The sequence below is a fragment of the Coregonus lavaretus genome (assembly GCF_964263955.1).
Source record: "Coregonus lavaretus genome assembly, chromosome: 7".
Taxonomy (NCBI): Eukaryota; Metazoa; Chordata; class Actinopteri; order Salmoniformes; family Salmonidae; genus Coregonus; species Coregonus lavaretus.
The window spans coordinates 47,779,966-47,924,144 of record NC_139994.1 but is presented as its reverse complement, the minus strand read 5'-3'; the positions used below and the strand labels follow the sequence as shown (position 1 = coordinate 47,924,144).

At 43.7% G+C, this 144,179-nt stretch overlaps 6 protein-coding genes and 1 long non-coding RNA gene across 12 annotated transcripts in view; 3 read left to right on the top strand and 4 right to left on the bottom strand.

Moving 5' to 3' along the window:
* trmt10b (tRNA methyltransferase 10B) overlaps positions 1-13,517 on the bottom strand; it is a gene marked incomplete at both ends in the record, with an annotated part of 15,682 nt that extends 2,165 nt beyond the window's left edge. Inside the window, 7 exon segments of the mRNA XM_084165810.1 lie at positions 11,744-11,867; positions 12,255-12,328; positions 12,529-12,607; positions 12,741-12,783; positions 12,785-12,891; positions 13,063-13,196; positions 13,478-13,517. Coding sequence (XP_084021936.1) covers positions 11,744-11,867; positions 12,255-12,328; positions 12,529-12,607; positions 12,741-12,783; positions 12,785-12,891; positions 13,063-13,196; positions 13,478-13,517 — 601 coding nt within the window.
* An 18,026-nt stretch (positions 13,518-31,543) lies between these two features.
* LOC311132801 (protein inturned-like) lies at positions 31,544-62,900 on the top strand (the record flags this gene model as incomplete). Its single annotated transcript, XM_084166140.1, has 17 exons — positions 31,544-31,635; positions 37,655-38,256; positions 39,154-39,239; positions 43,872-44,090; positions 49,777-49,895; positions 50,138-50,227; positions 50,443-50,520; positions 50,920-51,103; positions 51,525-51,578; positions 52,105-52,167; positions 54,229-54,483; positions 54,780-54,994; positions 55,083-55,392; positions 55,511-55,602; positions 55,783-55,972; positions 59,319-59,458; positions 61,666-62,900. The coding sequence occupies 17 exons, from the start codon at positions 31,544-31,546 to the stop codon at positions 61,775-61,777; spliced, it is 2,901 nt and encodes a 966-aa protein (XP_084022266.1). The 3' UTR covers positions 61,778-62,900.
* ino80b (INO80 complex subunit B) lies at positions 62,791-70,060 on the bottom strand. 2 transcript variants are annotated; one of them, XM_084166141.1, is made up of 5 exons: positions 69,482-70,060; positions 68,912-69,113; positions 68,250-68,395; positions 66,176-66,345; positions 62,791-63,914 (listed from the first exon to the last, which is right to left on the bottom strand). In XM_084166141.1, the coding sequence occupies exons 1-5, from the start codon at positions 69,522-69,524 to the stop codon at positions 63,447-63,449; spliced, it is 1,029 nt and encodes a 342-aa protein (XP_084022267.1). In that variant the 5' UTR covers positions 69,525-70,060; the 3' UTR covers positions 62,791-63,446. The 2 variants fall into 2 exon arrangements, with proteins under 2 accessions (XP_084022267.1, XP_084022268.1); XM_084166142.1 differs by having other exon boundaries at positions 68,262-68,395.
* Positions 70,061-70,331: 271 nt separating this feature from the next.
* LOC311132800 (kynurenine/alpha-aminoadipate aminotransferase, mitochondrial-like) lies at positions 70,332-94,107 on the top strand. The gene is made up of 14 exons (XM_084166139.1): positions 70,332-70,390; positions 70,969-71,109; positions 71,279-71,447; positions 74,945-75,077; positions 76,920-76,994; positions 77,226-77,435; positions 85,809-85,874; positions 86,011-86,093; positions 86,691-86,787; positions 88,141-88,202; positions 88,388-88,452; positions 88,707-88,813; positions 91,325-91,426; positions 91,903-94,107. The coding sequence occupies exons 2-14, from the start codon at positions 71,043-71,045 to the stop codon at positions 91,942-91,944; spliced, it is 1,278 nt and encodes a 425-aa protein (XP_084022265.1). The 5' UTR covers positions 70,332-70,390; positions 70,969-71,042; the 3' UTR covers positions 91,945-94,107.
* A 1,357-nt stretch (positions 94,108-95,464) lies between these two features.
* On the top strand, positions 95,465-103,192 carry LOC311131993 (microfibrillar-associated protein 3-like). Of its 3 annotated transcripts, none has more exons than XM_084165157.1 (4): positions 95,465-95,597; positions 96,511-96,903; positions 100,791-101,086; positions 101,280-103,192. In XM_084165157.1, exons 2-4 carry the CDS (start codon positions 96,630-96,632, stop codon positions 101,931-101,933), a joined length of 1,224 nt encoding a protein of 407 aa, XP_084021283.1. In that variant the 5' UTR covers positions 95,465-95,597; positions 96,511-96,629; the 3' UTR covers positions 101,934-103,192. The 3 variants fall into 3 exon arrangements, with proteins under 3 accessions (XP_084021283.1, XP_084021282.1, XP_084021281.1); XM_084165156.1 differs by having other exon boundaries at positions 95,465-95,636; XM_084165155.1 differs by having other exon boundaries at positions 95,465-95,653.
* Positions 103,193-104,366: 1,174 nt separating this feature from the next.
* Positions 104,367-136,134, bottom strand: LOC311131990 (H(+)/Cl(-) exchange transporter 3-like). Of its 3 annotated transcripts, XM_084165153.1 has the most exons (15): positions 135,914-136,134; positions 123,776-123,936; positions 122,927-123,026; positions 122,541-122,728; positions 121,486-121,608; positions 119,113-119,319; positions 118,753-118,833; positions 118,059-118,607; positions 117,630-117,816; positions 113,598-113,815; positions 113,260-113,440; positions 112,026-112,242; positions 109,711-109,786; positions 108,719-108,775; positions 106,943-107,029 (listed from the first exon to the last, which is right to left on the bottom strand). In XM_084165153.1, the coding sequence occupies exons 1-14, from the start codon at positions 135,999-136,001 to the stop codon at positions 108,761-108,763; spliced, it is 2,391 nt and encodes a 796-aa protein (XP_084021279.1). In that variant the 5' UTR covers positions 136,002-136,134; the 3' UTR covers positions 106,943-107,029; positions 108,719-108,760. The 3 variants fall into 3 exon arrangements, with proteins under 3 accessions (XP_084021277.1, XP_084021279.1, XP_084021278.1); XM_084165152.1 differs by lacking the exon at positions 106,943-107,029 and having other exon boundaries at positions 108,667-108,775; XM_084165151.1 differs by lacking the exons at positions 108,719-108,775; positions 109,711-109,786 and having other exon boundaries at positions 104,367-107,029.
* A 3,829-nt stretch (positions 136,135-139,963) lies between these two features.
* Positions 139,964-143,562, bottom strand: LOC311131996. Its single transcript, XR_014613477.1, has 4 exons — positions 143,325-143,562; positions 141,746-141,887; positions 140,608-141,551; positions 139,964-140,395 (listed from the first exon to the last, which is right to left on the bottom strand). It is a non-coding gene; the product is annotated as an uncharacterized lncRNA (long non-coding RNA).
* Positions 143,563-144,179: the final 617 nt, after the last annotated feature.

Here is a 144,179-nt window from a genome sequence, read left to right as displayed (position 1 = left end):
AACTCACACCCTGGCTGCTCTGGTGGATTCTGGCGCCGAAGCCAACATAATGGACATCAAGCTGGCACGCCAACTGGGACTGGAGAACCTCCGTTTGACACCTCCTATTCCTGCCCGGGCACTGGACGGACACTTACTCGGATCGGTCACTCATGTCACGGCCCCGGTCTCGATGGGTCTGTCCGGTAACCATCAAGAAACTATCCAGTTTCACCTGCTCCCCTCTCCAGGCCAACCCCTCATCCTGGGTTACCCATGGCTCCGCCGGCACAACCCTCAGCTCGACTGGGTGACCGGGGTGATCAGGGAGTGGGGAGAGGACTGCCACCGTACCTGCCTGCTTGCTGCCGCACTACCCCCTCGGCCAGTACCTACTAACTCCGCTCCTGACCTCTCCAATGTCCCAGAATGCTACCATGGTCTCAGAGAGGTGTTTAACAAAGCAAGAGCCACATCTCTGCCCCCTCACCGACCGTACGACTGTGCCATCGACCTCCTCCCTGGAACAGCCCCTCCAAAGGGTCGTCTTTATTCGTTGTCTGCTCCTGAAAGAAGGTCCATGGAGGACTACATCAATGGCTCTCTGTCCGCAGGATTAATCCGTTCATCTTCATCTCCTGCTGGTGCTGGCTTCTTCTTTGTGGGGAAGAAGGACGGATCTCTTCGCCCCTGCATCGACTACAGGGGACTCAACGACATCACAGTGAAAAACCGTTACCCTCTGCCTCTGCTCACCTCTGCTTTTGAGTTGCTCCAGGGAGCCACTGTTTTTACCAAGTTGGATCTCAGAAACGCTTACCACCTAGTGCGGATCCGGGAGGGAGATGAATGGAAAACCGCATTCAATACACCAACAGGCCACTACGAGTATCTGGTTATGCCTTTTGGCCTCACCAATGCTCCTGCTGTGTTCCAGGCTCTAGTGAATGATGTACTGCGGGACATGTTAAACAAGTTTGTCTTCGTTTACCTGGATGACATCTTAATCTACTCCAGAAACCTGTCTGAACACACCCGCCATGTCCAGCAAGTCCTTCATCGTCTTCTGGAGAATTCCCTCTACGCCAAGGCAGAGAAATGTGAGTTTCACGTCAAGACAGTGGCCTTCCTGGGGTACATAGTGGCAGAGGGAAGTATCCAAATGGATCCTGCCAAAGTATCAGCAGTCACTTCATGGCCAGTTCCGGAGAACAGAAAGAAGCTGCAACAGTTTCTGGGGTTTGCTAACTTCTATAGAAAGTTTATCCGGAACTACAGTACCGTTGCTGCCCCTCTCACTGCTCTAACCAGCACCAAGCAACCCTTCACCTGGACCCCAGCAGCCGACAAAGCCTTCAGTACCCTCAAGGTGAGGTTCACCTCCGCTCCCATCCTCCAGATGCCTGATGTGGACCGGCAATTCATTGTGGAGGTGGACGCCTCGGATGTGGGAGTTGGTGCTGTGATTTCTCAGTGGGCTGCGGAGGATAGGAAGCTCCATCCCTGTGCCTTTTTCTCACGTCGGTTGTCCCCCTCTGAGTGCAATTACGACATAGGGAACCGTGAGCTGCTGGCTGTGAAGCTTGCCTTGGAGGAGTGGCGTCACTGGCTGGAGGGGTCCACCATTCCATTTCTCGTTTGGACCGATCATAAGAACTTGGAGTACATCCGCACGGCCAAACGGTTGAACTCCAGGCAGTCCCGCTGGGCCCTGTTCTTCACCAGGTTTAATTTCACTCTGTCATACCGGCCTGGATCACGCAACACCAAGCCAGACGCCCTCTCCCGTCAATTCCAGAAGGATGACACCCCCTCCAAGGACCCAGTGTCGATTCTGCCAAGTCCCTGCATCGTTGCAGCTCTGACCTGGGCTGTTGAGGAACAGGTGCTGGAGGCTCTCCGTAACCAGCCAGGTCCCAGCACTTGCCCAGCTGACCGCCTTTTTGTCCCCGAAGACCTGAGGTCCCAGGTCGTTCAGTGGGGACATGACTCCCGCCTAGCGTGTCACCCTGGCTCCACCCGCACTTACAACCTGCTCGCCCAGAGGTTCTGGTGGCCCTCTCTGAGAAAGGATGTACGGGAATTCGTCCAAGCCTGCCCCATCTGCAACCAACACAAGTCGTCCTGCCAGCCCCCAGCCGGATTGCTGCAGCCCCTGCCTGTGCCCAGACGTCCCTGGTCTCACATCGCCCTTGACTTTGTCACGGGGCTGCCCCCTTCAAGTGGCATGACCGTCATTCTCACCATTGTTGACCGTTTCAGCAAGATGGCACACTTCATTCCCCTCCCCAAGCTCCCAACCGCCAAGGAGACCGCCCAGGTGGTCCTGGAACACGTCTTCCGGATCCACGGACTGCCAAAGGATGTAGTTTCTGACCGTGGTCCACAATTCTCCTCCGCTTTTTGGAAGGAGTTCTGTCACCTGCTGGGAGCCACAGTCAGTCTGACTTCCGGATTCCATCCCCAATCCAATGGGCAGTCAGAGCGGGCTAATCAGGAGCTCGAGAAGGCACTGCGATGCATGACTTCACGCAACCCCCACTCCTGGTCGCAGCAATTGACATGGGTGGAGTACGCACACAATTCTCTGACCTGCTCTGCCATCGGTATGTCCCCTTTCCAATGTGTTTATGGATACCAGCCTCCTCTATTTGCCAGCCAGGAAGAGGAGGTTACTTGCCCATCTGCACTTGCTTTTGCCCGTCGATGTCGCCGCACCTGGTCACAAGCCCGAGCCACACTCCTCAGATCCGTTGCCAGCTACACTACCGGGGCCAACCGTCGAAGAATTCCTGCTCCCACCTACCATGTTGGTCAAAGGGTGTGGTTGTCATCGAAGAACCTGCCACTCAGGGTGGAGTCGCAGAAGCTGGCACCTCGGTTCATTGGCCCATTCCCTATCATAAGAGTGATTAGCCCAACTGCTGTCCGGCTCCAACTGCCTAATTCCCTGAGGGTGCACCCCACTTTCCATGTGTCTAAGATTAAGCCCATCCATGAGAGTCCGCTGGTCCCTGCGGCGCCTTGTCCTCCTCCTCCACGGCTCGTCGATGGTGGTCTGGTTTACACCGTCCGCCGCCTGCTTCGGTCCAGACGGAGGGGTAGGGGTCTCCAGTACCTCATTGACTGGGAGGGCTATGGACCTGAGGAAAGGACCTGGGTGCCAGCTAGTCGGATTGTGGATAGGACTCTCATCACCGCTTTCCACCAACGGCATCCTGATCAACCTGCAATCCGTAGGGGCCGCCCCAGAGGGGTCCCTAACCGTCCTGCCCGCTCGGCTTCCTGTCCTGTGCCTGATCCTGTCTCGGGACCTGTCCCATCTCCCGACCACGGCCCTCCGGCTTCCTCCGAGGATGAGGAGGTTCACTCGGACCGTTCGGAGGAGTTCTAGCCCTCCTCCGGCTCCCCTCCTCCCGCCCGGCGTGGTGTTGCTCTTGGGACTTCTGGGGCCGTCCCTTGGGGGGGGGGTTCTGTCATGAGCCTCTCACTCCACCGGGTTACCACCTTAATTTTCTTCCACTCTGCTCACCACTCTCTCTACTCAGCCTAACTAGCTCCACCTGTCCCTGCTCTGCTCTGCTCTATTACTCTGCCAGCTGCGCTGCATTACCCACTACCTCTCCCAGTATTTAAGGCCCTGTCTTTCAGCTCTCCGGTGTCAGATCGTCTGCAAAGCTCACACCCGGAACCTGTTTGCTCGCGCTTCTGGCTCACCCTGGTTTTGTGACCCCGGACCTGCCTGATTTTTGGATACTCTTCTGCCCCAGGAGATCCAGACCTGCTTCTGCCATAACGACTCCTGACTACTCTTCAATCCCGGTAACTCTGACCAGCCTTCTGCCTTGCTACTACGTATTTTGGATTTCCCTTGAACTGTACTGCTGCCTTGTTTCATTCCGCCCTGTTGTGTCTGTGTCTCCCCCCCCCAGGACTTCTGGACCACCCACCACCGGCTTCTTAGGACGCATCGCTGCCACTGGGGGGGGCACAGACCCAGCACATTGGACGGGATCCCTGTTACCCCTGGAGCCTTCATTCACTCCCTACTTCCCTTTTCCCTTAAGTTTTAATAAACTTTCTGGTGTGACGCAATTGTGGTCCTCTGGTCGTCTGTCTGAACCGTGACAGCAACACTGTATCAGATGGGCTGCCCTCAAGCTAGCTACAGTGAGGGAAAAAAGTATTTGATCCCCTGCTGATTTTGTACGTTTGCCCACTGACAAAGAAATGATCAGTCTATAATTTTAATGGTAGGTTTATTTGAACAGTGAGAGACAGAATAACAACAAAAAAATCCAGAAAAAACGCATGTCAAAAATGTTATAAATTGATTTGCATTTTAATGAGGGAAATATGTATTTGACCCCCTCTCAATCAGAAAGATTTCTGGCTCCCAGGTGTCTTTTATACAGGTAACGAGCTGAGATTAGGAGCACACTCTTAAAGGGAGTGCTCCTAATCTCAGCTTGTTACCTGTATAAAATACACCTGTCCACATAAGCAATCAATCAATCAGATTCCAAACTCTCAACCATGGCCAAGACCAAAGAGCTCTCCAAGGATGTCAGGGACAAGATTGTAGACCTACACAAGGCTGGAATGGGCTACAAGACCATCGCCAAGCAGCTTGGTGAGAAGGTGACAACAGTTGGTGCGATAATTCGCAAATGGAAGAAACACAAAATAACTGTCAATCTCCCTCGGCCTGGGGCTCCATGCAAGACCTCACCTTGTGGAGTTGCAATGATCATGAGAACGGTGAGGAATCAGCCCAGAACTACATGGGAGGATCTTGTCAATGATCTCAAGGCAGCTGGGACCATAGTCACCAAAAAAACAATTGGTAACACACTACGCCGTGAAGGACTGAAATCCTGCAGCGCCCGCAAGGTCCCCCTGCTCAAGAAAGCACATTTATAGGGCCGTCTGAAGTTTGCCAATGAACATCTGAATGATTCAGAGGAGAACTGGGTGAAAGTGTTGTGGTCAGATGAGACCAAAATCGAGCTCTTTGGCATCAACTCAACTCGCCGTGTTTGGAGGAGGAGGAATGCTGCCTATGACCCCAAGAACACCATCCCCACCCTCAAACATGGAGGTGGAAACATTATGCGTTGGGGGTGTTTTTCTGCTAAGGGGACAGGACAACTTCACTGCATCAAAGGGACGATGGACGGGGCCATGTACCGTCAAATCTTGGGTGAGAACCTCCTTCCCTCAGCCAGGGCATTGAAAATGGGTCGTGGATGGGTATTCCAGCATGACAATGACCCAAAACACACGGCCAAGGCAACAAAGGAGTGGCTCAAGAAGAAGCACATTAAGGTCCTGGAGTGGCCTAGCCAGTCTCCAGACCTTAATCCCATAGAAAATCTGTGGAGGGAGCTGAAGGTTCGAGTTGCCAAACATCAGCCTCGAAACCTTAATGACTTGAAGAAGATCTGCAAAAAGGAGTGGAACAAAATCCCTCCTGAGATGTGTGCAAACCTGGTGGCCAACTACAAGAAACGTCTGACCTCTGTGATTGCCAACAAGGGTTTTGCCACCAAGTACTAAGTCATGTTTTGCAGAGGGGTCAAATACTTATTTCCCTCATTAAAATGCAAATCAATTTACAAATTTTGACATGCATTTTTCTGATTTTTGTTGTTGTCATTCTGCCTATCACTGTTCAAATAAACCTACCATTAAAATTATAGACTGATCATGTCTTTGTCAGTGGGCAAACATACAAAATCAGCAGGGGATCAAATACTTTTTTCCCTCACTGTTGCTAAGTGAGTAAGCAAAGCAACAGTTAGCTAGCTACAGTATGTTAGGACTAAGGAGTGGCTACCTACTACTAACATAGTTAGCTAAGCTAGCTAACTTCTGCCTGATTCAGGACACCCCATCTGTGACGATAGGTAGCGAGTTGCAGCTAGCTAACAGCAACCTGTATGTGTTGATGTCCTGATGAGATGTTGCCTTGTGGTCTGTACTGTAGCATCATAGCCCAACCACTTCTCAGGGAAAGGATGCTCTTCAGTTGGCCTCTTGTTCACGAAGTGATCAGAACACACACAGGGTCGGTTTGGTGGTTTCTTCAAGTTCAATGCTTTGAGACAATGCCGAAGAGACTCCTCGTCCTTAGGAGTGCAAATCGAAAGGTGCCTCACAACTGCACTCCCTCCTCAAAAAAGTTTGGTGGTCAAAACACTCCTGCTCCATGAACAGCTTCCGTTTCTGCCAGTTATTGTGGCATCCCCTTACCGAACATAAAATGCCCATTTTGCGTGAATCCATGTTTGGGAAGTTGTGAGAAGCGATAGCGAGTTAGTTAGTTAGTTAGTTAGTTAGTTAGTTAGTTAGTTAGTTAGTTAGTTAGTTAGCTAGCTAGCTACAAACTATTGACCGGAAGTGCTTAACCAGAAGTCCCCCCCCCCAAAAAAAAAACTAAACAGACCCTGCCCATATTTCCATTGAAAATTAGGTGAATAGAATGGGGTGACGACCCCAAGAAGTGTCACGGGACTCGTCTAAAGGTAACCCATACAAATTAATGATAGTATGGAGGTAGTTTTGTGCCAACAAAAATAAGGGGTTAAATATGTGAGGGCTTAAAATATTTCCTGAGCTTTCTTATATCTCCTAGACATACACTTCAAAACCTTATTCCTTATTTATTTTTGGACATTTTATGAATGTGTTATTCAATGCGTTTCTATGGGCTATAGCAGTAAAGGCCAAATGTATTATTTTATCAAATCATTTTTTTATATTTTTTGGGGATACCTAAAGGGGTCCTAAAATTCTAAATCAAATAGCTAAATGATCCATGGTATGACCTTCTTAAAACAATTCCATATGTCAGCTTAGAATGCGATTCAGCAGTTGTTATTAACTTGAGTTGAAGTGTTGCAACAAAAAAACTGAAAAAGAAGAAAGACAAAGGATTGTCCTATCAAGCCAGAGCTATCAAAACAAAGGAGGTGGTCATTTGAATATGATATGAAAAGATGTACAAAAGCTGCTTAATATAATATAAAGAGGGCATTTTCTGGTTACTACTACTGTATTAACCAGTAATATTATTATTACCCAGTTATTGCTACTTGTTATTACTACTTGTTAAAACTTCAATATCTTTATAGTAACCCTAGACAAAGAAGTTTGTACAACATGTTGATCATGTCCTCATTTTTTGGAATGTTCATTCAAAGTGGAGATAAGTGGGGAGGAAGCAGCAGCTGCATAAAGTAACACACTCGAAGAGCGTACGATTGTTTGGGTGTCGGGTAAATGTTTATCTTATCAGTCTCTTAAGTCTTCAGGCTATACATATTTGATTAATGCAGAAGAAAAGTAAGAATGAAACATCTTTGTAGTGATAGGAAGGAGTCCATTCCTGCAACCTCACTTTGGCAACAAGACTATACTACACAATGATTAGTTCATGTGCAATCTAGTGCCTTCGTAACACTTGACTTATTCCACATTTTGTTGTGTTACAGCCTGAATTCAAATTTGATTAAATAGATGTATGCAAAGCTGATGCAGACATACCCTAGACGACTCAAAGCTGTAATTGCAGCCAAAAAGTCCTTCTACAAAGTATTGACTCGGGTGTGAATACTTACAGTACCAGTCAAAAGTTTGGACACACCTACTCATTCAAGGGTTTTTCTTTATTTTTACTATTTTCTACATTGTAGAATAATAGTGAAGACATCAAAACTATGAAATAACACAAATGGAATCATGTAGTAACCAAAAAAGTGTTAAACAAATCAAAATGTATTTTATATTTGAGATTCTTCAAATAGCCACCCTTTGCCTTGATGACAGCTTTGCACACTTTTGACATGCTGTCAACCAGCTTCACCTGGAATGCTTTTCCAAAAGTCTTGAAGGAGTTTCCACATATGCTGAGCACTTGTTGGCTGCTTTTCCTTCACTCTGCATTTTGACTCATCCCAAACCATCTCAATTGGGTTGAGGTCGGGGGATTGTGGAGGCCAGGTCATTACATTTTAGTCATTTAGCAGATGCTCTTATCCAGAGCGACTTACAGTTAGTGCATACATTTTTTCATACTGGTCTCCCGTGGGAATCGAACCCACAACCCTGGTGTTGCAAGCGCCATGTTCTACCAACTGAGCTACACGGGACTAGGTCATCTGATGCAGCACTCCATCACTCTTCTTCTTGGTCAAATAGCCCTTACACAGCCTGGAGGTGTGTTGGGTCATTGTCCTGTTGAAAAACAAATGATAGTCCCACTAAGCCCAAACCAGATGGGATGGCGTATCGCTGCAGAATGCTGTGGTAGCCATGCTGGTTAAGTATGCCTTGAATTCTAAATAAATCACAGACAGTGTCACCAGCAAAGCACCCCCACACCATAACACATCCTCCTCCATGCTTTACAGTGGGAAAAACACATGCGGAGATCATCCATTCACCCACACCGCATCTCACAAAGACACAGCGGTTGGAACCAAAAATCTCCAATTTGGACTCCAGACCAAAGGACACATTTCCACCGGTCTAATGTCCATTGCTCGTGTTTCTTGGCCCAAGTAAGTATCTTCTTATTATTGGTGTCCTTTAATAGTGGTTTCTTTGCAGCAATTCGGCCATGAAGGCCTGATTCACACAGTCTCCTCTGAACAGTTGATGTTGAGATGTGTCTGTTACTTGAACTCTGTAAAGTATTTATTTGGGCTGCAATTTCTGAGGCTAGTAACTCTAATGAACTTATCCTCTGCAGCAGAGGTAACTCTGGGTCTTCCATTCCTGTGGCAGTCCTCATGAGAGCCAGTTTCATCATAGCCCTTGATGGTTTTTGCAACTGCAGTTGAAGAAACGTTCAAAGTTCTTGACATTTTCCGTATTGACTGACCTTCATGTCTTAAAGTAATGATGGGCTGTCGTTTCTCTTTGCTTATTTGAGCTGTTCTTGCCATAATATGGGCTTGGTCTTTTACCAAATAGGGCTATCTTCTCTACCTTGTCACAACACAACTGATTGGCTCAAACGCATTAAGAAGGAAAGAAATTCCACAAATTAACTTTTAGGAAGGCACACCTGTTAATTAAAATGCATTCCAGGTGACTACCTCATGAAGCTGGTTGAGATAATGCCAAGTGTGCAAAGCTGTCAAGGCAAAGGGTGGCTATTTGAAGAATCTCAAATATAGAATATATTTTGATTAGTTTAACACTTTTTTGGTTACTACATTATTTCATAGTTTTGATGTCTTCACTATAATTCTACAGTGTAGAAAATAGTAAAAATAATGAAAAACCCTTGAATGAGTAGGTGTGTCCAAACTTTTGACTGGTAGTGTATGTAAATGACATATTTCTGCATTTAATTTTCAATACATTTGCAAACATTTCAAAAAACATGTTTTCACTTTGTCATTATGGGGTATTGTGTGTAGATGGGTGAGAAAACAAATGATTTAATCCATTTTAAATTCAGACTGTAACAATAACATGTAGAATAAGTAAAGGGGTACCAATACTTTATGAAGGTATGTTGTATAAAATACTAATCAATAAAAGAAATCCCAAAAATAATCACACACACACCTACTCACACCTACACACCCTACCAGCTAATTATACAATGTCAATGCTGATATTTAAAAGGGACAGACACTTGAAAGAATCTTGAAAAATACTTGCAAGTTTATTGATTCACGTAGTTAACAAGGTTTACAACAGGTAAACAAAATAAGCTTTACTGGGATACAACATAAACATGAAACTGCTTCCATCCGGCACTCTATGTACTGATTTATTTATTTTTAAAAAAGGTTATTTAACACAATTGATCATCTTTACACATAAATCCCAATGAGTAGACAGGTCCAACCACCTGTTTTCAGGAGTAGGATCTGCATGATAACCACTGATACAGGGTCAGATATATCTCCCATCCCCTGATGGTTAAGGTTAGGGTTGGGGATATGATAATCTGATCCTAGAGCTGTGGTTCGGGGAAACGTAACTTCTATAACTCAAGCATGTAAGTAGAACAATACTTAAACAAACAAACCTCTGAAATAAAAATACTTAACTTTTAGAGGTTTTAGAGGTTATTTTTGGGATTTCTTTTATTGATTAGTATTTTATACAACATACCTTCATAAAGTATTGGTACCCCTTTACTTATTCTACATGTTATTGTTACAGTCTGAATTTAAAATGGATTAAATCATTTGTTTTCTCACCCATCTACACACAATACCCCATAATGACAAAGTGAAAACATGTTTTTTGAAATGTTTGCAAATGTATTGAAAATTAAATGCAGAAATATGTCATTTACATACACTACCAGTCAAAAGTTTGGACACACCTACTCACACCTACACACCCTACCAGCTAATTATACAATGTCAATGCTGATATTTAAAAGGGACAGACACTTGAAAGAATCTTGAAAAATACTTGCAAGTTTATTGATTCACGTAGTTAACAAGGTTTACAACAGGTAAACAAAATAAGCTTTACTGGGATACAACATAAACATGAAACTGCTTCCATCCGGCACTCTATGTACTGATTTATTTATTTTTAAAAAAGGTTATTTAACACAATTGATCATCTTTACACATAAATCCCAATGAGTAGACAGGTCCAACCACCTGTTTTCAGGAGTAGGATCTGCATGATAACCACTGATACAGGGTCAGATATATCTCCCATCCCCTGATGGTTAAGGTTAGGGTTGGGGATATGATAATCTGATCCTAGAGCTGTGGTTCGGGGAAACGTAACTTCTATAACTCAAGCATGTAAGTAGAACAATACTTAAACAAACAAACCTCTGAAATAAAAATACTTAACTTTTAGAGGTTATTTCTCGGTGTGCATCCCAATTGGCACACTATTCCCTATAAAGTTGATTTGGTCAAAAGTAGTGCACTCTATAGGGAATAGGGTGCCATTTGGGACACACCCTCTGTATCTGCCTGAGATGCTCTGCCTGTCCAGCAGGTAAATACAAATAAAGACTCTGCTCCCACCTTGTGGACGATTTGGGTAGCATTCTCGTTAAGTGCAGTGGCAACAACTGCCCTTCCTAATCCTACTTGTTCAGAAACCCTCTTTAGGGTCATTGGATGGATTCCAGTTGTAACGAACCTGATTCATCTTATCAACCAGCTAATTATTATAATCAGGTGTGCTAGATTACAGTTGGAGTGAACCTGTGACGAGGTGTGAATGAAGGAGTCAGGCGCAGGAGGTAAAATACCGAAGTCCAGAGTTTATTCCGTTTACATAAATCAAACGCCTCAAGCGTCAAACAAAAACTATTACAAGGGAAAACATCCACCTTGGCATAAACACAGTGAATAGTAGCTCAACCGAGCTACACGCTCTCACAACAAACAATCACTAACAAAGACAAGGGGAACAGAGGGAACACTTATACACATACTAATTAGGGGAATGAGGACCAGGTGTGTGTGATTGACAAGACATGACAAGCGGAGTGATGAGAATGGGATCGGCAGTAGCTAGTACTCCGGTGACGACGAACGCTGAAGCCTGCCCGAACCAGGACGGGGGGCAGCCTCGGCGGAAGTCGTGACAGAACCCCTACAGGATGGTAGCTGTCCAGGAACAGGACTGTGCAACCCTGTCTTTGAACCCTGCTTGTTGAAACTTTATTTTATCTCCATAGTAGCAAAGTCAAATGTATAGTTTACTGGATTATTACTACTACTTACAGTGCGTGACATTATTATTCCATATTACTCACCCTGGTTAATGGCTAGGATCTTAGAGTGGAAGTTCTTGGCGTTGGTTCTCTTCACCATGTATTCATCTATGGGCAGCCGTGCTGTGCGTACCCTCAGTTCTCTGGCCCTCAGATAGCTTATCTTCTGCAGAGAGAAACAGGAGAGGCTACTGTATCACTGGGCCATCAATGCTTCAACATCATAATCAATCAGAAGCAGGGTTAGGATCAATTCCATTTAAATTCCATTCAATTCAGGAAGTACACTGTAATTCAAATTCTACGTTCTGAATTGACTGGAATCTAAATAGAATTGACTCCGACCCTGATCAGAAGATCCCCCAAAGCCATGCATGTATAGTATTGGTATGAGGAATTCACAGAACAACACTGCAAAGGCTGACATCTAACTATTACTATGCACTTTCTTTCTGAATGCTTTCAGAAATAAATGCATTGTTGGTTAAGGGCTGTAAGTAAGCATTTCACAGTAATGTCTCGACCTGTTGCATTCGGCGCATGTGGCAAATACAATTTGATTTGATTTGATTTGATCTACAAGCCCACCAAGGATGTACACTTGGTGAGCATCCACTCTTTCCAAGGCTGAAACAACAAAGCAGTAACAGGACATATCAATTGGATTAAACTCATAGCAGTAGACCCCGCCCAAGACAACCCTCAATAAGTCCTACAACTCTCTCACTTAGGAGCTAACAAGGTATGGCACATTCTACTGTTACACTAATGTGCCCTGTCCTTCCACCCTGCCCATTTACCGACAAAACATTTACTTCAAATCGGACCTTCTTCGGCGTCAGGAGTGAGGTAGATGACGTTGTCCAGTGGAAACAGGTCAAGGAAGCTCTCCTCCGTCATTTCCATCTTTAGAAGAATAATATATATATTATATTTATATTTGCATAGAATTAACATGTATTGTGCTTTGTTTCAAACCCCCCTCCACCTTGATCCTTGGCCAAAGTAGAGCACTATATAGGGAATATAGAGAACTCACCATGTAGTGCAGAAATCCTTCGTTCACCCGGAGACACTCTGCACAGCTGGCTGTCCTGTCTCCGATCTGTCAGGAACAGACTAAATGGCCTGGACGCTTTGCTGTTTGACCCGTACAGTCTCCTGATCTGACCTGCGAGTCGGTTGATCTCCTGAGAGGAGAATAAGAGAATGGTTCAGGCTTCGGCCTAGTCGCAATATTGTGCGTGAATCAGACTGAATCATCATTGAAGATTGATGATTACATCTAAATCAGACTGGCATCCAAATCAGACTGAATCATCCTGTTGAAACTTGATTCAGGTTAAATCACGGACACCCACCTTGTGTGACATGCAGTCTGTCATGCTCAGGTCGACACAAAGTTCAGGTCCTGTGGCTCGTGCTTCAGCCAGGTGCTCTCTGGTGATGGCCTTGATGACACGCTTGCTGAGCTGAGGGTTGTCCACCTCAGTGTCTGCACAAATAAAAAAAACAATATGCGTGTGTACAAATCAGTAGACTGTATCAGTGATCAAATATAAATCACCGGATTTCTGCTCACGATTCAGCTTTCTCTTCATCTATGTTTCTGCACAAACATCCAGCAAACATGCCCCTTTGACGTCCTATAAACTGTAATAACCGGTTAAAATCGGTATTTGTGTCCCTCGTATCGATATAATTGATCTGATTCAATAACGTGTGTTAAAGAACTTTGATAAATTGATAACAGTTACCTATCAAGATGCTTCTTACTTGGGAACGTGTGAGACAAAGGGGGCGTAAGCGCACACATTATGTCAAAATAAACGCAGTGCCATATCATTCATGGAATGGTGGAATCAGTGGCAAAGTATTCGATTTAAATGCATTATAAGATACAGAACATGACAATCGAACACTTAAAATAAATGTATGTTATTTAAAGGGGCTGATGAAATTATATCATAAGCCAAAAGAGGGCGGTATTGTGGAATCTTCTGGCCCTGGCCGCGTGTGAGACGCGGACCCTGTCACACAAATAATGATTTAACTATAGCTGTATGCGAGCGATATTGGGGGGGAGGGGGGGGGGGGTTGATAAAGGCCTAAATTCAGCCTAGGCAACAGTACCACCATGTGGCTGTCGCCTACCATTGAACATGTAACTAACATGTCGTCATACCAACGCCTTACTGACATCTGCATGATGCCTGCGTGTTAATGAAAGTCATAAGGTGCATAGTTTATATTTTTATTAATTAAATCTCAACCATAAATGCTATTCACTGAACATGTGAGAATGCTGTTAATTGACTACAGTTCAGCATTCAACTCCATAGTGCCCACAAAGCTCATCACTAAGCTAAGGACAATGGGACTAAACACCTCCCTCTGCAACTGGATCCTGGACTTCCTGACGGGCCGCCCCAAGGTGGTAAGGGTAGGTAACAACACATCTGCCACGCTGATCCTCAACACGGGGGCCCCTCAGGGGTGTGTGCTTAGTCCCCTCCTGTACTCCCTGTTCACCCACAACTGCGTGGCCAAGCACAACTCCAACACCCTCATTAAGTTTGCTGACGACACAACAGTGGTAGGCCTGATCACCGACAACGATGAGACAGCCTATAGGGAGGAGGTCAGAGACCTGGCAGTGTGGTGCCAGGACAACAACTGCTCCCTCAATGTGAGCAAGACAAAGGAGCTCATCGTGGACTGTAGGAAAAGGAGGGCCGAACACGCCCCCATTCACATCGACCGGAGCGCCAAGCCTAGGTCCAAAAGGCTCCTTAACAGCTTCTACCCTCGTTGTTATTTTATTGTGTTACTTTTTATTTTATTTTTTACTTTAGTTTATTTAGTAAATATTTTCTTAACTCTATTTCTTGAACTGCATTGTTGGTTAAGGGCTTGTAAGTAAGCATTTCACGGTTGTATTTGCATCTGTTGTATTTGGCGCCTTGAACGAATAACATTTTATTTTATTTGATTTAAATGTCTTTCCCTCAACAACTCATGGGATGGTATGTTATCTTATCTCGCTGTATACATATCTAAATGTTGTTGGCCAATCACAGACTGTGTTGTTACCAGTTCCCAGTAGTCTACATCAGACAACCAATAAGAGTTGTGTCCTTGGCTTTCAGTCGAATAGAGTTCATAGGCTTTCCCAGAGGGTCCGTGCTATTCGGAATCCTTGGGATGTCCCTACCTCAATCAAGTAGAAATGTAAAAAGGTTAAGATAAGGGTTAAGTTTAGTGTTAGGTAAGGGTTAAGTTTAGTGTTAGGTAAGGGTTATAGTTTAGGGTTTAGGGTAGGGACGTCCCAAGGAATTTGGATAGCCGTGACCGTTCATAGAGTGAGAGACGGGCACGGTATTTGAGAGCTTGGCGGCGACACAGACATTAATTTATTTGGTTTATTTGAAAATAATTACTTTTTGTTGATAACGAGTTGATAACGTATTGTCGAAAACACGTGGGCAATATTATTTACTGTGTCGATAGGGGTGTAGGCTAGTGTACGATAATAACGTCATTTGATGTGCTAGTATTATTTATTTAATAGATGAATAACATTTTAAATGAAAATATACACACGTGGTGCTATAGGATATACACTGTGTGCACAATTATTAGGCAAGTCAGTATTTTGACCATTTCATCATTATTATGCATATTTCCCAACTCCAAGCTGTATAAACTGGAATGCTTATTGGATTTAAGCATATCAGGTGATGTGTATTTGTGTAATGAGGGAGGGTGTGGCCTAAGGAGATCAACACCCTGTGTATAATTATTAGGCAGCTTCTTTTCCTCAGATGAAATGGGCCAAAAAAATAGATGAACTGACTCTGAAAAGTCAAAAATTGTAAAAAGTATTTCAGAGGGATGCAGCACTCTTGAAATTGCTAAGATATTGGGGCGTGATCACAGAACCATCAAACGTTTTGTGGCAAATAGTCAACAGGGTCGCGAGAACCGTGTTGAGAAAAAAAGACGCAAATTAACTGCCAAAGATTTGTGAAGAATCAAACGTGAAGCTACCAGGAACCCATTATCCTCCAGTGCTGTCATATACCAGAACTGCAACCTACCTGGAGTGCCCCGAAGTACAAGGTGTTCAGTGCTCAGAGACATCGCCAAGGTAAGGAAGGCTGAAACCCGACCACCACTGAACAAGACACATAAATTGAAACGTCAAGACTGGGCCAAGAAATATCTGAAGACAGATTTTTCAAAGGTTTTATGGACTGATGAGATGAGTGACTCTTGACGGACCAGATGGATGGGCCCGTGGCTAGATCAGTAACGGGCATGGAGCGCCACTTCGACTCAGACGCCAGCAAGGTGGAGGGGTACTGGTATTATTAAAGATGAGCTAGTTGGACATGGCATGCTGTCAATTAATTTCTGGGCCACATCCTGACTGATGGCAGCCCATTCTTGCATAATCAATGCTTGGAGTTAGTCAGAATTTGTGGGGTTTTGTTTGTCCACCCGCCTCTTGAGGATTGACCACAAGTTCTCAATGTTCACAAGTTCTCAAGCCACTTAGTTATCACTTTTGCCTTATGGCAAGGTGCTCCATCATGCTGGAAAAGGCATTGGTCGTCAACAAACTGTTCTTGGATGGTTGGGAGTAGTTGCTCTCAGAGGATGTGTTGGTACCATTCTTTATTCATGGCTGTGTTCTTAGGCAAAATTGTGAGTGAGCCCACTCCCTTGGCTGAGAAGCAACCCCACACATGAATGGTCTCAGGATGCTTTACCGTTGGTTGATTTAGGTACAATCTTACTAGCAGCAATATCCTTGCCTGTGAAGCCCTTTTTGTGCAAAGCAATGATGACGGCACGTGTTTCCTTGTAGGTAACCATGGATAACAGAGGAAGAACAATGATTTCAAGCAACACCCTCCTTTTAAAGCTTCCAGTCTGTTATTCTAACTCAATCAGCATGACAGAGTGAGCTCCAGCCTTGTCCTTGTCAACACTCTCACCTGTGTTAACGAGAGAATCACTGACATGATGTCAGCTGGTCCTTTTGTGGCAGGACTGAAATGCTGTGGAAATGTTTTTTTGGGATTAAGTTCATTTTCATGGCAAAGAGGGACTTTGCAATTAATTGCAATTCATCTGATCACTCTTCATGACATTCTGGAGTATATGCAAATTGCCATCATCAAAACTGAGGCAGCAGACTTTGTGAAAATTAGTATTTGTGTCATTCTCAAAACTTTTGACCACGACTGTACGTGATTCCATATGCGTTATTTCATAGTTTTGATGTCTTCACTACAGTTTACATTTTAGTCATTTTAAGCGACACTCTTATCCAGAGCGACTTTCAGTTAGTGAGTGCATACATTTTTCATATTGCCCCCCCGTGGGAATCGAACCCACAACCCTGGCATTGCAAGTGCCATGCTCTTCCAACTGAGCTATAGGAGGCCTATTCTACAATGTAAAGAATAGTAAAAACAAAGATAAACCCTTGAATGAGTAGGTGTGTCCAAACGTTTGACTGGTGGTGTATGTAAGCCTCCTGTAGCTCAGTTGGTAGAGTATGGTGCTTGCAACGCCAGGGTTGTGGGTTCGATTCCCACGGGGGGGCAGTATGAAAAATGTATGTCCTCACTAACTGAAAGTCACTCTGGATAAGAACGTCTGTTAAATGACTTAAATATAATAATGTGATTGTGTAGATGTTTGGATGAACGGAACAACCAGACCCTCAAGACTGCCATGGGAAAGTCCCTTGTAAGGTACCAGGAATGGTGGGAGGACAACCTGAAGGTAATTCTCTTTGCACACAATAGCAGCGTCCAGAGTACTTCCAGAGTACTCACCCTATTGCCTGCTGTATGGATGGGAGCTGCAGCTGTTTACTGAGGTAAACAATGCAATTGTATATACAATTATTGCATATACTGTAGTATTAAACATTTGTGATTGACTTAGTGTTTTATCTATTGCTATTTTTGTATGTATACAAAACTTCCACCACATCAGGTGGCGTTTCAGTGAACTAACAAATACCATAGCTTTATATAAAAGTACCATGTATGTAAAATGTATATGTAAAATGTTTATGTAAAATGTATGTACACTACCAGTCAAAAGTTTGGACACACCTACTCATTCAAGGGTTTTTCTTTATTTTTACATTGTAGAATTGTAAGGTCAGACGCTGGGAGATGCGGACACCGGGATCACAACTGAGGAACAGACAGATATAGGGGAGGTAATAATGCCGTGATGAAGTTCAGGTGAGTCCACTGAAGCGCTGATGTGCGTAATGATGGGCAGCCTGGCGCCCTCGAGGGCCAGGGAGGGGGAGCGGGAGCAGGCGTGACAAGAATAATAGTGAAGACATCAAACTATGAAATAACACATATGGAATCATGTAGTAAAAAAAGTGTTAAACAAATCAAAATATATTTTATATTGGCTGCTCCCCTGACCTCAACCCAATTGAGATGGTTTGGGATGAGTCGGACGGCAGAGTGAAGGAAAAGCAGCCAACAAGTGCTCAGCATTTGTGGGAACTCCTTCAAGACTGTTGGAAAAGCATTCCAGGTGAAGCTGGTTGAGAGAATGCCAAGAATGTGCAAAGCTGTCATCAAGGCAAAGGGTGGCTACTTGAAGAATCTCAAAACTCAAATATATTTTGATTTGTTTAACACTTTTTTGGTTACTACACGATTCCATATCGGTTAATTCATAGTTTTGATGTCTTCAATATTCTTCTACAATGTAGAAAATAGTAAAAATAAAGACAAAACACTTGAATGAGTAGGTGTGTCCAAACTTTTGACAGGTAGTGTATATATATATATATAATTTGTTGTTGCCTGTTTTGCATGTTATTTTGGCATTAATACGTGTCACATATAAGTTAATAAAGCTGCATACAAACATGGTCTCTTTTTTGCTTTCTTGAGTAAGGCAGCTCCAAAATGCAGGTGTTTCAGCCTAGCTCAGTGCTTTCTGTGGTAGTGGGGAAGCCAGTGGAAAATACGGAGCGTAGGGGTTGGTAATGTTGCACCGTGATTGGCTCAGTGTTCTGCCACTCATGTAGACACTACATCATCGCAAAATCCATGGGGAGAGCTCGAAAATTGAAGCCCCTTGGGTGCTGCCATAGAGTTACATTACAAGTGCCCATCCAAGAAGGCTCAAGGTCATTGGCCAAATCACGTTACATCTACAGTAGCTTTGATTGGACTGATCATGTCAACATCATACTTTCAGAATCTTAGCTAGCAAGCTAGAAGTCATCATCATGAATCAAGTCGACAGTCTACTGGCAAATCCTTTTCAATCCTTGTCAAATGAAGAGAAATTATGAAGAGAAATTATAGATAAAACGTATCGGTGCTCATCGGCCATTGGACATAAACATTGCACAACAAGTTGGAAATCGAAAATTCAACAATGAGTGGTTTGGAAGGAATCAGTGGCTAACTGCAAGCATTGCAAAGCAAAGCCTGCTTTTCAGTGGAGTGGATGTGTGGTCCAAGTCTGGGTTTAAGAGTCTCTTTTCCAAGCTTAAAAGGATAAACATTCAACATTGGCCATGCTGTCAATCCAGCATGACTTCTGCCGCTTTCAAAACAACTGGAAACTCAGAAAAAAAACAAGCTCCAACTGGGAAAATACGTTTTGAACGGTCATCCAACTCGGAATTCCAAGTCGGGAACTCTGGCCTCTTTCTAGAGCTTCGACCTGAAGATCAATAACGGCATGATTCAACTTTTATTTTATTTTTTTGAGTTCCCAGTTGTCTTGAAAGCACCATAAATCCAGAGAATGCCAGACTTTGATGACAAAGTTTGATGACAAAATTTGCCCACGGAGGACCGCCGCACCACCTTCCTGTTCAAGTGATCACAGTACAACAAGGTGAGTCAAAAATGTATTGTATGCTGCTGCATAGATGATATAATATGCCAGGGAGATACAGTGGGGAAAAAAAGTATTTAGTCAGCCACCAATTGTGCAAGTTCTCCCACTTAAAAAGATGAGAGAGGCCTGTAATTTTCATCATAGGTACACGTCAACTATGACAGACAAAATGAGAAAAAAAAATCCTGAAAATCACATTGTAGGATTTTTAATGAATTTATTTGCAAATTATGGTGGAAAATAAGTATTTGGTCAATAACAAAAGTTTCTCAATACTTTGTTATATACCCTTTGTTGGCAATGACACAGGTCAAACGTTTTCTGTAAGTCTTCACAAGGTTTTCACACACTGTTGCTGGTATTTTGGCCCATTCCTCCATGCAGATCTCCTCTAGAGCAGTGATGTTTTGGGGCTGTCGCTGGGCAACACAGACTTTCAACTCCCTCCAAAGATTTTCTATGGGGTTGAGATCTGGAGACTGGCTAGGCCACTCCAGGACCTTGAAATGCTTCTTACAAAGCCACTCCTTCGTTGCCCGGGCGGCGTGTTTGGGATCATTGTCATGCTGAAAGACCCAGCCACGTTTCATCTTCAATGCCCTTGCTGATGGAAGGAGATTTTCACTCAAAATCTCACGATACATGGCCCCATTCATTCTTTCCTTTACACGGATCAGTCGTCCTGGTCCCTTTGCAGAAAAACAGCCCCAAAGCATGATGTTTCCACCCCCATGCTTCACAGTAGGTATAGTGTTCTTTGGATGCAACTCAGCATTCTTTGTCCTCCAAACACGACGAGTTGAGTTTTTACCAAAAAGTTATATTTTGGTTTCATCTGACCATATGACATTCTCCCAATCCTCTTCTGGATCATCCAAATGCACTCTAGCAAACTTCAGACGGGCCTGGACATGTACTGGCTTACGCAGGGGGACACGTCTGTCACTGCAGCATTTGAGTCCCTGGCGGCGTAGTGTGTTGCTGATGGTAGGCTTTGTTACTTTGGTCCCAGCTCTCTGCAGGTCATTCACTAGGTCCCCCCGTGTGGTTCTGGGATTTTTGCTCACCGTTCTTGTGATCATTTTGACCCCACGGGGTGAGATCTTGCGTGGAGCCCCAGATCGAGGGAGATTATCAGTGGTCTTGTATGTCTTCCATTTCCTAATAATTGCTCCCACAGTTGATTTCTTCAAACCAAGCTGCTTACCTATTGCAGATTCAGTCTTCCCAGCCTGGTGCAGGTCTACAATTTTGTTTCTGGTGTCCTTTGACAGCTCTTTGGTCTTGGCCATAGTGGAGTTTGGAGTGTGACTGTTTGAGGTTGTGGACAGGTGTCTTTTATACTGATAACAAGTTCAAACAGGTGCCATTAATACAGGTAACGAGTGGAGGACAGAGGAGCCTCTTAAAGAAGAAGTTACAGGTCTGTGAGAGCCAGAAATCTTGCTTGTTTGTAGGTGACCAAATACTTATTTTCCACCATAATTTGCAAATAAATTCATTAAAAATCTTTTCTGGATTTTCTGGATTTCTTTTTCTCAATTTGTCTGTCATAGTTGACGTGTACCTATGATGAAAATTACAGGCCTCTCTCATCTTTTTAAGTGGGAGAACTTGCACAATTGGTGGCTGACTAAATACTTTTTTTCCCCACTGTATGTATACTGTAGCTAAGAAAGTAATAATACGTTTATGCTGTGTAGTAAGCTGTTAGTAGCCCATGTGCCTCACTCTAATAATTTGGGCCCTTTTCCCCTCATAATTTAGCCTACTGTTCTGACTTGGTGGTGCACTTGTAGCCTATAGCCTGTTTTAGAGAAAAGTCATCATCGAATATTGTAAAAGCTATCATTGTCTGCTTATACGCCCCTTTTATTTATCATACGGTTCTGACTTGGTGTACAGGGAGAATACTGTAAGAATGGCCCATGTTCTGAATTCTGTCGCTGTACATTTCAAAAGTGCTGAACAAATAGTTATATTGACTATGTCCGTCCTAGCTCGCTCATTAATATCTTAATTGAAATTTTGGATTGCCTCTTATCTGCTTGTCGTCCCCTTATGCCATAGTTTGTACATCTCAATTGTCAGTAGAAACCACATTTGTTCAAGCAAGTCAGCCATATCAGCTATGTTTTTTTTAAAGGTAGTAAATGAGGCTGAATGAACTGTTTCGCTGCCAGAAAAGGCTCTGCTGATAGCCAGGTGTAATAGTGGTAAGGTGTTGGGACTGCTGTTGGGACTGCTGTAGGCCCTAACAGTTTGTGGGCACCGTTTATCACCGTTATAGTCCAATTAATGTATTGTTTAATGTTGTGGTGTGTTGTGTAATGGCTTTGCTGGCATGCATCTAACATTTATTTAGACCAAGATTTACATGCTAAAATCACCACTGTTCACATCACTGGTAATACAGATATGCATCTGTTGGTCACAGATACCTTTAAAAAAAAAATTGTAGGGGCGTTGTTCAGAAAACAGTTAGTATCTGGCGTGACCACCATTTGCCTCATGCAGCGTGACACATCTCCTTTGCATAGAGTTGATCAGGCTGTTGATTGTGGCCTGTGGAATGTTGTTCCACTCGTTTTAAATGGCTGTGCGAAGTTGCTGGATAATGTCGGGAACTGGAACACACTGTCGTACACGTCGATCCAGAGCATCCCAAACATGCTCAATAGGAGACATGTGTGGTGAGTATGCAGGCCATGGAAGAACGGGGACATTTTCAGCTTCCAGGAATTGTGTACTGATCCTTGTGACATGGGGCCGTGCATTATCATGCTGAAACATGACGTGATGGTGGAGGATGACGGGCATGACAATGAGCCTTAGGATCTCGTCACGGTATCTCTGTGCATTCAAATTGCCATCGATAAAATTCAATTGTGTTCGTTGTCCTTAGCTTATGCCTACCCATACCATAACCCCACCGCCACCATGGGACACTCTGTTCACAACATTGACATCAGCAAACCGCTCGCCCACACAATTTCACAATACACGTGGTCTGCGGATGTGAGGCCGGATGGACGTACTGCTAAATTCTCTAAAACGACGTTGGAGGTGGCTAGAGAAATTAACATTCAATTCTCTGACAACAGCTTTGGTGGACAGTCCTGCAGTCAGCATGCCAATTGCGCTCTCCCTCAACTTGTGACATCTGTGGCATTGTGTTGTGTGACAAAACTACACATTTTAGTGGCCTTTTATTGTCCCCAGCACAAGGTGCACCTGTGTAATGATCATGCTGTTTAATCAGCTTCTTGATATGCCACACCTGTCAGGTGGATGGACAATAGGAGCACCGCGCCAGGGCTCACCTCAGAGCACAACCAATACGCTACATTGGTCACTGTCCCTATACCCATAAAATAACGCAAAGCTGTATATCTATCAATAGCAATTAGACCCGCAAAAGCAAGCAATAACATTAAGAATCACATATTAAAAGCAAAGGCCTAAAGTAACTATACATCACATAAATAAATCTGCCAAACAACCAGGCTTACATAAGGGAAAACCAGTGAATGAATCATTCTGTCACGGCGGCCAGGGCCATAAAGGTTGTAGCTTACCATTTAGAAGACTCGGGATCCATGGCACACAGAGCTTCCACCAGTTGACTATTTCCTTCACTAAATCATGACATTTCCCAGAGCACGGCATCCAAAGTGCTGAAAAACAGGCGTTTACACTCACTCTGGTCTCTATCATTATGCTGACCCACTGTGCTTTTAAGTAGATACTCTTGCGGAGTTTTACTCGTTTGCTTGGAGCTGGTGTGCTTGTGACCTCCCTCCTGGCATGCCTCCCAAAGCTTTTCAAATTCAGCATCACATTGCAGTTTTTCAAAGCACCCATACGTACTGCGGACAAGTTTGACACCAGTGTGCAGATCAGTAGCTTCAGACTGCAGTTACTTGTTAGGAGGGTCGAGGAGCCCCAGGATTTTGTGAATCATGTTAGCAATAAACTTAAAGCTCGGCTCTGTCACTGCTTTCAATAAGCCTATGGCCTCAAGTCTAACATCTTTGCCATATGTGCGAGTACATTCGATTTCACTGAGCATCTCTGTGATGTTGTCACTTGATTTCAAAATTGACTGACACTGTGGCTTGGTGGCCAGTCCATCTCTGATCAAGAAGACTTTACAATTTTTCCCCAGTCTACTGTGCAGTCACTGTGGGGTTCCTAAAGAAATTGTACAGGGAACTACACACATTGAAAAAGTCCTCTATTGCCTCCTCAGACAACATAGCGTGCACCACAACCAAATGCAGACCTTGAACCAGGCGCTACAAAATTGCGGTTTGGGTAAGTGTCAAGACAAACCTGCGCTGGCTCCTCATCACTGAGGTCGTCAGGTGCTAGTGGCTGGGGTAACTGAGGTGTAGGTGCTTGTTGTGATGCACCCTCATGCTGCTGGTGCTAGGCCATGGCTATTCTCGATCTTGTTGTTGGTTAGCAGGTGGTGTGGGGGATGGGCGGTTATTGCATTTGCTGCTAGGCTCCTCAACCTCGGTGGTCGGGCTAACAGGCTGCCCGGTGAGCTCGGCCTCTGCATCGGTCTCAACATGGTGGTGGTCTCGACATGGTGGTCCTCAGTTTTTTGGGCTCTTGGCAGTGCCCAGCCATTTTCAGATATCCATGCTGATCAACTAGCTATAATTATTCAGTGCGCCACTACCAAAACTTAACGAAGCTAGCTGTAGCTGTCTGCAAAAGTGAACAGCCTTTTCCCCTCTCTGTTAGGAAAAAAAACAGTCAATTTGACCCTGCCTGTAATCCAATGAGCTTCCTAAACAAGGTAATGAAGGCGGTACCTTAAGACATTGCCTGGCTAGATGCCCAATACATTTTTTGATTTTAACTACAACATATTACATTATTACAGCCCCCCATCCTCCCCCCTTCTCAGATCATGAGCGCACACTGGCATATAGCCTCTGTCCCGCCTGCACTAAAGGCATGCCCAGCGGCGCAACATTGGCAAAACTGGGCATGGTAATTCATATACAGAACCATTTGCTATGTTTATGGGGAAACAAAACAGGAGGGGAATTCTATCTGGGGGGGTCCATGCCCGGCTTTGCAACCCCATAGAGCCGGCCCTGGCTAACGCTTACATGGCACACAGTAGTTGACTGGATTGTGCTGGCTAACGTTAGCTAGCTCATATTTTGCTCTGAACTGAAGTGTTCAACCAAGGTGGTTGTAAGTTGTGAAGGTATTATCGATATTGTTAAAGGTTCTGAACAGTCTGAACTGATTCCCATCTAAAATAGCCCTTTGAGTGACTAAAACATCACCCATAATATTTGTCCCTGATAAAAATGCTCAGAATTTGAGAAAAATTACTTTTTCTCTCATGTCAAACTACCAGGAAGTAGAGCTCTGCACAGGTATGAATTTGAAGCCTGAGCCCTACCCATGCCCGCTATGTTTATGCCCTACACTACCCAGGCACTGACACACCCTGATCTGTTTCACCTGTCTTTGTGCTTGTCTCCACCCCCCACCAGGTGTCTCCCATTTCCCCCCATTATCCCCTGTGTATTTATACCTGTGTTTTCTGTTTGTCTGTTGCCAGTTCGTCTTGTCCCGTCATGTCCTACCAGGGTGTTCCCGTGTTTCCAGTGCTCTAGTTTTTGTTTTTCCTAGTCTCCCCAGTTCTGACCTTTCTGCCTGTCCTAACCCTGATCCTGCCTGCCGGCCGTCCTGTACCTGCCTTACTCTGATTTGGATTACGACTCTTTTCCTGCCTTGACCTACCGATTGCCTGCCGTCCTGTACCTGCCTGACTCTGATTTGGATTATGACTCTTTGCCTGCCTTGACTTACATTTTGCCTGCCCCTTGTTCAGTGATAATCTCTGAGACTCATACTATCTGCCTCCTGTGTCTGCATCTGGGTCAGCCTGAGCCGTGATAGGCACGATTACTTCTGTCAAATGTAAGGCCCGGGCCTGCCCCAAACCCGAAATCAGAAATAACTTGGGCTCTGCTCAGCGGTGGAAAAAGTACCCAATTGTCATACTTGAGCAAAAGTAAAGATACGTTAATAGAAAATGACTCAAGTAAAAGTGAAAGTCACCCAGTAAAATCCTACTTGAGTAAAAGTCTGAAAGTATTTGGATTTAAATATACTTAAGTATCAAAAGTAAATGCAATTGCTAAAATATACTTAAGTATCAAAAGTAAAAGTATAAATCATTTCAAATTTCTTATATTAAGCAAACCAGACAGCACCATTTTATTTTTTATTTTTTTATTTACAGATAGCCAGGGGCACGCTCCAACACTCAGACATAATTTACAAACGAAGCATGTTTTAGTGAGTCCGCCAGATCAGAGGCAGTAGTAGTTCTCTTGATGTGTGTGTGAATTAGACAATTTTCCTGTCCTGCTAAGCATTCAAAATGTAATGAGTACTTTTGGGTGACAGAGAAAATGTAAGGAGTAAAAAGTACATCATTTTCTTTAGGAATGTAGTAAAGTAAAAGTTGTCAAAAATATAAATAGTTACCCCCCCAAAAAACTACTTAAGTAGTACTTTCAAGTATTTTTACTTAAGTACTTTACACCACTGGCTCTGCTTGGGCTGCTCTGCTCAATGAAGAGACATGAGAGAGCATTTAGCTGTTAGCTACTTTTCGTCACTCTAAACTCAGACAAAACTATATTATTATTTTCTGTGAAATAATCTCATATTTGTGAAGACTGAGTGGGCAGGGAGGTACAGTGCCTTGCAAAAGTATTCATCCCCCTTGGCGTTTTTCCTATTTTGTTGCATTACAACCTGTAATTTAAATGGATTTTTATTTGGATTTCATGTAATGGACATACACAAAATAGTCCAAATTGGTGAAGTGAAATGAAAAAAAGAACTTGTTTAAAAAAATTCTAAAAAATAAATACCGGAAACGTGGTGTGTGCATATGTATTCACCCCCTTTACTAGGAAGCCCCTAAATAAGATCTGGTGCAACCAATTACCTTCAGAAGTCACATATTTAGTTAGATTGCACACAGGTGGACTTTATTTAAGTGTCACAGAGTCTGCAACACCACTAAGCAAGGGGCACCACCAAGCAAGCGGCACCATGAAGACCAAGGAGCTCTCCAAACAGGTCAGGGACAAAGTTGTGGAGAAGTACAGATCAGGGTTGGGTTATAAAAAAATATCAGAATCTTTGAACATCCCACGTAGCACCATTAAATCCATTATTAAAAAATGGAAAGAATATGGCACCACAACAAACCTGCCAAGAGAGGGCCGCCCACCAAAACTCACGGACCAGGCAAGGAGGGCATTAATCAGAGAGGCATCAAAGAGACCAAAGATAACCCTGAAGGAGCTGCAAAGCTCCACAGCGGAGATTGGAGTATCTGTCCATAGGTCCACTTTAAGCCGTACACTCCACAGAGCTGGGCTTTACGGAAGAGTCCCCAGAAAAAAGCCATTGCTTAAAGAAAAAAATAAGCAAACACGTTTGGGGTTCGCCAAAAGGCATGTGGGAGACTCCCCAAATATATGGAAGAAGGTACTCTGGTCAGATGAGACTAAAATTTAGTTTTTTGGCCATCAAGGAAAACGCTATGTCTGGCGCAAACCCAACATCTCTCATCACCCCGAGAACACCATCCCCACAGTGAAGCAAGCAAGGTGGTGGCAGCATCATATTGTGGGGATGTGTTTCATCGGCAGGGACTGGGAAACTGGTCAGAATTGAAGGGAAAATGAATGGCGCTAAATACAGGGAAATTCTTGAGGGAAACCTGTTTCAATCTTCCAGAGATTTGAGACTGGGATGGAGGTTCACCTTCCAGCAGGACAATTAAGCATACTGCTAAAGCAACACTCAAGTGGTTTAAGGGGAAACATTTAAATGTCTTGGAATGGCCTAGTCAAAGCCCAGACCTCAATCCAATTGAGAATCTGTGGTATGACTTAAAGATTGCTGTACACCAGCGGAACCCATCCAACTTGAAGGAGCTGGAGCAGTTTTGCCTTTAAGAATGGGCAAAAACCCCAGTGGCTAGATGTGCCAAGCTTATAGAGACATACCCCAAGAGACTTGCAGCTGTAATTGCTGGAAAAGGTGGCTCTACAAAATATTGACTTTGGGGGGGTGAATAGTTATGCACGCTCAAGTTTTCTTTTTTTGGTCTTATTTCTTGTTTGTTTCACAATAAATAAAAAATATTCAAAGTGGTACGCATGTTGTGTAAATCAAATGATACAAACCCCCCAAAAATCCATTTTAATTCCAGGTTGTAAGGCAACAAAATAGGAAAAATGCCAAGGGGGGCGAATACTTTCGCAAGCCACTGTAGTTGGCTGAGTGAGTAGGGAGTTCACCTTGACTGACGGTTCTTTGAAAACGCCTATGTCAAGCAACATGTACGCAGCATGAGCAATGTTGAAATGAGATTTCCTGATACACAAAGCAACTCAAACAACATTGAAATTGCATGCAACGTCCAATCCTGTCATACATCACATCATGGTTTCACAAATGATTTGTTTATCCAACTGTTTGGTTATTGTAACATCATCGATATAGTAAAAGTGTTGGCTCTATAATTTAGCTAGCTAGCCCAAATGGAATTGTCAGCACTGTTTATCAAGCTAGCTAGCTATTGAAAATGTCAGTATAAACTTTACAGGGTAAGGTATGGGTATATTGCTTTCAGAAGAAAGTTATTTGTTTCTGGCCATTTTGAGCCTATAATCGAACCCACAATTGCTGATGCTCCAGATACTCAACTAGTCTCAAGAAGGGCAGTTTTACTGCTTCTTTAATCAGCACAACAGTTTTCAGCTGTGCTAACATAATTTCAAAAGGGTTTTCTAATGATCAATTAGACTTTTTAAATGATAAACTTGGATTAGCAAACACAACGTGCCATTGGAACACAGCACTGATGGTTGCTGATAATGGGCCTCTGTACGCCTATGTAGATATTCCATTAAAATCTGCCGTTTCCAGCTACAATAGCCATTTACAACATTAACAATGTCTACACTGTATTTCTGATCAATTTGATGTTATTTTAATGGAAAAAATATGTCTAAGTGACCCCAAACTTTTGAACGGTATTTTATGTACTGCCAGACAATGTTCATATATCATGACCAGTGGCGATTTTAGCATGTAAATCTTGGTGGGGCAAACTCAACAAACCAATGTTGTATGCATGCCAGCAAAGCCACTACGCAACACACCACAATACTAAACAATACATTAATTGGACTATAACGGTGCCCACAAACTGTTACAGCCTACATAAAGCTGTCCCAGCAGCAGAGTCCCAACACCTTACCACTGCTACACCTGGCTATCAGCGGAGCCTTGTCTGGCAGCGAAACTGTTCATTCAGCCTAATTTACTTCCTTTTAAAAAAACATAGCTGACGACGAGCGGATGTATGGAGGACTAAAAGTGCCACAATTAAATAAATAAATACACCATTAAATAATTACTTAAATGTGTCATTAATTAATTCAAATTAGAATTAAATACATAAATGTGTAATTAAATGTATCATTAATTAATTCAAATACCGATTCATTTTATGTAAAATACATATATAATTATTTCACTATTTACATTTACATTTCATGATCCTGCATTGCAGTGATTCATGAATTACTTAAAACTGTCAAACTGACCCATCAAAGTCAGTGGGCGGGGCTAACGCGAATCTAGTCTGATCCATTGCTTTGGTCTGAAGTAGAGTAGGCCAACCTGGATAGAGACAATGGAGGATCTCCGTGAACTTTCCAGGGAGTTGGTTAGAGACATTTTAAACTTAGCAGAGGATGTAGAAGCAGGACCTGCTGACATTATCCGGAATTGATTTGTCTTGGCTTGATGCAGAGGGTAACCAATCAGGCGTTAGGTTCCGCCTACCAACTTTTGATGGGTCAGTTTGACAGTTTTAAGTAATTCAGGAAGCACTCCAACGCAGGACCATGAAATGTAAATGTAAATAGTGAAATTATTATATATGTATTTTACATAAAATGAATCGGTATTTGAATTAATTAATGACACATTTAATAACACATTTATGTATTTAATTCTAATTTTAATTAATTAATGACACATTTAAGTAATTATTTAATGGTGTATTTATTTATTTAATTGTGGCACTTTTAGTCCTCCATACGGATGAGAGGCAATCCGTAATTTCAATTAAGACATTTATGAGCGAGCTAGAACAGACGTAGTCAATATAACTATTTGTTCAGCACTTCGAAAAGTACAGCGACAGAATTCAGAACATGGGCCGTTCTTACAGTATTCTCCCTGTACACCAAGTCAGAACCGTAGTATAAATAAAGGGGGCATATAAACTGACAATCAAAGCTCTTACAATAAAAACAGGCTATAGGCTACAAGTGCACCACCAACTCAGATCAGTAGGCTAAATTATGAGGGGAAAAGCGACCAAATTATTAGGGTGAGGGACATGGGCTACTAACAGCTTACTACGCAGCATAAACGTATTATTTATTTCTTAGCTACAGTATACATATCTCCCTGGTATATTATATCATCTATGCAGCAGCATACAAGACATGTTTGGACTCACCTTGTTGTGCTGTGCTCACTTGAACAGGAAGGTGGTCCTTCGTGGGCAAATTTTGTCATCAAACTTTGGCATCAAAGTCTGGCATTCTCTGGATTTAAGGTGCTTTCAAGACAACTGGGAACTCGGAAAAAAAACAAGGTCGAATCATGACGTTAGTGATTTTCAGGTCGAAGCTCTAGAAAGAGGCCCGAATCCCGACTTGACATTCCGAGTTGGATGACCGTTCAAAACGTATTTTCCCAGTCGGAGCTTGTTTTTTCCCGAGTTCCCAATTGTCTTGAACTCCACGATGATGAGATGTAGTACTTTACTTTTCTGAGCGCGAAACGGGCATAGATTGAAGGGTTTACTCTTCTGATCTCTGCTTTTGATGACCGCTCCTTGTCTGCTCTGGGGACTTGGAGGAAGGGATTATAATCAGAGTGGTACAAGCTGTATATAGTTGTGAATGTTAATAAAATATCGAATTAAGTAACGTTAGATTTCAATCTTGATCATTTGTTTTATCGTTACTGAGTGGTAATGCTTATCCTACTCACACATGCGATCTTTGTACTTATGCGACTGTTTGTGAACAGTGTATGGTCATAAAATGGCAATAGTTGTGATAGCACCCCACCTTTGACATGTGCACAAGCGACAGCTAAAATAATCAATAGAGGAAGTATAAATATTTCTATACATAAAATCTACATTGTTCAGGAAGACTGTAATACGTGTTTTTCGTAATGGTTACAATTGTACCATACAAAAAAACATATAATTAACAAAATAGATATGGCACTTATATAATGTTGAAGTGCTACAACAAAGGCTTGTATAGCCTAGTAGTGAATTCGTAACTACATCTATTGACCAAAAGAGGCGGCGTTTTACGCCACCTGCCAAGTACACTCGACAAGAAGCGGCTCAACTCGTGCATGTGCTGCTGAGCTTGCTGACCAGACTGGAGTCTGGATAAGTATTCAGGACTGCTTTCGTTTCGTCTTCAAAGGCATCGGAAAGGATCTGCGTGCCCTTGTGTCAGTGATTGACGTGAGGAAAGTTTATTCTGTTTTTTAGGATCGACAGCAGCATTAGACCAGGCTATTCATTCTGACTACTGCACAGATTCTACCTTCACCACCCGACCACGACTGAGGATTTAAACATTGAAAATGTATTTCAATTTGTAGAAAAAGACTGCTGGCAGACAACCGGTCCTAAACAGCACTATTCATCGCAAGCCATCTGTCTGAACCTTTTGTCTGGATTGGAAATGTGTCGTTGGAAAGCCTTGCTAATCTATGCTGAACTCACCCCGTCCGTGAAAATATGAAACATAAATAATGTTTAACATTGCAACATATGGAGAAACGTCCAGACCATTCTCTAAGAATTTAGAAGACTTTGATTCCATACGCAGTGTGCTTCTATACAGGTCAGTATATTGATACATACTATTGCAACGATGAGGGGAGTTTATATGAAAATGTTTGGTAAACTATTTGCACTTTCTTTGTGTTTCTTCTCGCATTCATTGCACTTTTGTTTGACTATTGTTGCTTTGTCCAAAGCACTATGAATGCCATATGGGATTTAAAGGCCTCGTGCAGTTCGTGAGGAGAGGGAGGGGGCGAGGAAAACAGAAGTGCTCATGGCATGCCCATCTTTTCAGAGGGAGATAGCTTGTTAAAATGTACACTATTTAGATTTTGCAACCTTTGTGGTTTTATTAGACACTCTGCAAATATGAGATACATTTGTATCAAATATTTGCAGAGTTTATCCAACAAATGTTCTGTTGTTTGCTTAGTTTAGGCTGTCAATAAGAGGTAGTATACTTTTTTGTTACTATCAAAGTTATTGCATTGAAACATTAATTCAGTCAACCTCGTTTTATTGCACGTGCATTAGTGGCTAGATGGGGCATGGGTAATTATGTGCCCCTTGTCTGTTTTCTATCCTGCAAACGGAAAGCGTCCATGTTGTCAGGGCAACGTGAAGATCAGCCAACCACACCGAGACGATTTATGTCACGTGGCATAGTTGAAGATCCCGTATGTAGACAACATGGCGAGAGACTGCCAATGCTTATTCAAGTAGCTCCAACTTATTTACTTAGAGTTTAGAGTAACTTGTATCGTGTTGTCGAACACATTTAACAAATGGAATAATGGCTACTAAAAATTCTGGCGCTCGAGATACATGCAGATGCGCGCGAGCCCACGAGACAGGAGGGCAACGACAGGGAGGATGTGCATGACAACGGGAGCTATTGTGAATCAACATACAGTCAGTCCGACTACTCCGAGTAAGATAACCCTGTACATTATTGCTTGTTGCTTTAAAAGAGAAATAAATAAATAATTGTTTTATTGGGCTGTGCAAAATACCATGTTTATAACAGTAGCTGTCTGGTCATCTTCCATCAGCTGCCAGTGCCACCTCAACTTCATGACTTGACAACCGAGGCATATCACTGGAAGCGACTAGGCAGCTGAAGTAGGATGCACACTCACTGTAAAGTGGTCTAGTGGTAGCCTAGTGCTATACTTTTAGTCTTCCCCTATGTGTGGACAGTGGTCAATGCATGATTTTGGGTTTTCTGTATCCTATCTGTTTAATAACATACAAACACTTTTAAAAATATATTTTCATGAAACTATAAAGGCTCATTCATGCATGCATTCTAATTATAATATAAATAAATAAGCCATTTAGCAGACGCTTTTATCCAAAGCGACTTACAGTCATGCGTGCATACATTTTTGTGTATGGGTGGTCCCGGGGATCGAACCCACTACCTTGGCGTTACAAGCGCCGTGCTCTACCAGCTGAGCTACAGAGGACCACAATTATTATACTGAACAAAAATATAAATGCAACATGCAACAATTTCAAAGATTTTACTGAGTTACAGTTCATTAAGGAAATTAGTCAATTGAAATAAATTAATTAGGCCCATGGATTTCACATGACTGGGAATACAGATATGCATCTGTTGGTCACAGATACCTTAAAAAAGAAGGTAGGGGTGTGGATCAGAAAACCAGTCAGTATCTGGTGTGACCACCTTTTGCCTCATTCAGCGCGACACATCTCCTTCGTAAAGAGTTGATCAAGCTATTGATTGTGGCCTGTGGAATGTTGTCCCCTGCAATGGCTGTGCGAAGTTGCTGGATATTGGTGGGATCTGGAACACGCTGTCGTACACGTCAATCCAGAGCATCCCAAACATGCTCAATGGGTGACATGTCTGGTGAGTATGCAGGCCATGGAAGAACGGGGACAGTTTCAGCTTCCATGAATTGTGTACAGATCCTTGCGACATGGGGCCGTGCATTATCATGCTGAAACATGAGGTGATGGCGGAGGATGAATGGCATGACAATGGGCCTCAGGATCTCGTCACAGTATCTCTGTGCATTCAAATTGCCATCAATAAAATTAAATTGTGTTAGTTGTTCATAGCTTATGACTGCCTGCCTATACCATAACCCCACCGCCACCATGGGGCACTCTGTTCATAACGTTGACATCAGCAAACCGCTTCCCCACACGATGCCATACACATGATCTGCGGTTGTGAGGCTGGTTGGACGTACTGGCAAATAATCTAAACGACGTTGGAGGTGGCTTATGGTAGAGAAAGGAACATTAAATTCTCTAGCAACAGCTCTGGTGGACATTCCTGCTGTCAGCAAGCCAATTGCACACTCCCTCAACTTGAAACATCTGTGGCATTGTGTTGTCTGACAAAACTGCACATTTAAGAGTGGCCTTTTATTGTCCCCAGCACAAGGTGCAGCTGTGTAATGATCTTGCTGCTTAATCAGCTTCTTGATATGCCACACTTGTCAGGTGGATGGATTATCTTGGCAAAATGAGAAATGCTCACTAACAGGGATGTAAACAAATTTGTGCACAACATTTGAGAGAAATAAGCTTTTTGTGCGTATGGAACATTTCTGGGATCTTTTATTACAGCTCATGAAACATGGGACAAACACTTTACATGTTGCGTTTATATTTTTGTTCAGTATATATCGCAAGAATCGCAATCGCAATATTTGGTTAAATTTTTTTAGCTATTCTATTTTTTGGCCCATATCGTGCAGCATCCTGCATCCGAGCTCTATCTAGACTGTCTGCAGCACTGACATGGACAGATAACCATCTCCCCTATTTTATCTGGCCATCTCACCTTTCAAAGAAGGTAATCATCTGTGGTCAATTAATGTAGAACTCCACTGTAGAATGTCATGGTCTTGGGTTGTGTCCCAAATGGCAGTATTCCCTACGGGCCCTGGTCAAGAGTACTGCACTATATTTAAGCAATAAGGCTATATGGCCAATATACCACGGCTAACGGCTGTTCTTATGCACGACGCAACGCGGAGGGCCTGGATACAGCACTTAGCCATAGTATAGTGGCCATATACCACAAACCCCAGAGGTGCCTTATTGCTATTATAAACTGGTTACCAACATAATTAGAGCAGTAAAAATAAATGTTTTGTCATACCCGTGGTATACGGTCTGATATACCATGGCTGTCAGCCAATCAGCATTCAGGGCTCGAACCACCCAGTTTATAAATAGGGATAATGGTGCCATTTGGGATGCAGAGGGTATTGAAAGAGAAAAGATGGATGAAGCAAAAGGAACATTCACTGTAGTTGCACTGTTCTGGGTCTACTACTCTACTCTTTTTTTCTTTCATAGTTTGGGAAATTTCTGTTTCCAATTTGGAAACTTAACCTTCACAAATAATGATATGCTATTCACCATCCTTAGTGAATTTATGGATGTGGTTTCCAAGAGCCTACCACAGAGGCGGCACGGCTTAATTTAGAGGGAGACTGACCGACTGAATTTTTGCGGCATTTTCTCTCTTGGGGCGGGGGTGTGGGTTTCCCTCTTGCGTCTCTGCTTGATTAAAAAACAAACCATTTCCAGTCTTTCTCCAGTCTTTTTGTTTTCTTTCTTCCCCCAAATGCCACATGATAAATTGGAACAGAAATGTACTGAGAATGAGTAAGCGAGAAGCTTAGGTATAATAAAACAGCATGCAAATGTAGCGGTTTTCCAGTATTATGAAATTATAACAACATTGTATGTTATATACCGTTACACCTGTACATGATGGTCGTCCTCTTTAAAAATCTGCCTTTCAATCACCACTATCTCCTTGACTGTAGTTAAACGCTGATCCAGAACAGAATGCAGAAGATGGACTATCATACGTTGGCTGTTTAACAGAGGTTCAGTAGTTGTACAGACGTATAATTGTGTTACTAACCCATTTGAATAGTATCTATCATGCGAGACTCATTTTTAGATGGGGATTGAAGTGGGGGAAATGAGAGACTAATCTGTCATATTCTGATGACTGCTAATATGCTCTAAATTACACTGAACAAAAATATAAACGCAACATGCAACAATTTCTAATATTTTACGCCGTTACAGTTCATATAAGGAAATAAGTCAATTGAAATAAATTAATTAGGCCCTAGTCTATGGGTTTCACATGACTGGGAATACAGATATGCATCTGTTGGTCACAGATACGGGGCGGCAGGTAGTTTAGTGGTTAAGAGCGTTGTGCCAGTAACCGAAAGGTCGCTGGTTCTAATCCCCGAGCCGACTAGGTGAAAAATCTGTCGATGTGCCCTTGAGCAAGGCACTTAACCCTAATTGCTCCTGTAAGTCGCTCTGGATAAGAGCGTCTGCTAAATGACAAAAATGTAAATGTAATACCTTTAAAAAAAAAGTAGGGGCAAGGATTAGAAAATCAGTCAGTATCTGGTGTGACCACCATTTGCCTCATGCAGCGTGACACATTTCCTTCGCATAGGCTGCGAAAATAACACATTTACATAACTGTTCAGACCCTTTACTGTGTACTTTGTTTTGTTGAAGCACCTTTGGCAGCGATTACAGCTTCGAGTCTTCTTGGGTATGACGCTACAAGCTTGGCACACCCGTATTTGGGGAGTTTCTCCCATTCTTCTCTGCAGATCCTCTCAAGCTCTGTCAGGTTGGATGGGGAGCGTCGCTGCACAGCTATTTTCAGGTCTCTCCAGAGGTTTTCGATCGGGTTCAAGTCCGGGCTCTGGCTGGGCCACTCAAGGACATTCAGAGACTTGTCCCGAAGCTACTCCTGCATTGTCTTGGCTGTGTGCTTAGGGTCGTTGTCCTGTTGGAAGGTGAACCTTCGCGCTAGTCTGAGGTCCTGAGCGCTCTGGAGCAGGTTTTCATCAAGGATCTCTCTGTACTTTGTTCCATTCATCTTTCTCTCGATCCTGACTATTCTCCCAGTCACTGCCGCTGAAAAACATCCCCACAGCATGATGCTGCCACCACCATGCTTCACCGTAGGGATGGTGCCAGGTTTCCTCCAGACGTGACGCTTGGCATTCAGAGTTCAATCTTGGTTTCATCAGACCAGAGAATCTTGTTTCTCATGGTCTGAGAGTCCTTTAGGTGCCTTTTGGCAAACTCCAAGCGGGCTGTCATATGCCTTTTACTGAGGAGTAGCTTCCGTCTGGCCACTCTACCATAAAGGCCTGATTGGTGGAGTGCTGCAGAGATGGTTGTCCTTCTGGAAGGTTCTCCCATCTCCACAGAGGAAGTCTGGAGCTCTGTCAGAGTGACCATCGGGTTCTTGGTCACCTCCCTGACCAAGGCCCTTCTTCCCCGATTACTCAGTTTGGCCGGGCGGCCAGCTCTAGGTAGAGACTTGGTGGTTCCAAACTTCTTCCATTTAAGAATGATGGAGGCCACTGTGTTCTTGGGGACCTTTAATGCTGCAGAATTTTTTTTGTACCCTTCCCCAGATCTGTGCCTCGACACAATCCTGTCTCGGAGCTCAACAGACAATTCCTTCGACCTCATGGCTCGCCCACACAACGGTTTCTGACAGTTTGTGCAGAAATTATTCGGTTGTGCAAACCCACAGTTTAATCAGCTGTCCAGGTGGCTGGTCTCAGACGATCCCGCAGGTGAAGAAGACCTGGGCTGCATGGTTACACGTGGTCTGCAGTTGTGAGGCTGGTTGGACGTACTGCCAAATTCTCTAAAACAACGTTGGAGGCGGCTTATGGTAGAGAAATGAACATTAAATTATTTGGCAAAAGCTCTGGTGGACATTCCTGCAGTCAGCATGCCAATTGCATGCTCCCTCAAAACGTGAGACACCTGTGGCATTGGATTGTGTGACAAAACTGCACACTCATAAAACATTGGACCAACACTTTACATGTTGCATTTATATTTTTGTTAAGTATAATTAGGATATACTTTTAATCCTCAAGCCAGAGTTGTGTTTCTTGTTCTTGCTCAAATAACCTGATACTCCTTGTCTGAAGGAGTCCCTGGACAGACAAACCACCCCTTTTGGCTCTGCTCTCACACAGTTTCACTCACTCTATGCTCTGTTGGTTCACTCCCAGCGACCTAGAGCCAGAATGGCTGGATGACGTCCAGAAGAACGGTGAGCTCTTCTACCTGGAACTGAGCGAGGGCGAGGAGGAGGCGGCATTGGCTCAGGCCGCCGCCAATCACGGCCTCTCCACCAATCACGTCCGCTTCAGCGAGAAGGAAGCGGAGATCATCAGTGACGAGTCCAGGAAGCTTCCTGATGGTGCTCCGACCAAAGGAGAGCCCAAGCTAAAAAGACTGGCCAGGATCCTTAGGAGGAAGCGGCAACCATCCCAGCACAGAGGGCCCGATGGAGGAGGCAAAGACTTGTCATCTCGTCCAGCGTCCATCTTGAAAAACCAGGCGGGGCAGAGGGTGGGGGTGGTGGTCCAGCAGCTGAAGGAAGTGTTGCTCTACCTGAACCCCAAACGCCTGGGGAGCTGCTCCCCTCCTCCCCAGGAAAGAGGGGGTCTACTGGAGGCTCTGCTGGGGGTGGTGCATCGCCCGTCCTGGGGCAGGAGCCAGAGCCAGGGCCAGGGCCAGGAAGACCCCGCAGGGAGGAGGGAGGAGAGGATCACTGTCCACGGCCTGGTGCCCAACAGCCCGGCTATCAAGTGTGCACAGATACTGATCGGTGAGTGTACAAAACCCTCACTGTGGGTACGTCCGAAATGGCACCCTTTTCCCTATATGTAATGCATTACTTTTGCCATTTCAGACGCAGCCACTGTGATCAGTCATATACAAATTGTATAGAATGCAATAAACTATTTTATTGACATCCATTTATATTATATAAAGTTAGACTTATAAAGTTGTGTTTTACAGTAAATTGTTTTGATGTTTGTAGAGGCTGAGCTGGGCATGGTTGTTCTGGGCAGACCAAGGAATGCAAAAAAACTGAACTGCTGAATCCTAAAGAGTATCCACATGAGTTAGTGTTTAAAGCCATGCCTTTCATGTAGCCTACCAGTCCATGCTAAAACAATTAGACTAGTTAAATACCTGAAATAACTAAGGTGAAATCTGTGTTAGGGAGATAGGAATGAGCAGAAGTCTGCACATTTTACATTTTAGTCATTTAGCAGACGCTCTTATCCAGAGCGACTTACAGTTAGTGAGTGCATACATTTCCATACTGGCCCCCCGTGGGAAACGAACCCACAACCCTGGCGTTGCAAGCGCCATGCTCTACCAACTGAGCTACAGGGGACTCCGCACATGGGCAGGTGAAACTCGTTTTTATACAAAAAGAAACAACAGCACATCTGGCTATTTCTAGATCTGTGGACTGTATCTCTAGACTGGGTACCAGTCTGTTTTGTACACATTCCACACTTTGCCAGTTGCAACTCCTTGTCATGCCAATCACTGTGCTCCTCAACAAAACTATACTATTTCTAAACATGGTATACAATGTGGAGCAAAGTACTTTTACGGAAATGTCACTATTACCCTTAGTCTAAGTTGTCTATATGTAACATGCTGCTGTAAGTGACTGCTGTAAGTGACACTTTCTTCCTCTTCCCAGGTGATAACCTTGTAGCGGTAGACGATGTGGATGTTACCACAGAGAACATTGAGAGGGTTCTGTCCTGCATTCCTGGTCCTACACAGGTGAGTGTGTGTGTGTGTTATGGGACGATAAACCCCAAAATAATATGGGTGACTGTTAATGGGACAATTGACCCTTCGCTAAGCCCCTGTTGAAACCTCTGACAATATTTTCCCAGGAAGCCCAATTCCTCCTTCTAACCACTGGTAAAATCCCCTAACAATGATCTCAAACTGTGTTTTTAATGCACAGTGAAATTAATCACAGACTACCCCTTGCTCTTCAGGAAACTCTTGGGTATGTTGTGGTGGACTGTCATTACAATTGGGAACCTGGTAAAATTATGTTTGTAGTGTGGCTACCGAATGATTCTGAATTCACTTTCAGCATGCAGTCAGCTACTAACCACTTGGAGCAATCTAGTGCTCTCAAATCGTATGCTGATGTCGACAGCAGATGGGAGTAATTAATAACATGGCTAACTTAGCTAACTGACATACATTTCGAGAAAACATGTTATATTAAGCGGCTAGCTAGCTAGTGCTAGCAACATTTGGTGGTCAATGAGACTGAGCTCTAGCTAACCAGCTGAGTTAGCAAACAATGTAACAAAAGTATAATTTCAGATTAGAAAAATACTTCCATCAACATGCATTTCAGGAATCACAGTAGCAAGTACCACTGGCGCACTGTTAAATTATTTAACCATTTAACCAATACATTTTTTAAAGAAAACTGTCAGGTTTTCCCACTCTCCTCACTGGCTTTCATGTGTTTCAAACGTGCATTTCGGACACAGCCTCTGAAACAGAAAAACCAGCCAAAGAAAGGGGAGTCCTCCACATGAACTCAATTACAGACAAACTCGTTTTTTCTAACCAACATGTCTGCTCTGCTCAGAAGTGTTAGAATCTGGTGCCTACACACGCATGGCAGACACACACATGCAAATTACACACACACACTAACACGCAAGGCAGACCGAGACTGTGAGTCAAGAGCTCTCCACTGCCCCACATGTTAAAAGAGAGGTCTTGGAGGCCACTGTTAGTAGAAACCACATGGATGTTGTGGCTCTGGCCAAAGTCACAGATTCATAAGGCTAGAATGCCTTGAGATGGCCCGATTCAGTTGAGATAAAAGTGTGCAACTCGAACTTTCAATGAACAAAACCCAGTAACCCCCTAAAAAAACAACAACATGTTTTACAAATAAAAACATTATAACCCCCCCCCCCCAAAAAAAAAAAATCTCAATGTGTGACTGTGTTCAGGCTTGCTCTTCTAAGCCTTGGGAAGATTATGTTTGTTCACATTTAATTTGCTCCCTGAATCCAGAAAGTGGTAAATATCTGTAAATCCATTGTAGAATGTATGGTGAAGCCTTTTGGCTTCACTCGGCTGTCAAAACATATATAGTAGGAAACAATCACCACCTTTCTACATGAGGAAAACTGTCCAATTCTGAGAAATGACGCTTTGATCGCCATTCAGAAAACCGCTCAAGCTTTTTCCTCAGTCATCTCCTCACATGGTCAAAACAGGGCCTCAAGAAGGAGGAATTTGTAAATGACAGAGTGTCGGCGGGAGTGATGGCGTTTGCGGACAGAGAAAGAGAGCGAGTGGAGAGAGCACGAGAAAGGCCAGACTGCGGCGGGAGTTGTTTGAGAAAACACAGGAAAACAACCATTATGCTGCGGCCACTGAAAGCACAGCTGATTAGAATACGCGGATAGCCGGATAGTAAATTACACTGTAGAGAGGAAGAGAAGAGAGAGAGAAGAGTGGAGGAGAGGGAGATGTGAAAAAACAACAAGGCCTGTTGTCAGTCCGTTGTGGCTTAGGACGGAGCTCTACTGTAGAACTGACATACACAGAGGAAACTTTGGTGGCGTGTGTGTGTGTGCACGTGTGCGTCTGGCTGGGTGTATGTGTGTATGTGGTCATGTGTGTGAACGGCCCTCCCAGGTAGAGCGTGGTAGACAGTAGCAATTATATGGGTGGAGCAGCAGTTTGTATTCAGGTTGGACCACCATGCCCTCTGCCTAACCTCATTGTGTAGTATCATTAGTAGTACTTTTCTCTCTTTCTCTTTCTTTCTTTCTTTTTTTCTTTTTTTCTTTCTTTCTTTCTTTCTTTCTTTCTTTCTTTCTTTCTTTCTTTCTTTCTTTCTTTCTTTCTTTCTTTCTTTCTTTCTTTCTTTCTTTCTTTCTTTCTTTCTGTCTGTCTGTCTGTCTGTCTGTCTGTCTGTCTGTCTGTCTGTCTGTCTGTCTGTCTGTCTGTCTGTCTGTCTGTCTGTCTGTCTGTCTGTCTGTCTGTCTGTCTGTCTGTCTGTCTGTCTGTCTGTCTGTCTGTCTGTCTGTCTGTCTGTCTCGCTCTCTCATTCCCTCTCTCTCTGTCTCTTTCCCTCTCTCTCTGTCTCTTTCCCTCTCTCTTCCCCCCCTTCTCTCTCTGTCTCTTTCCTCTCTCTCTGTCTCTTTCCCTCTCTCTCTGTCTCTTTCCCTCTCTCTGTCTCTCCTTCCTCTCCCCTCTCTCTTTTCCCTTTCTCTTTTCTCTCTCTCGCGCTCTCTCTCTCTCTCTCTCTCTCTCTCTCTCTCTCTCTCTCTCTCTCTCTCTCTCTCTCTCTCTCTCTGTCTACCTGTCTTTCTCTCTCTGCCACTCTGTCTCTCTCTTTCACTCTGTCTCTCTCTTTCACTCTGTCTCTCTCTTTCACTCTGTCTCTCTCTGTCTCTGTCTGTCTGGCTCTCTCTCTTTCTCTGATTCTCTCTCTGGCTCTCTCTCTCTCTGGCTCTCTCTCTCTTTCACTGGCTCTCTCTCTGGCTCTCTCTCTCTCTCTCTCTCTCTCTCTCTCTCTCTGGCTCTCTCACTCTTTTTCTGTCTCTCTCCCTGGCTCTCTCTCTGGCTCACTGACATCAGCAGGCAGGAATCTACCGAGAGCACCCTCCAACCTAACCACATCCCCATTATTTATCATGAGAGAACGTAGTGCTGTAGCCCGTCAGCCAGCCTGGCAGGCAGAGGAACTAGATCTCCTCCTACCCACAGAGTAAAACTATGTTCTATTGTACTATTCTATTCATTGTCAAATGAATTTATTCTATGACATTTGACATTTTTTACAGACTATGCTGAATTGTTTTGACATGCAGAATGTGGTGTGTGTGTGTGTGTGTGTGTGTGTGCGTGTGCAGCATATTGTCAGAAGGACTCTTCTCCATCTCCTAATAACAGGCTACTGTTCCCTGCAGAGCCAAGATGGTGTCCGGCCCAGGCCTGGCGCCTGCCCTGGTGCTGCTCAATGGTTTGTGGGTTTCTGCTGACAGTGTCTGGAGATGTTCTGGCCCTCACCCTAGAGTGATGGATGAATAAAAAACACAGGGAGTGAAAATACAATGAATAAATGCTTAGTCTTTGCAAATGACTTGCTCACTAACCCTTCAATGATTTAAAAGCATTGGATTGATGCAAGCATGGACTTTCTACCACATTTCTGACGCCAGTCCTTTTAACTCCATTAGGGCAGTGATCACTTCTTGGAGAGTTAGAGAGACAGACCATTGCCAGTGTCACAGTCCTGGGCGTGCACCACACACACACACACACACACACACACACACACACACACACACACACACACACACACACACACACACACACACACACACACACCTGGTTCTGATTCGTCTCAATTAACTTCAACCAGAAGTCCTTAGCAGGCCTCTTTAGTGCTGACAGGTTACTGCCCAGAGCCAGCACTGTGTGTGTGTGTGTGTGTACACAGTTCTTTTTTGCATTTGTATTACAGTTTGTTTAAGTCTGCGTGTGTAGGCTATAGTATCCTGCATGTATGCATTTGGGCTATAATTGCCTTTTGAAATACAAGAGTGCACAGACATAAGCCATCTGTAAATATGTGAGTGGTAGCATACATCTCTCCACCATAGTGTTACGTGTTTCAATGCGCGTGCCTGTCCTTAGTGTGCTTGCTTAGGTTTGTGTGAATGGTGGTGTGGTGTGCAAAAAGCTCTGAGAATGACAGAGGGCTGTGCTGCTCTGTGCTCTTCTGCCACTGTTCTGGGGCTTGCCTTGTGGCAGGATCTGTTTCTGATTCTCACACACACACCCACACACATCCATGCTGCTTCTCTTTCAGTGGTCAGGAATATCATCTATTTCTCTCTCTCTCTCTCTCTCTTCATCTCTCTCTCCCTGACAATCACCATTCTTCTATTACTCTACTTCCTCTTTTCTTGAATGAATCACATCTACTTCCTCTTTTCATGAATGAATCACATCGACTTCCTCTTTTCCTGAATGAATCACATCCCTGATGGCTCTGTCTACGTGAACCCTTCCTGCTTTCCTGTAGCACCAGGCCAAATGAATTACGCTGCAGCCCTAATGGACTGAATTAAATGCTGTTTATGGCTATATTATGATTACAGTGTAGTTCCCCTGCCGATTGTGTCCGACTGTTATTCTCCAGGGTCTTACAAACTCACTGCTGGCTTTTGTTTTGTAGCCAAACCCACATCCTACACCTTTTTTACAGTGTTTGAAAAGGGAAAACTCAGAATGGCTGTTTTTAGAATATGCTGAAAAGATACAGATGATGATGATCTCTTTAGATAACTATCTTAGTTTATTTCTCCTGCTTTCTCTTTCTCTTTCTCTTTCCCCTCCCCTCCCTCCCAGGTGAAGCTGACCCTGGAGACAGCCAGTCCAGGAGGTCCAGGGGAGGGTGGTATGGACATGTCCTCTGCTCCCAGGCTCAGGCCCTCTCCTTCGGTCAGCCAGCTGGTGCGTCTACTGTGGGGCGAGGACACGGTGGAGCTCCAGATGTCTATAGGACACATCCCTCACATCGTCATGTACCTGTCACTCAAACTGGACTCAGACTCCCCCCTGGAAGAGGTCAGTTCAGTTGGACTTTGTCCGAAATGCACCCTATACCCTTTGTAGTGCACTACTAAAGACCAGAGGCCATAGATAAAGTGTAGGACTGGGGGTAGGGTCATCTGATCCAAGGTCTGGTTAAAAGTAACCTCTACCGTGATCTTTCTTTACATTCACAGCACAAGTCTACGGTAAAGGTACGTTTTGTTTCCTCATCAGTAAGTCGAGAGTGTATAGGGCCCTATCAATTCTGTGTTGCAGAGAACGCGGAAGGAATCACGGAATCCAGACATTAAAACGAAATTCTACAATATTCAAAAATGTATTGAACTTTATTAGAACATTTATTTGTTTATTTGTAATCATAAAACATGAACAAGATGCATCAGTGGTTCGTATTTTCCTGGAACTTTCTGAAATGGCACAGGAATGCCCCTGTGTGTGTGTGTGTGTGTGTGTGTGTGTGTGCGGTGCACTTTGTGTAGCCATTAGCATCATTAGATAAGCGTCTTCACTTAAATGTTAACTACGAAGTAGCCTATGCCTACCTGGCAGAATGATATCATGATTATTTGCATGAATCCAGTGGCCATTTGTTTTGCAAACTCTGCAATCACATAAGCGCTACAGAAACATCGCTAACTGAACAACGGTCTCTGTCTGGTGCTCACTTGAATTAAAGGGTAACTACACCCAAAAATCTAAATTTCGTAGATTTTTCCCAGACCTCAAAAGGGGTCTCCTGATGTGGTTTAAGCATTGTTGTGAACTTAGAACAACCAACCTATTTTGTTGTTTTTCAACAAAAAAAGTGTGATTTTTTGAGAGCGAAAACCCAACAGAAACCTGGAAAAACAAAACGGAGAAAACTGCATTTTTTAAAAAACTAAACGGAATCAGGCAAAAAATAAGAAGGATTTGATAGGGCCCTAATAGTAAGAACACATTCGACCAAGAAGCAAAATTGGAAATTAAATGTACTTATTGTACCTTTTACTGTAGTTGAATGTTAGCTAAGTGCTTTCTTGAGACCCAGTGAAGAGCGCCTCATGGATGCAATAAATGTGTATGCAGTCAGTAACTACTTAACTGCATTAAGAGTAATTTAATATTTTAAAATACCAATGTATAGGAAATCCCTAGCGCAGCACTTAAAAAGCTTGTTGGCACACACTGTGTTTTCTGACTAGGGCATGAGTACTCGAGTACGCAAACGGACGTCAAAGCTTGATCTTTAACCAGAGATAAAAAATATATATATAATACTGTCAAACTATTTGGTGAAACGTGCTTTGTGGCCGCACGAACGGGCAAGTAAAACTTTGTCTTGAAGACAATATTAATTTGCTTTGACTCTAGTGTTCCATTTGTAAAAAAGAAACCAAGCCAAGCATCACACAGTTCTTCTCCCTAAATTCCCTTTCCCCTCCATGTCTCATTCACTCAATTGCGTTCCGACTGCTCCCTCCACACACTTGTGCTGAGTGCGCACACAAGCTCCCGTTATGCCTACAGAAATAAATGCCTATAAAAACGTATCTAACTGATGGGATACCCAAGCTACATTCTTTGCCAAATGACAACAGTTTTATCACAAATTCAAAATGGACTGGTTGTTTGAAGTAGGAAAATATGTGTTCCAACAACGAGCTGCAGTTTTGGAGTAATTGCGCCACATCTATTTTCCACTTAGGCTACTTTGCGAACTGTAGTGCCATTTAGAATTGGTTATCCTAGGCTATAACACCACATAGACCGGTTCCACTGAAAATATGCAAAAACATTAGTTTGATAAAGACAGCGTATTTTCATCAGAATCATCAAGTGTATGCCTACTCACCAAATAGATGCCGTGTCCGTAATTCATCACCGTGCAGTGTTCAATGTGGAATTGTTAATGGATTTAGAAAATTCCAAAGAACCGGCAGAATAAACTAAATCGAACGTCTGTATTGCGAAAATAAGACATACAGTGGGGGAAAAAAGTATTTAGTCAGCCACCAATTGTACAAGTTCTCCCACTTAAAAAGATGAGAGAGGCCTGTAATTTTCATCATAGGTACACGTCAACTATGACAGACAAAATGACCAGTTGATATTATGGTTTCAATAAATGAATCTTAAATGGCACTTGCTTTTTTATTGACTGAATGTACTGTATATGGGACAATTTCGCAATTAGGATTTGATATCTGTAATAGTTATGATAAATTAGGCATTGTTGCGCACGGTTGACATATAGATGGATAAATGCACACATATTGTTTTCCAGTGTGGGCCATGTGTTAAATTTGTTATTATTTTTTCATTGAGTGCTCGAGTACAAAAATAAAAATCACGTGAGTATTCGAACAGTCAGAAAATGTCAAATGCCCACCCCTATTTCTGACATGAAGCAGAAGCTTTAGAGAACAGAACTACTGCTCTGGTAGGCTTCCAGTTCCAACAGCATCCAAAACACACACACACACACACACAGTGGAGAAACAGAGGTAGAAACAAAGTCTGTTCCTCTTAGTAATGTATCCTTTGACGATACATAAATCAAATCAAAGTCTATTGGTTTCGTACAAAGATTTGCAGATGTTATAGCAGGTGCAGCGAAATGCTTATGTTACTAGCTCCAGAAGGTTAACCAACCTAGGTTAACCTTGCAACATAAGTTAACCATTACATTAGTAATGGGATAAATAATAACAGTAAACGCAGCATCATTTCCCAGAGACAGTTCAGGCTTATTTTTCAGCCACACTTCATAGTGGGAGGATATTCTTACAACCTCAGCAACAGATTTGCTGTAATTAAAATGATTTGAAGTAATTGTATCAACAATTGCGTCAACTTAGATTTGTCTTTGTGAGCCTCCCGAGTGGCGCAGTGGTCTAAGGCACTGCATCGCAGTGCTAGCTGTGCCACTAGAGATCCTGGTTTTGAATCCAGGCTCTGTCGTAGCCGGCCGAGACTGGGAGACCCATGGGGCGGCGCACAATTGGCCCAGCGTCGTCCAGGGTAGGGGAGGGGAGGGAATGGCCGGCAGGGATGTAGCTCAGTTGGTAGAGCATGGCGTTTGCAACGCCAGGGTTGTGGGTTCAATTCCCACGGGGGACCAGTATGAAAAATAAAATAATGTATGCACTCACTAACTGTAAGTCGCTCTGGATAAGAGCGTCTGCTAAATGACTAAAATGTAAATGTAAATATGTCTTTTTCAAGCCTAAAATGTGATACCGAACCTTTAATTGTGTGCAGGCAGGGTGATTTTTGCTATTTTCCTACTTAGTTTTAGAATTATTGAGATTATTTGTGAATTTATATTTTGATATTATGTGCTTGTCTACACTACCGGTCAAAAGTTTTAGAACACCTACTCATTCAAGGGTTTTTCTTAATTGTTACCATTTTCTACATTGTAGAATAATAGTGAAGACATCAAAACTATGAAATAACACATATGGGATCATGTAGTAACCAAAAAAGTGTTAAACAAATGAAAATATATTTTATATTTGAGATCCTTCAAATAGCCACCCTTTGCCTTGATGACAGCTTTGCACACTATTGGCATTCTCTCAACCAGCTTCATGAGGTAGTCACCTGGAATGCATTTCAATTAACAGGTGTGCCTTCTTAAAAATTAATTATTTCCTTATTTCCAGTTGTGTTGTGGCAAGGTGGGGGGGGGGGGGGGGGGTATACAGAAGATAGCCCTATTTGGTAAAATACCAAGTCTTATTATGGCAAAAACAGCTCAAATAAGCAAAGAGAAACGACAGTCCATCATTACTTTAAGACATGAAGGTCAGTCAATACGGAACATTTCAAGAACTTTGAAGTTTCTTCAAGTGCAGTCGCAAAAACCATCAAGCGCTAGACTGTGTGAATCAGGCCTTCATGGCCTTCATGCAAATAAACCACTACTAAAGGACACCAATAAGAAGAAGAGACTTGCTTGGGCCAAGAAACACGAGCAATGGACATTAGACCAGTGGAAATGTGTCCCTTGGTCTGGAGTCCAAATTTGAGATTTTTGGTTCCAACCGCCATTTCTTTGTGAGTTGGATGATCTCCGCATGTGTATTTCCCACCGTAAAGCATGGAGGAGGAGGTGTTATGGTGTGGGGGTGCTTTGCTGGTGACACTGTCTGTGATGTATTTGGAATTCAAGGCACAGCATTCTGCAGCGATACGCCATCACATCTGGTTTGGGCTTAGTGGAAATATCATTTGTTTTTCAACAGGACAATGACCCAACACACCTCCAGGCTGTGTAAGGGCTATTTTACCAAGAAGGAGAGTGATGGAGTGCTGCATCAGATGATCTGGCCTCCACAATCCCCCGACCTCAACCAAATTGAGATGGTTTGGGATGAGTCGGACGGCAGAGTGAAGGAAAAGCAGCCAACAAGTGCTCAGCATATGTGGGAACTCCTTCAAGACTGTTGGAAAAGCATTCCAGGTGAAGCTGGTTGAGAGAATGCCAAGAGTGTGCAAAGCTGTCATCAAGGCAAAGGGTGGCTATTTGAAGAATCTCAAATATAAAATATATTTTGATTTGTTTAACACTTTTTTGGGTACTACATGATTCCATATGTGTTATTTCATAGTTTTGATGTCTTCACTATTATTCTACAATGTAGAAAATAGTGAAAATAAAGAAAAACCCTTGAATGAGTAGGTGTTCTAAAACTTTTGACCGGTAGTGTACGTCTCTGCAACGCTCTCGCTGCTGAATAAAGTAGACTCGAAGCGTAAAAGTATGCCGCTTCAAGCGAGCCTTGCTTCGTGCTGCTTTTGCTTGTGGTATAACATGTCTCATAGATCACCTTGAATTGTGACCACATTGGTTACACAAAAAATTACACATAGGAAATACACTGTCTGACAGGTCCCATAATCTCTTCTAAAGCCAGTGTGTAGTCCGGTTGCAATAAAGACAATTTACCTTATAAAAGGTTATGTTTGTTCCTGTTCCGGTCGTACGGCTCACCACAAACATGGCATATATCAACATATTTTGATGGGGTTTTAATCCGCGATTTCCCAGCCATCCCCACCACTGTTGCACCTACGACACTAATTTACATTTACATTTGAGTCATTTAGCAGACGCTCTTATCCAGAGCGACTTACAGTTAGTGAGTTCATACATTTTCATACTGGCCCCCCGTGGGAAACAAACCCACAACCCTGGCGTTGCAAGCGCCATGCTCTACCAACTGAGCTACGCGATCTTCAGAATGAAACCACTAATCTAGTGAGCACCTCCACCCAAGCAAGGCATTTGATTGGTTTGACATGTAGCGAGGCGTCACTGATTTACACTGGGTTCCTACCCCTTTTTTAGCTGATTTTGTGCCATGGACTTCCCCAGGCTTCCTGTTTCCTGGTTCTCGACAAGGCTAGTTTGCTGGTGACCCAGAGGTGAATGTCTGGCATTGTAAGAATTATCCGAGCTTTTGTCCTTGTTTCCATGGCTATGTGGCCCTACTCCTTATTCATCCCCCTCCCCCCCCCCAGCTCTCTCTGAAGTGGTCCGCTCCACACCCTTCATAGCAGACAGCATGGTGTGGAGAATACTAATGACAAAGACTATACCTAGATCCTGCCCTGTGCTTTCTTCTCTAACGGACTGTGTGTGTGTTTTGTGTGCGTGTGTGTGTGTGTGTGTGTGTGCGTGTGTGTGTGTACCTCCATGTCCCCTCAGCAGGAGATCCTGTACCAGTACCCAGTGTCTGAGGCATCCAGCCAGCTGAAGGGAGTCAGAGGGATCTTCCTTACTCTGTCTGACATGCTGGAGAATGTCACTGGGGGACAGATAGTCAGGTAATGTAGAAAATTCCCCACCCACTCTTGACTGATTTCCACCTATCACCAATTAGACTCACTTCAAGCGGCTCTGAGATCTACCGAAGTCCTAAATATAGAAATTCCATTAGTTCATACCATGATTGTATTTCTCCTCTGTCTTTCCCCCTGCACCTGTTCCTCCTCCCACTCCCTCTTTTTTTGTCTGCATTCTACCCCTCTACCTTCTTTTTCCCCTCCTCCCCTCCCCCTCTCCTCAGCTCCTCTCTTCTGCTCAGTAAACAGCTGGTCCATGTGGGCTACTGGAAGGAGAGCAACAACCTGCTGGTGATCGGCCTGCCTGCTGAAAGGTACCAACACATCAAAGTCATCCAAAGTCCTTCACAGCATCCGATGCATGCTTCCATATTCAATACACTGTCTCAGCCAATCCCATATGTTAGCTAAATGTTATATCCCTTCCAGAATATTTGATTAATAAAATGGTCGGTCAGTAGCTGAAGTTCTGAGTGTTTTTTGGCCTCCTCGTGGATGTGACTGTTTCATCTCTCTTATTCTTCTCCAGGGTTCCTCTGTTGTATCTGCAGACGGTAGTAGGAGGTGTAGTGAGGACTCTCAACGTGATGTACGGCTGTCTGGACAGGTCTGTTGTGCTGACAGCTCAGGGAAGCATCCTGAATTTGACCAACAGTAGTGCACAAATAGGGAATAGGGTGCCATTTCGAACGCAGGTTTGATTTCCTGGTTCAAGCGGTCCAAGTCTTTCTGGCTTCCCATTTGAAGCAAGATAATTTATACTGTTACATTACATCAAACCTAAACAGGTTGTTGCCTTCTTTTAACCAACCACTTCTTTCTCTCCCTCCTTCTGTCTCCGCCTCCCTCCATCCCTCCCTCCCTCCTTCCTCCCTCCCTCTCTCTCCTCCACCCCTTCATCTCATCTCTCCCTCTACCACACCGTCCCTTCCTCCATCCTTCCCTTTCTCCTCCTCCTGTCTCCATCCCTCCCTCTATCGCCATCGCTCCTTCCTCTCCTCCACAGTGCGTTCTGCGAGGCGGACCACGCCCCCAGACTGGACCATTTCTTCTGCCTGTTCTTCCAGAAGCTCATCCAGCCTTCCAGGTTGAGTGACAGCTTCGGGGCCACGCCCCCTGACGTATCGGGGACTCTCTTCCTGGACGGACTGCCAGCGGTCCAGTGGCTCACTCTGCCCCCTGAGATAAAGGTCTGGATGGGCCACCACTTTGGGCCATAGTTGTGATGAAACTTTTAAGAGCTCTTCTTTATTGACGTCTTCACCATTTGATGTTTGTGCCTCGCTTGTTAAGTCTTCTGAAATGTTTTAGGTCGTAGGATGTTTTAGGCTGTCAAGTCAGTGATACGTTTAGCAATTTGCTCTTGCAATAATATATTTAATGGGCTGTTTTTCCACCTTGTTGGATTTATGTATTGTCTTTGCTGCCCTCTGCTGTCTGGCGGTAAAAACGACGTGCTCCTTGCCAGCAATTCAGGCAATTTTCCATGTCTAGCTTCAGAGCATGTCTGACTACAGCCTTTGTGAATGCAGAAATAAGTCTGTCTCTGATATAGAATTAGAATATTGTGTCTGAATTCTACTTCTATGGTCTCTGATTATCTATCCACAGATGGAGGTGGATACCATTCTCTCAGACTTTGAATCATCAGATTTTGGAGAAATGGTAAGTCAAATAATTACATAGGGCTTTAGTCAAAGCAGTGCACTGTGTAGGGAATAGGGTGCCATTTTGGAAGCAGACAAGGTGTCATACTGATTCCCTTTCCCATTAAACTGAGCCACAAGCTGTCTCCTCCCCTGTGTAGGGTCTAGTAGTGAGAGGAGAAGGTGAGTATTTCTGGACTGGCCTGTATATTTCATGTAATGGAGGATTAGATCTTCTTTATACCTGTATCCTCTAGCTGATTCAATTAAGCAGGGCTGAGAGAGAGGGAGGGAGGGTGGCGGAGAGAGCGTGGGGGAGAAGGAGGAGGGGGATAGAAGGATAGAGTGGCAGGAATAAGATTCACTACACAATCATTCATGTCTGACCTAAAACTGATAATGAAGTTTCTCTCTCTTCTCCCTCTCACTACCTCTCTCTTCTCTCTTTCTCTCTCTTTCCTCTCTCTCTCTCTCAATCTCTCTCCTCTCCCTCCTCTCTCTCCCTCTCTCCTCTCTTTCTCTCTCTCTCTCTCTCTATCTGGCAGTCAGAGGACTTCTATGGCATGAGGCGTATCTACGTGGCACTGGGCTCCTGTCTGTTCTACAAGGTTGAGTGTCGTGTCACACACACACACACACACACACACACACACACACACTCACCTGACTACTATCTGCTGGGCCGCTCTCCTTTCCACACACACACCTGGGCCCAAAGTGAAACTCGAAACCTCACAGAAGGGACAGACAGACACCCTTGGATGGATAGGAAGAAAGAGCCAGTTAGATATGATTATATACAGTGTATTTGGAAAGTATTCAGAGTCCTTGACTTTTTCCACATTTTGTTACGTTACAGCCTTATTCTAAAATTGATATTTTTTGTATTTCTTTTATCAATCTACACACAACACCCCATAATGACAAAGCAAAAACAGGTTTTTAGAAATCTTTGCACATTTATAAAAAATTAAAAACTGAAATACCTTATCTACATACGTATTCAGACCCTTTGCTATGAGACTCGAAATTGAGCTCAAGTGCATCCTGTTTCCATTGATCATCCTTGAAATGTTTCTTCAAATTGATTGGAGTCCACCTGTGGTAAATTCAATTGATTGGACATGATTTGGAAAGGCACACACCTGTCTATATAAGGTCCCACAGTTGACAGTGCATGTCAGATCAAAAACCAAGCCATGATGTCGAAGGAATTGTCTGTTGAGCTCCGAGACAGGATTGTGTCAAGGAACAGATCTGGGGAAGGGTAGCAAAAAAAGGTCCCGAAGAACACAGTGGCCTCCATCATTCTTAAATGGAAGAAGTTTGGAACCACCAAGACTCTTCCTAGAGCTGGCCGCCCGGCCAAACTGAGCAATCGGGGGAGAAGGGCCTTGGTCTGGGAGGTGACCAAGAACCCGATAGTCACTCTGACAGAGCTCCAGAATTCCTTTGTGGTGATGGGAGAACCTTCCAGAAGGACAACCATCTCTGCAGCACTCCACCAATCAGGCCTTTATGGTAGAGTGGCCAGACGGAAGCCACTCCTCAGTAAAAGGCACATGACAGCCCGTTTGTAGTTTGCCAAAAGGCACCTAAAGGCTCTCAGACCATGAGAAACAAGATTCTCTGGTCTGATGAAACCAAGATTGAACTATTTGGCCTGAATGCCAAGTGTCACGTCTGGAGGAAACCTGGCACCATCCCTACAGTGAAACGTGGTGGCAGCATCATGCTATGGGGATGTTTTTCAGCGGCATGGACCAGGAGACTAGTCAGGATCGAGGGAAAGATGAACGGAGCAAAGTACCGAGAGATCCTTGATGAAATCCTGCTCCAGAGCGCTCAGGACCTCAGACTGGGGTGAAGGTTCACCTTCCAACAGGACAATGACCCTAAGCACACAGCCAAGACAACACAGGAGTGGCTTCGGAACAAGTCTCTGAATGTCCTTGAGTGGCCCAGCCAGAGCCTGACTTGAACCCAATCTAACATCTTCGGAGAGACCTGAAAATAGCTGTGCAGCGACGCTCCCCATCCAACCTGACAGAACTTGAGAGGATCTGCAGAGAAGAATGGGAGCAACTCCCCAAATACAGGTGTGCCAAGCTTGAAGTGTCATACCCAAGAAGACTCAAGGCTGTAATCGCTGCCAAAGGTGCTTCAACAAAGTACTGAGTAAAGGGTCTGAATACCTATGTACATTTCAAGTATAAATGTTCAACATTTTCTACAAACCTGTTTTTGCTCTGTCATTATGGGGTATTGTGTGTAGATTGATGAGGAGGAAAAAACTATTTAATCCATTTTAGAATAAGGCTGTAACGTAACAAATTGTGGAAAAAGTCAAGGGGTCTGAATACTTTCCGAATGCACTGTAGATGGGATATCATCACCCAGGATAACATGCTGTACCCCCTTATTCTCTGGATGGAAAATCATCCGCCTAACAATTGATGCTGAATTATTAATGATTTGTAGAAATAGGTTGTTCACTTTGTTCAAGTCTCCATCCTCATGACCTTTGTATAGAGAGAGTCTGGCACTCTAATACGATGGGGTTGTGTTAGTAAAAATAGGAAAATATTCTATATTCATTGTGTTATCTGTGTGTGTGTGTGTTCTCTGTCTCTCTACGTGTATGTCTCTGTGCCTGTGTCCAACCCCAGGGCTATCTGATTGCGAACCACCTCCCCAAGGAGGACCTGCTGGATGTCTGTCTGTACTGCCAGCACTACTGTCTCCTCCCCCTGGCTGCAGAGCAGCGCGTGGGTCAGCTGGTCATCTGGAGGGAGGTGTTCCCTCGCCACCGCTCACAGAACTACCAGACCCAGAAGGACCAGAACCAGACCAAGAACAACCACTGTACCATGCCTGGCTACTGCCTGCCCCAGGGACGCTACTTCCTACTCATAGTGGGACTGGTAAGACCATAGATACATACATATAAAAGGACATATAGAATCATGCATTCTCTATGAAGACCCTCTTTTCCTTTAGTTACACTAATGTTTTGTTTTTGTGTAATTTCTTGCTGTTTTTCGCTAACGTTCTTTCCTTCTCTCCTCCTCTTTCTCTTTCCCCTCTAGCTGTCTCTCAGACAGACATCCAACATTTGACTCTAGTTTTGTGTTCCAGGATACCAACTACTCACAGACATCTGTTATCCCATACATTCTCTCTCTCTCCTTCTCTCTTTCTACCTCTCCCTCTCCCCCAGAGGCACTTCATGCAGTGTGTGCTCCTGGAGGAGGGTGGCTGTGCGGCCTCGGCCATGGAGGCCCCTGGGCCTGACTGTGTGTACGTGGACCAGGTCAAGGCTACCCTCCTACAGCTGGAGGAGCTGGACGTCGGGATGGAGGAACGCCTGGCCGCCCCACCTGCCCCTTGCCTCTCTTGTGCTGACTGGTTCCTCCCCTCCTCCGCCCGTGACAAGTTAGTTTCAGTTTGACAATTTTAAAAACATTTTTTCTTTTTTTATTGAGGATGACACAAAAAGTTCAGTTTCCATTGTGGTCCTCAGGTTAGACACCCTGGCCGCCTCGTCCCCTGTCCTCAGCAAGCTGGCCGGGGTCGTGAAGCCACCCTCCTCGGCCCAGGGAGGAGGAAAGGTGGTGGGCCGGAGCCTGTTTGGAGGAGGCGCCCGGAGACCTAGCCCCCAGAGGAGTCAGTCAGACAGTGGGAGCGAGGGACAGCCGGACGGGGGTGTAGGAAGGCCAACTGGACTCAGTCCACACTCCACCCCGGACTCGGCCCGGAAGCTGGTCGGGCAGAGAGACTCGCTGGGTTCTGGAGGATCTGATGGGAGTCAAGGCAGTGGGAGCATTTTCAAGGTAGGGTCTTAACCTTCTTTCCCCGATTGCGTCTCTCATCCTTATATCTATAAAAGAAATGGGTTATGGGTTTTGTCGAATACCAATGGAGCTTTTATTGTTTCCCACCTCCCCTTAGATTCCCAGGATGAAGCATCCTAACCCGTTCTACCTGGGCACCCTGAAGAAGTGTCTGACAGAGAGAGAGGAGGAGATGTACAACACTATGAAGTGAGTGAAACAGGCCAGCAGTGTTAGAAGTTAGTTTATCCTTCCCTGTTGTAATAATGTTCTAACTCTCCTCTCTGCTGTGGTCCTATTCTTTCATTCCATCCTATTCTATTCCACCCCATTCTCTTCTATTCCATGCCATCTCATTCCATTCCACTCTCTCTGTTCTGTGTTGGCCAGGTTGACGTCTGGGGCAGAGAACACTCTGTTCCACTATGTGCTGATGGAGACGGTGCAGGGTATCTTCATCGCTCCTACACACAGGGAACTGGCCCAGCTCAGCGGCTCCATCCACCCTCAGCTCATTCGCAACTTCCACCACTGCTGTCTCTCCATACGGGCTGCCTTCCAGCAGAGTCTGCCGCCAAGGGTAAGATACAGAACGGAAGACACACACACACACACAGTGGTGATTTTAGCATGGAAATCTTGGTGGGGCAAACTCAAAAAAAAATTGGGATGCATGCCAGCAAAGCCACTACGCAACACTAAACAATACATTAATTGCACTATAACGGTGACAAACGGTGCCCATAAACTGTTAGGGCCTACATAAAGCTGTCCCGACAGCGGAGCTTTCCTTTCAGCACCATGGCTATCAGCGGAGCCTCATCTGGCAGTGAAACAGTTCATTCAGCCTCATTTACTGCCTTTTTAAAAAACATAGCTGATATGGCTGACTTGCTTAAATAAATATGGTTTCTACGGACTCCTTGTGGATTTGTGTAACTCAATAAGAACCACATTCTCCTTCAATGATAACGAATGCTGACATGAGTTTTGACCTTTGAACCGTACACAAATATTATTACATTTATAATGTTTAATCTTATATCATTAACACTTAGAGAGAGAGAGGGAGAGAGAGAGATAGAGATTTTGGGGTCATAGAGCAAAATCGTGTTCGTGAGAGTCTCCCCTTTCCTCCCCTTTCCATAAGGGCGGCAGGTAGCTTAGTGGGTAAGAGCGTTGTGCCAGTAACCGAAAGGTCGCTGGTTCTAATCCCCGAGCCGATTAGGTGAAAAATCTGTCGATGTGCCCTTGAGCAAGGCACTTAACCCTAATTGCTCATGTAAATCGCTCTGGATAAGAGCGTCTGCTAAATGACAAAAAATAAATAAAAAAAATAAAAAAAATAGTAGGGTCATATTAGTTTGTAATAATACTTCCGTAGATGCGGAAGGCCGACATAGGCGGATGCGGTGGATTGAGTTGCAGCCCACCCAAAAAAACCTTACATCTCTAGCTTAAACTGACAGATTTTCATGTGGATTTTCTATAATAATAATAATATAAAATGCCATTTAGCAGACGCTTTTATCCAAAGCGACTTACAGTCATGCGTGCATACATTTTTGTGTATGGGTGGTCCCGGGGATCGAACCCACTACCTTGGCGTTACAAGCGCCGTGCTCTACCAGTTGAGCTACAGAGGACCACAAGACACTTAGATTGACGCATGGGTGCGTCAATAGACTCTTAAGGATTAATGAGCGAGCTAAGATGGACATAGTTAATATAACTATTTGTTCAGCACTTTTGAAATGTACAGCGACAGAATTCAGAACATGGGCCGTTCTTACAGTATTCTCCCTGTACACCAATTCAGAACCGTAGGATAAATAAAGGGGGCATATAAGCAGACAATGAAAGCTCTTACAATATTTGATGACATTTTTCTAAAACAGGCTATAGGCTACATGTACACCATTAAGTCAGAACAGTAGGCTAAGTTATGAGGGGGAGATGGACCAAATTCTTAGGGAGAGACACTAACAGCTACATTACATCATTTATGGAGCTGTATACAAGACATATTTTTGGACTCACAATGTTGTGCTGTGCTCACTTGAACGTGGCTTGGCGGGCCTTCTTGTGGGCAAACTTTGTCAACAAAGTCTGGCGTTCTATGGATTTATGATGCTTTCAAGACAACTGGGAACTCAGAAAAAAACAAGGTTGAATCATGACGTCATTGATCTTCAGGTCGGAGCTCTAGAAAGAGGCCAGAGTTCCCAACTTGGAATTCCGAGTTGGATGACCTGTTGAAAAGAATAAATCCCAGTCAGAGCTAGTTTTTTTTCCCGAGTTCGCAGTTGTCTTGAACGCACTGAAGTCTGAGATTTCTGAGTTTCCAGTTTTGAACTCGGCAGAAGTCATGCCAGATTGACAGCATGGCCAATGTATTCAACCTTTTCTGGCCCATGGTGTTGTGTGTGAATGTTTATCCTTTTAAGCTTGGAAAAGAGACCCTTTCAGACAGATGTTTTAAATCCTTTAACCCAGACTTGGACCACACACCCTCTCCACTGAATAGCAGGCAGGGGAAGCCAGATAGATTGCTTTGTGACGCTTGCAATTAGCCATAGATTCCTTCCAAACCACTCATTGCTAAATTTGTGACTTCTGACTTGTTGTGTGATGGGTTCGATCCCTGGGACCATCCATACGTAAAAATGTATGCACACATGACTGTAAGTCGCTTTGGATAAAAGCATCTGCTAAATGGCATATTATTATATTATTATGGCCGATGAGCACCGATACGTTTTATCTATAAATTCTCTTCATATGACAAGGATTAAAAAGGATTTGCCAGTAGATTGTCTACGTGATTCATCATGATGACTGCTAGCTTGTTAGCTAAGATTTTGAAAGTATGATGTTGACATGATCAGTCCAATCAAAGCTATGGTAGATATAACATGATTTGACGTCATTTTATCTGTGGCCAATGACCTTGAGCCTTCTTTGATGGCCACTTCTAATATGAATGGCAGCCCGTAGATTCTGCGTTGACATAGTGTCCCCATGAGCGACAGAACACTGAGCCAATCACGCCGCAATTAGAGAAGATTACCAACGCCTACGTTCTTTATTTTTGCTGGCTGCCCATCCACCACAGAAAGCACTGAGCTAGGCTGAAACACCTGCATTTTAGAGCTGCCTTACTCAAGAAAGAGACCATGTTTGTTTGTTTGGCTTTATTAACTCAAGGATTTTTTTAAATGTTGACATTGTGTGCAAACTCATATGTGACACGAATTAATGCCAAAATAACATACAAAACAGGCAAAAAATTTGAATACAAAATATATATATACTGAACAAAAATATAAGCGCAACATGCAACAATTTCAATTTTATGGTAGAGAAATGAACATTCAATTATCTGGCAACAGCTCTGGTGGACATTCCTGCAGTCAGCATGCCAATTGCACACTCCCTCAAAACTTGAGACATCTTTGGCATTGTGTTGTGGGACAAAATTGCACATTTTAGTGGCATTTTATTGTCCCCAGCACAAAGTGCACCTGTGTAATGATCATGCTGTTTAATCAGCTTCTTTATATGCCACACTTGTCAGGTGTATAGATTATCTTGGCAAACGAGAAATGTTCACTAACAGGGATGTAAACAAATGTGTGCACAAAATATGCAAGAAATACGCTTCTTGTGCGTATGGAAAAATTCTGGGATCTTTTATTTCAGCTCATGAAACATGGCACCAACACTTTACATGTTGCGTTTGTATTTTTGTTCAGTATATAAATATATATTTTTGCTAAACAGGTGGGGCTCAAAACCCCACCTGCCCTGAATGAGGGGTCGCCACTGCAAACACACCATATCCCTGTATGTAAGAATGTCTGTGTTGTAATAAAAAAGGTAGTGTGTGTTTATGTTTAATCTCTTAGACCTCTCTGTGTGAGTAGGGCAGGCCGGGTGCAGACAGACCCCAGGCGACCCATGGGCTGGGCCCAATGAAGGAACACGGGGTTCTGTTCCAGTGTAAACCTGAGAACTGGACCGACCAGAGGAAGCCGGCCCCCACCATGACCTACTGGGTTATAGGGTACGTGACAGAACAAAATACTAAATGGTACCCTGTTCCCTTTGTAGTGCACTATTTAGAACTCTGGATAAAACTAGTGTGCTTATATGGGGATTAGGGTACATCGGAGGACAACGTGTTTCATGTGAATCTCAAATGGCACACTATTCCCTATGTAGTGCACTATTTAGCACTCTGGTCAATGTACTATATGGGGACTAGGGTGCCATTTGAGACATAGCCAAGCCAACTACACTACCAGTCAAAAGTTTTAGAACACCTACTCATTCAAGGGTTTTTCTTTATTTTTACATTGTAGAATAATAGTGAAGACATCAAAACTATGAAATAACACATATGGAATCATGTAGTAAGCAAAAAAGTGTTAAACAAATCAAAATATACTTTAAATTTGAGATTCTTCAAATGGCCACCCTTTGCCTTGATGACAGCTTTGCACACTCTTGGCATTCTCTCAACCATCTTCATGAGGTAGTCACCTGGAACGCATTTCAATTAACAGGTGTGCCTTCTTAAAGTTAATTTGTGGAATTTCTTTCCTTCTTAATGCCTTTGAGCCAATCAGTTGTGTTGTGACAAGGTAGGGGGGGTATACAGAAGATAGCCCTATTTGGTAAAAGACCAAGTCCATATTATAGCAAGAACAGCTCAAATAAGCAAAGAGAAACAACAGTCCATCATTACTTTAAAGACATGAAGGTCAGTCAATACGGAACATTTCAAGAACTTTGAACGTTTCTTCAAGTGCAGTCACAAAAACCATCAAGCACTATGATGAAACTGGCTGTCATGAGGACCACCACAGGAATGGAAGACCCAGAGTTACCTTTGCTGCAGAGGATAAGTTCATTAGAGTTACCAGCCTCAGAAATTGCAGGCCAAATAAATGCTTCATAGAGTTCAAGTCACACACATCTCAACATCAACTGTTCAGAGGGGACTGTGTGAATCAGGCCTTCATGGTCGAATTGCTGCAAGGAAACCACTACTAAAGGACACCAATAATAAGAAGAGACCTGCTTGGGCCAAGAAACACGAGCAATGGACATTAGACCGGTGGAAATGTGTCATTTGGTCTGGAGTCCAAATTGTCTTTGTGAGACGGGGTTTGGGTGAACGGATGATCTCTGCATGTGTAGTTCCCACTGTAAAGCATGGAGGAGGAGGTGTTATGGTGTGGGAGTGCTTTGCTGGTGACACTGTGATTTATTTAGAATTCAAGGCACACTTAACCAGCATGGCTACCACAGCATTCTGCAGCGAAACGCCATCCCATCTGGTTTGGGCTTAGTGGGACTATCATTTGTTTTTCAACAGGACAATAACCCAACACATCTCCAGGAAGGAGCGTGATGGAGTGTTGCATCAGATGACCTGGCCTCCACAATCCCCCGACCACAATCCAATTGAGATGGTTTGGGATGAATCAGACCGCAGAGTGAAGGAAAAGCAGCCAACAAGTGCTCAGCATATGTGGGAACTCCTTCAAGACTGTTGGAAAAGCATTCCAGGTGAAGCTGGTTGAGAGAATGCCAAGAGTGTGCTTTTTGGTTACTACTTGATTCAATATGTGTTATTTCATAGTTTTGATGTCTTCACTATTATTCTACAAAGTAGAAAAGAGTAAAAATAAAGAAAAACCCTTGAATGAGTAGGTTTCCAAACTTTTGACTGGTACTGTTTGTCTGTGCTTACCTTATGATTGAGTCTCCTAAGAATTATGATATTTATCTTGCCTCTGTATACAGTGTTATGAATTATATATTCTAGGGGGGTTGAATGTAGGCTAGGGAGAATGGCTGTACTTGTAGTAATGACTGATGGCACTTTGGGATGTCTCGACTGTTGCTTTTGGACGTGCTCCTGGGTTTCAGAGGTGTGTGTGCACTCAGAAAGCGAGAGGTCTGTCTGGGTGGTCAAGTACAGAAATGGAAAGTAAACCACTTGGAGTTAACTTTGAGTGAGAGGCTGGGAATAGCAGACTACCATGTAACAGCTGGGCTCTGGCTTACTGTGAAATTCAGACATATACTGGGCATAGAGATGTCCATTTATCAAGGTGTTGCTGCGGTATTGTCTACTCTCCTGACTTCTAGTACATTTTGTTTGATTTAGTCCTTCTTTGTCACTCAGCAATTATACATCCTGCCTATACTCTAGCTTGAAACACACACTGCCATTTCCCTCCTCTGTTGTCTGTGTTCCAGCCGGATGCTTCTAGAACCTGTCCCTCAGGAATTCTACGTGTGTTTCCATGACTCCGTGGCAGAGGTTCCCGTGGAGATGGCCTTCCGCCTGTCTTTCGGCCTGGCCTTGTGACGAGCCATCTGACAACAGTCTCTTATGAACTCTGATAACACTACTACCTATCGACAGACAACAGCAGAGCACAACCCTGGGTCCTGTTCATTAGGCACCAAACGGTAGAAAACAGACTTGAACAGGGAGGGAGTACCTGAACTCCAATAAGAATCGCTTGTTCATGTTTTCCATCACAAAATATTTTGCTACGGTTTGCCCTAATGAACACAACCCTGGTCTTAAAGGTTTCATAGTTGACCTCAATGCCTGCTTACTGTCGGTCTGAGATATTCTGGGAACTAAGACACCCTCTTGTGCCTTGATCACCTGACAGCAGATAAAAGGAAACCTCACAGACCAAGGTTGTTCTCGGTTAGCCTTGGATCAGCTCCAGTGGAACAGCAGGACTGCATTCAGATAGAAATATGTTATGTAGAACAAACATGCCACTCTGACATGTGGAATAAGGAATCACGTCAGCTCTATTCATGACATTTCTATCTGTAACGTCCCACTACGCTTGCATACTAAACAAAGCCCTGGGTTTACAAGATGCAATTATGTTGTGTCCAAAATTGCGCCCTGCTCCTTATGTAATGAATAGATTTTGACTGAGTGTGTGGAAGGACAAGCAACTAAACTCAGTATTAATACCTCAGAAAACGTGCTGGATTTTATTTTTGTAAAGGGCAGATGTGAGTTTACAGGGAAAGCATTTTGCTGCTGTTCTGGCCATAACAATAGTCTCATTCTAGTTCTGTAGTTCTGACATTCCTGTTAGCTAAAGTGTGCCTGACCAAATAATATGGGAAAAGTCTAAACGGCGTCCTTGGGACGTACCAACTCTTACATCACCCCATTGAAGTTGAAATGTAAAACGGTAAGGGTTAAGGTTAGGGACGTCCCAAGGTTCCCGGACAGCACTGACCAAATAATATGACTGTTCTTGCCTGTTATCCTCTCCACATTGGCATGGCAACGCAGCCTTAGGTGGAGTTCTATTCCTATGTGCTGTTTTGGAGGAAGATAAATGTGTTTTGATATTTTATTTAAGATGTACAGTATTTTGTATGGAAATGGAATAATTTGTGATACAAATACACATTTGTGACAACTAAAAGAATAAACTTATTTTGGTTTCCTGGGGGTCATTTTCTCAATTTATCAAACAAAGAAACATGTTGCTGTAACATGTTACTGCTGTTATGCGTCACGGCTTCTGCTTGCCAAAATGTATACAAAACCATTCATATATTTATACAAATGAAAGTCCTTCATGATCATCAGGCAAACAGAGCGCTCTGTTATTTCAGTCCTGCTGTTACAAAAATAAGCTTGCCTTGTTAAATTCCTATTCAATCTACATTTTGTGGACCTCCACAAACTGAGGATCTAGAAATGAAATAAATACATGCCGTCTGATAGGGCCTGATGTGTCTGTAGCCTCCATTATGTTATCTTACTATCAGGGCTAAATTGACTGACTGATGCATTGATTTGAACTAATCTCTTTTGTAAGTATACATAATTCTGAAATGACCACTTTCATGACATCACTCAAAGAGAAAAAAACAGAAAAATGCCTTTTTAGAATCTGTCAAAATAAAAAAGAACACCCACATTGTCCATGGATTTAGCCCCAGAGTGTGAACTGCCAGCAAGCTGAAACCTTCGAAAGCGGTCAAATTCAAGCGGCACTCTCCACAACAAGGACCAGATTCTTCTTGTAGCAGTCCAGACTACAGAGAGGGATCCCAGTCTTGGAGCATGAGTACCTCTTCAGATTACTGCACCCGTTTATCCCACAGCCTACTGGTGCCAGGGGCGGGGGGCACAGGGAAGCAGGGGTCGGGGCAAGCACGCCTGTGGGGAACGAAATCCCCATTCCTTGGGCCGAGTCACAGTAGCGGACCATGGGACACTGGGCCTGCTTGGACTTACGCTCCCTCATACCCTTGATCTTGGCCTTGGAGGTCTTGGTGAGCCTCTCGATGGTCTGGTTCTTGTTCTCCTCTGCCTTCTTGGCCGCCTGCAGGCGCCTCTTGCGGGCGCGCTCCTCTCTCTTCTGCATCATCTCGGCGGTCATCTCCTTCTCCTTGTAGCCCATGGGCAGCTCCAGGACAGGATAGTTCTGCTGCTTGTGCATGAGGGCTTTCTGTAAGGCAGAAACACACACAACCAGTCAGGTACAGTATGAAGTAGACCTAAAGCGTTACATTTACATTTTTTTACATTTTAGTCATTTAGCAGACGCTCTTATCCAGAGCGACTTACAGTTAGTGAGTTCATACATTTTTTATTTCTTTTTTCATACTGGCCCCCCGTGGGAATCGAACCCACAACCCTGGCGTTGCAAACGCCATGCTCTACCAACTGAGCTACATCCCTGCCGGCCATTCCCTCCCCTACCCTGGACGATGCTGGGCCAATTGTGCGCCGCCCCATGGGTCTCCCGGTCGCGGCCGGCTACGACAGAGCCTGGATATTTGAGGCATTTCTGTAATCTTCCAAGATATTAAAGGAAAACCACCCGGAAATGTTTGGTATTTGTTTCATTGTTGATATACACTACCGGTCAAAAGTTTTAGAACACCGACTCATTCAAGGGTTTTTCTTTATTTTTACTATTTTCTACATTGTAGAATAATAGTGAAGATATCAAAACTATGAAATAACACAAATGGAATCATTTAGCAACCAGCAAAGTGTTAAACAAATCAAAATATATTTTATATTTGAGATTCTTCAAATAGCCACCCTTTGCCTTGATGACAGCTTTGCACACTATTGGCAGTCTCTCAATCAGCTTCATGAGGTAGTCACCTGGAATGCATTTCAATTAACAGGTGTGCCTTCTTAAAAGTTAATTTGTGGAATTTCTTTCCTTCTTAATGCGTTTGAGCCAATCAGTTGTGTTGTGACAAGGTAGGGGGGTATACAGAAGATAGCCCTACTTGGTAAAAGACCAAGTCCATATTATGGCAAGAACAGCTCAAATAAGCAAAGAGAAACAACAGTCCATCATTACTTTAAGACATGAAGGTAGGTCAATACAGAACATTTTAAGAACTTTGAAAGTTTCTTCAAGTGCAGTCGCAAAAACCATCAAGCACTATGATGAAACTGGCTCTCATGAGGACCGCCACAGGAAAGGAAGACCCAGAGTTACCTCTGCTGCAGAGGATAAGTTGGTTTCAACTGCTGTGTCTTTGTGAGACGCGATGTGGGTGAACGGATGATCTCTGCATGTGTGTTTCCCACCGTAAAGCATGGAGGAGGTGTTATGGTGTGGGGGTGCTTTGCTGATGACACTGTCTGTGATTTATTTAGAATTCAAGGCACACTTAACCAGCATGGCTATCACAGCATTCTGCAGCGATACGCCATCCCATCTGGTTTGGGCTTAGTGGGACTATCATTTGTTTTTCAACAGGACAATGACCCAACACACCTCCAGGAAGGAGAGTGATGGAGTGCTGCATTACATTTACATTTTTACATTTTAGCCATTTAGCAGACGCTCTTATCCAGAGCGACTTACAGTTAGTGAATACATTTTTTATTTTATTTTTTACTGGCCCCCCGTGGGAATCGAACCCACAACCCTGGCGTTGCAAACGCCATGCTCTATCAACTGAGCTACATCCCTGCCGGCCATTCCCTCCCCTACCCTGGACAACGCTGGGCCAATTGTGCGCCGCCCATGAGTCTCCCGGTCGCGGCCGGCTGCGACAGAGCCTGGATTCGAACCAGGATCTCTAGGGGCACAGTTAGCACTGCGATGCAGTGCCTTAGACCACTGCGCCACTCAGGAGCCCATCAGATGACCTGGCCTCCACAATCCCCCGACCTCAACCAAATTGAAATGGTTTGGGATGAGTTGGACCGCAGAGTGAAGGAAAAGCAGCCAACAAGTGCTCAGCATATGTTGGAACTCCTTCAAGACTGTTGGAAAAGCATTCCAGGTGAAGCTGGTTGAGAGAATGCCAAGAGTGTGCAAAGCTGTCATCAAGGCAAAGGGTGGCTATTTGAAGAATCTCAAATATTAAATATATTTTGATTTGTTTAACACTTTTTTGGTTACTACATAATTCCATATGTGTTATTTCATAGTTTTGATGTCTTCACTATTATTCTACAATGTGTTTTGCATGTCATCACTCAAGTTAATATATTTATGTATTCTGAAAGTTATATATCTTCAACTTGATTGCTGACTATATCAACAATGGACTAATGAAACAAATACCAAATGACCGTTTTTGGGTGGGATTTTTCTTCCCCTAATAGTCATTTCTCAGATCACATTGTGACCTGGCCTGGAAAAATTCCCAGGGTCAAGCCACGTGGTCAAGTGAAAGTCATCTCTACTCTGATATGACAGACTAGTCTGGGGCCTGCTCTCTGTTACATTACCTGTCTGGCTGTGAGCAGGGACTCATCGATCTCCTTCTTCAGCTCTCCGTTGTCATCCAGCTCTCCTTTCTCCAGGGCGTCCAGCCACTTCTCCTCCTCGTCCACCGGCTTACCCAGGGAGTCTGAGTCCATGTCTGGCAGAGGAGACGGGTCCAGGTTACTGTCCTCATCTAGAGGCAGGGAACAGAAAGAATGATATTAAAAAGACATGGCTATGATCCAAAATGGCACCCTATTCTGCATTCCGTGCACTACCAGGGCTCTGGTCAAAAGTAGTACACTATATAGGGAATAGTGTGCCTTTTCATTCACACACTTGATGTTTGCCAAAGATAGAAACAGGCTCACTGAAATTACATTAAACGTTTGCCTTGTGCAGTGCCTTCAGAAAGTATTCATACCCCTTGACTTATTCCACATTTTGTTGGGTTACAGCCTAAATTCAAAATGGATTAAATAGATGTGTTTCCCACCCATCTACACACAATACCCCATAATGACAAAGTGAAAACATGTTTTTAGAAATGTATGCACATTTATTGAAAATAAATACAGAAATATGTAATTTACATAAGTATTCACACCCCTTTGCTATGACACTCCAAATTGAGCTCAGGTGCATCCCATTTCCTTTGATCATCCTTGAGATGTCGCTACAACTTGATTGGAGTCCACCTATGGCCAATTTAATTGTTTGGACATGACTTAGAAAGAAACACACCTGTCTATAGAAGATCCCACAGTTGACAGTGCTTGTCAGAGCAGAAACTATACAATGAAGTCCAAGGAACTGTCCGTAGATCTCTGCGATACAATAGTGATGTGGCATATATTTGGGGAAGGGTACCAAAAGATTTCTGCAGCATTGAAGGTCCCCAAGAACACAGTGGCCTCCGTCATTCTTAAATGGAAGAAGTTTGGAACCACCAAGACTCTTCCTAGAGCTGGCCGCCTGGCCAAACTGAGCAATCGGGGGAGAAGGGCCTTGGTCAGGGAGGTGACCAAGGACCTAATTGTCACTCTGACATAGCTCCAGAGTTCCTCTGTGGAGATGGGAGAACCTTCCAGAAGGACAACCATCTCTGCAGCACTCCACCAATCAGGCCTTTATGGTAGAGTGGACAGACGGAAGCCACTCCTCAGTAAAAGGCACATGACAGCCCGCTTGGAGTTTGCCAAAAGGCACCTAAAGGACTCTCAGACCATGAGAAACAAGATTCTCTGGTCTGATGAAACCAAGATTGAACTCTTTGGCCTGAATGCCAAGCGTCACGTCTGGAGGAAACCTGGCACCATCCCTACAGTGAAGCATGGTGGTGGCAGCATCATGCTGTGGGGATGTTTTTCAGCGGCATGGACTAGGAGACTAGTCAGGATCGTAGGAAAGATGAACGACGCAAGTACAGAGAGATCATTGATGAAAACCTGCTCTAGAGCGCTCAGGACCTCAGACTGGGGCGAAGGTTCCCCTTCCAACAGGACAACGATCCTAAGCACACAGCCAAGACAACACAGGAGTGGCTTCGGCACAAGTCTCTGAATGTCCTTGAGTGGCCCAGCCAGAGGCCGGACTTGAACCCGATTGAACATCTCTAGAGAGACCTGAATATAGCTGTGCACCAACGCTCCCCATCCAACCTGACAGAGCTTGAGAGGATCTGCAGAGAAGAATGGGAGAAAATCCCCAAATACAGGTGTGCCAAGCTTGTAGCGTCATACCCAAGAAGACACAAGTCTGTAATTGCTGCCAAAGGTGCTTCAACAAAGTACTGAGTAAAGGGTCTGAATACTTATGTAAATGTGATATTTCCGTTTTTATTTTTAATACATTTGCAAAAATGTCTAAAAACCTGTTTCTGCTTTGTCATTATGGGGTATTGTGTGTAGATTGATGAGGGCGGAAAAATCCATTTTAGAATAAGGCTGTAACGTAACAAAATGTGGAGAAAGTCAAGGGGTCTGAATACTTTCCGAATGCTCTGTATATGGAGTATGTATAGTAAATAAATCACATTAAGCACGTAATTACTTTTATATTGAACATGAGTGGACATGATGAGTGTAAGAGACAGACCTTTGCACTCACCAAGCCAGGCCCGGTACTGCTCAAGTGGAACGCCCTCGGAAGGTTTATCATCGTCATCATCAGAGTCGTCATCGACGATCATCAGAGGAGACTGGGCGCGGGCTACACCAGGGACCACCGTGAACGTTGGCACACTGGTTCACGAGAAAAGAAGAAGGAGAGAGAACAACAACCCATACGTTTAAAGGACCATCCAGAGGAAGTTGGAGCGTAGCAAAACTTTTGTGGTCAAAACCATTCATCTTGGTGCCACGGGGGGAGCTGGTTTGCTAAATGCTATCATTAAACGCAATTATACCATTTATAAAATACTAAGTGAAAATTGACTAATTATCCAATGGATTATGATACTTTTCTGGTAAAATGTAAAAAGTGGAGGTGAAAAAACATACGTATGGTTGTTTTCTCCATGGCTAAGGAGACAAGTGGACACAAGGCTGTTTGAATCGTCTCAGTCTAAGTGGAAAAACTTTGCAGCTGTTTCTGATTAATTAACAATGCCATGCTGGTGGGTGGTAACATTCAAATAAAACCCAGTCCTGAAATGAAACGAAGGCTGAAAATAATATGTATGTCATATCATAGATAAAGGGATGGAGCGCAAAAAAAGTCTGCCAAGCGAGACTATCAAAATGGCAGCGAGGTCTCACCTCTTTGTCCCCAGTGTTTCCCCTCCCAGTTTGATCTTGAGTCTGAGCTGTGTGGGGGGCTTGACCACAATCCCAGAGTCTGACTCCAGGGCCTCAGAGTAGGAGCTGTGCCCCTCATCACGGTGATGCTTCTTCTTGTACTTCTTGTGCTTTTTGTGTTTCCTCCTATGGAGGCTGTGTAACCCCAGGTGGTCTCCATCACCTGTAGTAACAGACAACGAATAGAGATACAAACAAGATGTAGATAAACAAAGTCAGGCCTATTTGGTAGTGTATAGTGTTGTTATGGGTTCAGTTGGTAGAGTATGGTGCTTGGAACACCAGGTTTGATTAACGTTGGGGCCAGCCATCTGCATGCATGACTGAATGTTAGTCGCTTTGGATAAAAGTGTCTGCTAAATGGCATATATTATTATGTTGCCATGTATGTCTCAAAATAATGTCTAGTGCCTTCTGGACACTTCATAATGTGTCTTATGTCTAGTAGTCAATATGATGGTGTAAAATCTTCAATTCACAACCATGCTTGAGACATGGGAGCATAAGATCAACAATAAACAAACAACTCACCTAAAAGAAACCTTGGGTGGATCATGTCTTTCCTTTTCCCCATTGAAACGACTGTATATATCAATCAAAACCAGAAAATGGGTTCTGCCAGTCTACATCCTAGCAAGTTGGCCTTGCTCTGTATGCGGAAGAGTCGTTAGCAGCAGCTAGTTAGGTAAACACAATGAATGTGTTAGCTAGCCATCTAGTTCTCATTACTATCACGGGACGAGCAACCTACTCGAGAATTGTCACACGATTTGATAGCGTGGTAGGTAGGAAACAGTATACTTTGATAACGCATTTGCAAGCCCAACATTTGCTGTCGCTTGACAAAATACAACTGACTAGCTAACTTAGCTACAGTAGCTAGCTGAAATAATTAGCTAAGTTAGCTGGCTGTCCTTTAGATAAATTAGTTGCTCACGAACCAAGGTGAGGATGAAGCTGCTTTCCTTCAATGCATTTCCTTGTTGTTCGTATAAAGGGGGCAGTAATGCTTGTAAGGCAGAGTCATTTGAAAATACACAAGACAGAGAAATCAAAACAAATAGCTAACGAGATAGACTTTTCCTTGCGGCTTCGAATACGATTATGTATGTGGATACGGGTACGCTTCTGCTACCTACCGCTGCGGCGGTGGAAGTACAGTCTAGACTTGACTTCTCGACTGTTCGATTGATCCGATTCATTCATATATTGCCTGGGATAATTTGTTACGATTTTATTATTGTGGACTTGGGGGAATTATATATGTTTAGATTTCTGCAGTTAGTTGATTTACAGATAATTACTAATCTCAAAATGCTATAATATTTTGATACCTGGGTAATGTAGTCCACACACCCGCCACTGGTGTGGACTATTGGCATGTGGAAAAATACATTATCCAGCGGCGGCCACTGTACGCTTGAGTGCAAGATACGCAAGGTCAGTCATGAAACAAACGTGGTTGTAACATTAATCGGTTGTTGATCTTCTGAAGTGTATTCCTGTGTTAAGATTTGTGTGCACTGTATTTCAGTCTAACTCCGTGCATATGTTGCTACTTGTTCCTATATTCGTTTCGCCTTTCGTGCACGATAATCCACTTCAGTGCTGCCATATGGCAGAAGCAGGACAACATAATAGCTAGACCCAAGGTCCAGCAGAGGGCGCTATTATTCCTGACGTCTTTAAATCAAACGACGTCAGGAATAATAGCGTCCTCTGGCGGACCTTGTGGCTGTATAGTAAGTGCCAAAGATATCACACTTAAACTAAACATTGTCTAATGAATGCATCACATCATTATACCATGATAAAGACAAGTTAATAGTGAGGTGATTTTCACATTGGTGGATGGACAGTATTTCCATTGTTGTAACTTGACCCAACAATCAACATTGCATTAGTATTTAGTAGGCAAGTGAATCCACAACTATCCATGTGTCATCATGCGACATGAGGTCATGTTGTGTTGTTGTTTACATTCATGCACTGTCACATTGTATATCTATATTCCCCAGGAGGTGCTATTGACACACCACAGGCAAGCTTGCTCTGTCAGTGCTGATTGTTAGAAGGTGATTTTACCGCAGCCATGAACTACGCTCGGTTTTTGACAGCTGTCAGTGCAGCTCGGAAGCCCTCTGCTATTCGAATGTTGAGTAAGTCGTCATGGTTGTAGAGCTCTATTCCATATCGTTCTATTCTGTGTTTTGCCATCTGGAATTTCTCTGTAGTATTTTATTTATTTGTACGTTTTCAGATATTGTAATTTCATTGTTATGTGTAACCTACCTATCTTGCCCCCCCCCCCCCCCCACCACCCCCAAGCTGAGCTCCAGCAGAGGTCACCCCCCTCCATGATCTCCTTGGCTGGAGGGGCTCCCAACCCCAACACTTTCCCCTTCCAGGCCTGCTCCATCCAGGTGAAGAACGGGGATACGCTCACCTTCGACGAGACCATGATGAAGAGGGCTCTGCAGTACTCTGCCTCCAGCGGGTGAGTCAGTGACTGACAAGACATTGGTTCCGTCCAAAATGGCACCCTATTTACTATATACAGTGCATTCGGAAAGTATTCAGACCCCTTGACTTTTTCCAAATGTTGTTATGTTACAGACTTATTCTAAAATGGATTAAATTGTTTTTTTCCCCTATCAATCTACACACGATACCCCATAATGACAAAGCAAAAACAGGTTTTTAGACATTTTTGCAAATGTATTAAAAATTAAAATTAAAATTTACATAAGTGTTCAGACCCTTTACTCAGTACTTTGTTGAAGCACCTTTGGCAGTGATTACAGCCTCAAGGCTTCTTGGGTATGACACTACAAGCTTGGCACACCTGTATTTGGGGAGTTTCTCCCATTCTTCTCTGCAGATTCTCTCAAGCTCTGTCAGGTTGGATGGGGAGCGTCGCTGCACAGCTATTTTAAGGTCTCCAGAGATGTTCGATCGGGTTCAAGTCCGGGCTCTGGCTGGGCCACTCAAGGACATTCAGAGACTTGTCCCGAAGCCACTCCTGCGTTGTCTTGACTGTGTGCTTAGGGTCGTTGTCCTGTTGGAAGGTGAACCTTCACCGCAGTCTGAGGTCCTGAGCACTCTGGAGCAGGTTCTCATCAAGGATCTCTCTGTACTTTGCTCCGTTCATCTTTCCCTCGATCCTGACTAGTCTCCCAGTCCCTGCCTCTGAAAAACATCCCCACAGCATGACGCTGCCACCACAATGCTTCACCGTAGGTATGGTGCCAGGTTTCCTTCAGACATGACGCTTGGCATTCAGGCCAAAGAGTTCAATCTTGGTTTCATCAGACCAGAGAATCTTGTTTCTCATGGTCTGAGAGTCTTTAGGTGCCTTTTGGCAAACTCCAAGCGGGCTGTCATGTGCCTTTTACTGAGGAGTGGCTGCCATCTGGCCACTCTACCATAAATGCCTGATTGGTGGAGTGCTGTAGAGATGGTTGTGCTTCTCCACAGAGGAACTCTGGAGCTCTGTCAGAGTGACCATCGGGTTCTTGGTCACCTCCCTGACCAAGGCCCTTCTCCCCCGATTGCTCAGTTTGGCCGGGCGGCCAGCTCTAGGAAGAGTCTTGGTGGTTCCAAACTTCTTCCATTTAAGAATGATGGAGGCCACTGTGTTCTTGGGGACCTTCAATGCTGCAGAAATGTTTTGGTACCCTTCCCCAGATCTCTGCCTCGACACAATCCTGTTTCGGACCTCTACGGACAATTCCTTGGACCTCATGGCTTGGTTTTTGGTCTGTCTGTGGGACCTTATATAAACCGGTGTGCGCCTTTCCAAATCATGTCCAATCAATTTAATTTACCACAGGTGGACTCCAATCAAGTTGTAGAAACATCACAAGGATGATCAATGGAAACAGGATGCATCTGAGCTCAATTTCGAGACTCATAGCAAAGGGTCTGAATACTTATGTAAATAAGGTATATTTAAAAAAAACTGTTTTTGCTTTATCATTATGGGGTATTGTGTATAGATTCATGAGGAAATTGTTTTATTTGATCAATTTTAGAATAAAGCTGGAATGTAACAAAATGTGGAAAAAGTCAAGGGGTCTGAATACTTTCCAGATGCACTGTATATCCAGGCTCTGTCGCAGCCGGCCGCGACCAGGAGACTCATGGGCGGCGCAGAATTGGCCCAGCGTCGTCCAGGGTAGGGGAGGGAATGGCCGGCAGGGATGTAGCTCAGTTGATAGAGCATGGCGTTTGCAACGCCAGGGTTGTGGGTTCGATTTCCACGGGGGGGCCAGTATGAATAATAATATGTATTCACTAACTGTAAGTCGCTCTGGATAAGAGCGTCTGCTAAATGACTAAAATGTAAATGTAAATGTATATACTTTTATATGTTTTTTTATGTTTTCAGAAATTAGTAAACATTTATAAAAAACAGTTTTCGCTTTGTCATTATGGGGTATTGTGTGTAGATTAAGAAAAAAATAATTGTATCCTTATTTTAGAAAAGGCTGTAACATAACAAAATGTGGAAAAAGTCAAGGGGTCTGAATACTTTCCGAATGCACTGAGAAACCTTAGGAACACCTTCCTAATATTGAGTTGCACCCCCTTTTGCCCTCAGAACAGCCTCAATTTGTCGGGGCATGGACTCTACAAGGTGTTGAAAGCGTTCCACAGCGATGCTGGCCCATGTTGACTTCAATGCTTCCCACAGTTGTGTCAAGTTGGCTGGGTGTCCTTTGGATGGTGGACCATTCTTGACACACACGGAAACTGTTGCGCGTGAAAAACCCAGCAGCGTTGCAGTTCTTGACACACTCAAACCGGTGCGCCTGGCACCTACTACCATACCCGGTTCAAAGGCACTTAAATATTTTGTCTTGCCCATTCACCCTCTGAATGGGACACATACACAATCCATGTCTCAATTCTCTCAAGGCTTAAAAATCCTTCTTTAACCTGTCTCCTCCCCTTCATCTACACTGATTGAAGTGGATTTAACAAGTGATTTCAATAAGGGATCGTAGCTTTAACCTGGATTCACCTGGTCAGTCTATGTCATGGAAAGATGTTTTGTACACTCAGTGTAGTGCACTACCTTTTATAGGGAATCTGTGCTATTTTGGACACAGCCGTTGTTTATTGTGAAGTAGCATCTCTTTTAGCCCACAAAAAGGGGTATTCGTTCAAAAGTCTGTGGAAGCTTCTTCAGAGCATGATATGGAAGAGTCAACAAGGACAGCCTCAATAAGCTCTCCATGACACAATGTGCATGACTAGCTCTAACATACTGTACAATTCGCATGGTCAGGAGTTTAGAATGTAGAATCATGCGCAAATGAACAGTTTGAACACGTTTTATTATGAGGTGTTTGAACTGTTCAACGCTGTTTATTGAAACGGTTAGAACAACATGACACCTATGCTAGTTAATGGGAGTGGTAGAAGGTTATCTCTTAACAGCTTCTTATCTTATCTTCTTAGATTTACAACTGTCTAAATAGTCAATAGTGACTCATATTAGTCTGTAGAGCTCTCAACCCGTGTGTGTGCTCTCAACCACTGCTTTGCTTGCCACAGCATTGGTTTAATCACTTCTGATAAGAGTTAACAGGGCGATAAAGCCAAGGCTGCTTCCCAAAAGACACCGTATTACGCACACTAGGATTAACGTTTCACTGGATGTCAAAACCGAAAATGTTATTACGACATACCGTGGCTGCTATTCAGGTTTGATTATTAACGATTAGGTCTATTTCTTGCTTAAAAATACAAGTTTCCTTCGAAATAAGATGAGGTTAAGGTGAGATAAAGTAGGGTGAGGTAAAGATAAGGTGATGTTTTGTAACTGCAGGTTATTCAGTATGAGGCGAATCTGAAATTCCACTTAAGTCAATATGTTCACTTAGTCTCGCATGGACATCAATGTATGACTAAGTGAAAGTTCAACTAAAGTTTGGATTCACCCCTATGAATGGAAAGTTTAATTTAGGCCTTATCTACCCTGTATAGAATCCCAGAGCTGTTGACTTGGATGAAGAACCTGCAGAAGAACCTTCACAACCCTCCTACAGCCAACTACAGTGCTGAGATGGGCCAGATGGACATGTGTGTTACTACAGGGAGCCAGGAGGGCCTCTGCAAGGTATTATATTGACATTTTAGTCATACAGCAGACGCCTTAATCAAGAGCGACTTACAGTTAGTGTATTAATCTTAAAATAGCTAGGTCCGACAACCACATACAGTGAGGGAAAAAAGTATTTGATCCCCTGCTGATTTTGTACGTTTGCCCACTTACAAAGAAATGATCAGTCTATAATTTTAATGGTAGGTTTATTTGAACATTGAGAGACAGAATAACAACAAAATAATCCAGAAAAACGCATGTCAAAAATGTTATAAATTGATTTGCATTTTAATGAGGGAAATAAGTATTTGACCCCTCTGCAAAACATGACTTAGTACTTGGTGGCAAAACCCTTGTTGGTAATCACAGAGGTCAGACGTTTCTTGTAGTTGGCCACCAGGTTTGCACACATCTCAGGAGGGATTTTGTCCCACTCCTCTTTGCAGATCTTCTCCAAGTCATTATGGTTTCGAGGCTGATGTTTGGCAACTCGACCCTTCAGCTCCCTCCACAGATTTTCTATGAGATTAAGGTCTGGAGACTGGCTAGGCCACTCCAGGACCTTAATGTGCTTCTTCTTGAGCCACTCCTTTGTTGCCTTGGCCCGTGTGTTTTGGGTCATTGTCATGCTGGAATACCCATCCACGACCAAAGGAGGTTCTCACTCAAGATTTGACGGTACATGGCCCCGTCCATCGTCCCTTTGATGCGGTGAAGTTGTCCTGTCCCCTTAGCAGAAAAACACCCCCAAAGCATAATGTTTCCACCTCCATGTTTGACGGTGGGGATGGTGTTCTTGGGGTCATAGGCAGCATTCCACCTCCTCCAAACACGGCGAGTTGAGTTAATGCCAAAGAGCTCCATTTTGGTCTCATCTGACCACAACACTTTCACCCAGTTCTCCTCTGAATCATTCAGATATTCACTGGCAAACTTCAGACGGGCATGTATATGTGCTTTCTTGAGCAGGGGGACCTTGCGGGCGCTGCAGGATTTCAGTCCTTCACGGCGTAGTGTGTTACCAATTGTTTTTTTGGTGACTATGGTCCCAGCTGCCTTGAGATCATTGACAAGATCCTCCGGTGTAGTTCTGGGCTGATTCCTCACCGTTTTCATGATCATTGCAACTCCACGAGATGAGATCTTGCATGGAGCCCCAGGCCGAGGGAGATTGACAGTTCTTTTGTGTTTCTTCCATTTGCGAATAATCGCACCAACTGTTGTCACCTTCTCACCAAGCTGCTTGGCGATGGTCTTGTAGCCCATTCCAGCCTTGTGTAGGTCTACAATCTTGTCCCTGACATCCTTGGAGAGCTCTTTGGTCTTGGCCATGGTGGAGAGTTTGGAATCTGATTGATTGATTGCTTCTGTGGACAGGTGTCTTTTATACAGGTAACAAGCTGAGATTAGGAGCACTCCCTTTTTAGAGTGTGCTCCTAATCTCAGCTCGTTACCTGTATAAAAGACACCTGGGAGCCAGAAATCTTTCTGATTGAGAGGTGGTTAAATACTTATTTCCCTCATTAAAATGCAAATCAATTTAACATTTTTTACATGCGTTTTTCTGGATTATTTTGTTGTTTTTCTGTCTCTCACTGTTCAAATAAACCTACCATTAAAATTAGACTGATCATTTCTTTGTCAGTGGGCAAACGTACAAAACCAGCAGGGGATCAAATACTTTTTTCCCTCACTGTATCACAGTCATAGTAAGTAAAACTTTCCTTAATAAAGCAGAAGAGAGAAGTGCAAGAAAGGTAAGTTAGGTATGACTGTCACTAATGATCCGGTGATGATGGTGATCATGAGTCTGTCCTATTCTCACCCTCTCTACTACTTTTCTCCATGTTTTGGCAGGTGTTTGAAATGCTTGTAAATCCCGGAGATAACGTTCTTCTGGACGCACCCACGTACTCTGGAACTCTCGCTGCAGTAAGAAACTCTACTCCCAACCACAGATATACACATACATAATCACTTTCTCTCTCTGTCTCTCACTTACTCAGAAAAGCTTTATTAGCATGAATGGCAAGGCCACTGTTGCTAAATCAAAATGTGACAGATAATAATAGCAACAACAGCAATGCAATAATGATGATAATAATAGTTACAGTAACTTACTCTCACACACCCTCACACACACACTGTGTTCGCCGTCCCAAGCTCCAGCCATTGGGATGTAACCTGATCAATGTGCCCAGTGATCAGCACGGTATGATCCCGAGTGGCCTGAAGGAGGTGCTGTCCAGCTGGGACCCAGCAGACGTCCACAAGCCACACAGCACCGTACCCAGGGTCCTCTACACAATCCCCAATGGAGGAAACCCCACCGGGGCCTCTATGACCACCCAGAGGAAGAGGGAGGTCTACGAGGTACAGGACAGTCTGCAGACCCATAGGCCCTGTTCAAATAGTTCAGAAATGCATCCTTCCTTCCTTGAAGTAATCACAGATCTGATTTGGTTGAATTGGTGAAAGTAACAGGGTGGTAACCTTGCTTTCACCTATCCAATCACTTTTAGATCAACGCTTACCTCAAGGAAACCTCAAGGAAGTATTCAAACAGATCCCCCATTATCGACTGGATATGCAGCAGCTACTCTTCCTGGGGCCCACATAAAACGGGCAAATACATGACAAAGTACAGAACAGTTATAGACAAGAACAACATAAGATATTATATTAAATTCAAAATAAAAATAAGAGTTACAGTATATATTGGAAACAACAATACTATTTACACACTATTCATATTCTTATATACAGTACAGTTAAATTAGATCTTTAGAAAGAGGAGAGGCACTTTGATACAATATGTTTTTTTATCTGTTTTTTAAAACTAAACTTTCTTTTTCCAGAGTAACCTCTGATGGCAGAGCATTCCATGATGACATGGCTCTATACATAACTGAGCGACGCATTAAATCTGTTTTGGTTTGGGTACAGTGAAGAAACCCATAGTGGCGTGTATGGTGGGGGGGGGCAAATAGTCCAGGTAGCCATTTCATTAGCTGTTCAGGAGTCTTATGGCTTGGGGGTAGAAGCTGTTAAGAAGCCTTTTGGACCTAGACTTGGCGCGCCGGTACCGCTTGCTGTGCAGTAGCAGAGAGAACAGTCTATGACTAGGGTGGCTGGAGTCTTGCGGTCGGAGGCCAAGCAGTTGCCATACCAGGCAGTGATGCAACCAGTCAGGATGCTCTCTGATGCAGCTGTATAATTTTTTGAGGATCTGAGGACCAAATCTTTTCAGTCTCCTGAGGGGGAATAGGCTTTGTCATGCCCTCTTAATAGTGTCTGTGGATACCTCTATTTGGGCCTGTAGCACATCATAAAGTCTAGAGACTGACCGTTTTGAATGGGGTTTGACAAGGATAAGGTTATCTAATGTAGGATTATTTGGCTTAATGCAATACTGTGGGATATGTATCCTTAAGAAATTCCTGATTTGGAGGTATCTGAAAAAATGTGTTGCTGGCATGTTAAACTTACCCTGTAATTGTTGAAATGAAGCTAAATGACCATCAATGTATAAGTTACTGATTATTGTGAGCCCCTTATCCCTCCACTGTGAAAACACCATATCATCCAATGCAGGGTGTAAAGCATGATTCAGGCAAATTGGGCTGTCAATGTACACTACAGTGAAGCGGCGACTCCGGGATGCTGACCTTCTAGGCAGAGTTGCAAAGAAAAAGCCATATCTCAGACTGGCCAATAAAAAGAAAAGATTAAAGATGGGCAGTCTGAGATATGGCTTTTTCTTTGCAACTCTGCCTAGAAGGTCAGCATCCCGGAGTCGCCTCTTCACTGTTGACGTTGAGACTCGTGTTTTGCGGGTACTATTTAATGAAGCTGCCAGTCGAGGACCTGTGAGGTGCCTGTTTCTCAAACTAAACACTGTAATGTATTTGTCCTCTTGCTCAATTGTGCACCGGGGCCTCCCACTCCTCTTTCTATTCTGGTTAGAGCCAGTTTGCGCTGTTCTGTGAAGGGAATAGTACACAGCGTTGTACGAGATCTTCAGTTTCTTGGCAATTTCTCGCATGGAATAGCCTTCATTCCTCAGAACAAGAATAGACTGACGAGTTTCAGAAGAAATGTATTTGTTTCTGGCCATTTTGAGCCTGTAATCAAACCCACAATTGCTGATGCTCCAGTTACTCAGCTAGTCTCAAGAAGGCCAGTTTTATTGCTTCTTTAATCAGCACAACAGTTTTCAGCTGTGCTAACATAATTGCAAAAGGGTTTTCTAATGATAAACTTGGATTAGCAAACACAACGTGCCATTGGAACACAGGACTGATTGATGGTTGCTGATAATGGGCCTCTGTACGCCTATGAAGATATTCCATTAAAAATCAGCCGTTTCCTGCTATAATAGCCATTTACAACATTAACAATGTCTACACTGTATTTCTGATCAATTTGATGTTATTTTAATGGACAAAAAAATTATTCTCCTGTTCCCCTAACTCTTTCAATTTTGTATTGGTGTGTTTCTTCCTCTCCGATGTACAGTGAGGGAAAAAAGTATTTGATCCCCTGTGGAATTTGTACGTTTGCCCACTGACAAATAAATGATCAGTCTATAATTTTAATGGTAGGTTTATTTGAACAGTGAGAGACAGAATAGCAACAAAAAAATCCAGAAAAACTCATGTAAAAAATGTTTGCATTTTAATGAGGGAAATAAGTATTTGACCCCCTCTCAATCAGAAAGTTTCTGGCTCCCAGGTGTCTTTTATACAGGTAACGAGCTGAGATTAGGAGCACACTCTTAAAGGGAGTGCTCCTAATCTCAGCTTGTTACCTGTATAAAAGACACCTGTCCACAGAAGCAATCAATCAATCAGATTCCAAACTCTCCACCATGGCCAAGACCAAAGAGCTCTCCAAGGATGTCAGGGACAAGATTGTAGACCTACACAAGGCTGGAAGGGCTACAAGACCATCGCCAAGCAGCTTGGTGAGAAGGTGACAACAGTTGGTGCGATTATTCGCAAATGGAAGAAACACAAAATAACTGTAAATCTCCCTCGGCCTGGGGCTCCATGCAAGATCTCACCTCGTGAAGTTGCAATGATCATGAGAACGGTGAGGAATCAGCCCAGAACTACACGGGAGGATCTTGTCAATGATCTCAAGGCAGCTGGGACCATAGTCACCAAGAAAACAATTGGTAACACACTACGCTGTGAAGGACTGAAATCCTGCAGTGCCCGCAAGGTCCCCCTGCTCAAGAAAGCACATATACAGGCCCGTCTGAAGTTTGCCAATGAACATCTGAATGATTCAGAGGAGAACTGGGTGAAAGTGTTGTGGTCAGATGAGACGAAAATGGAGCTCTTTGGCATCAACTCAACTCGCTGTGTTTGGAGGAGGAGGAATGCTGCCTATGACCCCAAGAACACCATCCCCACCGTCAAACATAGAGGTGGAAACATTATGCTTTGGGGGTGTTTTTCTGCTAAGGGGACAGGACAACTTCACCGCATCAAAGGGACGATGGACGGGGCCATGTACCGTCAAATCTTGGGTGAGAACCTCCTTCCCTCAGCCAGGGCATTGAAAATGGGTCGTGGATGGGTATTCCAGCATGACAATGACCCAAAACACACGGCCAAGGCAACAAAGGAGTGGCTCAAGAAGAAGCACATTAAGGTCCTGGAGTGGCCTAGCCAGTCTCCAGACCTTAATCCCATAGAATATCTGTGGAGGGAGCTGAAGGTTCGAGTTGCCAAACGTCAGCCTCAAAACCTTAATGACTTGGAGAAGATCTGCAAAGAGGAGTGGAACAAAATCCCTCCTGAGATGTGTGCAAACCTGGTGGCCAACTACAAGAAACGGCTGACCTCTGTGATTGCCAACAAGGGTATTGCCACCAAGTACTAAGTCATGTTTTGCAGAGGGGTCAAATACTTATTTCCCTCATCAAAATACAAATCAATTTATAACATTTTTGACATGCGTCTTTCTGGATTTTTTTGTTGTTATTCTGTCTCTCACTGTTCAAATAAACCTACCATTAAAATTATAGACTGATCATGTCTTTGTCAGTGGGCAAACGTACAAAATCAGCAGGGGATCAAATACTTTTTTCCCTCACTGTATATGAAATAATGTAAATTCTAATCACAGCCTTGAGAGATTCCCAAAGGGTAGAGTGGTTAACATCCCCCGTGTCGTTAGCTCCAAGGAAAAAAGCATTTTGCTCCTTCAAATACTGACAAAAAGTATAATCTTTCAACAAGTATACGTCTAAGCACCACGGTCGCCGACCTGCAGACATACAGCTGAAGTCGGAAGTTTACATACACTTAGGTTTCAACCACTCCACAAATGTCTTGTTAACAAACTATAATTTTGGCAAGTCAGTTAGGACATCTACCTTGTGCATGACACAAGTAATTTTTCCAACAATTGTTTACTGACAGAATATTTTCACTTATAATTCACTGTATCACAATTCCAGTGGGTCACTAAGTTGACTGTGCCTTTAAACAGCTTGGAAAATTCCAGAAAATGATGTCATGGCTTTAGAAGCTTCTGATAGGCGAATTGACATCATTTGAGTGAATTGGAGGTTTACCTGTGGTTGTATTTCAAGGCCTACCTTCAAACTCAGTGCCTCTTTGCTTGACATCATGGGTAAATCAAAAGAAATCAGCCAAGACCTCAGAAAAGAAATTGTAGACATCCACAAGTCTGGTTCATCCTTGGGAGCAATTTCCAAATGCCTGAAGGTACCACGTTCATCTGTACAAACAATAGTACGCAAGTATAAACACCTTGTGACCACGCAGCCGTCATACCGCTCAGGAAGGAGACGCATTCTGTCTCCTAGAGATGAACGTACTTTGGTGTGAAAAGTGCAAAACAATCCCAGAACAACAGCAAAGGACCTTGTGAAGATGCTGGAGGAAACAGGTTCAAACGTATCTATATCTACAGTAAAATGAGTCCTATATCGACATAACCTGAAAGGCCGCTCAGCAAGAAAGAAGCCACTTCTCCAAAACCGCCATAAAAAAGACAGACTACGGTTTGCGACTGCACATGGGGACAAAGATCGTACTTTTTGGAGAAATGTCCTCTGGTCTGATGAAACAAAAATATAACTGTTTGGCCATAATGACCATCGTTATGTTTGGAGCAAAAAGGGGGTTGCTTGCAAGCCAAAGAACACCATCCCAACCGTGAAGCACGGGGGTGGCAGCATCATGCTGTGGGGGTGATTTGCTGCAGGAGGGACTGGTGCACTTCACAAAATAGATGGCATCATGAGGAAGGAAAATGATGTGGATATATTGAAGCAACATCTCAAGACATCAGTCAGGAAGTTAAAGCTTGACCCCAAGCATACTTCCAAAGTTGTGGCAAAATGGCTTAAGGACAACAAAGTCAAGGTATTGGAGTGGCCATCACAAAGCCCTGACCTCAATCCTATAGAACATTTGTGGGCAGAACTGAAAAAGTGTGTGCGAGCAAGGAGGCCTACAAACCTGACTCAGTTACACCAGCTCTGTCAGGAGGAATGGGCCAAAATTCACCCAACTTATTGTGGGAAGCTTGTGGAAGGCTACCCGAAACGTTTGACCCAAGTTAAACAATTGAAAGGCAATGCTACCAAATACTAATTGAGTGTATGTAAACTTCTGACCCCCTGGGAATGTGATGAAAGAAATAAAAGCTGAAATAAATCATTCTCTCTAGTATTATTCTGACATTTCACATTCTTAAAATAAAGTGGTGATCCTAACTGACTTAAGACAGGGAATTTTTACTAGGATTAAATGTCAGGAATTGTGAAAAACTGAGTTTAAATGTATTTGGCTAAGGTGTATGTAAACTTCCGACTTCAACTGTATATATTGTCAGGTTTCAGCACCATGGACAGCGGAGAGTGGTCTGTAATTAGAATCGGGTGATTGATAACCGACGCAGCTGCTGAAATTAGTTTGGAGTCCAACAAAAAATAGTCAATTCTGGAATATGATTTATGAACTGACGAAAATAAAGAATAATCCCTATCTGTTGGGTGCGTCAGTCTCCAAATTTCGACAATGTTAAGGTTTGTCATCAATGTATTTAGACAGACACTGGCATTTGATTGTGACCTTGATAGCTGTTTATCTAACAGAGGATCTAACGTACTTAAAGTCGCCTCCAGCAATAACACTTGTATCCGAGAAATTTGGTATGGCCTTAAATAGCCTTTGAAAAAATTATCGATCATCAAAGTTGGGTCCATATAAATTGACCAAGGTTATTGGTATCGAATTCAGTGTACCAGCCACAATAATATACTGACCATTAGGCTCTGAAATCGAGGATGAGTAAATAAAAGGAATGTTTTTCCTTATCAGGATTGCTACCCCTCTCGCATTTGTATCAAAATTAGACTGGTAGATCTGACTGATCCAGCCAACTAGTAGTTTGTCCTAAGCCGAGCGTTTAATATGAGTTTCTTGAAGAAGCACTATGTCAGCGCCCAGTGATTTAAGATGAGAAAAAACCTTAGCTCTTTTCACGACATGACCTAAGCCATTGCAGTTCCAACTGACTTCCAACTGATCTTTAATCCACCAGGTCTACTCTGTGCCCGGTCACTATGTGGCATTTCTTATTTTAGAGCAAATTGTTGCTGTCATACAAAACCCAAAAGAAAAACGTCCCGCCGTGCGGGAACTTGTCATGCCACCTGTACTAAAAGTGCACATAAAACACAGACCCCATCCCCCCTCCCGTCTCATTACTGAGTGACTTCCCCAAACGAAGCACTCCTTGACTAGACATAAAGCCTGAACTAACTTGGCATCTATAGATGCTCCGCATATAAACAAATATTAAATAACACTTAACTCTCACGTGAGTGGAACTAAAACATGATAGGCTAAACAATGCTATGTAAGCAATAACATCTCACCCATCATTATAAGTCCCAATTTCTGATGTTCTAATCGAAAAGACATCGGCAGGAAATTCAAACACATTCCTGGCCTATATTTGGCCACTTAGCCTGTTGACAGCAGTTCTGTATCCTCAGCCAGGAAGCTTGCTTGACAAGAACAGGTCGGCCTCTTTTGGGTTGTCAAACGTACGTGTTGATCCCTTGACTGTCACCTTAAACCAGGCTGGGAAGAGGAATCCATATCGGATGTTGGCCGCCCTGCATTTCTTGCACAACTCATCATACTCTTTCCGTTGGTTCCTCACCCCCAAAGTAAGATCTGGGTAGAAAGACACCCTGGCTCCGTTGTAGTTAAGGGGGAACTTTTGAATAGCCAGCTTGAGGATGAGATCCCTGGTCTGGGGATAGTGCAGCTGTGCGATGAATGGCCTTGGTGGTGCTCCCTTGGCCGGCTTCATTGCCTGTGATCTGTGTGCGCGGTCAATCAGGATGGCCGTTTTGAAGAGTTCACTCCCCAGCAATACTGGTATCAGCTCCAAAACAAATTCAGTGGGTTTCCCTTTCTCAGTGTCCTCCTGGATCCCAAATATTCTGATGTTCGGGCGTCTTGAATGTGACTCGAGCATTTCCAGTCGGGCTTTCAGGGTTTTGTTGTCATTTTTGAACATTGCGCACTGTTTCTCTATGTCCTGTAGCCTGGCCTCGTGACTTTATTTTTATTTTTTTATTTAACCTTTATTTAACTAGGCATATAGATGCTCCGCATATAAATCAACTGTCGTCTGCTCGACCTCATGCACCCTTGCCTTGGTTGGCTTCACAGTTTCAGTCAAAGTCCCAATACTCTTTGAGATATCAGCCAACCTTGTGTCCAACTTCTTGCTTAGTGAGTTTATAGCGGCCAGTAGGTCACTTGGAGTAGGTTCTGTGGGGAGCTCTTGGGAGCTAGCGTCTTCAGCTAAGTCCTCGTGGGTCAGCGATGTTGACATCAGTTCATTGTCTGTCTCATCCAAATTATCTTGTTTAGCGCCTTTTCCCTTTGTCACATTGCCAGACAATGTTTGAAATTATAGGTGGTGAGAGATTAAGATAAATATGAATTTGTTTCAAAATTGAGCGGAGCTCTAACAAAACACGTCTATTCCATAGCACGCTCTCTAGCTCCCCCATTTTAGCTTCTTGTAAGACAAGTGGCAAATCATTTGTAAAAATAGAGAACAGTTTCGGCCCAAGGCAACTGCCCTGAGGGATACCGCACTGTACATATCTGATGTTAGAGAAGCTTCCATTTAACAATATTCTCAGAGTTCTACGGGATAGGATGGGAAAGGGAAGGAAAGGGAGGCAACTAATTTGAATAGCGTACAGACCGCAGAGTACAGACCGATAGTGTATATTGCAGCCACAATTACACATAGTGTCTATAGCCTGACAAATAGTGTCTATAGCCTGGTCCCAGATTTGTTTGTGCTGTCCTGTGTGCTGTCTCTGAGTTAGTGAGACAGCACAAACAGATCTGGGACCAGGCTAACTGACATTGGGGAAGGAAATTGGGAGGAACCCAGTCTGAATCCATTGTTCTAGTTCTTATTAATGATTTCCTTAACAGTCTTATTCAAATAGGGCCGGAGTTTTACACGGTCCTGGTCAGGTCACGCGACCAGTGAAGAACACCTGACCCTAAAACACTGACTCATGCGTAGAGGAGCGAAGGGAAAGGGAGGGTTTCTTTTTGAAATGATTGTGCTTGTTCTATTCAAGCCTCTGTCAAATATTGATTTCCCTAAAGGTCTACTTCACCAGAACTAATCAAGTTTTGGTTCCCGTTTTGACAGCTTGCCAGGGAGTATGACCTCCTCATTATTGAGGACGACCCCTATTACTTCCTACAGTTTGACAAGGTAAAAATGGGTTCATTGTTTAATGTATTATGACTTTGTATGTTTTATTGGGACGCATTGCACTGGTATCACCCCTGCTGTATATCATAGAACAGGTTGCTCATGTGTTTCTCTCTCTCTCGCTCTCTGTCTGCAGCCCTGGGCTCCCACGTTTCTCTCCATGGACGTTGACGGGAGAATCATTAGGACAGACTCCTTCTCAAAGATCCTGTCGTCAGGGTGAGGCAGACTCAGATCGCCAAGGCAACTATGTGGGTTTAGAGGTCAGAGGTCAGGGAGGAAGAAGGAAGTACAGTCACTGTATTAATTTACCTTTATTTATGCAGGTTTGTCTAATTGAGATAATAATCTCTTTGGCAAGAGAGACCTGTTCAGTAGCCTGGGGTCTCTGACCTACCTTTCACTTCTATATCTCGCTATCCAATAAACATACAAAGACTAAAAAATATAGTTTAAAAAATACAGTTTCAGTTATTACACTATTACTAGCTACTTTAGTGGGATTTTGTAATCTGTCTCTCTATGTCAGAACCTTTTTACCGAGAGATTGAGTCAGAAGCTGTGTACTCAGTGGGTTAGTGAGTCCTTGTATTTCCAGTTCATGTGGACAATTTAATTACCTTGTGCTATTCCCAGTAGGTATTACACACACACACACACACACAGGATGCAGCACTGCAGCACCTAGAGAGACAGAGCGAGGACACGCTGCTCATTGTTGTTGTTATGATGTTCCTTCACTGGTGAAATGGCCCCTGTCTGCCTTTCCCATGTGTGTGTCTCTGCAGGTATGACCCTCTGTGTCTGTCTTTGCAGGCTGAGGATAGGCTTTGTAACTGGGCCCAAGCCGCTGGTGGACAGAGTGGTACTACACATCCAGGCTTCTACAATGCATACTAGCACCTTCACACAGGTGAATTAACCTCTACTTCTAACCACATCACACCCTTTAAAATTGCATCACCTTCCCCTTTAAAAGTAGGCCTGGTAGTAAACTACCCCACCATTCGCTTTGAAACACATGTAGTAACATGTAGTAATAAATAAGTAATATAGCATTCATGTCTTAGTAAACTGCAATACCATCCCCTTTAAAATTAATGGTACATAGTAATAAATACGTTCAGGCATATTTATTTCATGTGATGTTTGGTTGTATTTTCTACTGCCTCTAGTCTCTAGTCATTGTTTAAATCCCATAATAGGCTTCTTTCCTGTGACTGTAATCACAGCAAAACATGAAACTGCGTATTCAGTAGTGCACAGCGTAACAACACGTTTTCCAACAGAAAACGAAAACAAGGTATTCCAAGGTAAAACAAGGTAGTAAACATTTCAGGTAGACCCTCCACGTTTTGGCCTGCCTTCTTCCCATTTGGTTGCTAGTGAATACGACCCTGATTATAGTTTTTTAAAGTTATTTTGCCAGAAGAGACAGTTGGCAGCAGTTTCAATGTGAGTAGTTACCATAGCAATAATAAGACAAATGCAATCATCGAGAGAGATATTACTATATCATGTTCTATTTATTTCTGTGAATGTACTGTACCGTTCTCAGTATAGATTAGTGGCATAATTGTATGTGTTCCCCGTAGAGATGAGAGTAGAAAGAAAGTGTTAGTTGTTTAATCCCTGTCATCACAGAGGTTAAAGAGAAAATCCACTCAAAAACAATATTTTGGTATTTCTTTCATTAGTCCATGGTTGATGCAGTTCCAACATGTTTTGCATGTCAGCAGGCAAGTTTTCAAGATATTGGACTTTCAAGAAGCAAGGGTTCACCGGCCACATCATCATGATGCTGGATTTTCCCTTTAATGCAACGCTAATTGACTTTCCTTGAGCTGGCAGAACGAGACAGTAATGCTCACTCGCTGCCTGCTCTTTGTAGACGAATATCATGTTATTGTAACATCTGTGGGTTATTTTCACGCATGCAGAAGGAAATTAGGGAATAAGTAAATGAAGATGTGTGAGTCAAAGACAAGCACACTGTCTAGCTCTCTAGAATATATGTAATTACATCTGTCTGTCTGTCTCTCTGATCGTCACATCTGTTTTTCCTTAATAAATATAGATGATATAGAAGTATGGAATGTTATAGACAATATGGGGAATTTATAAAGAGTTAACTCCATTTGTTTACAATGTGAGAGAAGAACATGCAACACAATGCACTGGAACATGCAACAAATGCAGTGGTGACTACTGCACCCTGGCCGGTTCTCGGTCCCCCCTCTCCTTCTCTCCATCTCTCCCTCTCCAGCTCATGGTGTCCCAGCTGCTGCATGGCTGGGGTCAAGAAGGCTTCCTCAACCACATAGATGGGTAGGTCAAAGGTCGTACCACTGGCACCTGTAAAAACATCACGCATCGATGGTGTCAATATAGCTAGAGATATGAGTTGTTTGTGTTATGGGTTGTTGTGCGATTATTGCTTTTTGGGGGGTATTGATTACAGTATCAACAGTTCAGCACTTTACAGTATGACGGACAAACCTTTTCTCTTTCAGAGTGATTGAGTTTTACAGAACACAGAGAGATGCCATGCTCTCATCTGCAGACAAGTGGCTCAAAGGTTTGTGTTTGACTCACTCACATGGTTGTGTCCATTGAAGCCTAACATTAAAAACACCTCACACAGTGCTAGTACCTTGTTAAAATCACAAATCTACAGAGGAAGTAGTGCTATGCCAAAGGCATAATAAGAAACAATATCCCTGCTCCTGTGTGTGTGTGTGTGTGTGTGTGTGTGTGTGTGTGTGTGTGTGTGTGTGTGTGTGTGTGTGTGTGTGTGTGTGTGTGTGGGTGTGGGTGTGGGTGGGTGTGTAGATGTGGCAGAGTGGCACGCCCCAGCTGCAGGCATGTTCCTGTGGATCAAGCTGAAGGGCATCGCAGACACCCAACAGCTGATCATGGAGAAGGCTCTGGAGAAAGAGGTAAACAGACACACACAGTCCAAACTCTACCCTACAGACCCACCTTGCCTAGGGCTCACCACAGCTCACACATACACTGACTAAACTAATACAGCCTGTTTGACTGAATGAGATAATGTTTGATGATTTAAAATAGTTCACTTACATTGAAGTCCTGTGTCTTTGGGCGGTTCAAGTCGTTTATAATATCTATATTTGAGATACTTCAAGAAGAAGTTTACTTTATTTGAACCAAGTCTCTATTTTCGATGTAAATGGCATGTTATAGAAGTGCCCAGACACTTTTTTTGTGATCTCACTTGTTTTTGATAAACTTACCCCACCAGCGATATACTTCCTCATGGTCACCCAAATACGCCCTTTTAGAAACGGCAAAGCTCTCAGTATAGTAATGCAGGTCTTTAACTGTTGTACACATGAAACTGTGTCATTCCAAACTTTATCCGCAACGTTCTATTCCATTTGAGCAGTTTCCTCTGTCCAGCTGTGCTGCTTCTCAATGTAGCACACACATAAAAATATTGTGGGCTATATTGAGAAGTATCACTCGAGATGCACAAAATGGAATACAAAGTTGCGGATAAAGTTCGGAATGACACAGTTTCATGTGTACAACAGTTAAAGACCTGCATTACTATACTGAGAGCTTTGCCGTTTCTAAAAGGACGTATTTGGGTGTCTTTGAAGGCTTTGTTCATGTTTTTCTGTGCCCCTACAACTGCCAAATGAGCATGAGGAAGTATATCGCTGGTGGGGTAAGTTTCTCCAAATCATCGAAAATAGAGATTTGGTTCAAATAAAGTGAACTTCTCCTTTAACAACAAGTCGGCTACAGGTAACCCTAGTGTCTGTCTTGTTGTTTTGTTGTCTAGATTTCTAGTCCTACTCATGCATGCAGGATGAGTAGTAAGAGATTTTCACTAAGGGCCGGGCTAGTGCTTGTCAGGAATAGGATGTTGGATAGTATGTGAAGCTGCCATTATCCACGAAGGCAAATGGATTTAAAATCCCACGGTTTTCCCAGCCGACACAAAAACACTCCAAATCCACGCTGATTGGTCTGCTTCTATGTGAAAAGAACAGGAAACACAATTGGGCTTTTAAAAATCTAACATGGGGTATTTTCCCTCACTGCACTAAACAATTGAAGCCAATTGCAGTAGATTATAAAAGGCTGGGTTCTGTGCAGAGCGGGTTTGGGAAAGTGTAAAAGTTATAGCTAATCTAATATCAGCACACAGAGTCTACTGTATAGTCCCCGTGCCCAAGGGCACTAAGATAACCTGCCTAAATGACTACCGACCCGTAGCACTGACGTCTGTAGCCATGAAGTGCTTTGAAAGGCTGGTCATGGCTCACATCAACACCATTATCCCAGAAACCCTAGACCCACTCCAATTTGCATACCGCCTTAACTGATCCACAGATTATGCAATCGACGGGGCTGTAGTGGAACAGGTTGAGAGCTTCAAGTTCCTTGGTGTCCACATCACCAACGAACTATCATGGTCCAAACACACCAAGACAGTCATGAAGAGGGCACGACAAAGCCTATTCCCCCTCAGGAGACTGAAAAGATTTGGCATGGGTCCTCAGATCCTCAAAAGGTTATACAACTGCACCATCGAGAGCATCCTGACTGGTTGCATCACCGCCTGGTATGGCAACTGCTCGGCCTCCGACCACAAGGCACTACAAAGGGTAGTGCGTACGGCCCAGTACATCACTGGGGCCAAGCTTCCTGCCATCCAGGACCTCTATACCAGGCGGTGTCAGAGGAAGGCCCTCAAAATTGTCAAAGACTCCAGCCACCCTAGTCATAGACTGTTTTCTCTGCTACCGCACGGCAAGCGGTACCGGAGTGCCAAATCTAGGTCCAAAAGGCTTCTCAACAGCTTCTACCCCCAAGCCATAAGACTCCTGAACAGCTAATCATGGCTACCCGGACTATTTGCACCCCCACCCCATCTTTTTACGCTGCTGCTACTCTGTTAATTATTTATGCATAGTCACTTTAACTCTACCCACATGTACATATTACCTCAACTACCTCAACTAGCCGGTGCCCCCGCACATTGACTCTGCACCGGTACCCCCCTGTATATAGCCTCCCTACTGTTATTTTATTTTACTTCTGCTCTTTTTTTCTCAACACTTTTGTTGTTGTTGTTTTATTTTACTTTTTTTTAAAGAAATAAATGCATTGTTGGTTAAGGGCTGTAAGTAAGCATTTCACGGAAATGTCTACACCTGTTGTATTCGGCGCATGTGGCAAATAAAATTTGATTTGATTTGAAGCAGTAGTTTTATGACACATAATCCAGTGCTTCAAGATAAGTGTGTGTGTGTGCGCATGTGTGTGTGAGAGAGTGAGCAAATTAACTATGACAGAAGTTCATAGGGGCTACAGCCACCAACCGCAGCAGCAGCAGTACAGTTTTGCCCCCTTTTGTCTTAGTGTCCATATTTGGTAGTAGGTGCTGGTTGGTTAAACATTGTCTGTTGTCCTAGGTGCTGCTTGTCCCTGGAGGTGTATTCATGATCAACAGCTCAGACCCTTGTCCTTATGTCAGAGCGGCCTTCTCCCTCTCCACACCGCAACAGATCGATGAGGTAAAGAAACACACACACATGCTGTCACGCCCTGGCTCTGGGACTCTGTTATGTTGAGCCAGGGTGTGTTGTTTCTATGTGTTTTGTGTTCTAGGTTGATTATCTAGCTCATGTGTTTCTGTGTTGGCCGGGGTGGTTCTCAATCAGAGGCAACGAGTATCAGCTGTTGCTTGTTGTCTCTGATTGGGAACCATACTTAGGCAGCCTGTTTTCCACAGTGTTTTGTGGGATCTTGTTCCGTGTTGGTTTTGTATTGTAACCAAGGACTTCACGTTATCGTTTTGTTTCGTGTGGAATAAAATAAGTATGTTCACTCATCACGCTGCACATTGGTCCACTGTGTTCGACGATCGTGACACATGCAAATGCAGCCACACATACACACACACCCACGCATACTTACAAATGCATACATACAAATGCACTTGAAGGCAATAAATGAGTAATACAGTTCCCTTCTCTCTCTTTCTCCACAGGCTTTCAAGAGGCTCTCTGCACTCATCAAGGAAGCGTTGTGAGGAATACATCAGGAATAACAAATAGATTATGAACTATTTTCATTGACAGAGATAAATCTTTTACGAATACACTAGCTTCAAGTTTTATTAGTCGCATGTACGGGATACACATGGTATACACCGTCCAATGAAATGCTTACTTGCAGGTTCCTTCTCGACAATGCAACAACAATAAGAAATAATAAAAGATAAGAATACGAACATTAATGGCTCAGTAGAATAGAATAAATGTTTTAGCATAAATATAATACAGGAAGGCACAATTTATAGTCCAATATTTGCATGTGTTTTGGGGGATTGGGGGGCAAGTGTTTAAATTGTGCAGTATTTAGCAATCTTAATAAGGGTTTGGTATCAGCAGTTGTGATGTGTGTGTGGGTGTGTGCTTGAGTGAGTGCATGGGGTGCTAAGGTGTGGAGAATCAGAGCAGGTGGTCAGTCTAGTTCATGAGTTCAGCTGTCTGATGGCTTGTAGATAGAAACTGTCTCTGAGCCTGTTGGTATCAGACCTCATGCTCCGATACCGTCTGCTGCAGGCCTTCCTCCGGCACCGCTTTGAGTAGACGTCCTGGATAGGTGGGAGCACAGTCCCAGTGATGTACTGGGCAGTCTTCACCACCTGCTGGAAGGCCTGGCGGTCGTGTACAGAGCGAATCCCGTACCAGGTTGTGATGCAACCAGTCAGGAAGCTCTCGATGGTGCAGCGGTAGTATTTGGAGAGGACCCGGGTGTCATGCCGAATTTCTTCAGCCGCCTTAGGAAGTAGGGACGCTGTTGCTCCCTCTTGAAAAGAGTGGTGGTGTTGTTGGTCCATGTCAACTCCTCAGTGATGTGGACGCCAAGGAACTTAAAACTGCTGACTCTCTACTGCAGTCCCGTTGATGTGGATCGGGGCATGTTCCCTCTGCTTGCAGAAGTCAACAATCAACGCCACAAACTTGAATCACCTTGAATTACAAAGATACAAACTTACCTCAGACAAGATACGCATGTTGCTTTGGAGATGACTGTGAATGTAATCACCATTTTGCAGTCATCGGTCTACCTTGGTAGCTAACACTGTGTGACATTTTGTACAACTTTACAACTGAATCAGCATTACTTGAGCCAAGCATTTCTGAACACCAAAACGTTCATAGTTTTTAACTGTGAAATGTTATACAGTATTTACACTGAACAAAAATATAAATGCAACATGCAACATTTTCAAAGATTTTACTGAGTTACAGTTCATATAAGGAAATCAGTCAATTGAAATAAATAAATTAGGCCCTAATCTATGGATTTCATATGACTGAGAATTGTCGCACTCCTCTTCAATGGCTGTGCGAAGTTGCTGGATACTGGCGGGAACTGGAACACGCTGTCATACATGTTGATCCAGAGCATCCCAAACATGCTCAATGGGTGGGTGACATGTCTGGTTAGTATGCAGGCCATGGAAGAATTGGGATATTTTCAGCTTTCAGGAATTGTGTACAGATCCTTGCGACATGGGACCGTACAATATCATGCTGAAACATGAGGTGATGGTGACGGATTAATGGCACGACAATGGGCCTCAGGATCTCGTTACGGTATCTCTGTGCATTCAAATTGCCATCGATAAAATGCAATTGTGTTCATTGTCCATAGCTTATGCCTGCCCATACCGTAACCCCACCGCCACCATGGGGCACTCTGTTCACAACTTTGACATCAGCAAACCACTCACCCACACAACGCCATACACGTGGTCTGCGGTTGTGAGGCTGGTTGGACGTACTGCCAAATTCTCTAAAACGATGTTGGAGGTGGATTATGGTAGCGAAATTAACATTCAATTCTCTAGCAACAGCTCTGGTGGACATTTCTGCAGTCAGCATGCCAATTCCATGCTCCCTCAAAACATCTGTGGCATTGTATTGTGTGGCAAAACTGCAAATGTTAGAGTGGCCTTATATTGTCCCCAGCACAAGGTGCACCTGTGTAATGATCATGCTGTTTAATCAGCTTCTTGATTTGCCACACCTGTCAGGTAGATGGATTATCTTTGTAAAGGAGAAATGCTCACTAACAGGGATGTAAACACATTTGTGCACAACATTTGAGAGAAATAATCTTTTTATGCATATGTAACATTTCTGGGATCTTTGATTTCAGATTAAATGAAAATCTTTTCTTACACTGTGTGTGTGTGCATGTTACCATTTTATAGCAGCAGAGAGTTATGGCGGTTAGGACTGTTTGTTGGCCTACCTTTAAAAGTGTGACTTCACGTGACTTAGAATGTTTCACTGCTCCAGTATGTAGCGGCTTTACGAGCTGTGGAGGCCAGACACACAAGGCCACTGTGCGTATGGTGCTTAGGAGGAGTGTTTGTTTGTGTACAGTATAAACCTCTGTCTCACTACTGCTTAGAACTGAACTTGCAGTTCCTTGAAACTCCTCTGTGTTGTGTACCGTATATCTATTGGGAAATGACACTCTTTCCGCAATATCAACACTTGCTAATGTGAGATAGCTAGTATTATTGATTAATGGATCAATGGATTGAGTCTTTTAATAGCCCGTGTCCATTTCAGAGTTTGATTCGTGCTTTTAAAGCAGTGACAAGGTCGATCAATAATCCACTCCGGAAGGCAGATATAACCTACTTGGGTTGAGCAAAACAGTTTTTTTTCTTCACCTGAACTTTATACACTCTCTTTTGACCACAACCGGGGGAGTGTGGGGAGAGGGATTTTGGAGAGGGGTGGGGGGGGGGGGGGGGGGGGAGTGTGGAGAGAGCCTGCAATGCATACAGTAGCTACTAATTGTCTTGATTTAATGTTTGTAAACTAGTTATTTTCTGATTATAACTCATCTCATCCGTCATTTTTATATACAAAGGGAAGTCAGAGGATTCAATAGAACCACAAAATTAAGTGCCCTGGTATATGGGGCTCTTCATGAGTCTTAAGTGCTGTAGTTCTGTCCGTCAGATCGAACAATGCAGTGGTTGATGATGGCAAACTGCCTGGACCTGAGAGAGAGTGAGACACTGGCCTCTGTTAAGTGCCTGAAGAACTGTAGTCGAATGTCCAAGACTCAATAGAAAGAGAAAGGGCAGACAAAGCAGAAAGCCCTAAAAGTAGTCTATTCAGTCCACTGCATGAATGAATGCACTTCATTCATTCATGTAAGACAGTAAATGTTTCAGTTGCTCTGTGTTTTAGTTTTTGGAACAATAAGTGATGTGATGTTGTCATTAATTGCAAATATTTTGGGGAAAATTAAATATAGCCTACTTTTCTAGTTACATTTAATTCCACTGATGACGCTGGGGAAATGAAATATAGCCTACTTTTCTATATAAATTTAATTCGACTGATGACACATTCATGATTACCATTCAGATAGGCTACTGTACTGTACTATTATAGTTAATCCAATAATCTTTTTTTTTGCGCATGTGGACCCATTTTAATACGATCACATAAAGTTGGTGCGTGGCCAATGACCGACCTAGTTTTCTTGCTGCCTGCTGGTAATTTGACTAGGGTAGGGATTCTAGGGAAGCTGAATGCTGCAGCGAACGAATGTTGTGTCACGCGACCAGCTGAGCAAGAGAACCGAAGAGAGATGAGGACGTCGAAGAAATAGCGGAATGCAGCAAAGGCCGAAAGACAGACGGTGATCTCTCCTTCTTTACCTCGTTACGATTAAACATATGTAAGCTAAATAAAAGTGTAAGTATACAATCAGATGTTGGTGGAAAACGATATTCGGCGAGATAAGGTTATCGCTAGTAAACTAGCTAGCGAGCTATGATGGCTAGTTAGCTAATCTGTTTGTTTTTCTGTTAGCCAACCTTACATTTAACATTGAGTTAACTATATTATGTGAACTACTTCACCGTTTATATAGTGTCGTCTATAAGTTATATCAAAGAAGCTAGCTAGCTACAACCCGTTGGCGTTGTGTCCTTTCCAGGCTGGCTAAGGTTAGCGTTAGTTTGATAGCAAACCTCCGCGATTTTGTCTCCAGTTACGTTAGCTGCTAGTGCAAAAAAATATCCCAAATGGCTAAACTAGCTAACTAGGTTAGCTACTATTTTCCATACAAATTGTCAACTAACCAGCAGTGATGCTTATCAGTACTTATATTGTTTTATACTAACTAATATTATTATCAAACTTGTAACTGATTTTAGACAACAATACTACTAATGTAGTTAGGCCTAATACAAATAGACAGAACTTATTATAGGCATGTCATGTGAAATCATGCCTGTTATGTTACATTGCAGCTCTAGCTATGTTGTAACAAAATACACGGTTCCAGCCGTAGTCTAGTCTGCTATAACAACAATGTCAATGTTACAATGTTAGCTTGGCAGTCAACCTGTTTTTGTATTATTTTGTGTGTTTGTTGTTGTCAATGTCATAGACTATTTGGTTGACGGGGTTAATTATAAACCAGGAATGTCAAACACATTCTGATTGAGGTCCGTGGCCTTATAGTTGATCTCGCTGCTGAAACAAAATGATGTCTAAACAAACGGACTGTGCACAATGTTCATGGGTGCTTTTTCTTTTCTTTTCAGTGGAATGTTTAAAGATTCGGAGCAGAATACCAAATTGCCTTTAATTACCGCTATCAGGAGATAGCCAGTGGCATGACAAACTCTTCTCGGGTGAAAGCGACCGTCAGGAAGAAGAAAAAATGCATCGGGCAAGCAGCTACGATTTTAGCTTCTTCCTACTGGCGGTTATTAGCCTCCACACCCCCGCGGCCTTATCGGCGATTTCAGATGGAAACAGCACGGAAAACGGCACGGTGGCTGATGGTGGATTTGTCCCCCTCGTGTTCTCGAAAGTAAGCCAGATCATCGCCCGCGAGGGCAACTGCGCGCTTATTGATTGCAACGTCACTGGAGACCCTGACCCGAATGTAAAGTGGTTCAACTCGCATGGAGACCTGCTAGACACTGAGACAAGTAAGTCACGTTCCTAGAATATGGAGTTATAAAGAAAGCCCTGATGTGGCTCTGACCTCACAATCAGCAGCTGTTCTACAGACATTTTTCTCAACCAACTTGAACTGTCAGGCTAAAGGCATGTTCTCTTTCGATAATAATGAATTATGTAATAAATCATATTAACATGCAAATAGGCTGATGCAGAGGATGACCGCAATAACAAACTGTCCATGTCATGAAAAAAATTGAAATAGCTAGAATTATGATTTATAGTTGTAAATCCCCCTGTAGTTAAGTTTTTGTATGGCCAATGGGAAGCCTTTGTAGACTACAGTGAAAGTTCTGCCTGCCCTGTACTATTTTAAGTCCATATGTGGACAACAGAGAGAGGGAGATGGAGAGAGGGCAGGAAAGAGAGAGTGAGAGACAGAGGGAGAGCGAGGGACAGAAAGGGGGGGAAGGTAACATTTACTAGTGACATTATGACAGACTATAATGAAGGGGATCGTTGTCGTGAGGATGCAATGCCAACCCTGCAGATGGAAATAATAACAATCATACATCAACGCCATGATTATGATATGACAACAAATCAAACAAGCTGGCCAGTTGGCTCTTTTTCAAAAAAGTTGTAGTTCAAAAGTCACGGCCACTACTTAAATGTAGATACTTGATAAGTTACATAGTAGTGGCATTGAATAGGATGCTGTTGTCTTGGTTCTCTCATTCAGTTGTAGTCTATCTACTGTAGCCTATATGGATGCAGATTGGTGTTCACGGCCACTACCTAGGCTGTCTCTAGATACTTGATACATTGTTTCACAGTATCCAGCTGAATGTAGGTAATATGACAATGCTATTATGAAATATGAATGGCATTGAATAGGATACTATTGTCACTTTTTTTCTCATTCAGTCCTAATCTATCTACTAGGCTATATATATGGAGGCAGATTGGAAAGAGAAAAGTGGAGATGGGTAAAATATGTAGAGAACAGAGAGAGAAAGAATGTAATCGAGCCTTGATAACATTTCGGCTACACTTGACAATAATGAAGAATGTATCTTCGCTCTTAACTCGTGGGTCACCTTATATAAGTAGGAATGCTAAAGGAACAGTGTGGGTTCCATTTTTAACAGACCTGTTGGAACTTGCGCTGGAGCAACAACCATCGTTGAACCACTGCAACTAGGGCTTATTACCTGTAGCATGCAAACAACATGCATACATTTGTCAGTGTAAGACTTAGTGCTTTGTACTCCACAAGGCTCTGTTACTGGCCTGTTATGACATGTTGGCCTATCAATGGGTTGCACCTCGGTCGCGTCATTGCATTGTTATCAACGTTCAAGAGACGCCGCAGCCATATTGATGCTTAAAAGTAGAACGGGGGTTAATGACTTTGAAACGGGACTATTGACTGTGTCGTCTAAATTACACTATATGGGCTTGGGAATATGATAACATTGCTTAAGTATGCACATATTTAGTAGGAAACAACTTTGCCATTATCATGTTGTCAAATTTACTTTAGACAGATGGCAGTGTTGTCATTAGCTAGCAAAGTTCGTCAAAAATAGCTAGCAATGCTAACGTTAGCTAGCTATAATCTGGAGGTCTCCTCTCAATTTTAGCTAGCATTATACTGCATCTAAAGTCAATCTGGTGACATCAATATGATGACAAGGTTTTCCTACTAACTATTTGCTGCCTATAAAAATGTAATCGTGTTTTCAAGCCACCGTAATGCACTTTAGACCAAATATTCATCAGCGCCTAATGAGGATGCATTGAGTAGAATGCTCAGTTGGGCATCAGTCCTAAAACTAACTTTCAAAACAATATTGTGATGCAACTTGCCACCCATGAATAGGAGTTGCTTCTTCCCTGTTGAACATTACTTTCCTTTGCTTTTACGGCTTTTGCCACTGTTTGTTAGAGAGCTTTTGCTTTCCACACACGCATCAAAGCGAGCCTGGAAACACTTTACAGGGGGGTCTAAATTTAGAAGTCCCTCTCCTCTCATGGAAATAAATTGATGTCCGGTGTCCGACTACATTTCCTGTACCCATTCAGGTTTTCTAGAGACACAACAGACAGGCTGGAGGATTGATGGATTAAGTGTGTGTGCACTGCACTATTCATTCTCAGTCTCAAGCCCAACACTATTCAGGCTCCAGAATTGGTTTCATGCTCTCGCTCTCGCTCTCTCTCTCTCTCTCTCTCTCTCTCTCTCTCTCTCTCTCTCTCTCTCTCTCTCTGTCTCTGTCTCTGTCTCTGTCTCTGTCTCTGTCTCTGTCTCTGTCTCTCTGTGTGATACACACTCTCTTTCTGATAGTCAGCAACCCACTCAGGATGAGCGTTCAGAATCTGGAGAGAGAGAGACATGAAATCATCCATCCAGTCTCAGAACATGCCTACGCATGTTGTTGTAATGCAATGGTAGATGACACTTCATGTGATGATAGGAGACTAGTGGCCAATGTAGACCCATGGTGAAATATAGCCTGGGTGACATTTATTTAGCTCGATATAACAGAGCTTCTTAATACATCGGATATACCAAGATGAGTTTAGTGAGAAGTTCACACATCAATGTAGTGGTAGACAAAGAAGAACCCATTTCAATAGTCAACATGATTTAATGTTTGGCTGGCTACTTCATTATGGTTCCACATTTACATGACAACTTGTTTGTGTTCCGCTCCAGGCGTTTGTCTCCCTGTTGTTAACCAACAAGCACCACTTGGTATTTTTCCAGACAGATTCCATTGTCCCTGAGCCTCACCCTCTATTTAAATATTGAACAAATGGTTTGCGTCCCAAATGGCACCCTATTCCCTATTTAGTGCACTACTTTTGATCAGGACCCACTACTTTTGACCAGAGTCCCATGGACCCTGATTAAAAGTAGTGCACTGCCATTTGGGACACACATTGGAATAAACAAGTGAGGGGCACCTCTCTGCCCGCCCGCCTATTCTTTCAGCTCTAACTCGTCAAGAAAATAATTTATCTGTGACTAGAGGAAGGTCAGGTCATAGACACTGGTCCACTGTAGGGGGGTCCAGGATTCAAATCCAATCCAACTTTATTTAAAGTGCAAAATAGCTGGTTGCTGGATTGCAGCTTCGAGGACAGTCCTGCAGGAAGAAATAATATGGATTCAATAGGAATCATATGACTCAATAGTAATAAAAATGATGAAACTCTGAATGGATTAATGAGTTGCAGTTAATTGATTGCACAAGTCTTTTATAGGCCTAGATTGTTTGTGATATTGAATAAATTGAACTCTGTGCCAAAAACATAATGCATGCAGTTGCAGTCCATTAGTAGCCTGATTCCAGAGATAAAGTGAGGGAGATATAAAGTGGTTTCCGGCCCCAGAACTAGGCCTACAGTAGAAGAATAGAAATAGAATGATCCGAACGGGGGGAAATAGGTTGACATGAATGGGAATTACCAATCTAGTCTCTTTTATATGCAGTGTCAAATTCAAGTCCTTCTCAGAAAGGCTGGGCTGCTAGCTGTAAAAAGCTCTTGTCTGACTGTCATGACGAACTGTAGCAGAGACCTTCCCCCTGGCCTGGTTACTGCTGTCTCTGCAACCTGGAAATGCATGTGACAGAGATCTTGATTGAACCATAAACACTTCCTAAAAGAGAAATGGCCCTTGTTTCTATGGTGTGACATTTTTGTTTCTGTAGCAATGTATCATGATATATTTTCTGGTTAGGCCTATCCTTTACCATTGTTCATGACCTGTAGATTATTATGATGACTCGGGTCAGGAGTTGTCCATTACTACCTGACTGGACTCCTGGCCCTGATTTATACAATATGAGGCTGGCATGATATGAAAAACATGCAGTTGGTTTCAGTGATGCTCTCTCGCTCTCAGGTGGCAAGTGGCTGCTGACAGACGATGGCATCCTCAACATCACCGACATCAGGTTCGCAGACCGCGGCAAGTACACGTGCATGGCGTCCAACGTGCACGGCAGCGCCAACTGCACGGTGACCATGCGCGTGGTCCTGCACAACGGGGACCTGGGGGCCTACTACGTGATCGTGTGCCTCGTCACCTTCACCATCATCATGATCCTCAACATCACGCGCCTCTGCATGATGAGCAGCCACCTGAAGAAGACTGAGAAGGCCATCAACGACTTCTTCCGCACAGAGGGCGCCGAGAAGGTTTGTGTCGTGTTTTACTATACTTGTGAAGACCGTACGTAGACATAGTACGTTTGGGTGGGGGTGTGTGTGTGTTTGTTTTTAACTGGGCTATGTGATGTTTTTAATATTGATTGTATGGTGAAACATTTCCATCTATATTTCCATTTCCAATAAATTTATATTTCATTCTATATTGTCTTCCACTCTAAAGCTCCAGAAGGCGTTTGAGATCGCCAAGCGTATCCCCATCATCACGTCAGCCAAGACCCTGGAGCTGGCCAAGGTGACCCAGTTCAAGACCATGGAGTTTGCCCGCTACATCGAGGAGCTGGCCCGCAGCATCCCGCTGCCCCCCCTCATCATGAATTGCCGCACCTTCATGGAGGACATCCTGGAAGTGGTGGGGGTTGAGGAGATGAGGCACACGTTCCTCCGCCAGGCCCCAGAGGGGAACCACCTGGATGGGGCATCGGGATGCCGGGCGGCCCTGGTGCAGGGGGCCCTGGTCGGGGTGGGGCCCGGCGACGTCTTCACCATCCTCCGGGAGAGGGAGCGTTCCGGATCCCCTGCAGCGGATTCCGACGACGCATCGTTGCACGAGCAGCCTCAGCACATCGCCATCCAGGTGTCCATCCACCCCCCACTGCCCATGGAGGCCCCGGCTCTGGCCGAGGCCCCGCCCACTCCCTCATCTCCTCCGCCATTGGCTCCCCTGCACCTAGAGGAGGAGGAGGAGCATCAAGAGGACCAAAGTTCCGAGCAGGAGCCAGTGGAGGAGGCAGGGGGGGAGCTGGAGGCAGAGGTGGAGCCAGAGGTTACTACTAAACTACAGCCTGGTCAGGTGATCTATGAAAGCCATGTGTAAACAACAGAAAAGAGAGAAAACAACAAACGCTCCCGAGGAGGGATGAATGATCCTGTCCTATGCATTTCCCAACCCAACCCCACCCTCAAAAACATAGAATATGTCAAGAAAAGGTCATTTTATTTCACTTTGCAACGGAACTAGTTTAAAACTCGAACCTAGCTATGTATGTAGGTCTGTCTCTGGATTATATTATAATAACCTAGTCTGGATTACAATAAATTTACTTGATAAGACATTGCGTATCATCATCCTTCATGCTTATGGATCTACATGTTGAATGTATTGTGGGAGAGGAGAGGATAATCAATATTTGATATGCGTAAGTATAAAGCATTGTATAGGGCTATTTAATTTGTTCGTATTAGTGAGCAGGGGAAAAAATAGCTGTTTGTTATTCGATTCTAGCATTCTCGAAAATCGATTTTCAGGAAATCGACTTATTGATGATTATGCTCTTATTTCGTTGCAGCATTCTGTTTCATTATAAATTCATAAATTAGCTCCAAGCTTACTTCGTGCAATCACTGTTACTAAGCAGACCACAAAGGCTTTTTTTGTTTCAATTTCAAAAGATTGCACATCATCCTACCACTGTTACAACCAACCTGAACCTTCAAATGCATGCTGGACTTTAGACTTTAGAAGTGTGGTCTTTAGTCAAATGTGTTCATTTAAACTCTATATAAGTGAGTTATATAGACTAATATATTAACAACTGAATTATTGGATCATGACTAACATTTCAGTGGATGATTGAAGACTAGTTGTTTCAGGCCTTCTGGTCTGCGATACATTTAATTAATAATCACATGACCACTATAGCCTTTCTAGTAAGTGGTTCATTGAAACGTTTCTGAAAAATTGCATTAGACATTATTATGACCCACTGTGGTGTATTTTGATCATGCACAAGTTGTTAGATGTTTTACCATTTTGCCTTCTTTATGGTCCCTAATATGTTTCCTAGTATGCAATATTACCCCCCATTTTTTTTGTGGAATGTTTTAATTAGGTTTATCTTGTTTTAAATGGGTCTCAAACCCCAACCCTCTTCCCCCTCTTCTGTACATGCTTTAATAACAGAGGCTAGATGTGAAATGAGAGTGACGTATTGGGATTAGTCTTTAACAGGACTAAAAATACTTTCCTTCTGCTTAATAGTCGGGGGGAGGGAGGGGGGTTCGATGTTGCTCTGCTTTAAATTATGCTCGATGGCTCTTTTTTTGTAGTGAAAATAAAATCTGTCTCCTGTGTTACCATGGTTTCCTCCGGTGTGGTTTTAATCGTGTATTAACAAAGCATTGTGTGCCATCCTAGGCCTCTAACCAGTCTCTGTCCCTCTCTCCATCCCTCCCTCCCTCTCTGAGAGGACCAATGACACCTCATCATCACCTGATGCGTTTCTCCAATCAGCCTCACTCGCTCCCAATGTGCACGAGAACAAAAGGCAGCCATCTTGTTCTTGTAACCATAGTTACGGCGGTCATTATAGATAGGTAGCGAGCAAGCGAACATTTGTTTAAGCTCACTCTTGTCTTCGCAGGAAGGAGCGTTCAGGGGAAGCAAAGCATTAAGATTTAGATTGAGATTTTAGTCATTTAGCAGACGCTCTTATCCAGAGCGACTTACAGTTATGCATACATTATTTATTTTTAACCTATGCATGCATAATGTGATGAATACCGGCGACGATGTGCACGCTCACACACTATCTAGAAGCCAGCTTCTATGAAGTCTGCACACAGCTCTCCCATAGAAATAGCGTAGTGGATTTTAAAAGGAGCCTAACAGGCACAAAGGCATGCAGAGCTGCATGTGAATGGAAAGCCAGGCCTAGGCCAGTGACTGACAGAGCGCGAACGATCCCTGTACTGTATCAGGAGACTTGGGTGTGAGAGAGAGGAAAACAGAGATTGTGTGTGAGAGGGAGAGATTGTGTGAGCACTGAAAGCAGACAGAGTGCAAACTGACTGGCATTAGAAGCTGGCGTTGTCTTTGTACTGCTCCCAACTCGAACAGGAAAGGAGGCATTCACAAAGACCGGTTTGTGTTGAAGTCTGGGTGGCACAGCGTTTCTTTCCTCTTGCTGTTCTTTGACCCAGTGTTCCCCCTCTCATTCCTCTACACTAGTGTTCCCCCTTCCTTTTCTTTATACCAGTGCGCCTCCTCTCTGCCTACAGAGCAGCTTCTGATCTGAGAGGATTCTATCAGTGTTATTGTGCTTTGGATAGGTGTTTAGTGTACTGTACCACCAACTTCATCACGTTTACTGAGAGAAGCTTCACACATTTGAGTTGTGCTGTATAGCAGAAACCATAAAACTAGTTGGATTGACAGTAACTGAGGTGTGTTCAGCCTTTTACCTCAATACTATTAGAATCCTGTTTGTTAAATGTTCAAAATATCGTTAAGAACCCACTCAGACGGACACAATTTGCAATATTTTAATTTAAATCTTTACATATTGTTTTAAATGTACAATCAAACCATCAATGTAATCATAAAAGTATTAATAATGTACAACTAACTACCATAAATAAAAAAAGGAAAAATATTGAGATGAGTATGAAGTTATGAAGAGAAGAAAACTGTTTGACACCACATCGGTTAACAAAGACTGACAGTTAGAGCAGGGTCGTATCCATTAGGGCAGGGTTTCCCAAACTCGGCCAAAAACCAAAACGTGCACCCAGGGGAGGCCCCAGGACAGAGTTTGGGAAACCCTGCATTAGGGCACGCAATTGAAAACGTTTTAAAAGAAATTGAAAGGTCCAAATAGTCCCTCTGTCTGTTTTATGTTTGATGCCTAATGAATATAACCTAAGACTGTCACTGCAATAGAGATACGCAGAGAGTAGTCACCACCTGCCCAGCCGCCTACACACGCTTTAAGGTGTATCCCAAATGGCACCCTTTTCCCTATATAGTGCACTACTTTTGACCAGAACCCTGGTAAAAGTAGTGCACTATATAGGGGAAAAGGTGCCATTTGGGACACAACAATAGCCTTCACTCAGCAGGTAAAGTGCTACTCTATGCATATTGTCATGGAAACAAAGCCAGGGAGAAAGAGGACTCCTTTGGCTGGCGCACACATTTTGTGGTCACTGCTTCCTGTGTGGTGGACCACACATTAAAGGGTGAATCAGATATATGATCCTATATTCTTTTTTCATGAGTCTAGGTTTGCACATGGAGGGTGTACTGTGCGCTTCTACATGTCTCCAAGTCAATATACAAGACTTTATTGAAGTTTAAAGGAGTTATTGGCACGACTCCAAAAACTTGGTATGGTCAATTGAATGTTATATGAAATGTAACTCCTATTTCAGTCCTTTCAATTCATGCTTTTGAGAATGAAAAATTGCTTGACGTCCCAAATGGCACCCTATTCCCTATATAGTGCACTACTTATGATCCAGGCCCTGTTCAAGAGTAGTGCACTATATAGGAAACAGGGTGCCATTTGGGCTAGCAACCATGGAGTGCTGGAAGTTTATTTAAAATGTTTTAAATCTACAAATGCAAAGAATAATGTTGAATTGATGTACTTGACGACTGGGCAGAGGAGGAGATATGCAAGAAAATATTAAGCTCTAGTGGAAAATACAAGACACATTTCTCACACACCAATGAGGCAGCTTAATTAAGCAAAGTAAAATATCTAAGACATGGTTACTGTGCAGTATTACCATCAACATCCTCATAATCAACCATTTGTTTTGTTCACTTAAAAAAAAAAGTGGTTTTCCAGTCTTGAGTTTGTTTCATTACAAGCCGTAAAAAGTTACTTGATTATGTAGATATCAATACTCTAAAAGTAGTAGCATTAGTAATAGTTTGAAGAGAAAAAATGATTTTTTTTTTCTCTCCAGTAACAGAACTCGACCTCGAGTTAGTTTAGCTTTTTTATATACACACTGCCCACCTTCACTGTCGGAGAAACGGACGAGTCTTTCCTCATCTGATACTCACGCCCACCTGGCTCAGATCAAAAAGGTACACACACCGCACAGTTATTCACCCTTTACTTCAACAGAGGGTATGTAACCGATGAGTATCAGACTCTTCTGTACAGCACGTTTTCACATACATCAGAAAGAGACATTTTGTTCTTGAACTACAACACTCAGACGTTAACTAACTACTGCAGTACATCCTGCTTGTACCCTTGATTTTCCTTCCTCTCACACACGCACCCACATATACACCTTGGAGCAACAGCCAGTCAAATATCAGGCGGTTACCTTTGGGGGGGGGTCGTTTCGTGATACTATGACAACCTGATTGGAACGTCAAGGTGAAACAAACACATGCATTGTCTTGCTCAGAGTTCACAGGTAAACAATGCTTTCGAAGACGGACGGGGTGTGGAGTGAGGGAGACAGTGGGGGCGGAGCCTGGCAGGGCATCTGACAGACAGGGCTGACAGCCAATCAGCAGTCGAGGTGTCTGAAGGTCCCTCCTCGCGTTCTAGCGGATCATTCTGACCTCTTACCTCTCACCCTGGTAGCCAGGCTTCAGGCCCACAGCAATGTCCGCTAGCGTGAGCCAATAGAAACAGGACAGGGATGAAGGAGCATGAAGAGAGCGTGTGTGTGTGTTTGAAGGAGGTGCAATTCGGCTAGTGGCATGCTTGTGTGGCATCTGTGTATGAGTGAGTCTGACCTCATGTGTCTTCTGTATGTATGTAAATGGATGTGTGTGTTAAAAGTGCATTCCTTGTGTATATATGCCCCAGCCTGTAGTGGCTGCTACTTTGGGGCCTAAACATCCTTCACAGCAGCCATTTTTAATGTCCTTTTAGAGTGTCTCTTCCTTCCTGTGGCCACTAGAGGGCTCTGTGGGGTTCAGTCAGTCTGGTTTAGTATTGAGGGGGCTTAGGGATGGGGTTTCCCGGGGGGGGGGGGGGGGGGGGTGGAGCCAAGGCCATACAGTAGGTGTACCACCTCCTCCTCCTCCTCCTCGCTTTCGTCGTCGTGACGACCCGGGAAGGAGGTGACTAGTTGAACATTATGTTGTCGGGGTCTTGGTTGGCCATCTGGGCCATATGACGGAGGATATCTTTTTTTGTGATAATACCAAGGAGACGCCTGCAGAGAGAGAAGGAAAGAGTGAGAGAGATAGGGGAGAGAGAGAGAGGGGGGAGAGAGAAAATAGTTAGTCAGGGATGAGCTGGCAGGGAGCACAGTCTGGTTGGCGTGGGAGAGAATTGCATCATGTTTTTGTTGGCCAGGGATACAAGCATGGAATCAATCGAGAGAGAATTATAATATTTTTTATTTGGTTAGATAATGTTAACTAACTAAAATAATAGGCTCTGTTAACTGAAAAAATGATGGCAATTTGTTTAATTTCAGAGGACAATTATTTTGGGGCCTGGTAAATAATGATAAGATATATATTATTTTGGGGCCTGACACTTGATGATTTATATCACAAATAAAAATGACTAAATAATACTGATAAATTCTACAGTCTAGAGAAGCAATGCTCCATTTCTTCCAAACTGTATCTGCATTTTAGCCCAAGGTGATACAGGGAACGCAGTAATACAGTTACCACTCAGCCAACCGTGACTGTCAGTGTCACTGCAGCCATGCCAACAAAAACATGAGTCCCACTGGTGCCAAGGAAGGATAGGAGGCGGAAAGGAGGTGAGTAACCAGGGGAGAATGGTGAGTGAGTGATTCTCGTTAGAAGCCTGAGGAGATGAACTGAACACCTACAGGAAGAGCAGGTGAGGTGAACACACTAGGAAGAGCAAGACTGAACACCTTGCCTTACCAACCAACCAAACCTTCACGTCCTCAGAGATAAACATTCTGGAACACCCAGTCAAGAGTCTTCAGGCTAATTCAAGAGCACTTTTATTTAAAATACGACGGGGTCATTGCAACCGGCTCCCTTAAAGGGTACACCCTTCTCCTTTCTGAGAGCCAGGTCACAATTGGTTTAAATGTAATGTAAAACACAGAGGGTCAATTACCTTTTGCAACTAGTGTGCAAGCAGATAATAATTAGATGTCCATTAAGACATGATGATTCCTAGAATTGCCTTTTTTTGTTATAACTACAAACCCTTGTGCTCTTGAATTCAGCTATGATGATAACATTGTAGTTTGAGATTTAGTGAGAGACATCTGCAGACATTGGAGAGAGTGAGACAGACATTGAGTGCAGAGTTGAGCTGAGAGAGTGGTGAGAGGAGGTGAGGCTGTATGTATCAAAGCGTCGTCTCAGAGCAGGAGTGCTGATCTAGGATCAGCTTTGCCTTTTAGATCCTAATGAATATGATTATAAGGACAGGGGGACCTGATCCTAGATCAGCACTCCTACTCTGAGACGCTTCATGAATACGGTCCCTGATCTACAGAATAGGTGAGACAGCCTGTTGAAGGCGGGGCCTGTAGGAAGTGGACTGGTGGGGTTAGTGCTACAGGAACCAGATCAGGAGTGAGGGGGGTTGAGGTGGGAGGCAGCGGGTGAGGCAGGGGGGTTGAGTTCAGGTGAGGGGGTTGAAGGAGGGGTGGGTACTGTTTAGGATCAGGGTGGGTGTTGGGGGGATGTGTGTTGCTTGGCTTAGCTGGCAACCTATACTACAGGTATTAGCTACCACCACACGCTACTACTACCATCATCACTTCACCACTATAGAGTTCACTCTCTCAGGAGGAGGGTTCTACTAGGCCTACGGCAGGACAGGAGGGACACTTGATGCTAAATCTCCCCCCTCCCAGAAAAACCAACGGTCCGCTCCCACGTAGTGGCCGGTTACTCGCCAATCGGTTAAGGGGACGCCGGCGGCGCTACGAGTAGTCGGGTCAGATGTCGTCGATCTGTTGGTCCGCCAGACAGACGGACGGACGGTGACCCAGTTGGGGGGGTGGGAGGAGTGAGAGGGAGGGGTAAAAAAAAAAAGACAAAAAAAAAGACAACAAAACAGGAAGAAGCAGTAATTAATTGAAGTCAAACTGGACTATGTCCAAAATGGCACCCTATTCCCTTCATAGTGCACTACTTTTGAACTAGAAGTAGCAGTACACTATATAGGATATAGGGTGCCATTTGGGACACTTTTAGAGTGAAATTACGTAATAATGTTTGCGTGTGAAGGTTTTCGATGGGCAGAGTGAGACACACAAAAAACAGGCATGGTTACATGGCTGTATGGAAGTCACAGGGACAGTGGCGGGGGGATGAGATCAATATACAATCAGTATATTCATGCTTCTATCTATATTCTATAATGACTTCTTATAGCAGATGAAGGAGCCCATACTACTGATGAAGGGACTAATAGCTAGTTGGATGTTGTTGATGGGAATGGCTGTGGAGCAATAGTAAATGGCGGATATTTAACTAATCAAGCTTCAAATGACAGTTCCCATCAAAGTCCAACATTACAGGACCCATAATAAAACCCCTCATATAGAGTAGATCTTTTTAAATATACATCTTACTAACTGTTGTCAATGACTAGTAGTGAATGAATAGCGAGACCAGAGAGTGACAGAGTGACACTTGTGTTTGTGAATGATAATACGGTATCCAGTGAGGAGAAAGTGGATACACACACCCCCTAAAAAAAAAGAGTGCATTCATGAGTGAGTTGAAAATATGATACAGTAAGACGAGTGGGTTGCTATTGGAAACGGGAACTGTCAGTTACAGTTTCATGCGTCGCGCCTAGGTAGGTGGGGCCTAAGAGGCAGAAATGGAGAAGGGGGAGAGGTCAGTGGAATGGGAGGGGAAAGGGGGCGGGGCTAGTCACCAGGGGCTCCGTGTGTTCCTTGAGCTCCTCCAGATGCGCTAATATATTCTTCTTAGTGATGATGCCCAATACAATCCTGTACAAACACACACCTGTTACTCAGGAGACTGCCCATCACACACACACAGAGAAAGACAGCAGCACAAAACATAAAATAATAACTTAATATGACATAACAAACTGACAAATCATAACATACCAAACATATCCTAATAGTATTGCTTTAAAAAGGAAGGTAAATAAACGTCAATAAATATACTACTTCTACTTCAGTATGTGTCAATTGGATGCCAACTAGTGTTTTTCGTGCATATGATTAATCTTTGTGTCGGTTTCAATAATTTCCTTATTCATTTGCAATGGATTCTAATCTTGTGAGTACAGAGTCAAGTATTGTAGATAAATAACCAAGGATATAGTATGTCTGATGTTTCTACGTTTAGCCTAAATGTATAGCTACTGAATGATACATGAATTGAGACCAAAGGTGGCGTCAAACAATAGAAAATGATAAAATAACAAAAATATACAACAAATGTATAAAAACAAAGGACTGCTGTCATCTGTAATCTCAGTCACTCTCAGTACTCCCCTCTCCTGACTGTGTCTAAACATCCACCTTTAAATATATATTTAGACTATGACTGCCGGGTAATGACGCACAGAACAAGGCGTTATCCAATGAGGGTTTCTATACTGAACAAAACGCAACATGCAACAATTTCAAAGATTTATACTGAGTCATATAAGGAAATCAGTCAATTGAAATAAATTCATTAGGCCCTAATCTATGGATTTCACATGACTGGGCAAGGGTGCACCCACTGGGGAGCCAGACCCAGCTTTATTACAGACATAAATACTCCTCAGCACTCCTCCCCCCACCCGATTCCAAAGGTGAAGAAGCCGGATGTGAAGGTCCTGGGCTGGCGTGGTTACACGTGGTCGGCGGTTGTGTCACAGTTCCCTGTGATCCTCTCTGCCTCTGAGCTCTGTACTTATAGAGTGATGGCTCCTCCCCAAGTGTCAGACATCTCAGATTGTGAAATAACCTTTGATCCCTTGGCAAATCATTTCCCCAACAAATCTTTCTCTCTCACAATGATTTCCACAGATGGTTACGTAAGTGCTGGTTAGGATGATGACCTTTGGACACCTCTACGAGAAGAGCCTCGGTAATACATACTCAAACATGCTGGTTAGGTTGGGAGACGTACTACTACCTATTTTTCTCTTGGGGTCATAAAGTGGTGAGATTGATTTGGAGAGGAAATATGAGAAGGAGAGATGTTTCCCCAGGTATGATGGTTGGCAAATGTGATTTTCAATCATGCACAAGGCCTTGTACTTGTATATTGTTTGGCATATCACCCCGTGTCACCGAAGTTGGCAAGACAAGTCCATTTCCCAGCCCCGTGCTCTTGTGCCCTTTTGTTCCAACCGCTACAGACAGCTCAGCTGCTTCTAAACACGACACACGAGTCCCTCTAATATTTTTCCCCAAAGGAAACTGGATAAAACAATGTTCTGTCACAAGCTTGCATGATGTGAATTTTTCTAATCTATGATTTACACTCACTATTTTTCAATGAACATATTGCATCCCTTAGAGCCATGCTACTGAATAAACCTAGATAGGTTTCCTCTCTGTATGATCCCTGTTCTATAGTAATGGTAGTAGTATATTGGTGATTGTGTTTCTCTCCTGTCTGGTATTTGTTAAGTGGTATTTCAGTAGTTATATATTAAGCGTAGCACAGCTAGCATTTAGCTGAGAGGGCATGCAGGTTACAGCCTACAGGTTATGACAGGTTATAACACCAGGGTTCCCAGTGTCCATGCATCGCCCTATAGTGAGGGGATGCATGGCTAGCACGTCCCATTATCCAGACTAGCATGTCACTTAGAATGGATGATGTACAATGCTAGTAGTGTGTGTATATTGGAAGAGACCTTGAGAGTGTGTTGTTTGGTTTGTGTTGAGGGAACTCTGTGTTGCCTGTTGAGGTGTTAGTTCAGGTTGACAACACTGAGGCTGAGTTAAGGAGGACTGAGGAAGACTCTTTCCCCCAGTGTTCCCTCCTTCTGATCCTCCTCATCTTTCACCCCCACCCCTCCAAAATACATCCCCCCATTTTCCATGCCACCCTAGCCATTACCCTCCCCCCACACCCCACCCTCTCGTTTCACCCTTTAAGTGTCACCAGACATTGTCGGAGGCCCAGCTTGGACAAACTCCTAACCCTCCGATCCCCCCCACCCATCACCCCTTCCCATGCCACCCTACCCCTCTCCCTTCCCTCATCTCATCTCACCCGTTGTGTGTCACCAGACACTGGCGGAGGCCCATCTTGCGGAAGATGTCCACCACGATCTCCATGGGCGTGTGGTCGGTGACGGTGAAGGGGCTCATGTCCAGGATGGAGCGCAGCTTGAGGGGCCGCGGACTGTCGGCGGGCAGCGTGGGGGCGTGCTGCGTGAAGTAGACCCGCGAAGTCAGCAGGATACCCTCCTGCTTCCGCCGTGCGTTCTCTGATGACCGGGGGGGGAGGGCAGGGGGGTGAGAGGGAGTGGGTGGGTGAGTGGAGAAAGAGAGAGAGAGATAGGGAAAGAGATTTTAATTTGGTTTGTTTCTAAACCGGGGGGTAGCAGATAAAGCCCTGCATGGGCATGAAGCCCGAGCCCTACCCATGCCCGCGATGTTCAGGCCTGATTGCTTCTGCCAAATGTAAGGCCCTACCCTGCCTGAAACTTTCTCTGTTAGTATATCCATTAGCTGCTCTTCTCAGTCGGTCACTGGCTTCCTGCCCGCTGCTCGCTCTGCATGTGCTCTGTGAGTATCCATAGCAATTGTGGTCCTCTGTAGCTCAACTGGTAGAGCACGGCGCTTGTAACGCCAAGGTAGTGGGTTCGATCCCCGGGACCACCCATACACAAAAATGTATGCACGCATGACTGTAAGTCGCTTTGGATAAAAGCGTCTGCTAAATGGCATATTATTATTATTATTACAATAGCTCCGCTTGGGCTGCTCTGCTCAATGACGAGACATGAGATAGCAGTTAGCTGCTCCTTTAAGTCACTCTAAACTCCGACAAACTCAAGGTACATTATTCTTTTCTGTGAAATAATCTCTCCTGTTTTATATTTGACGAGGTTGAAGCACTTCTGACACCATCTTATGATCTTAGTCAGATATGACTCTACTGCACAGCAGAGCATGAGCAAATGGCTCAGCTTCAAAATGTTAGTGATCAATTTAGTGATACTGAGCCCTGCCCATACCCTAGTTATTGATGAAAAAACAGGCCCTACCCAGGCTTAACCCGATGCATAATGTAGGGGTCCGTCGGGCTCGGGTTGGGTAACAGAGCTCTAGTGCCAGATAGGGAGGGTTTACACTTTTGGCACAATTCCATTGGTTTCATTGGCACCAGGCAAGCTCAATCAATTAAGTGCAGCTAAAGTATTTGAAAAGAAACAAATACTAGTTGAATTTAGGGTCTGGTTTAATCTGACCGCCCTCCAGACCCTGCCATCTCTCCTCACCTATAGCAATGGTGATGTCCCTGCGCAGGGCGAAGCCAACCAGTCTCTGGGACTCCTTGGAGACGATGACAGGGAAGCCGTTGTAGCTGGTCTCGCTGATGATCCCCTGTAGTTCCTCCACCGTCAGGTCGTCCTGCGTCAGCACCGCTAACGGCGGATCACTACGCCGCGGCCGCATCACCTGAAGTCAGACAGGAATGGAAGAACATCAAGAATGTATCTCCTTGTGAATCCTTTTTTTGATGTTTGTTTGTTTTGATTAAGGTGTGTGTGTGTGTGTGTGTGTGTGTGTGTGTGTGTGTGTGTGTGTGTGTGTGTGTGTGTGTGGATATAATCACCTCCCGCGCCAGCGTGGTGTGTGTGAACTCTTCCTTGGCGTCGAGGAAGGGGTACCCGTTCAGGCGGATGTGTGACTCGTAGATGCCCTCGCGCCCGAAGGCGTCGCCCACCCACTTGCTGGTCATGACGGCGGCCATGAGGGGCACGATGTACTCCAGGCCGCCCGTCAGCTCAAACACGATGACCACGAGAGACACGGTCATCCGTGTTACACCACCTGGAACGCAACACAATGATTCACTTCTTATTCACCTTTAATTTTACCAGGTAAGCTGACTAAGAAGTGAGGACACGTCTCCCGAGTGGCGCAGTGGTCTAAGGCACTGCATCGCAGTGCTAGCTGTGCCACTAGAGATCCTGGTTCGAATCCAGGCTCTGTTGTAGCCGGCCGCGACCGGGAGACCCATGACGCACAATTGGCCCAGCGTCGTCCAGGGTATGGGAGGGAATAGCCGGCAGGGATGTAGCTCAGTTGGTAGAGCATGGCGTTTGCAACGCCAGGGTTGTGGGTTCGATTCCCACGGGGGGCCAGTATGAAAAAAAAAAAAATAATAATAATAATGTATGCACTCACTAACTGTAAGTCGCTCTGGATAAGAGCGTCTGCTAAATGACTAAAATGTAAATGTAACACATTATATTTTACAGCAACAACCTGGAGACAAGGGAAGAGTTGCATGGGAGAGGACCAAAGTCATTCAGCAAGATCGATTACATTTTACACAACACATTTTATCGACCAACACAGTCCATATAACAATATATCACAAGAAGGGGAAGCTGATACTGAGTAGGATTAAGAACAACAGACAGGACCATAAAAACACATAAAGACCCACAGCCAGTGAGGTCCTTCAAGGACCTCAGCCATCCGAAACATGGCCTGTTCACCCTGCTACCATCTCGCAGACGGAGACAGTACAGGTGCATCAAAACCGGGACTGAGAGACTGATAAACATCTTCTATCTCCAGGCCATCAGACTGCTGAACAGCCATCCCTAGCCGGAACCTTAGAGACTGCTGCCCCATGTATATAGAGGCATTGAACACTGGTCACTTTAATCATGTTTACATACTATTTTATACGTATATACTGTATTCTAAACATGGCTCATCCTATAGAACTACTGCTGTACACACCTTTTCTATTCATATACTGTTATATACAAAAGTTTGGACACACCTACTCATTCAAGGGTTTTTCTTAATTTTTACTATTTCTACATTGTAGAAAAATGCTTTGCTGGTGACACTGTCTGTGATTTATTTACAATTCAAGGCACACTTCACCAGCATGGCTACCACAGCATTCTGCAGCGATACGCCATCCCATCTGGTTTGGGCTTAGTGGGACTATCATTTGTTTTTATACAGGACAATGACCCAACACACCTCCAGGCTGTGTAAGGGCGTTTTTACCAAGAAGGAGAGTGATGGAGTGCTGCATCAGATGACCTGGCCTCCACAATACCCCGACCTCAACCTAATTGAGATGGTTTAGGATGAGTCGGACCGCTAAGTGAAGGAAAAGCAGCCAACAAGTGCTCAGCATATGTGGGAAGTCCTTCAAGGCGGTTGGAAAAGCATTCCAGGTGAAGCTGTTTGAGAGAATGCCAAGAGTGTGCAAAGCTGTCATCAAGGCAAAAGGTGGCTATTTGAAGAATCTCAAATATAAAATAGATTTACATTTAACACTTTTTGGGTTACTACATGATTCCATATGTGTTATTTCATCGTTTTGATGTCTTCACTATTATTCTACAATGTAGAAAATAGTAAAAATAAAGAAAAACCCTGGAATGAGTAGGTGTGTCCAAACTTTTGACTGGTACTGTATATTTATATTCCAGACTCTGACATTGCTCGTTCTGATAATGCTAGAGCTGGCACAATTGCCGTATAACCTACGTTTATGGATGAAGACCGTCATGGAAATAAAATACAATTAATTTACTGTATAACGAATGCCCCACTTCACATTTCTCAAAATAGTTTTTAAAAAACGATATAAAAAAAAAATATTGATTCATTTAATTAATATGAATCGATTATTTTAAATGATTATTTTTCACAAATTGAATGATTCGCTTAGCCATTGTAGCAGTTGGGGTTCTGTTCAATCACGGTGAATCGAATCATGGGAATCAAAATAATAATTAGTGAATCTCGAACAGTAAAAGGAAAACATTTTGCTGTAGCCTTCCTTTTGAATTGTGTTGTTGCAAAACTCATTTTGTAGATACTTTAAGTTGGTTTGAACATTCAATTTATTGGGACATTGCAACTCAATAACTAACGTTAGATGCTAGTAGTCAGCCTGAAGTAAACACTTCTAAGGTAAGATACAGTTTATTACGCCCTATAAAATCTGCGATGGGGAAGCACGCTGAAACAGTCATTTCTAAAGTCTTTTTTCAGAAAAACATTTCCAATTAAATGTTGACTGCAAAGTAGGCCTACCTGGCATGATGATTTGTACGAACCGCGTGCACATTTATTTTCCAAACTCTGCAATCACATGTGCAGTGCAGAAACCTGACAGAAACACCGCTAGCCTCAACAGTCTCTTGCTATGCAGTTGAATTAAAGTGGAACTACACCCTCCCAAAAAAAAATTCCCAGACCTCAAAAGGGTTCTCCTGACCAGTTGAATGATAGGGTAACATTTTGATTTCTACCTAAATAAACATTCCCAAACGTAATAATTTTTCATGAGATAGCCATAAACTGGTAATGTTGCATAGTTTTAGAAAGTTTTTTAGAAAGTTTTTTTTTTTCTTGAACTCTCCTTTCTGGTAAAAACAGTAAATAATAAATTGCTGAGGTGTACTCACTTTTGAGGACACAAGCTCAAATACATAGTACAAATATTGTCAAAAATCATATGATTTTTTCACTATTCAACAAAAGTGGGGAAATAGAGCTTGAAATGATTGAAATGCTTTCTAAATATAATAACAATCCAATTATAAACGACTTGCTATAAGATGTCACATTTCTTATAACTGTAAAATAAATATGATCATACTTAGTGACAGTACAATATTAGCACTATTTCATAAAACTGCCGACAGATAATTTTCTCCTAAACGTCCACTGAGTGGCGCAGAGACACCATTCAAATGTGTGCATACTCGTCAGCTTTAGGAGGAAGTGATTCTGTCCGTCTGTGACCAAGAGAAAGTGGAATTGTTTCAATTATATTAATAATTTCGTATTTCGTCATGTTGAGAGCTCTAAATCCGGCTGAGATTAAACTACACAGGCTGGATCCGATAGACTGTCACCGTTCGTTCATATGACGTCTCACAGGCTGGGCTCACTCGCTCAGAGGAAGAGTAAATCAATTCTTTGTCTGGATAGGCCAGAAAATGTGACACCTCATTCCCTATGCAAATGTGGGGTGTGAAACCTGACACTTCAAGTCTGCTCTGCTAAGAGAGTAAAAGGGGAGAGCAGACAGATGGGGCTTTCTGGCACTATAAGACACAGGACCCTACGGCGTTCAGAGCGCTTTGTACACCAAAATGTCAGTTGGAACCGGTCCAAAACCGCTTAAAGTTCCTGATATGAGGGACTTAACATAGCAGTGTTGTGGACTTAGAACATACAATTGTGTGCATTTGAAAGTGAAAACATGAAAAATAATTGAAAAATGACAAACCTTGAAAGATAAAACCAAGATAACAAAACTGAATTTGGGAGAAAAAAATAAAAAAGGATTTCATAGGGCCCTATAAACAACACAAAAACATGAAATGCTATTTGAACAGTTATTACGGAGACCGCTGTCATTTGGCTGGCCAAATACCGTCATCCAAAATTCCATGATCATCACAGCCCTAGATATATTGCTCGTTCTGATACTTCTTCATTTCTTGTTTTTTACTTTTTGGATCATGTGTGTATTTGTATTGTATTGCTAGATATTACTGCACTGTTGGAGCTAGAAACATAAGCATTTCGCTGCACCTGCAATAAAATCAGCAGATCTTTGTATGTGACCAATAAACTTCGATTTTTAACTCACCCAGACATGCTGCGGCCCCCACCATGGCATAGAGTCCCGGGGTGATGCAGTCGGTGCCTACCTCGCACCACTCCCTGAACACTAACCAGTCGTGGTGGTAGTATGCCAGCTGCTCCACGGCGATGCCCACGATACGCCCGGCGATCGCCCCGATGGCCATACTGGGGATGAACAGGCCAGCCGGAACCTGGAGACAGGAACCACAACTTAAAAGACCCACTCCAGCTATTTCTGAACTTATCCTGTTGAAAAAAGATCCTGAACTGAAATTCAAATTCTGATTTTACTCAATGCTTTTCAACCCAAACCTGATCAGCATTATTTAAAGTGTAGACTACAATCTAAGATTTGTATTAGACCACAATCTGATAGACATTTACCAATACAACCACATTAACTGCCGGGGTACATTAACTAGACATGCCTCACCTTAAGTCCGAAGGTGAATATGGTCATAATGATCTTAAAGATAAGCGCCAGGCACAGCTGCCATATGGCTGCGTACACCCCGGGCCCCGCCGGCTTGTTTGGAGATGCATCCACAAACGCCTTACTCCCGTTCATCTGACTCCTGTACTGGCACAGCTGGGACGACTCCAAGGGTCCGCAGTCGGTAAACAACTCTTTAATCAGCTCGCTGGTGTTCTGTCGCGTGTACGGGTTGGGGAATGCCACGACGGCGGTAATGGCCGCCACGAAGATCACCTCCAGGATGGGGTACTTCCCGAAGCGGGTAGACTTCCTCCTTCGGCACCAGGCGATGTTGGCTTTGATGAAGAAGGCCCCCCAGAGACCCCCAAACACCCCCAGCAGGATGAAGGGGATAAGCTCAAACAGGTACCAGGGGGTGTGGTACTCCACATAGAACAGGACCAGACGGCTGTTGCCAAACGGGTTAATGGAGCGGAGGACAAAGGCTGCCACCAACGCAGCGAAGAAGGAGCGCCACAGGGTCTTCAGAGGGAAGTAGTAACTCACCTGGGGGAGGGGGAAGAGAGAGAGATGCAGACAGGTGAATAGCGGAGCAAGGTAATTATAGCGTGTGATTCAATGTCTCATACAGACCCACAGTCAGTCACAGGCACATGCACATGCACACACACACACACAGTATACATTGTACCTCCTCCAAGCTGAAGAGTACTCCTCCTATGGGAGCACCGAAAGCGACAGACACCCCAGCCGCTGACGCTGCAGATAGGACCTGCAGAGAGAAAACAAAACAAAAGATTAGTACCAAAACACAGGCCCGAGTCAGCTGAAACACTGACAGGAATTTACCCAAAACACAGTCTTAAATCCTACTACGTGGTGACACAGAAAATGTCTAAAAACAAAACTCAACACTATCATGTAATACAATGGATACAAACACAAACCATATCCTCGCTATTCTTAGCCTCGTTCTTGCTGTACTTGGACAATAAAGTTGTATGGTATTGTATTTTACCACGCCTAACAGTAGATCACATATTGCACGCACCTCTCTCTTCTTGGCCTCGTTCTTGCTGTACTTGGGGAAGAGGTATGAGAAAATGTTTCCACAGCAGCAGGCCACATGGACCAGGGGTCCCTCCTTCCCCAGGCTCAGCCCAGACGCTACAGCCAGCACCAGGGTCACCGTCTTGATCAGCAGGGTCCACTTCCCCAGGTAACCCCGGATGATGAACCCACTCAGAATGGTCTTTATCTGGGGAGACAGAGAGATGGGGGAGGAGAGGGGAAATAAGGCAATTATACTGGATAAATGATTTATTTATAGTCTTAATCTGGGGGACAAAGAGGAGGGAGGAGACAATAAATAAGATATGCGTGTGTCCCATTAATATCTCCTTCTCCTGAAGTGTGCACTCTTTCACTACTTCCCACAAATCATTGGATTGGTGGAGGCAGGGGCTAGTGGGAGTTTCCACCATATTTCTTCTACCAGTAATTTCCTTACAAATCAGTGAAGGGAAGTGAACAAGTGCACACGTTGGGAGGAAGGAGAGATACTTGCGACATAGCCAATGTAAATATCCTTTGTTCTCTGGGAGAGAGAAGGGAGAGGAGGTGTTAAGTATTTAAGTAGAGTCTATTGAAAACATTAAGATCACCAGTGTGCTGGAGTTTCCTTTCTATTAAATGTCTAAGTAAGGGAAATATGTGCATACATGAAAATCATGTACATTTGTAAATTGAAGAAATTATCCTTTTAAATTCAACAAAATAAATAAGGTAAATGTCCAAACATATCCCAAACTGCTTCAGACTAAGAATTCTGCTGATTTTGTACGTTTGCCCACTGACAAAGAAATGATCAGTCTATAATTTTAATGGTAGGTTTATTTGAACAGTGAGAGACAGAATAACAAACAAAAAATCTAGAAAAACGCATGTCAAAATTTTTATAAATTGATTTGCATTTTAATGAGGGAAATAAGTTTTAGACCCCCTATCAATCAGAAAGATTTCTGGCTCCCAGGTGTCTTTTATACAGGTAACGAGCTGAGATTAGGAGCACACTCTTAAAGGGAGTGCTCCTAATCTCAGTTTGTTACCTGTATAAAAGACACTTGTCCACAGAAGCAATCAATCAGATTCCAAACTCTCCACCATGGCCAAGACCAAAGAGCTCTCCAAGGATGTCAGGGACAGAATTATAGACCTACACAAGGCTGGAATGGGCTACAAGACCATCGCCAAGCAGCTTGGTGAGAAGGTGACAACAGTTGGTGCGATTATTCGCAAATGGAAGAAACACAAAATAACTGTCAATCTCCCTCAGGCCTGGGGCTCCATGCAAGATCTCACCTCGTGGAGTTGCAATGATCATGAGAACGGTGAGGAATCCGCCCAGAACTACACGACCATAGTCACCAAAACAACTATTGGTACACACTACGCCGTGAAGGACTGAAATCCTGCAGCGCCCGCAAGGTCCCCCTGCTCAAGAAAGCACATATACAGGCCCGTCTGAAGTGTGCCAATGAACATCTGAATGATTCAGAGGAGAACTGGGTGAAAGTGTTGTGGTCAGATGAGACCAAAATCGAGCTCTTTGGCATCAACTCAACTCGTCGTGTTTGGAGGAGGAGGAATGCTGCCTATGACCCCAAGAACACCATCCCCACCGTCAAACAAGGAGGTGGAAACATTATGCTTTGGGGGTGTTTTTCTGCTAAGGGGACAGGACAACTTCACTGCATCAAAGGGACGATGGACGGGGCCATGTACCGTCAAATCTTGGGTGAGAACCTCCTTCCCTCAGCCAGGACATTGAAAATGGGTCGTGGATGGGTATTCCAGCATGACAATGACCCAAAACACACGGCCAAGGCAACAAAGGAGTGTCTCAAGAAGAAGCACATTAAGGTCCTGGAGTGGCCTAGCCAGTCTCCAGACCTTAATCCCATAGAAAATCTGTGGAGGGAGCTGAAGGTTCGAGTTGCCAAACGTCAGCCTCGAAACCTTAATGACTTGGAGAAGATCTGCAAAGAGGTGTGGGACAAAATCCCTCCTGAGATGTGTGCAAACCTGGTGGCCAACTACAAGAAACTTCTGACCTCTGTGATTGCCAACAAGGGTTTTGCCACCAAGTACTAAGTCATGTTTTGCAGAGGGGTCAAATACTTATTTCCCTCATTAAAATGCAAATCAATTAATAAAAAAATTTGACATGCGTTTTTCTGGATTTTGTTGTTGTTATTCTGTCTCTCACTGTTCAAATAAACCTACCATTAAAATGATAGACTGATCATGTCTTTGTCAGTGTGCAAACATACAAAATCAGCAGGGGATCAAATACTTTTTTCCCTCACTGTATATAGTGTGTGTGTGTGTGTGTGTTTGTGTGTGTGTGTGTGTGCAATTTTACCTCAGGTATACCGGAGCCACAGGCGTAGGGGGCGAACACCTTGACCAGTAACACAGCCAGGAAGGCGAAAGACAAAGCCCAGTAGATGTACATAAAGTAGTTCATAATGTAGGAACCAGGGCCCTGGGAGGGAGAGGAGGAGGAGAGAGAGGAGCAGCATATTATTAACTGTCAATACACTGACACAGGGTATAATGACATTTGTTCTGAGATTAGATTCTGAAATGTGTCTGCTTCAGAAGACCTACCAAAACTCCTTAGATCATCTATAACACCATGGAGTCAGTCTAAACAGTGTTGAAGACACTTGAATCTCTCTCACCTCTGCCTGACTTGTCCCTCTCTACACTGGAAACCGCTAGCTTATAACACTGATAAGGTGCTATATTATAGCACATAAAGTGCTTATAACAGCTATCTGACACCTGTAACACCTATGTCAAACCTTACAAATAGCAGTGTTGGGCGATTTGGAAATATAATATAATATGCCATTTAGCAGACGCTTTTATCCAAAGCGACTTACAGTCATGTGTGCATACATTTTTACGTATGGGTGGTCCCGGGGATCGAACCCACTACCCTGGCGTTACAAGCGCCATGCTCTACCAATTGAGCTACAGAGGACCAGGAAAGTCATAGTCAGTCAATAAATAACATAATAACACTCATAGGAAAGGTTTTCATCTTTAGCTCACAATCTGTGGATACTATACGATTAGAAATGTTCAAAATGTTTGTAAAACATCACAGCACATTTGAAAAATATATGGCAGATGGAAACCAAACGAGGGTGGTCTATGGCGATAGGTGGGATGGGCTGAGAGTGTCTGAGGGGTGGGATTAAAGAGCTTATGTTTGGTAATGTATTATTGTTATGTGATAGCTTTATATAAAAGTACCATGTATGCAAAATGTGTATGCAAAATGTGTATGCAAAATGTATGTATATTTAGCAGAAAAGCTGTAAAATATATATTTGTCCTCCGAAGAGGGATGGGTTAATAATAATATATATTTTCTTTAAACACCTATGTCAATGAAATCCCTCTCACCTCTTCCTGGCCCAGGATGAGCCCCGCCCAGCTCTTCCACTGAGGACACTTGTCCCTCTCAGCGAACGTGGTCTCGTTGGAACCCCAGCAGCACTGCTCGTGGTTGAACCACATGGCATTCAGACACACCCCCTCCTTGATGTCGTTCAGCCAATCAGCAGCGATGTCGATCAGACCAGCCAGAGCACCTGATTGGACAAAGAGGAAGGGGAGGAAGAGAGGATGAAGAGGACAGGGAAGAGAAGAAGGAAAAGATCGTTTAAGCCACACTGATTTTCATCACAAGCAAGATGAAAAACAAACATGTTGTCGATGATTACCCTACATTTACTGTAAATACCCTGTGACTATTAGTATAGGTGAGCTCAGGTGACTGTGTGTGTTACCTGAGGCCAGTCCTGTCAGCGTCACCACCAGCCACCCAGACCAGGCATCATACAGGCTCTTGGTAAACTCCCATGCTGACTCCTTCTTCTTAGCATTGATCTGTGTACACACACACACACACACACACACACACACACACACAGAGAGAGAGCAGGGTTACACACACACACACACACACACACACACACACACACACAGAGAGCAGGGTTAGAAACACACACACACACACACACACAATTCTCCCCCTTTTCAGAGTAACTATTATCAAATTATTGATAATATTAATAGTATTTTAACTACCCATGAACTTATGCTGCTACTGCAGTGTGTCATATTGACATCAACCATTACTGTTCCCGTTTGGCAGGTGTAAAAAAATAAATAACACCCAGACGACATTCAAATGTGTGAGGATATGAAACTTCTAGGAACCACTCAGATTTGTATCGCAAAAGACTAAATGGTTTCCTCATGGTGTTTATAAGCCATGCACACAGAGCCACCACAGAGACCATAGGAGGTAACACTATTGTCTAGGGCACCATCTCTTTTAGAACACCCCCCACAACAACATGCTGCTACAGGCTTGTACATGCACACAGAGCCACCACAGAGAATGCAGGGGACACTTCTGTCTAGGCTAGGGCACAATTTAAGGGGCCCGGCACAGAGCCCTGGGAGACACCCTTGTGGTCGTTTTACCTACCTTAGTTGATTACACTGATTGTAAATATGCTAAATGACTAAAATGTTATCTATCTATAAAATGCATTGCATCAGAGCCACAGGGTGTACAGACTTTATTTTCTTAAAGTAGCCTAGTTTATAAACGTAAATGTTGTCCTCACCTTGCGGTGGCGTTCCCGGTCTTTGCACTTCTCCCGGACCCAGTCGATGGTGTGGAAGTCATCATAGGTGCCAACCCCTGGGATGGGCTCCTCCAGGAAGTCCAGCAGGTGGGTGGTGCTACTCACCACCCCGCCCCCGTTAGACATGACGTAGTTAGATCCTACAGGAGAGAGAGCGGGCGCGAGTCAGTGAGCAAGTTCTTGTGAGAGACAATCAATGGTAGAGTACTAGCTCGCTGACAGATTGCTAGAAGTCTGGATGGGACAAATGCTGCTACGAATAAGCCATCTGGGTCAGACAATGATGTAACAATCTTCCCAGTCAGTCTCCACCGAGAAACCCAGGTGAAAAGAGGTAACAGTATCAGAGAAAACCTCCCAATCTTTGACTAACACAGTCATATCAGACAAGGGAGATATGATTCCCCCCACCCCCTGACAAAGACCCACAACAGCAGTCAAAACACTGCTACTGTACATAGAAACCCACCAGCAAAGGCCTAAACAACAGTGTGTTGAAACCTTTTCTCCTTTCTTCTCACATGATAATCATCCCTTAAATCATATTATGCCAACCCCAGTTCCATCTTTATTTTTTTACACTGTGTGCTTCAGCCTGGAAGCACTAAATATCTGCTCTATTATCTGACCCATTAGGAACACACTGCAAAGCACTGCACATGCTGCTGGCTTATGAAAATGAGTGAGATTGCACATTGGGGAAAACCCCGTCCATCCATCTGTTGGCTGCTGCATCTCAAATCAGAGCCAGACATGGTGGAGAGAGACTAACTGCTGTACACACACCGCCCGTTATAATCAGGTAGCCTGATCGGCTTTACTCCCTCAGTCCCAAGCACTCTGAGTAGACCTGCTGCTCACAGCCAAATAGAGGTGCAGTTGCAGACTTTCAATGGCAGATTGAACACAGAGAGTAGAAACTGAGGCTTAGCCAGGTCTTTACATTTCCTTTCAACTAATCACTCACTGGTAATAGAGATTAGACTCAAAACAGTAGTTCATTCAAGTTCTAAATATGTCCTTCAAAAAGGGCCGTTCTGGTTTAAACATTAAAGGAGAATGTTTACTTACAAGTCTGTGAGGGTTTTCTTCCTCGAAACTCGTTTCACAATCTCTGATAACAGTTCCCCATAAAAATAGGCACAAGGACATGGGGGCCTTCCTACGGTCACATGGTTATGTGTACACTACAGGCTGTGCCGTAGTAAGAATGTGGCAGGGGAAACAGAGGCACAGTGGTAGTGTGACTGTGAAGTGAACACTGGCCAAGGATTACAACACTGACTGCACCAGTCTGCCATTTTTGCTCGTCTTGGATGTAGGCACAGATTTTCAGTTCACCATAATAAGGGATTGGAACACAACTTTGGTCACCCTTCTAGTGTGATCAGTTAATCTTTGTAAAAGCACAGAATACGTAGCAATATTGCATTCCAATACAGAAATTGGCAACCAAAACGTATGTTTCAACTGCCAGAGATGCCTGATAGAAAAAAAATGGTTGTGTGTAAAAAATAAAATAATAGATCATCTGTTAAAAAATATATAATCCAATATCATGATTACATTAATTCATTCAGATAGTAACAATAATCAAGAACGATCATTGCTAATGCCAGATGTCCCAAATCCAGTGAGGTCCGGCTGTGCTGGTTAGAAGCAGCGCATCAGAGCATCTAAAGGGGACAGTTAAATAGCTTCTACTAGCTGGCTGACTCGCACACACGCCACAGACAGACAGAAGCAGAGATAGAGAAGAGCCCTTAGGCCACCTCTGCTCCATCTCTATTAATCTGTTACAGCACTACAACTCAAATGGGCAGCCAACCACCATTTTGAAAAAGGTCATCTCTGCTGTGGATGTGATGGAAATAAACAATGCCACAGTAAAATACATATATTCAGCACATAGTCGTCATAAAGATGTGTCTTTAAAAAGTAAGTGCTTTATCTAACATTGTTTCACAGTATTCTCAGAATGATAGGGATTACATATTACTTTTTCAAAAGCACAGAGACAGATCTACATTCATGTCAACTTTCCACACAACTCTGCCAAAAAATGTAACTCTGACAACTGTATAAGGGTGTGGGAATTCATCCAGGAAAGAACAAAGTCACTATTGTGTCCAAAAACAAAGTAAAGAAATTATGCTTTCGTCTCCTCAAGTTTGGGGTAAATAATTGGGGGGCATGCATGAAATTACAGCCATTCTTTGTTGTGCAAATTCTTCTATTCTGCTCACTGATACACAGTACAGTGTATTGTGTATTTTTCCAGGGCAATATTTTTCCTGAGATAGAGAAATACAAAAATGTCTCTCCACGGCAAAATGTGTAGAATTACAGGAAATTAGCTGGAAAACTGCACATTTCTCTCTGCCCCATGGCAAAATGAGTAGAATTGCCTGAACTTAGTTATAAAATAGAAATATATTCTCTCCACCCCATGGCAAAATGAGTAGAATTGCCTGAACTTAGTTATAAAATAGAAATTTATTCTCTCCACCCCATGGCAAAATGTGTAAAATAGTAGCAAACCTGCTTTAAACCGGCAACATTCTCTCTACGCCCCATGTCAAAATGTTTAAAATTGCAGGAAATTAACTCTAAAACATCAATGTTTTCTCTCCGCTGTCAAGAGGTGGACCGCTAAAATGTTTTGATCAAATTATCCATACCCAACAAAATGTCCCTTAGGGAGCCTGACTGCAAGTGTGGGTATGGATGGGACCCTAGAGCCACTGCAGCCAATCATGATGAGTTCAGATTTTTTGTGGCCCCCACCCACATCAAAGTTGCCCATCCCTGGCCTATAGTGTAGTACAATGTCCATTGTCGAATAGAAAGTACTAGTACACTAACATAACCATATTTAACTGGAGAAAAAAAAAATCTGCAGAAGGTGGATGCTATGCTAGTTCAGGGTACAAATGAATGTGATTCAATTATGATGATGATCCATGGTTTGCTGACCATCATAACCATTCTCCATTGGCAAGCGGTCAGGGACACACCACTTGTGTGTACCTGCCAGCAATGTGTGATATCGTGCTGGGGTTTGTTAGTGAGGATGGCATATACTCACAAGGACTGTTTAACACAACCATGTTATGACCATGTCATCCAGGGGCTAACAGTGTGTGGCTTGGCACAGTTGTCAGAATGACATCAAGTGAGTGCAATAAAACTGTTTTTAATTAAGCCTAGGGTTAGCCTATAACAAAATAAGGATATCATTATAAATGCTAGGAGACAAGGTGCTAACTGCTAGGCTAACATTAAATATTAGAAACCTGGGACTGATTTTTATCTCAAAGCTCTAACACTGGTGAATGATTAGTCACATCTAATGTGGCTCTAGGGTGAAGGGAGCACACAGGGAAGAGCAAACAAGGAAGTTAACAAAATGAATGTTACCTGTTAGCCTATTAGTTACGTTACAGCCTAATTCTAAAATGGATAACATAGATTTTTTCCCTCATCAATCTACACACAATACCCCATAAAGACAATGTGAAAAACAGGTTTTTAGAATTTTTGCAAATTTATTAAAAATAAACAAATAAAAATCTTATTTACATAAGTATTCAGACCCTTTGCTAGGAGACTTGAAATTGAGCTCAGGTGCATCCTGGAGTAGTGTAAAGCTCGTCGCCACTGGAGCAGTGGAAAAATGTATAAAAACCTGTTTTTGCTCTGTCATTATGGGGTATTGTGTGAAGATTGATGAGGGGAAAAAACTATTTAATAAATGTTTGAATAAGGCTGTAATGTAAGAAAATTTGGAAAAAGTCAAGGGGTTTGAATACTTTCCGAATGCACTGTATATACACAAAAGTATGTGGACACCCCTTCAAATTAGTGGATTATACTATTTCAGCCACACCCGTTGCTTACAGGTGTATAAAATTGAGCACACACCCATGCAATCTCCATAGACAAACATTGGCAGTAGAATGGCCTTACTGAATAGCTCAGTGACCTTCAACATGGCACCGTCACAGGATGCCACCTTTCCAACAAGTCAGTCGTCAAATGTCTGCCCTGCTAGAGCTGCCCCGGCAACTGTAAGTGCTGTTATTGTGAAATGAAAACGTCTAGGAGCAACAACGGCTCAGCCGCGAAGTAGTAGGCCCCACAAGCCCACAGAACGGGTCCGCCATGGACTGAAGCACATAGCACGTAAAAATAGTCTTGTCTCAGTTGCAACACTCACTACAGAGTTCCAAACTGCCTCTGGAAGCAATGTCAGCACAATAACTGTTCCTCGGGAGCTTCAAGAAACGGGTTTCCATGGCCGAGCAGCCGCAGACAAGCCTATGCCAAGCGTCGGCTGGAGAGGTGTAAAGCTAGCCGCCATTGGACTCTGGAGCAGTGGAAACGAGTTCTCTGGAGTGATGAATCATGCTTCACCATCTGGCAGTCCGATGGACGAATCTGGGTTTGGCGGATGCCAGGAGAACGCCACCTGCCCGAATGCATAGTGCCAACTCTAAAGTTTGGTGGAGGAGGAATAATGGTCCGGGCTGTTTTTCATGGTTCGGCCTAGGCCCCTTAGTTCCAGTGAAGGGAAATCTTAAAGCTAAAGCATACAATGACATTCTAGACGATTCTGTGCTTCCAACTTTATGGCAACAGTTTGGAGAAGGCCCTTTTCTGTTTCAGCATGACAATGCCCCCATGTACAAAGCGAGGTCCATACAGAAATGTGTGGAATCAGTGCCTGACCTCACTAATGCTCGTGGCTGAATGGAAGTCCCCGCAGCAATGTTACAACATCTTCCCAGAAGAGTGGAGGCTGTTATATCAGCAAAGGGGGACCAACTCGATATTAATGCCCATGATTTTGAAATGAGATGTACGACGAGCAGGTGTCCACATACTTTTGGTCATGTAGTGTATCTTATAATGGCTTTCTGACAGAAGTCAAAGAGCTCTGGATGAGTTATCTGTAGAGCTGCCATTTTTTCCCTGTGCTTCCTACTAGTGTTTTTTTCCCATCATCCAATCTGCATCGTGTACACATTCCTTCAGAAAAGCACGCATCACAAATTTGTTCATTTGAACAATTTCTCTTGTTCACTTTCGCTTGTAAATGTCCACACTCACCGAACATGACATTCGGTAACTACTAGCTATGCTTGTATAACTTTATGAGCTGGATTTGCCTGTCTTGCAATTAGTTCAATTTTCACTCGTTAGCATTTAGTTAACAGCGTCTATGTGATTCGCTATTAGTTTGTGGAACTTTTGTTAGCATTCTGGTAATAGAGGCCCAATGGGCTTTTCTTGCGTTTTTATAGCCACCTTGTGTGCTATGCCAGTAATGCCGTAAATCCCGGTATGAGAAAAGGACAGTATGACAATCTGGATACCGCCCAAGCCTAGAAGAAACAATTTAATTCACTCTCCATACATTTACATTTTAGTCATTTAGCAGACGCTCTTATCCAGAGCGACTTACAGTTAGTGAATACATATTTTTATTTTTTTTCATACTGGTCCCCCGTGGGAATCGAACCCACAACCCTGGCGTTGCAAACGCCATGCTCTATCAACTGAGCTACATCCCTGCCGGCCATTCCCTCCCCTACCCTGGACAACGCTAGGCCAATTGTGCGCTGCCCATGAGTCTACCGGTCGCGGCCGGCTGTGACAGAGCCTGGATTCGAACCAGGATCTCTAGTGGCACAGCTAGCACTGCAATGCAGTGCCTTAGACCATAATCCCATGCTGCCAGTGCCAGCCCATAGCCAAATGTTTAGCTATTTAGCTAATGTTAGCACATTACCTAGCTAGCACAACATAGCGATCTTAGGACACTGCACTAACTTAGCAGCTAATATAGACAGCTGTTTCATGGACACTAGCTAATTCTTTGTTATTTAATTATAATGTCAACACTAGCTACAGTTGTTAGCTATCTTGGAGGAAGTATTTATTGTTGTGTGCGTTGCGTCTGTGCACGTAGCAAGCTACCATCGCATAGCCTACATTGCATATGAAGTGTGACTGGCTCACCATGTATGTACAGAGAAAATGGCCTCTTTTCAACAAAAACACTTTGTTGGTTCATGCTCGCTGATTGGCTCAAAGTCATGTTGTTGGCCACTGATGAGCATTGCAATTCCACAAGTACAATCAGTAGGTTCGTCACTACCGGGTTGGCACGCATCAGGTACCGCTTTTGTTCTAGCAAGAGAAGGAACGGCCTCCCCACTGTGATAAGCACATATCGGCAGACTATTGGCAATGAGATTCTCGATGTGTTTCATGCTTTAAAGCCTTATTTCAAAAGGCCCTAGCCAAGCCTTTGAAATATGAAAGCATTGGGCTATATCAAGTCCTTTGATGTAGACCTATACGTGTAAGAGAGAAGTAGGCCTAGGCAAGCTCTCATTGAGCAGGGAGAACTACAGTAGATGAATGGCTTTCATCTGGCAGTGTTTCCCTTCCTGAGGAAGACCAACGGGAAATTATTTGTTCTTGTACAGTCAGCTAAAACACAGCTTGAGTCCCAAGTGGCGACCTACTTCCTATATACTGCACTATTTTTGACAGGGCTCTGGTCAAAAGTCATGCACTGTTGTAGGGAATAGGGTGCTATTTGGGACGCAGGGCACAGTCTCACCCAGCCAGAGCAGTCAGCTGGATATTATCACCTCCAACCAACCTGATTTGTGAGTGACCCACAGTCTGTGCTGGCAGGGGGAGAGGAGGAGGAGGAGGAGGAGGAGGAGGAGGAGGAGGCGGAGGAGGAGGGGGAACTGGAGAAGGAGGAGGAGATGATGAGTCAGATATGATGACTGGACTCTATATGGAGGTTGGGTTTCAAGCCACAGCGCGTAGAGCTGGTACGGTGGTGACCAGGTAGGTGCGTAGTGTGGGTGAGGGTGACGTCCGAATTAGATAGAGGTGGACAGTGAATTGGTCTTTGGGACCCTTATAACAGGTTGCTCCTCTTGATGGTAAGATTATTGCTTCATTATGTGGAGGAGTGGATGGTTTGGAGGGTTTTACTGTAGATTGTCACACAGTAGGCTGACACACAGCATCCAGCTGAATGACACTATAGAAACAGAAGCCTACAGGGACTGATTCAACCACAACAGCGACATGGATCAACGAGTTCACAGCACACGCGCACACACCTTGTGTGTTCAGGTTCTACACGCCGATAAAGTGTGACCATTCAGTGTGAGCGCTTAGTGCACACAGGCGCTTACTGTGCATTAATGCAGAATCAGGCTACTCCAGCACTACAGTCCTGCAAATCAGATCAAGGAGCTTCAGTTTAGCAACAGGACTGACTGGGGCTGGAGACCAGTAGGCTAATACTAACCCTGGCCTGCACCAGGCTGCTAAGGGAATACCATGTGGCTGAAAGCAAGGCAGTGAGAGAGAAAGCGAGAGTAGAAAATTGAGAGAGAGAGAATAGATTTTTTTTTTTATATATCCAAGAATCAGAGCAGCAGACACTCCTTCAAATGAGGAAATACCATGGTTGAACATGTCCAATGGTATAACTACCTGGGACTAAAAATCTGTGCCTCTGGTGGATTTGGTCTGGCAGTGAATGCACTAAAAGAAAAAGCCTGCAAAGCATTTTACTCCATAAAAAGACAATTCTGGTGCAAAATATTAAAGTGTAATTTTACCAATTGCGAGCAAGAGGAGAGAGCGAGCGAGCGAGAGAGCGAGCGAGAGGAGAGAGCGAGCGAGCGAGAGGAGAGAGCGAGAAAGAGGAGAGAGATAGAGAGAGAGCAAGAGGAGAGAGAGCGAGAGAGAGCAGAGAGCGAGAGGAGAGAGCAAGTGGAGAGCGAGAGAGCGCGAGCGAGAGAGCGAGATGAGAGAGAGGAGAGAGCGAGATGAGAGAGAGGAGAGAGCGAGATGAGAGAGGAGAGAGTGAGAGGAGAGAGAGAGAGAGTGGAGAGGAGCGAGAGAGCAAGAGAGAGAGCGAGAGGAGAGAGAGCAAGAGCGAGCAAGAGGAGAAGCGAGAGATGAGAGAGCGAGCGAGAAGAGAGAGAGAGCAAGGAGCGAGAGGAGAGAGAGAGCAAGGAGCGAGAGGAGAGAACAAGGAGTGAGAGAGCGAGAGGAGAGCGAGAGGAGAGAGAGAGCGAGAGAAGAAGAGAGCGAGCGAGAGAGCGAGAGGAGAAGAGAGCGAGCGAAATGAGAGGAGAGAGCAAAAATACTCAAAAATAAATATTCCTATCCAAATCTGGGGCAAAATATTCAAGTGTAATTTTACCAATTGCGAGCGAGAGGAGAGAGCGAGAGAGAGCGAGAGGAGAGAGAGAGTGAGCGAGGAGAGAGAGAGAGAGCGAGCGAGCGAGAGAGAGAGAGAGCGAGAGAGAGAGCGAGCGAGAGGAGAGAGAACGAGAGAAGAGAGCGAGAGAGAGAAGAGAGCGAGAGAGAGAAGAGAGAGGCGAGAGCGATGAGAGAGAACGAACGAGAGGAGAGAGAGCAAGAGCGAGCGAGGAGAGAGTGAGCGAGAGAGAGAGAGAGAGGAGAGTGAGCGAGCAAGAGGAGAGTGAGCGAGCAAGAGGAGAGTGAGCGAGCGAGTGGAGAGAACGAGCAAGAGGAGAGAACGAGCGAGAGGAGACAGCGAGTGCGAGAGGAGAGAGGGCGCGAGAGGAGAGAGGGTGCGAGAGAGAGGGCGCGAGAGGAGAGAGAGAGGGAGAAGAGAGCGAGAGGAGAGTGCGAGAGGAGAGCGCGAGCGAGAGGAGAGCGAGCGGAGAGCCCGAGGGCAAGAGAGCGAGAGATGAGAGAGAGCGCAAGATGAGAGAGAGCGCAAGATGAGACAGAGGAGAGAGAGGAGAGAACAGAGAGCGAGAGAGGAGAGAGAGCAAGGATCGAGAGGAGAGAGCGTGAGAGGAGAGAGCGCGAGAGGAGAGAGCGAGCGGAGAGCACGAGAGCGAGGGCGAGAGAGAGCGCGAGAGAGCGAGTGGAAAAGAGAGCGAGCGAGAGAGAGAGCGAGAGATGAGAGAGAGCGCAAGATGAGAGAGAGGAGAGAGCGAGATGAGAGAGAGGAGAGAGCGAGCGAGAGAGAGGGAGATGAGAGGAGAGAGCGTGAGAGGAGAGAGCGAGCGAGCGAGAGCGCAAGATGAGATAGTGCGAGATGAGAGAGCGAAATGAGAGAGCGCGAGATGAGAGCGAGCGCGAGAGGAGAGCGAGCGCGAGAGGAGAGCGAGCGAGAGGAGAGAGAGGGGATCCTTTGGCAGTGTCTTTTGTCTCTGCTCATTCAGCATGGGAATCTAATGAACAAGAGGAATACGCCAACACGTGCACACACACTCTTATCTCAGATATACAGACAGGGACGTACCCTAACATACACACACACTCAAAGGAGCTCAACCGTGAACTGAAAGTGGATGGAATAGGGCTGATGTTAGGTTGTTTTCTTCTCTTTTGAGCTGAAGTCAAATCAGCCAACAATGTGACGTGGTAGGTTATGTTAAAGGCAAGCATATTATTCAGTGCGGGGCCATAAATAGCTTAGGCCTTAGGGATGATTGCACAACATATTAGCTAACTGAAAGAAGGACCCAGGATATATCCACATAATATTGAATCATTGAATCCTATTGAAAATGTATAGGTTTTGCACAAGTAATGTAAAAGTAGATGCTTTATAGATGTTAGTGTGTGTGTGTGTGTGTGTGTGTGTGTGTGTGTGTGTGACTGTGCAGAATGAGGTGTATTGACTAGTGAGACAAAGCAGACATCACTACTGATCTATCCAACAGGTCCTCCTCCCCATCACTGAAACACTGTTGCATGTTAAATGGATCTGCACCATGCTGACTAACATCTAGAAGCTGTTATAGAGGTGTTCCTACACACACACACACACACACACACACACACACACACGCAGACATGCACACTTCTCACACATACACAAACCTGTACAGTGAGGGGAAAATGTATTTGATCCCCTGCTGATTTTGTACGTTTGCCCACTGACAAAGACATGATCAGTCTATAATTTTAATGGTAGGTTTATTTGAACAGTGAGAGACAGAATAACAACAAAAAAATCCAGAAAGATGCATGTCAAAAATGTTATAAATTGATTTGCATTTTAATGACGGAAATAAGTATTTGACCCCTCTGCAAAAATATGACTTAGTACTTGGTGGAAAAACCCTTGTTGGCAATCACAGAGGTCAGACGTTTCTTGTAGTTGGCCACCAGGTTTGCACACATCTCAGGAGGGATTTTGTTCCACTCCTCTTTGCAGATCTTCTCCAAGTCATTAAGGTTTTGAGGCTGACGTTTGGCAACTCGAACCTTCAGCTCCCTCCACAGATTTTCTATGTGATTAAGGTCTGGAGACTGGCTAGGCTACTCCAGGACCTTAATGTGCTTCTTCTTGAGCCGCTCCTTTGTTGACTTGGCCGTGTGTTTTGGGTCATTGTCATGCTGGAATACCCATCCACGACCCATTTTCAATGCCCTGGCTGAGGGAAGTAGGTTCTCACCCAAGATTTGACGGTACATGGCCCCGTCCATCGTCCCTTTGATGCAGTGAAGTTATCCTGTCCCCTTAGCAGAAAAACACCCCCAAAGAATAATGTTTCCACCTCCATGTTTGACGGTGGGGATGGTGTTCTTGGGGTCATAGGCAGCATTCCTCCTCCTCCAAACACGGCGAGTTGAGTTAATGCCAAAGAGCTCAATTTTGGTCTCATTTGACCACAACACTTTCACCCAGTTCTCCTCTGAATCATTCAGATGTTAATTGGCAAACTTCAGACTGTACTTCCCTGTATATGTGCTTTCTTGAGCAGGGGGACCTTGCGGGCGCTGCAGGATTTCAGTCCTTCACGGCGTAGTGTGTTACCAATTGTTTTCTTGGTGACTATGGTCCCAGCTGCCTTGAGATCATTGACAAGATCCTCCCGTGTAGTACAAAATCAGCAGGGGATCAAATACTTTTTTCCCTCACTGTATAAGTCACACACGTACACACAGACATGCACACCACAGCTTATTCTAAGAGAATCAAGATGGAGGCAGTGGCACACATTGCTCCTCCTCTGCCATTTATTGATTCTACGGTCTCAGCTAAACCCTGTGAGAATACACACCCTGCTAATTCACCACGAAGATAAGACACACACAAACACACAGATAGCGGGTGCCAAGGTTAATCATCGACAAGCAGGTGAATGGATGTAGAATCGCAGCCAGCTAGATAACATTGAGCTGAATCAAATCAGTCAACACTGTGACGTGGTAGGTTATGTTAAAGGAAAGCATATTATTCAGTGCAGGGCCATGAATAGCTTAGGCCTTAGGGATGATTGCACAACATATTAGCTAACTGTGAAAGAAGGACCTAGGATATATCCACATGCTTTATAGATGTTGGTGTGAGTTAGTGTGTGTGCATGACTGTGCAGGATGAGGTGTACTGACTAGTGAGACAAGGCAGACATCACTACTGATATATCCAACAGGTCCTCCTCCCTGTCACTGAAACACTGTTGCATGTTAAATGGATCAGCACCACGCTGAGTAACATCTGGAAGCTGTTATAGAGGTGTTCCTACACACACACACACTTCTCACACATACACACACACAAACATGTACAAGGCACACACGTACACACACAGACATGCACGCGCACACACACACATATTTAACAGCTTATTCTAAGAGAATAAGATGGAGGCAGTTGCACACATTGCTCCTCCTCGGCCATTTATTTATTCTACGATCTCAGCTAAGCCCTGTGAGAATACACACCCTGCTAATTCACCACGAAGATAAGACACACACAAACACACAGATAGTGGGTGCCAAGGTTAATCATCGAGGAAGCCGGTGAATGGATGCAGAATGGCAGCCAGCTAGATAACATTGTCTTCCACGCGCACACAAACACACGTTCACCATGACAGTCCTCCTGTCTGACCTAAGTCATAAGCTCCACACCATTTTAGTCTATTATAACAACAGCAGGGAGCTACAGCATTAGATTACCCAGCGCTATGACTCGTATTAACTGTAGCCAGATGGACATATGACAGACAGACCGAACCTCCAACCTCTACTCAAAAGGAAAGGAGGAGGGAGAGGGAGGGGGGGATCATGGCGTACCTCTTTTAGGCAGCTCCTGCAGGGCGATGCTATCCCCTCCCCCGTCGTAGGGTAGATAGGGGTCGGCCTCGGCTGAGATATCATCCATGGTTGACTGACAGTTGGTCGCTAAACTAATGTTAGCTGTCTCACTGCGTGTTAGCTCCTCGTCGCTAGGCTAACTGCTTATCCGGGAGCAGCCTCCATGTTTTCGAACAGTCACGGAGAGACTTGCTGGCTGTGTGGGTGAGCCAAGCCGAGCTAACGCTCTCTTTTTTCCTCCTCCTTCTTTTCCCCTCCCCCTCCTCCTCCTCCTCCTCCTCCGCCTCTTTCCCCTCCCTCCTCCTCCTCCTCCTCTTTCCCCTCCCTCTCCTCTTTCCCCTCCCTCTCTCTCTTTCCCCTCCCTCCCTCTCTCTCTTTTTTCTCCCTCCCTCTCTCTCTTTCTCTCTCTTCACCCTCCCTCTCCACTGCAGCAGCTGACTGCTAAGGAGCCGGTGATGTCATCAGAGGAAAGACGATCGATCGCGCGACGAGCTGCAAGCTTGGTTGGTTGGTTGGTTGCTAGGGGTGACGACTGTCTGAGCCCTAACTGGGCTGGGGGGAGAGGGAGGAGAGATAATGGTTAAGAATGCAGAGTGATCAGGCCAGGCTGGCAGAGCCTATTGAAAGGTGTGCGGGTCGGTCTGTCTGATGCATAATATTAGTACTCGGCCTAATATGTATTAATTAACGAAGAATAAAGGGCTGTGGTATACAGTAGCATTTCAGTACTGTAGTCCTACGCCAATATTGATCTGTATTGAACACTATACAGTCAATGACACTATTAATTTGCTGCCTACCATGCATAACTAATTAATATAGGTATTATTGTTAGAAAAACCTGTTTTTCTGCACAATCATCAATAAATGAGTTCAAGAAAACACAATCTTGCATAGAGAAAGAACAGCGTTTGTACAGACACACACCACTGCAGTACTGCTAAAATCAAATGTCATGAAAGCAAAAGCCACAGCAGGGGAGAGAGAGAAAAAGCCAGAACATGGCATTAGCAACCACCATAAACATGTCAGTGAGACCAGTAGGGAGAGACTGACTCTCTTCTTTACCTTCCCCTTTTCACAAACACTTTCTCTCTCTTTCTCTCTCTCCCAGACACACATACACACAAAGGATATGAAACCATTTGTGAGATTTCAGCTATGTGTCATGTAGCAGTACACTGTCACATTTGGCAATGTGCGTACACCAGTGGAGGCTCCTTAGAGGAGGAAGGGGAGGACAATCCACCTCAGTGAATTTCATAAAAATAAAAATGGTATAACACTGAAAAAGTTATCATTTTTAGATGAAACTATCCTAAATATATTCACGTCACCAAATAATTGATTAAAACAAACTGTTTTGCAATGAAGGTCTACAGTAGCCTCAACAGCACTCTGTAGGGTAGCACCATGGTGTAGCCGGAGGACAGCTAGCTTCAGTCCTCCTCTTGGTACATTGACTTCAATACAAAACCTAGGAGGCTCTTGGTTCTCACCCCCTTCCATAGACTTACACAGTAATTATGACAACTTCCGGAGGACGTCCTCCAACCTATCAGAGCTCTTGCAGCATGAACTGACATGTTGTCCACCCAATCAAAGGATCAGAGAATGAATCTAGTACTGAAAGCATAAACTACAGCTAGCTAGCACTGCAGTGCATAACATGTGGTGAGTAGTTGACTCAAAGAGAGAGAAAGACAATAGTTGCACAGTTTTCAACAAAATAATTTCTTCAAAAATGAAGGAGAAGCAAGAGAGAGAGAGAGAGAGAGAGTGTCTTTTTTCCCCACTTACTTAGCTAGCAAATGCAGCTGGCTAGCTTAGTTACTCAAACACCCGGCTCAAACAGAGGGATGCTATGTTAGCTAGCTGGCTATGACTATCCAACACAACACTGGAACTCTTCCAAGTCAAGGTAAGCTTTTGGTTTTATTAATTTATTGCCACCGGGGCCTGCCACCGGGAATAAAAAAATACCTGAATTTGTCCAATAGAAGCTCTTGTTTGCAACTGTTGGACTAATGATTACACCCTAGATAAGCTAGATGCAGGCAAGAGTGTGCAAGGCAGTATTGAATGTGTCACTGTCTGTCATCTCAAATTTTTCTCTTGAGCTGCGTGCACCTACGTTGAAAACTTTCATTCATAGGCTAGGTTGTAGCAACCTCATGATGGGTATAGGATTTTGGCAATGAGGCCCTTTATCTACTTCCCCAGAGTGAGATGAACTCATGGATACCATTTTTATGTCTCTCCGTGCAGTTTGAAGTAAGTAAGAAGTAAGTTGCTAACTAGCGTTAGCGCATTGACTGGAAGACTATGGGTATCTGCTGCAATGACTGGAATTCAAGTCATTGTGGTAGCATGCTAGCAGATACCCATAGACTTCCAGTCATTGCGCTAATGTTAGTTAGCATTGGCTCGCGAAACGACCTCCAACTTCCTTCATACTGCAAACATAGACATAAAAATGGTATCCATGAGTTCATCTGACTCTGGGGAAGAAGATAAAGGGCCTCATTGCCAAACTCCCAATGTATTCCTTTGGTGTTGGCACCATCAAACCAACCAACGAAGCCCCTACCTGGCTTTCAGCACTGCTCCTGTTGCTAGGCGACGATAGCACAGGTGATGACTGTTCAACAGAGCACCCAATTAACATAGCACCAGGGTTCTACAAATCTAGAACTACAACCAGTGATGTTTTAATTCCACTGCTCCAATTTATGTCCCATTCCTCTATTCTAAGCCTGGGTCAGGTAGTTCCATTCTGTGCCACTACAGAACATTCCCACGGCTGCCTGACATAGTACACCACCTCCACCCCCCAACGCACGGGGCATATAAATAGCACCAAACAGACTGACTGACAGGCAGACAGACAGACAGTCAGGCTAACATAAAAACACTGTGTCATGTAGTGTAAAGACAACCCTACAGGAGGAATACTGACAGATACCGGTATTTACACTTCCTGGACTGCCACCAGGCTTATGTTGATTGGACACCAAGCTGCCAAACTGGTTCATGGGAATTTGTCCCTTCACTCCCCTGGGCATGTCTGCGCCCAGTTCCTATATAACATGTAGGCGTGTGTATATGAACCACAGTGGAATGGGCTATGGAAAGTGGAGATCCACCTACAGGCAGCACACCTAGATTCTCTGAGAAAGTTTGTAGAATTGGAGATAATGGAGGCCACTAGGCTTGGGCGGTATACCATATACCAGGGTATTTGGAAATAGCCACGGGATGGTTTTTCAATACCGCCAATACCGTTGAAACTATTTATTTAAAGTTTTTCAATACATGTAAGTATATTTGTAACTACCTTTTAAGTAAATACCTGCAATCAACTTTTTTTTTTGTGGGGGGTGGGGTGGTAGATCAGCTTTAATATTGCAGATAGATTGTGGCTTCCATCAATCTAATTGTCTGCATAATTTCCAATGCCCCATATATTTTTTGCTAAATATATACAGTGCATTCGGAAAGCACCCAGACCCCCCCACCCCGCCACCCTACAGCCCCACTCCAGAATGGATCAAATTAATCCCTTTCCTCATCAATCCACACACAACAAAGCGAAAACAGGCCTCCAGAAATCCCCACAAACGCATCAAAAATTAAAAATAGAAATACTCCATCTACATAAGCACTCAGACCCCCCGCTATGAGTCTTTGAATGATGCTGTGTCTGCATGTATGTATTACAATTATACACTAAAACAGTGTTTACCAATCCTGGTCCTGGGACATCAATGATTACACATTGTAACTATGCAATAGACTAGAACACATGATTTAACTAGTGAAAGGCTGATTTGTAATTCATATGTACAGAACAAGGATTTTAAAAAACAGTACACTTCCTATGCATCATGTAAATACTCTAAAACAGGTTCATCTCAATATCTAATTTCCTTAATCTGCACTGATCTGAGGCCACAGAATTGGTGTAGTATTTCATCAAATGAGAGACTTCATTTCAACCAGTAGAGAATGTGAAGCAATTCCAGTAGATAATGTGAAAAGCTTTATTGAAAGAAGTTCATTATCCAAGTGTTATAAATACATAATACATGCATTATAAATATTATCATTGTAATACTATAATATAAATACAAGTTCAATCTGTACTTCAATGCACATCTGGTGTGCATTATAAAAACAGAGGAAGAAAGATGAGGTGGGGACAGAGGTGTGAGAAAGAGTATAAAAGACAGAAAGGGAAAGAGGTAAGAACCGAGGAGCAGGGAAGGCAGCATATGATAAATGAATTACAGTGCTACTTAACTTCATATTCTCTCAGGTCATCACAATTACATAATAGTGTCTCTAACAGTGTCTCCTAACCATTCTTGGGCCCCCAGTTGGCCAGAGGGTTATCTTAGAGTGGGTGAGGTGGCGATGACGGGACTGGGGGTTGGCATCCTCTCTCACATCAAAACATACCTGCAGGCGTGAGACAGATGGAGAGAGATAGCATGATTAAGCCTTCTGTTTTTTTTATTCTAACACTGTCAGTCATCATAATCATCAGGAGGTGAAATGCAAAACTGACCTTGGATCATTAACTGTGGGACTACTACATCTCAATCTGTATTTTCAATGTAAAGCATCTCTTTAATAATACTTCCTGTTGACCCGACCAAGTGACCTCTCACCTCTGATCATGCTATGTTAGGCAGTTCAGAAGCGGGAGGGGTTCACCGACACAGCTGATATAACCTAGAGGATTTAGGGAGAAGGGGGGAAATTGTTATTGAGAAAATAAGGTAGTTAATGAGACAGTGTCAACAGGAATCTGTGTGTGTGGCTGCAGAGTACTTTATACTGAAAAACATGCACAGGCACACGAGGACAAACAATATAGCGTAGTTACTTAAATATAAATAATGGAGTATCCTACTATTCTCCATGGTTGGTCCTCTTGCCTATTCTTTGAAGTTGGAAGGAGCCACAGTTATACACCTGAGCCTGCTTACTGCACAACACAATCCATCAATCAAATGGATACAAGAGTGTGTAGGTGTGGGTTGTAGGGTGTCTTATTGTTCTACATTTTTTCAATATGGGTGACTCTTAAAAGAGCCTGTTTTGTTAATGTACAGACATCACCCTTACCTGAACAGCACCCTCACCTGAGAAGTATACATAAAAGGGAGAGAAACTGGGAATTGAATAACTGCAGTTGACATAGCTAAGTAAATGGAAGAATACTCTTATTGCAATGTGGGTGGCTCTTAAAAGAGCCTTTGGTTGTGCATAGTGTAGTATATGGTGTTGCCAGGGAACAGCACCCTCTCCGAAGAAGTAGGAGGTGAAGGCCTCCCCACACGGATTGCCTCCTGTGCTGCATTGCTGGCCCCCATCCTTGCAACATCCTGCAGAGCAGCAGACCTCTCCTCTGGCACACGGCGGCAAGCTGCAGGTCCCCTCCTGGTCCTCGTGTCCATCCTCATGAAGTTATGCAGGATACAGGTAGCCTTCACACACGCCTGAATTCCCCCACGAGGCAGTCCCAGGTGGCCCTGGTCACCCAACCTTGCAGTGCCCTACACGGTAACTGTAGGCAATCGTTTTGAAGGAATCTCCAGTTACAAGGTATCTGTAAGAATATGGAAGAATGTCATTATTAGACTTTTACATCACCAGGTCATTGTGGATTACTAAAGTATAATATCTCTTATAACAAATCATGATAACATTGGATTGATAGATGCATGTGCACACGTGCTTGTGTAGCATGTGACAACAGCAGGTTCATATCAAAGATGGCATCAGAAATGCATGCATAAATACCGTTTGAAGCTTGATGATGAGATGATCATTTGAATCAGCTGTGTAGTGCTAAGACAAAAACAAAAATGTACACCCCTTTGAGTCCCCAGGACCAGGACTGAGAACCACTCCTCATCATCTGCAGACAGGCTTTCACAGCTCTCTGTATTTGAGAACAGAAAACATAATTATACTCCCAATTAGACAGCACTGAATATTATGTTCACTTTTATGCTGATGATACTGCTATTTATTGTTGTGCCCTCTCTCTCATAAAAGCTTTCCAGAACTTGCAAACTTCTTTTTATACTGTTGAACATACCTTGTGTCAATTGAAGCGTATCCTCAATGCTGACAAAACTCAACTAATGGTGTTTTCTAAAGCAAGAAATAGACCTCTGAAACTTTCACCTATTACTACCTGTCAGGGCAATGAGTTTGAGGCTGTAACCTCATATACATTTCTTGGAATTTTAATTGATGAAGGCCTCTCTTTTAAATTGCATATTCAACAACTTACAAAATAATTGAAGCTGAAGTTGCAGATTTATTTCAGGAATAAGGCCTGTTTTTCTTTTGAAGCCAGGAGGAGACTATCAGCTACATTTATGCCTATACTAAACTATGGTGATATTTTATATATGAATGCTCCGCTCAGTGTTTGAGATCAATTGACACCCTTTACCATGGAGCGTTGAGATTTATTTTAAAACTGCAAAACCCTTACGCACCACTGCACTTTATATACAAGGGTTGGCTGGCCTTCTCTAGTCACTCGTAGGCTCAGTCACTGGTATATTTTTTTTATTTACAAAGCCATTTTGGGTTTACTACCATTTTAGTTGGGCATTTTTATTCTTCAGAAATGTGGTGTGTACTCTCTTCGTTCGCAGGACTTTATCCTGCTAACTGTTCCAAATGTTCGAACTGAAGTTGGTAAAGGGGCTTTTATGTACTCTGCGCCATCGGCTTGCAACGCCTTACAAAACAGTTTTAAACTGGAAGAACTTGTCCCGATTGCTGTTTTTATCATTGATGAAGGATTTTGAGGCTGATTCCTTGACCTGTCAATATTTTTCATTTGCTGTTTTATGATTTCGTTATACTCCTGTGATTTCTATGGTTTTTACTAGATTACTTGTTGTCTGTCTGTAATTGTGTAATGACTTGGTGCTGCCTATCTTGGCCAATGAGCCCGTCCTGGATAAATAAAAAATAAAATGTTACTATTATCTCTGTCCTCACTTCTTTCTAAGGACTGGAACTACACAAAAGTACCTGCCCTATTCAGAATAGCCTACTCTCTCCCTTTGACAGTTGGAGCTGCTATCCTTTCACCCTCTTCCATGGCTGTTAGCTAGCTACCTACAAATGCTTTTGGAGTTTGTTTTTTACAATGATAAATAGATCACGATAGCTAGCTAATATTAAGTTAGGTAGCTGGTGATATTTAATTAACTTAGCTAACTAGCTATACAGTCTGTAAAGTTGGCTAGATAGCTAGCTAGCTACGTTAGCAGCTCATTTGAGTTAGCCTCCACTGTAGCTAGTTAGCTAATAATTTATATGTTTTGTACATTTTCAAAACGTATTTACTTACTTCAATAGGTTCTCCCAGCCATGTGGACGATTGGAAACAGGACAGCAAAGTTTGTCACCCGAGCGGTTTAGAGCATATTACTATTTACCTGTGAATAAATTCATGAAGTGGAGAATGGATTAAACTATTTACCCATTTAATAACCAGACCTTATACAAAATTGCTGTGCTGAATTCTTGATGTACAACCGAACTGCTGCCATATGCTGCCAGCACGCCCACTGGCCCACAAGCGAGCCACTCTGGGCAGCGGAAGCAATTTACCGCGTGCTAGTGTACACCGGCCGTTAGGCGGCCGCCTATGGCTGCAGATTGAAGAGGGCGCCATTTTCTGAGCTAAACTGTCCAAGACATACCTCCAACAACATATAAAACCTCACATAATTCTGCCTAAAAACAATGACCATTTCTCTCAACCAATGGTATATGGGCTTTTTAGGTGAGCGCTGATGCCGCCCTGTGATAAGCAGTGCCCACTTTGTCAAAGGCAGGGGCGCAAAATATTTTGCTTGTCCATTCCCAGCGCGCCTCTCCAGTGTGCTGTTGGAGAGACGCATCGCTGCAGCGCTCCACCAACATTTCGTCCAAAAAATATCTAAAACAAATCATGTAGCAAATACAGGATATGGTAGAAGAGTATGTGGCCTTTACTGTAGCCTACAGGCTGGAGATAAAATGTATGACAATGTATTGAGACGGACAATTTTTACATAACGCAGGTTTCTCCGATCAAATAGCCTAACCTAAATGGCGCCCAATCAAATAATAAATGTGCGTCCACGTTAACAAACAACATATCCTAAAAACAGGTCAGGTCAAAGTAAAATGGACAATATGGAATGGACTACCACAACTG

Excerpts from the sequence above, each read along its gene's own strand:
- LOC311131993 (XM_084165157.1), top strand. The coding sequence starts at position 96,630 with ATGCATCGGGCAAGCAGCTACGATTTTAGCTTCTTCCTACTGGCGGTT. Across the intron at positions 96,904-100,790 it reads CCTGCTAGACACTGAGACAA|GTGGCAAGTGGCTGCTGACA; the intron begins GTAAGTCACGTT and ends TCTCGCTCTCAG. Across the intron at positions 101,087-101,279 it reads GCACAGAGGGCGCCGAGAAG|CTCCAGAAGGCGTTTGAGAT; the intron begins GTTTGTGTCGTG and ends TCCACTCTAAAG.
- LOC311132800 (XM_084166139.1), top strand. The coding sequence starts at position 71,043 with ATGAACTACGCTCGGTTTTTGACAGCTGTCAGTGCAGCTCGGAAGCCC. Across the intron at positions 75,078-76,919 it reads GCCAGGAGGGCCTCTGCAAG|GTGTTTGAAATGCTTGTAAA; the intron begins GTATTATATTGA and ends ATGTTTTGGCAG. Across the intron at positions 88,203-88,387 it reads TTCCTCAACCACATAGATGG|AGTGATTGAGTTTTACAGAA; the intron begins GTAGGTCAAAGG and ends TTTCTCTTTCAG.
- ino80b (XM_084166141.1), bottom strand. The coding sequence starts at position 69,524 with ATGGGGAAAAGGAAAGACATGATCCACCCAAGGTTTCTTTTAG. Across the intron at positions 66,346-68,249 it reads CTGGCTTGGTGAGTGCAAAG|ATGAGGACAGTAACCTGGAC; the intron begins GTCTGTCTCTTA and ends CCCTGCCTCTAG. Across the intron at positions 63,915-66,175 it reads CCCTGCTCACAGCCAGACAG|AAAGCCCTCATGCACAAGCA; the intron begins GTAATGTAACAG and ends TCTGCCTTACAG.
- LOC311131990 (XM_084165151.1), bottom strand. The coding sequence starts at position 136,001 with ATGGATGATATCTCAGCCGAGGCCGACCCCTATCTACCCTACGACGGG. Across the intron at positions 121,609-122,540 it reads TCATCCTGGGCCAGGAAGAG|GGCCCTGGTTCCTACATTAT; the intron begins GTGAGAGGGATT and ends TCTCCCTCCCAG. Across the intron at positions 118,834-119,112 it reads ACGAGGCCAAGAAGAGAGAG|GTCCTATCTGCAGCGTCAGC; the intron begins GTGCGTGCAATA and ends TTCTCTCTGCAG.